Source organism: Rhinatrema bivittatum, chromosome 19 (assembly GCF_901001135.1).
Source record: "Rhinatrema bivittatum chromosome 19, aRhiBiv1.1, whole genome shotgun sequence".
Lineage (NCBI taxonomy): Eukaryota > Metazoa > Chordata > Amphibia > Gymnophiona > Rhinatrematidae > Rhinatrema > Rhinatrema bivittatum.
The window spans coordinates 23383849-23520328 of NC_042633.1; the positions used below are offsets into that span (position 1 = coordinate 23383849).

General features: G+C 51.4%; 9 protein-coding genes and 7 non-coding genes across 33 annotated transcripts; 4 read left to right on the top strand and 12 right to left on the bottom strand.

Moving 5' to 3' along the window:
- The first annotated feature begins 3480 nt into the window (after window positions 1-3480).
- On the top strand, window positions 3481-26848 carry LENG8 (leukocyte receptor cluster member 8). 2 transcript variants are annotated; one of them, XM_029585231.1, is made up of 15 exons: window positions 3481-3613; window positions 5950-6121; window positions 6679-6783; window positions 7070-7183; window positions 7501-7747; window positions 7958-8096; window positions 14373-14558; window positions 15779-16084; window positions 17068-17199; window positions 17308-17596; window positions 17715-17816; window positions 17951-18019; window positions 18257-18386; window positions 18471-18678; window positions 24975-26848. In XM_029585231.1, the coding sequence occupies exons 1-15, from the start codon at window positions 3486-3488 to the stop codon at window positions 25132-25134; spliced, it is 2487 nt and encodes an 828-aa protein (XP_029441091.1). In that variant the 5' UTR covers window positions 3481-3485; the 3' UTR covers window positions 25135-26848. The 2 variants fall into 2 exon arrangements, with proteins under 2 accessions (XP_029441091.1, XP_029441092.1); XM_029585232.1 differs by lacking the exon at window positions 3481-3613 and adding an exon at window positions 3944-4227.
- Window positions 26849-26873: 25 nt separating this feature from the next.
- Window positions 26874-30129, bottom strand: LENG9 (leukocyte receptor cluster member 9). The gene is made up of 2 exons (XM_029585233.1): window positions 29776-30129; window positions 26874-28394 (listed from the first exon to the last, which is right to left on the bottom strand). Exons 1-2 carry the CDS (start codon window positions 30097-30099, stop codon window positions 27081-27083), a joined length of 1638 nt encoding a protein of 545 aa, XP_029441093.1. The 5' UTR covers window positions 30100-30129; the 3' UTR covers window positions 26874-27080.
- On the top strand, window positions 29342-58354 carry LOC115080809. 6 transcript variants are annotated; one of them, XM_029585238.1, is made up of 4 exons: window positions 29342-29681; window positions 49829-49951; window positions 55414-56385; window positions 57912-58354. In XM_029585238.1, exons 2-4 carry the CDS (start codon window positions 49895-49897, stop codon window positions 58257-58259), a joined length of 1377 nt encoding a protein of 458 aa, XP_029441098.1. In that variant the 5' UTR covers window positions 29342-29681; window positions 49829-49894; the 3' UTR covers window positions 58260-58354. The 6 variants fall into 6 exon arrangements, with proteins under 6 accessions (XP_029441098.1, XP_029441095.1, XP_029441094.1 ...); XM_029585235.1 differs by lacking the exon at window positions 29342-29681 and adding an exon at window positions 41693-41770; XM_029585234.1 differs by lacking the exon at window positions 29342-29681 and adding an exon at window positions 41754-41881.
- CDC42EP5 (CDC42 effector protein 5) lies at window positions 33724-43210 on the bottom strand. Of its 4 annotated transcripts, none has more exons than XM_029585240.1 (2): window positions 43190-43210; window positions 33724-35975 (listed from the first exon to the last, which is right to left on the bottom strand). In XM_029585240.1, the coding sequence occupies exon 2, from the start codon at window positions 35955-35957 to the stop codon at window positions 35115-35117; it is 843 nt and encodes a 280-aa protein (XP_029441100.1). In that variant the 5' UTR covers window positions 35958-35975; window positions 43190-43210; the 3' UTR covers window positions 33724-35114. The 4 variants fall into 4 exon arrangements, with proteins under 4 accessions (XP_029441100.1, XP_029441103.1, XP_029441102.1 ...); XM_029585243.1 differs by lacking the exon at window positions 43190-43210 and adding an exon at window positions 42160-42298; XM_029585242.1 differs by lacking the exon at window positions 43190-43210 and adding an exon at window positions 41508-41640.
- A 424-nt stretch (window positions 58355-58778) lies between the features above and the next one.
- Window positions 58779-69120, bottom strand: NUCB1 (nucleobindin 1). The gene is made up of 12 exons (XM_029585752.1): window positions 68925-69120; window positions 66643-66750; window positions 66003-66135; window positions 65707-65810; window positions 62077-62262; window positions 61347-61437; window positions 60688-60746; window positions 60373-60465; window positions 60142-60231; window positions 59868-60038; window positions 59694-59781; window positions 58779-59493 (listed from the first exon to the last, which is right to left on the bottom strand). Exons 1-12 carry the CDS (start codon window positions 69036-69038, stop codon window positions 59396-59398), a joined length of 1335 nt encoding a protein of 444 aa, XP_029441612.1. The 5' UTR covers window positions 69039-69120; the 3' UTR covers window positions 58779-59395.
- An 83-nt stretch (window positions 69121-69203) lies between these two features.
- Window positions 69204-81007, top strand: LOC115081214 (tubby-related protein 3-like). Of its 8 annotated transcripts, none has more exons than XM_029585744.1 (17): window positions 69204-69818; window positions 71147-71199; window positions 71912-71963; window positions 72119-72272; window positions 73229-73369; window positions 74307-74411; window positions 76244-76375; window positions 76579-76758; window positions 77279-77371; window positions 77808-77941; window positions 78219-78395; window positions 78701-78813; window positions 79209-79323; window positions 79419-79514; window positions 79621-79792; window positions 80051-80206; window positions 80652-81007. In XM_029585744.1, exons 2-16 carry the CDS (start codon window positions 71192-71194, stop codon window positions 80182-80184), a joined length of 1806 nt encoding a protein of 601 aa, XP_029441604.1. In that variant the 5' UTR covers window positions 69204-69818; window positions 71147-71191; the 3' UTR covers window positions 80185-80206; window positions 80652-81007. The 8 variants fall into 8 exon arrangements, with proteins under 8 accessions (XP_029441604.1, XP_029441603.1, XP_029441605.1 ...); XM_029585743.1 differs by having other exon boundaries at window positions 80681-81007; XM_029585745.1 differs by having other exon boundaries at window positions 80051-80187.
- A 214-nt stretch (window positions 81008-81221) lies between these two features.
- DHDH (dihydrodiol dehydrogenase) lies at window positions 81222-89348 on the top strand. The gene is made up of 7 exons (XM_029585753.1): window positions 81222-81454; window positions 81888-81999; window positions 83859-84022; window positions 84812-85064; window positions 85211-85335; window positions 85921-86071; window positions 89010-89348. Exons 1-7 carry the CDS (start codon window positions 81365-81367, stop codon window positions 89102-89104), a joined length of 990 nt encoding a protein of 329 aa, XP_029441613.1. The 5' UTR covers window positions 81222-81364; the 3' UTR covers window positions 89105-89348.
- Window positions 89349-90116: 768 nt separating this feature from the next.
- Window positions 90117-92344, bottom strand: RPS11 (ribosomal protein S11). Its single transcript, XM_029585754.1, has 5 exons — window positions 92237-92344; window positions 91999-92130; window positions 91584-91659; window positions 90690-90819; window positions 90117-90290 (listed from the first exon to the last, which is right to left on the bottom strand). The coding sequence occupies exons 1-5, from the start codon at window positions 92249-92251 to the stop codon at window positions 90167-90169; spliced, it is 477 nt and encodes a 158-aa protein (XP_029441614.1). The 5' UTR covers window positions 92252-92344; the 3' UTR covers window positions 90117-90166.
- On the bottom strand, window positions 90460-90555 carry LOC115081249. The gene has a single exon (XR_003853757.1). It is a non-coding gene; the product is annotated as a small nucleolar RNA SNORD35 (small nucleolar RNA).
- On the bottom strand, window positions 91419-91508 carry LOC115081245. The gene has a single exon (XR_003853754.1). It is a non-coding gene; the product is annotated as a small nucleolar RNA SNORD35 (small nucleolar RNA).
- LOC115081248 lies at window positions 91858-91952 on the bottom strand. The gene has a single exon (XR_003853756.1). It is a non-coding gene; the product is annotated as a small nucleolar RNA SNORD35 (small nucleolar RNA).
- Window positions 92345-103182: 10838 nt separating the features above from the next.
- Window positions 103183-121135, bottom strand: RPL13A (ribosomal protein L13a). Of its 2 annotated transcripts, XM_029585088.1 has the most exons (9): window positions 120987-121135; window positions 112764-112836; window positions 106678-106714; window positions 106428-106493; window positions 105676-105777; window positions 105095-105180; window positions 104845-104904; window positions 104349-104471; window positions 103183-103311 (listed from the first exon to the last, which is right to left on the bottom strand). In XM_029585088.1, the coding sequence occupies exons 2-9, from the start codon at window positions 112821-112823 to the stop codon at window positions 103225-103227; spliced, it is 621 nt and encodes a 206-aa protein (XP_029440948.1). In that variant the 5' UTR covers window positions 112824-112836; window positions 120987-121135; the 3' UTR covers window positions 103183-103224. The 2 variants fall into 2 exon arrangements, with proteins under 2 accessions (XP_029440948.1, XP_029440949.1); XM_029585089.1 differs by lacking the exon at window positions 106678-106714.
- Window positions 104696-104764, bottom strand: LOC115081251. Its single transcript, XR_003853759.1, has one exon. It is a non-coding gene; the product is annotated as a small nucleolar RNA SNORD50 (small nucleolar RNA).
- Window positions 104982-105054, bottom strand: LOC115081254. The gene has a single exon (XR_003853763.1). It is a non-coding gene; the product is annotated as a small nucleolar RNA SNORD34 (small nucleolar RNA).
- On the bottom strand, window positions 105348-105416 carry LOC115081250. Its single transcript, XR_003853758.1, has one exon. It is a non-coding gene; the product is annotated as a small nucleolar RNA SNORD50 (small nucleolar RNA).
- Window positions 112634-112714, bottom strand: LOC115081246. The gene has a single exon (XR_003853755.1). It is a non-coding gene; the product is annotated as a small nucleolar RNA Z195/SNORD33/SNORD32 family (small nucleolar RNA).
- Window positions 121136-136480: the final 15345 nt, after the last annotated feature.

Genomic DNA, 136480 nt, shown 5'->3' on the forward strand with positions numbered 1-136480 from the left:
CCTCTCAGAGAGGCTAGAGGTGATCCAGAGAAGGGCCTGCATCAGATCTAAATATATACACCCCAGAGGAGAGGCACGGGAGATATAATACCTCAAGGGTACAATACTGTACAAGAAGTAAACAATTTTAGGGAAAGGCCAGGGTATTCTTAGAACCTCTCTGACAGAAGATCTTTATTTGAAATAAAGTGAAGAGACAGATAGCAGAAGCACGACCTAGCTGCACATGTTTAGCTGTTTATAGCACTGTAGTCAAACAATTCAGCAACGAACGTTGGGACTATGAAGGTGAAAGTGGGTAGGAGGAAACGGTAGACATCCTAGAAGAAATGCAGGTACTCACGTAGCCAGGTCTGTCTGGCTGGATCCACAGGGGACCCAGGAAATGGGATGTTTGGGCAAAGACCATGCTAGACTACATCACTGCAGAGTCTTGTGGTTAGCCCTGGAAGGTGCTAAGTGGGGATCTTGTATGTCCTTTGTGTATTAAAGAGAAACATGACAAGCAGTCACACTCTCCAAGTGGTCACACTCCAGGGCTGGCAGCTGGGATGTATCGTTAGCAGTGAAGAGGAACAACTCAGCAAACTGGACAGGCGGTTTTCTGCTCTCATCTCCTACAGTCGTTCCCAAACCTGTCCCGGAGGGTTTTCAGGATAGCCACAATAAATATGCATGAGATAAATTTGCATGCACTGCTTCCAAAGCATGCAAATTTGATCTTATATATATATCTTCCTGGTGGATATCCTGAAAAGCTGATTGGCTGGGGGTCTCTCAGAGAGGTTAGGGAACCTCTGATCTACTATGTTACTATCAGATGTAGCCTTCGAAATGGCTGGGCCCAGGACTGAGACCTCCCCAAGGTTTGCCTTTGGCCAGCACCCGGAGCCCTGCTCTGATGGAAACGCCTTTGACCTCGAAACTGAGAGCGCACTGGGAGAAAACCTTTGGCCCCTTTCAGCTTGTCTTCTGGTAGCTTGTGAACTTTATTATCTCCCAGATGCTTTATCAATGGCTCCAAGTCTTCCCCGAACAGAGGTTTGCCCTTAAAAGGCAATGTTCCCAGCTAAGCTTTGATGAAACGTCCACTGACCAGTTTCTTAACCAAAGCAGCCTCCTAACTGAAACTACGGACATCATGGTTCTGGAAGAAGTGCGAATGAGGTCATACAGAGCATCCACTCCATAAGCCACCGCAGCCTCCAATCACTCCGCCTGTTTGGACTCTTGGGGCGACATCTCTCTGGCACTCTGCAACTACTGCACCCATCTCAAACTAGCCCGGAGCATAAAGCTGCTGCACCCAGCTGCGCGGATGCCCAGAGCAGGCACCTCGAAAATCTTAAGATGCACCTCGAGCTTCCTGTCCTGCAAATCCTTAACACCTGCCGCACCAGCTACTGGAATGGTGGTCCTCTTTGCAGAGTGCCACAAGGATCAGTGGAGGACCGGTTCTGTTCAATATCTTTGTGAGCAACACTGCGAAGGGATAGAAGGTAAAGTTTGTCTATTTGCGGATGATACTAAGATCTGCAACAGAGTAGACACGCCTGAAGGAGTAGAGAGAATGAGACGAGATTTAAGGAAGCTTGAACAGTGGTCGAAGATATGGCAGCTGGGATTCAATGCCAAGAAGTGCAGAGTCATGCAGCTGGAGTGCGGTAATCCAAAAGAGCTGCATGTGATGGGGGGTGAAGGGCTGTTATGCATGGAGCAAGGGAGGGACCTTGGGGTGTCTAGTGATCTGAAGACAGGGAAGCAATGTGACAAGGCAATAGCTAAAGCCAGAATGCTGGGCTGCATTGAGAGAGGAATAACCAGTAAGAAAAAGGTGATAATGTCCTTGTATAGGTCCTTGGTGAGTCCTCACCTGACGTACTGTGTTCAGTTCTGGAGACTGTATCTCAAAAGCGAGAGAGACAGAATGGAGGCGGTCTAGAGAGGGGCGACCAAAATGGTGGGTGGTCTCCATCAAATGACTTATGAGGAGAGGTTGAACAAGCTAAATATGTATACCCCAGAGGAGAGGACGTGCAGGGGCTATATGATACAGACCTTCAGATACCTGAAAGGTTTTAATGATGCACAATCAACAACATTTTCCATTGGAAAGAAATCAGTAGAACTAGGCGTCACAAAATGAAACTCCAGGGAGGACGACTCAGAACCAACGTCAGGAAATATTTCTTCATGGAAAGGGTCGTGAATGCCCTTCCTCTGGAGGTGGTGAAGACAAAAACAGTGAAAGATTTCAAAGGGGCATGGGATGAACACTGTGGATCCCTAAAGGCTAGAGAAGGAAAATGAAGAAAAAGTGCATGGAGGTAACTTGCTAGTTTGGCAGTTACTACCCATAACCAATAAGCCTTCATACTGCTGATACAACTCCATCATTGCTCTCTGCTTCAACATCAGGGAGAAAAGAGGAATTAGATTCAAAAAGCAACCAAGGACACTGAATTTTGCAGTCTGGGAAAACACAGAAATGACGGCAGAAAAATAGCAATCGGCTCATCCACACTTATTTTCCCATACCTATTCTGTTTCACTGACCACCAAGTTCAGGGCCCTTGTTGGTAACTGTTTGATTCAAAACAAATAAGCATGGGTGTAACTTGCTGATGCAGCTGTTACTACCCTTAACCAATAAGCCTGAAACTCTTGATGCAACTCCAACATTGCTCCCTGCTTCATAGACAGGAGGTAACGGGGAATTGAACTCAAACAGCAAGCAACGAGGGCCCTGACTTTGACGGTTTGGGAAACTGATAAAGGGGGGGAGGACACGTATGGCTTGGAAGAAACTACTAAAGCTTGCTGGGCAGACTGGATGGACCGTGGTTCTTTTCTGCTGTCATTTGTACGTTTCTATAATTATTTTTAAATCTCCTACTCCCTAAGGAACACCAGTCGGCGTACAAACAAGTTTACATGTACTGTTTCATAGTTTATAGATCCCACAAATAAAGTGACAAAACAGAGTGAATTGGTGATTGTCCTTGAATCACTCAATAGCGTTAAACTGAACAAAAAGTGCATAAAATGGAAATGGGGAGTGGAGGAGAAAGGTGCTGAGGAGCCGTTTTCCACCTATCAAATAATGGCGTTAGGGAATAACTCCCACCATCAAAGGCCAGGGTCTGTTTCGTAAGCGCTGATCACTAGGCCGCAAGCTAGCCGCGTGAGTCACTTTAAGAGAACATACCGGAAGAAGCTTCCGCGCCTACTTCCGTCGTACATGGCCATTGGGCGCCAAGCAGCTGTCAGTCACTTCTTGATCCACATTCTTATTGGATAGTTCTGACGGAATAGCACGATGCCAATTAGCCAAGAGGGACGGAATCGGGGGGCGGGCTCGTGATGTCACAAAATAAGGCGGGTCTTCACGCGCCTTTCTGGTGCACGGATTGGCTTAGAGGAAGCCCGCTCGTCTAAGGGCTGGAGCAGGAGAGCGCGACGCTGATTGGCTGACGCGAAACAGGATGGAGTGGGCTCGCGACCGGAAGACGTTGCAGGGGAGGGCTGTAGCGTCTGTTCAGCAGCGGGTGGAAGAGGGCGGTGTTAACATCGAGAAGAGACGAAGGAAGAGGAGAAAGAAGAGCGCAGGAAGGTAGACAAAATTTCGCGGTTCGTAGTATGAAAGGGCGACGTCCACAGCAAGCGTAGCTTCCCCTCGCGAACTGTTTTTCTTTCTAAATATAATTAGAACCTTATATGCGCCCTGCTTCGCTCCTCCTCCCCCCCCCGGCTTGCGCGCGCTGGAGGACGATGAGATCAGTGTGCGCGCTCGAGGGGACGCGACGTGGCTGCGTCATTCCGAGGCAAAAGCGAGGTCTGTTGTGGGGGACGGAGGAGGGTATAGCTGCGGGGATCCGGATGCGCGCGGGCGCGACGTACCTGAGTCATAATAAGATGGGCGTGGCGCTCGCGTGTACGCGCGTCATAATAAGCCAGGCTCGCGGTCTCTGTTATCTAAGAAGCAGCTCCGGCTTTTTCTTTTCGCCCCGGGCTGGGCCCAGGGTGCGAGTGATGGGGGACTCGGGTGCAGGCGCAACGCCGGAAACTCTGTATTGGGTTACTCGGTGCATTTTTTGACTGTCTTGCTGGCGTTCCTTTCAACTCCAGACACAGTGAACAGGCGAAGGCAGAGGATGTTCATTCAGATCGTGTTACTGGGTTTGATCTCTGAGTTCTGGGCTAGCCCTGAATTTCCATGATCATAAGGTAACTTAGGCGTCATAGTATGATGCGGGAGACGAAAATAAGGGAAATGGGACCTGCCTAGGATCGTGGGGACTTGACGATATAGCTGCTGCTTTAGCAGAGAAATTCAGTGCCGCGGTATCATCCTGGATCTCCTTTAGGCCGATACAGTAAGGGCGCGTAAGAAAAAGTGCGGCAGTGCCGGGCGCCAGCTCGTTTGCCGCGTGCACAGTTCGGATCACATACCGCGCGATACAGTATTTAAATTAGACACAAATGCAAGCCGCGTCCATGAAGCGCAATCCATTTTACTATACAGCACCTATACAGTATCCTGGGTGCGCTGGTACCTGACATTTGAAATGACAGGTACCAGGAAGTGGATGGTTCTCCTACGCCCGGGCATCGGGGATTGCCAGTCCTCTCTGCCCCCCCTCCCGAAGCAAGGGGAAGGGCGAAAATCGACTCGACATGTTATTAAAGCAAATAAAAATTGTAACAAAAGTAAACTTACTGCATGCTTCCAGCAGACCCAGTCCTCGCTCCCCTGCCTCCCTGGGGCAGCCGGCAGCGAAAGCGGCTTCCAGCAGCCCCGCCGGCGAAGGTGCATGAACACACGTCCAATTTGGGCGCTCAGGGCGGTGGGTGCCTCGGGAGGAGGGGAGAGAGGACTGGGGCTGCTGGAAGCATGCAGTAAGTTTACTTCTGCTACAATTTCTATTTGCTTTAATAACATGTCGAGTCGATTTTCACCCTGCACCTTGCTTTGGGAGGGGGGGAGAGAGGACTGGCAATCCCCGATGCCCCAGCGTAGGAGAGCCAGGCCACACCATGTTACTCGCTTGCTCCAACCCACCCACTTATTTGACCGGAGCCTGCCTATTGCTGTCACATCCCTCTAACGTTAGGGTAGGAGGTAAATTAGCAGGTTAAAGACGCGGCAAAACAGTTGGTTAAAAAGGCGATAATCGGGCCGCACGTTACTGTATGGGAGGGAATAGCTAATCCGATCGTTTACATATCATATACATGCTGCGGGCAGAAAGGGATATGCGTCGATTTAAAGAAGTGGTAAGGATTGGTAAAAACGGATAGTGAATTGCGGGTTAGACTTACACGGCCAAATTGTGGGTACAAAGCGGGTTAGAAACAGGGTAACCGCGGCCGTGCTTTACTGTATAGGCCTGTTAGTTGTTTGCTCTTCTGGTTGGGGTTAAAGGGTAGCTGGCCTGCGCAAGCCGCCTGTCTTTGGCTGTTCCAAGTGTTGTTTTTTCTTAACTAGTGCGTCATTTTAAATCGGGTTAACCCTTCCCTGGCAGGTATTGTCTTCATAATATTAGACTGCTTTCTTAACAATTTTAAAGCTTGTTAGAATGGTCATTATTTTTAGTGGTATAAATGTTATACTTATTTGCTGTAATACAAGCATGCTTGATATACTTTTAATAAGAGAAACCTTTGATTTTCAGGGTTTTTTGTTTTGTTTTGTTTTTTTTAATGTTTATATGCTTATGTGGAATCTGGAAGTAACTCAGCAAATAAAACCCAAAGGGAGGGTTTCCCCAGTGCTCTTGACAGTTATGCCTCAGGGAGCAACTTTTAGCTGTAGGCTTGGACTCCTGGTTTTTGGGATTCCTTGACCCGAACATTCTTCTGTGTGATGAAGCTACAGCAGCACAGGGGAGTGTCTCCAAAAGGAAGGTTTTTACTCTGTGCCTTTTCTTTCTTCCTGTTTTTGGCTAGGGTGTTAGCCTCTAATGCAGACAGCAGTAACTCAATGAACAGTGGAATGGAGGCTCCAATGCATGAGAATCCAGAATGGGAGAAAGCCCGCCAGGCATTGGCTAGTATCAGTAAAGCAAATGCTACTTCTGGGAGCAATAAGGGAGCAAGTGATGGATCAGCTACGACCCAGGTAATATGAGAGAGATGGGGTAGAAGCATTATCTCAAATTATTCAGTGCTCAGGGTTGGTTTTCTCATGCTGTGTACTTTATATTTGAGCAGTCCAGTTTTAGTTTCCACCTGCATAAGTTGCTGGTGGATCTTTTGGCAGGAAATCAGTCTGACTGTCTTTTGGTAAAATTTAGACCAGGCTGTTCTTAGGAAATAGATGACTACCTTTTGCTTAATTGAAATATACTTGGTGATGGATGTATGATGATGGGTTTTTCCTTTTTATGTATTGGTCTTAAATTTGTGACTCTAGTTTGGGTTAATTAGATGTTTTGTATAGAGTTTTTTTTATATATGTTGTACTCCATTAGATTGATTCTGGTGACCTGGAAGGTGGTATAGGAATATGTTAAATATAAAAATTACTGCAGATGAGTCACTTGTCATCAAGGTGAATAATTTGAGTTCATTTCTGAAGACCCCACATGTATTTTGGCTGGCTTGTTTTGTGTATCCTGTTCTGTACTAGTTTGTGTATTCATGTGCTTCTTTCTCATGGCTTTTGCTTTCTCTTAGTATTCTGCACCAGGAGATCCTGCAGCCCTGCAACAGCAGCAGTATTACCAGTGGTATCAGCAGCAGTACAGCTACTCCTACCCCTACAACTATTATTACCCTGTGGTGAGTGATGGATGATTTCTTGCTATCTTCTCTGCAGATGAGGCAGTTACCGAGCTGCTTAGAGCATGGTTTCCACTCTTCCTGGTGACAGATACAATCGTTTCTGAAATGTTAAGAGCATGGTGTATTCCTTTTTCTCCTTAGTGACTCCCCTAACAGTCGCAGAACAAATCAGAATTAATGATTAAATTGATCTGTATGTAAGGATTCCCTCTTTGCACCCCATTTCCAGGGCCTGGTTGAGTTAGAATAAGCCCAATGCTCATCTGTGGTCCTTACTTTCCAGAATGTATATGGAGGGTATACCCAGGCTGGTCAGTATGCTATGGCAGGTTCATACCCAGCAGCAACACCCCAGCAGGCTGTGGCACCCGGGCAACACCAGGGAAACCTAAACCAGGTAAAAAAGGACTGGCAGCTCTGATAGAATGATGTGTGAAAGCTTCTGCTATTTTATGTACAGTAGTAGTATCTCTTCCCACCTTTAAGTAGGCATCATCATGTTTTGTGAATGAATCTTACTTGTTATTACCAGAACTGTATATGGTGGCTTGTATGAGACCTCTCGGATGACTTGGTATAGATGAGGCTTTGCCGGCATGACAGTATGCCAGGGTGTGACCCTGCAAGGTTTGGTTTGTGCTTTGTCACCAAGTCTTGCTTCCTAACTGGAGAGGTTTGTGTGTGTTTTGTTTTTATTTTTCTGTTTTTGTGCAGCCTCAAGTCCCTGTGATGGATGAAGGCATGTCTTACTCCAGCGCTCAGGCCCAGCTGTCTTCTAGCCAGTCTCAGGCCCCTCAGCAGCACAGTAGCCACACTCTGGCCCCTCCAGATCAGCAGACAGGGTCGCTAGGCACTCATCACTTGCAACAACATGCGTCTGACCTATCCAGCTACGGTCATCACTCCTACAATGAACCAGCCAAGCCAAAGAAAGGACAACAACTTTGGAACCGTATGAAACGTGAGCCCTAGAAACAGCCCCTTAATTGTTCTCAGAGTGGGTCGAGGGAGGGCAAAGTTGACATAGTTCTTGCAAAATTTGAATTGGGCCAACTTTAACATCTAAGCTAATGATCACACATTTTATTTTATTTGTAACCAGCTTAAATTCTGGGCAGATTGCATGAGTGTTAGGGTGCTTTCCAACTCATATTGTCTCTTGTGTTAACAGAGGCTCCTGGAGCAGGGGGGCTGAAGTTTAATATTCAGAAGCGCCCCTTTGTGACAACGGGCCAGGCATTCAGGTTCTCAGAGCACCACAGTTCCAGCCTGGGGCAGCAGCAGAATCCTGAGAGGCACCATGATCACAGGTTGGGAACAGTCACCCTTCTTGTCCAGCAAATGTTCTGAGAATAGTAATCTTGTTAAAGCCCCACAATTGTGTATGTTTAAGGGAGAAAACTGCCAAAGCCTGCATTGCCAAACACCCAGCCTTCATCGAGACATTTTATCAGAGTAACTCGTTGGTAGAATGTCAGTCTGTTAGTCTGCCCCCAGCATAAATTTAATTTTGATTTTCAAATGAGTGAAGTTAAAAGAACAAGGGTTGCAAAAGCTGAGAATACCTAAAATCACTTTCATGCTCATACCCAGATCAGTCCAGACTCCTGGGTTTTTTTTTCTGTCTCTAACACTGTGTATATTCTAGTGTGCCCACCTGAAAGTCTCTCAGTATTTCTGTCTCCAGCAGATAGTAGATGGGTGAAACCTGCTGTCTGGAGTGTGTATATGTATATTAAAAAAGTTGATAATTCACCTGAATATCTATCCAGATTGCTTAAGAAATATGTACCCTCATGGGATTTAAAGATAATCTTCCCATTTCCTAGCATGTAGCCAGATGGACTCAGGACCAATGGGTTTATGCTTCCCTGCCAGCAGATGGAGACAGGTTTCAAAGCTGACATCACCCTAGATACACCCCTGCAGTGACCTCCGCCCTTCAGTATTTCTCAGTCTCCAGCAGATGCAGACATGCTTTCCCTATGGGGATCACTGTGTGACCTGGATTCTTGCTTATGTCAGCACTTTGAGGAAGCCCACGGAGAGTTGGCCTCCCGGACTTCGCTAAGCCCGTCTCCTCCTATTCAGAGGATGGGTCAGCCATAGCCTTAACCAGAAGTATCCTGGATCTGAATAACCGGGACTGGGTTATCCATGGTAGAGGGAAATTTTAGTGGCACCTACCCCAGTACCTCCTGGGCTAGCCATGGACCCAGCTGCCTTCTCTTGGGTGGCGTTCCTTCAAACCTTCGTACATGCGCAGTCTGCTACCTCACTTGCCCCTGTCCAGACAGAACCTGAGCCGGTAAGCCCTCCCTCTCCCAGTCTTATCGGCAGACTTCGAGGCATGCCTCGCCTCACCAAGGGTATCCCTGGCACTGACCCGGACAGCACGGATGAAAAAGAGGATCCATAATCCTTGGAAGATGGGGAAATCCCCCCTGGTTTAGAAACGTATCGAACCATGTTATAGTTTTTCCATTGAGATGAATTGCCGGCCCTGGTTTCCCAGACTCTGAAGATGCTGGGAGTTCCTGGGGTGGACTCTGATGGAACCAAAGAAGAATCCCGTTCTGATTTCCCTACAGAAAAGCCTCTTGCTGCTTTCCAGTACTGGAAGCCATCTAGGAGTTAACCTGGAAATGGATGCCCTAGAAGCAAGTTTTAACTGTGGACGAGCTTTAGAAGCTCTATACCCACTGGATCTGGCAGAAAGAGAACCTGGTTTGGCCTCTGTTGGAAACAGGATGCAGGGCTTGATGGACCCTTGGTCTGACCCAGCATGGCAATTTCTTATGTTCTTATTTGCGTTTCCCTAAAGTGGATGTGCTGGTCTGTGCCGTCTCTAAGCAAACAACTATCCCGGTGGCGGGAGGAGCAGACTTTAAAGGATGCGCACGATAGGCGGATGGAGTCCATCCTTAAACAGGCCTTTGACGCAATATCAATGACCTTACAGATTGCTGCTTTTTGTGCCCTGGTAGCTCGTTTGTACCTACTCCTCTCTCAGGAGTTTGACTTGCCAGCAAATTCTAGAGCGGTTATGGAACCCGCTGCTACCTTGTTAGCTGACGTGGGCTCGGATCCAGTCCATACCTTGGCCAGAGGAGTGGTGGCAGTCAGACAGCTACGCTGCGGAATAGGTCAGCAGAAACAACCTTCAAGGCAAATTTCACAAAAATGCTCTTTAAAGGATCACTCCTCTTTGGAAGCGAATTGGAAAAGCTGGTCAGTAAAACTGGAGCGAATCTCCAGTACCCTGGCTACCAGAAGATAAGAAAAAGCAGTTATAGCGCCCCTCGCCCATGAGGGGTCAATCCAGGAGCTCCCAATGCTTTCACCCCTACAGAAATTCGACCTTTCAGAGTCAACAGCCTAAGAGAGGGTCAGCCTCTGGTTCAGGTTCATCCCGAACGCCACAATGATGTTTTGCCGACCCACCGTAGGAATGAGGAGATAAGGGGTCGACTGTCCCTCTTCTACCAACGGTGGGTTGAGATCACTTCTGACAAATGGGTACTGGAGGTCATACGAGAAGTATATGCACTGGAATTTTGCAGTACTCCTCGACATGTTCATATCATCTCTTTGCCACTTCCAGCACAAGAAGCAGGCAGTGGAGGACTACCCTGTTAAGGCTCCTCAGGATGAGGGCTATAATCCTAGTACCTGTGCTCCATGAAAATACGGGGCATTATTCCATCTATTCCCTCATACCCAAGAAGAAAGGTTCCTTTCACCACATCCTGGATCTTAAGAGCATCAACAGACATCTATAAGTGAATCATTTCCGCATGGAAACCCTACGCTCCATGATAATGGCCATACAATCAGGAGAGTCCCTGGACCTATCCGTGGCCTACCTACATACTCCAATCCGGCAAGAACGTCATTTCCTACACTTAGTGGTACTGGGTCGCCATTATAAGTTCTGGGCACTGCCATTTGGCCTGTCCACTGCCCCCAGAATATTTTCCAAGATTATGGTGGTTTTAGCGGCAGCGTTGAGAAAAGAGGGAATCCTGGTGTAACCATACATGGACGACTGATTGATCCGGGCAAAGTCCATGGAAGAGTGTTGCTGGGTGACCAACAGGGTGACCTCCTTGTTTCAGGACTCGGTTGGGTCATAAACCTGGACAAAAGCAGTCTCAAACCCACCCAGTCCTTGGAATATCTGGGAGTCCGGTTCGACACCAAGCAGGGCAAGGTCTTCCTTCCGTCCATGTGGATACGGAAGTTGATGTCCCAAGTGTGTCGGTTGATGAACACAATATGCCCAACGGTGTGGAGTTATCTTCAAGTCCTCGGTTTGATGGCGGCATGCAGAGGGCCAATTTGCACTGGGTTCAGCAATTAGATCATGCTATTTCCATCCAAGGCTAAGCAGGCAGAATATTTGGAAGTGGCAGCAGCTTATGTGCAGATGCTCTATATGACCTTGTTAGAACGTCTTCCAGAATGATGTCTGCAGTATTAGCTAGGAGGCTCCTTTTGACTGAGGAACTGGTCAGCAGATGTTTGGTCTAGATCTTGTTTAGGGGCATTACCTTTCAAGGGAAGCTCCTGTTCGGGGAAGACTTGGAGGAGCTCGTGAAGCGTCTCGGAGACTAAAGGGCATAGGCTTCCAGAGGAAAGTTCCTTCTCTGGGTGGCCCCGGTTTCGATCGAACAGTCTGTTTCAGCCAAGTAGGGCTTCAGTGGGAGCTCAGAGGCAAAGTGCCAGGAGCAGCAGTTCTGGAACCAGTCCTTTTTTTGAGGTGGCATAAAGTCAGGCAGAGACAGCCTCTTTTAGGGCTCTGGTGGAGCCAAGTCCTCCCAATGAAGCAAGGCGGGTCCACGCCTCTTCCTCTGATTGGAGGCTGTTTGGCTCTATTTTACGAGGGTACGCCCAGCATGGATCTCTTGGTGACGTTTCGGAATACCAAGGCTCTGCATTTCTGCGCTTGTCGCAGAGGACGTGGATGCTCTAGTCCTGCCCTGGCCCACCGAAGTTCTACTGTATGTCTTTCCACCTTGGCCGTTGATTGGCAAAGTACTCAGGCTAATAGAGCTCCATCCGGCGGAGGGTATCCTCGTAGCCCCCATGGTTTGCAGACCTCCTCAATCTAGTGGTGATGGGTCTGCTGCGGTTTCCAGACAGTCCAGATCTGCTACATCAAGGGCCCGTCTGTTTGGAGGAAGTCTACGCCTTTTGAAAGGTGACTGTTACGGGGCAAAGGCTATTCTCCAGCTGTAGTGGCTATGCTCCTGTGATCGCGTAAGATGTCCACCAACCTTGCATATATTAGAGTATGGAGGATTTTTGAGGCTTGGTGTTTAGACCGAGATGTTTCTCCTACCCAGGCCTTGGTGTCTGATATTCGGTGTTTTCTTCAGGCTGGTCTGTCCAAGGGCTTGTGCAGTTCCCTTCGTGTGCAGGTTGCGGCTCTTGGTTGTTTGCGTGGCTCTGTGCAAGGTGTAGCATTAGCAGCACATCCAAATGTGGCTCGTTTCTTAAGGGGAGCAAAGCGCTTGCGTCCTCCGCTGAGGCATCCTTGTCCATCTTGGAGTCTAAATTTAGTTCTCACGGCTCTATGCTGGGCACCCTTTGAGCCTTTGAAGAGGGCAACTTGAAGGTAATCTTTCTGGTGGCAATCACATCGGCTCGTAGAGTGTCAGAACTCCAGGCTCTTTCCTGTAGAGAACCTTTTTTGCGGATTTTGGAGTTGGTTACATTACGGACCGTGCCTTCCTTTCTCCCGAAAGTGGTTTCTTCTTTTCATGTCAACCAATCGGTGGAGCTGCCAGCTTTTGGGGAGTTAGATCGTTTGGATCCCTTGTCCAGGGATTTGTGGAAGCTGGACGTTCGCACAGCATTGCTCCGTTATCTGGAGGTTACGAATGAGTTTCGGGTGGCGGACCATCTTTTTGTGCTGTGGGGTGGCTCCAAGCATGTCATATGGCCTCCAAGACTACCATAGCTCGCTGGCTAAAGGAGGCTATTAGCTTGGCTCATCTGCTTCGTGGTAGATCTCTTCCTGTTGATCTAAGGGCTCGCTCTACTCGTTCGCATGCGGCATCTTGGGTGGAATGCCAGATGGTTTCTCCACAGGAGATTTGCAGGGCGGCTACGTGGAAATCCTTGCATATGTTTGCGAGGCATTACGGACTGGATGTCCAAGCACCAGGTTCCTGAAGGTGTGCTTCGAGCGGGCCTCTCCGGATCCCATCCCAGGTAAGGTAGCTCTGGTACATTCCAGGAGTCTGGACTGATCCGGGTACATACAGGGAAAGGAAAATTCGTTTCTTACCTGATAACTTTCATTCCTGTAGTACCACGGATCAGTCCAGAGTCCCACCCATCAGAGGCATGGGAGTAAGGGAGAGTCTGCTCGGTTATTATGTAATTAATTTTTAGGTCTGAAGAAATTGCGATTGACTATCCCCAAGTGGTTCTGCAGGTTCGGTTCCCAGGAGGGTTAAGTGGACCAATTATTTCTTTTACTTGTTAAAGGGTTATTGTACATAGTTCAAGAGGTTTTGATGAGATAGTCTGCTTTGACATTAATACTGCCGGACTGTAGGTGGCGCCATTCTATTTATAGGCAGAGCATTGTTATGGTAGCTGCTCTGTCTCCATCTGCCAGAGGGGGAGGGGGGGCAAACCCAGGAGTCTGGACTGATCCGTGGTACTACAGGAATGAAAATTAGCAGGTAAGAAACTAATTTTCCTTTAGGGCAGCTTGGGAACACCCCAGGAGTCTGGACTGGTCTAGGTATGAACAGGAAAGGAAAATTGGTTCTTACCTGCTAATCTTCATTCCTGGAATACCCCGGATCAGTCTAGAGTCTCGCCCAGGTACAGGGGAGAGTCCGCTCGTATTTCTGTCATGCTGATGTATATAGCTGGTGATGATTTCAAGTTTGTTCTCCTGGTTTGGAGCTATAAAGCAAAGAGTGTGCTTTCAAATGGGGTTTTTCCCCTGCTCGTCTGTGGGACATTGTTAGTGTTTCGTTAGGTTGGTTTGGGTACAATTCAATACTGAGGGACTGCAGGTGGCACTCCGGGTTATGTGCCAATGAAATTTTCTGTCTCCATCAGCTGGAAGGGAGGCATACCCCCCCCCGGAGTCTAGACTGATCTGTAGTATTCCAGGAATGAAAATGAGCAGGCGAGAGCCAGTTTTCCTTTTAATTTTTAAACTCCATTCATTCCAAGGATTCTGGTTGGATTGGGGCTGCTTTACCTTTTTTTATACCCTTCAACGTTTTCTCGGATCTGAAAAGAGGTTTACTAATTAGGGGTGCTCGCTTATGTGTGACGTGAGATCATGGAATTCTATGACTGAAGCATTGCACACATTAACTGATGGAAAGAAATGTAAATGTGAACCAAAAACCTCTCTCTTCAAGAAAGTTAAGGAGAACTTCTAGGAGTCCTGCAATGTTTGATTTTATCTTGTGGTGTTTTATTTCATGCGTTGATCTTATTTTCTTATGTATGTAAACCGTTGAGGTCTTCATTTGGAATGATTGAATATAACATGTAAATACTCAGGGGCAGTGCAGGGATTCAAACAGTCGGTGCTCTCTCTCCCACAGCACTTCATCGGGGAAGCCAGAGGACTGGCCCCAAGCCATGAAAGAATACGTCCAGCGGTGCTTCACGGCCTGCGAGTCGGAGGAGGATAAGGATAGGACTGAGAAACTGCTGAAAGAGGTGCTGCAGGCCCGATTACAGGACGGCACTGCCTACACCATTGACTGGAGCCGAGAGCCGCTCCCTGGGTAAGCAGTTAAAGGGGAAGAGGATCCCTCTCCACACTGCTTGCCCCTTTATAATTCACGCCTTTTGGTGCGGACTTCAGTCCTGACCTTTCATATCTTGCAAGCAGAGGAGGCGCACCGGTGCTGGATTTGCACTGTGGTATTGATATTTATTTATTTATTTATATTCTTTTATATACCGAAGTATAGCTGAGTGCCTTCACCCCGGTTTACAGTGAAACAACTTCATACAGAGAACGAGTTATAAGTTGTAAAGCAATTACAGATAATATAGACATAACATCTTGGCAAAAAGCAGAGTAGAACAAGCTAGCAGGAGACAAATTATAACTTAAATTAGAAAATACTTGTTAAATAAAGAGGTAGGGTTCAAGATAAAAACTAAGATTTATCATATCGATCTGTGAATGATTGTTTAAACAACCATGTTTTTAGTTCTTTTTTGAAGGTTTTGGAATCTCTGATAGAGCTTAGGTGTCCTGGGATAGAGTTCCATACTATCGGTCCAGCTATCGAGAAGGCTCTATCTCTAGTAGCAGATAGTTTCGCAGATGACGGGGGGGAATGATTAGTAGTAGTTTGTCAGAAGATCTTGAAGCACGGGGTGATTTGTGACTTGCGATCATGTTGTCCAGAGAGGAATTGTTGTCTTTGTAAATTTCATTATGAAGAATGGTTAAGGACTTGTATTTAATTCTTTGTGAAATAGGTAGCCAATGAAGGTTTTTTAGGGTTGGAGAGATGTGATCAAACTTCCTTTTGCCAGTGAGCACTCGTGCAGCGGCATTTTGCAGTAATTGTAGCGGTTTTAGAGTAGATTTGGGTAGCCCTAAGAAAATTGCGTTACAATAATCCAGGCTTGAGAAAATGAGGGTTTGAAGAATTGTTCTGAAGTCGTTAGGATACAATAGAGGTTTGAGGTGTTTGAGAATCTGGAGTTTATGAAAGCCTTCTCTTGTTTTTATAGCTATACAATTCTTGAGGCTCAGATCATTATCTATCCAGATGCCAAGATCCTTTATTGGATTCTTTATTCTTTATTGGATTCTTCATTTGAATATTGGAGTTATCAATTTGAATGTAGGGTATTTGTGATTATTATTAAGCTTGGGGGGGTAAAGTCCATAGTGGCAGCGGGATAAAGCAGTGTGAGCTGTTGCTCTTGTGCCGCCACCTTTTTTCCTTTCCTGCTCTTAAAACCTGTGGCCTTGCCTCCTCAGGGTTGGGAAGGAGAGCGTGAAGGAAAGCCCCAAGAAGAAGCGGTGGGAAGCGGCGTCCTCCCTGCAGTCCCAGCGTGGGGCCAGCTTGTCGCACCGCGGCAACATCATCGTGACGCAGTCTCAGAGGGGCGGCAGCAATGGCAACAGCGGCACCGGTGCCCTCCGGGGCCAAGGCAACAACAGCTTTGCCACCAAGTTTGGCAACAGAAACGTCTTCATGAAGGAGTCCAGCTCCTCTTCCAGCACTGGCTCCCGCTCCCGCTCCCGGTCATCTTCGCGGTCCCCCCATCGCCGATACCGCCGCAGGTGAGCGAGAGGGTGGTGGCGGCTTTCCGGGGTCCTTCCCAGAGCTCTGGGATTACACACAACATGGATAACGGCAGAAAGATCCAGGGCTTTCCAAACCTGTCTTGGGGGACCTCACAGCCAGTTGGGTTTTCAGGATATCCACAATGAATATGCATGAGAGAAATTTGCATATAATGGAGACTTACTCTTTGCAGGTTTGGGAATCCCTGATCTAATCTGTTCTGTTATTCCTGTGCATGCCACAAATAAGGAGATATCTCAGCTGCCAGCTGTAGAAGCTTGCTGTCCCTTTACTCAAGTCTTTTTTTATTGGCGTCCTGGCAGATATGAGGTTACAAGCCCCCAGGCTTGATTCAGCCCTTGTCTTACCACCAAGCTTTGTAATTAATGTTAAACAGCTGCCAAATTAGCAAGGCCATTGCCCTAAGGTCCCCATCAGACCACACACAGCCTCTGGGAACTGTAACCTACTTGTACCACCGTGACTCCCCCCCCCCAGTAACCTGCAGTATACCTAGATCCTGCTTTCTCTTTGTCCTAATCACCTCTGTTCTTGAGAAAGTGAAAGGTGACTTGTTTACAGCATTGCAACATCCTGAACCTTTTTCTTACTGTTTCCCCTGTTACTACCCTTAACAGAAGTGGTGGTTACTACCCTAAAAAAAACAACTTGCGGGAGCAGACTAGATGGACCATTTTGGTCTTTCTGCCGAATTGCTGAGTTTTTCTACTCCCAGCTCTGCCTCTCACTGAAGCCTTGAACCTGTCACTTTTTTTTTTTTCCTCCGTGTTCTAGTATTTGGGTAATAGCTCCTTCCCTTTTCATAGCTGCCTATCAGTGTGCATGGAAGGTAGAAGGCTTTGATTGTGTAAAGGGGACTCTGGCGTGCAGCAGAGCTCAGCTGATGGAACCGCCACCTCTCCTAAATGAAGCCTTGTGTGGAGGTGTGTTTGAACATTTATCCTGTGTTTGCCTGCAGTGTTTCCCATTCAGATTCTGAGAGCAGCTCCTTTTCGGATAGCGGGAGCAGGACGGCGGGCCGCAGAAATCCCCAGAAGGGCCGCGGTCGAGGTGGACACATGGGCCGAGGAAGAATGCAGCGGGGCACCAGGTATGGCAGAGCAGCCAAAATGAAACGCTGAGCACTTGGTCTCACTGCAAGCTTCGAAGTAGGCTATGTGCATCTTCGGTGGTGTAACCTGGAAATTCTTGTTTCAAGGCACGACCACGGGCCTGGCAAGCGTAACCGGAGGAAGAACGTAACGCTGGACTATGAGGATCCAGACAGGGAGCTGAAAAAGGAGAAACGAGCAGCTCGCTTCCAGCATGGACACTCCAGGAAGCTGCGCATGGAGCCCCTCATCCTCCAGATCAACAACGTGCAGGCCAGCGGCTCAGATGGCTTGGACTGGAACGAGCTAAAAATCGTCGGCACCTGCCAGGACATCACCAAGCACTACCTGCGGCTGACCTGTGCGCCTGACCCATCCACAGTGAGGCCCGTGCCGGTGAGTGGGAGCTGTGCACTGGGGAGGGGCTCAATCCCAGGAAACGAGTCTTTTGTGTGAGATTGTGACAAGCGTGACCCAGGCCCAGCTGCTGCTAACCATGTGTATTCTCTGCCAGGTACTGAAGAAGGCACTCACCATGGTGAAAGGCCACTGGAAAGAGCACCAGGATTACGCCTTTGCCTGTGAGCAAATGAAGTCGATTCGGCAGGACCTAACGGTAACTTTCCTTGCTTGCATTTGTCTGTCAGCTGTGAGGGCAGCCCCTAGGGCATTGCAGAGTTAAGGGGGTTAAGTAGCTGTTGTGGGGAGCAAGACTGATTTATGTTCTGCTTTTGTCCCCTTCCCTGGCAGGTTCAGGGAATTCGCACAGAGTTCACTGTGGAGGTATACGAGACGCATGCACGAATAGCTCTGGAGAAGGTGAGCTCCCAGCTGGTATACCAGCCAGTTGGGTTGTCTTGGATATCTGTGACGAATGCGCACGGGAGAAATCTGCATGCACTGCTTCCATTGCATGCATAATCCTTATGGATATCCTGAACAAGCCAGCTGGCTGGGAATCCTGCTCTAGGGAAAGACACTTCCATTGCCTAGCTCAGCCGCGCCCTCTTGACACATTGTGCTTTCAGCTGTGCTCTTTGTCCCTTTCTGTTTCAGGGTGACCATGAGGAATTTAACCAGTGCCAGGCGCAGCTTAAGTCTCTGTACACGGAGAATCTTGCAGGCAACGTTGGGGAGTTCACGGCCTACCGCATCCTCTATTACATCTTCACTAAAAACTCAGGCGGTAAGTAGCAAAGGGGAATTGGGCAAACAGAAGGAGATGCAGTATCTGACCACAGTGAGGCACTCTCTCTTGTTCTTCATACAGACATCACCACTGAACTGGCATACCTGACCAAGGAGCTGAAGGCCGACCCCTGCGTGGCCCACTCGCTGGCACTGCGCAACGCCTGGGCCCTCTCCAACTACCACCGCTTTTTCCAGCTGTACCGTGGAGCACCCCGCATGTCTGCCTACCTCATTGATAAGTTTGCCGAGAGGGAGAGGAAAGCTGCCCTCAAGGCCATGATCAAAACGTATGTGGAGGTGGTGCTGTTAGCTGAACCTTAACTGGCTTTCTTTTCACAGCTTTCGTGCATAGCACGGGGGACTGAGCTGGGCTCCCGATGGGATGCCGTGCACAGCCACTGTGGGTAACGCAGCGGGGTACTGGACCTCTCTGGCCCCTTTTGCCACTGAGGGGCGTCAGTCTTGCTTTTTTAGGCTCCATGTTTGCAGGTAAGTAGGGAATGAGACCGCCAAGCAGTCTCTGCAGATGCACAAGTACTGACTTTACTCTGCTCAGCCTGTGCCTTGTGTTTTTAGCTGCCAGCTCCTCTGGACATGAGTAGATATCCTGTGGGCTTTCCCCTGGCGCCCTCACAGCTGTCGGTCATCCTTTTCTCAGAAAGGAAGAATGACAGGGATGGATTTTTCACACATGCCAGATGCTGTGTCGCACATCTGGACTGAGCCTCCTCCTGCCTGGGATGGTGAGGGTTATGTTCTGTCCAGAGAAGGGTGGAGGAATGCTTTGATTACTGCAGCTGCAGAGCGCAGAAGAGAGACGGAGGGGGTACTGGAATAGGAACTTTCCAGGCATGGCATTGCTGCCAGGCTGTGCGGCCATATCCTGCTGGTGGCCATCTGACTGTTACTGTAACGACCCAGTGAGGGCAAAAACACGAACATAGCTTTGCAGTTCTTGTTGCCAAAGAATGGGAAGCTGGATTGCAGTAAACTGGCACTCTGTTTCATCCTGCTACACCAGTCCAATCTAGACAAGTGGGTTATGTTCCCCTACCAGCAAATGGCGGAGTGCACAGGTTCTTTGACATTGCCAATACTTGTGGTTTTTTATTTTTTTTTTTTAAATAAAACAAGGGTGGTGCAGCACAAGGAAAAGCCAGTGTTCCTTATCCCCAGACCAGTCCAGATTATTGGGGTTTTCTCCCCTATCAGCAGATGGAGATAGCAGTGTCAGTAAAGCTTTTCTTCTCTATGTAACCCAGTGTGTCACCTGCAGTCGCTTCACTATTTTTCTGTCTCCAGTAGATGGTAGGTGTAAAACCTGCAGGTGTGTTTCCTTCAATGTGTGTGTATGTGTATATGTCCAGAGGGTTGTTAGGTACCTGGTGGAGCCATTCCCCCTGATTGAGGCAGGAGATGGGTGACCCCTGACAGCGTGGGAGTTATATCTGGTGGTCCAGATCCTTCCTCCTCCTCCCCTGGAGTCTGAGGATCCAGCAGCCTTCGCTGCAGCCTGCAGGGAAGTATTTATTTTCTCTCTCAAAGTAAAGTTTGTTTGGGGAAAAAAGTGAACAAATAGACTGTCTGGAGCAGGAGATTGGGGCTCTGAAGGCAGCTGTCTTGGTGCAGGGGTCCATACAGCAGACAAGGCAGACCACCACACTGTTTGCAGCACATGGGAAGGATCGAGAGTTAGCTGTTGGGCTTGCGGCAAGTCACACGTGCGTCTCTGGGGGAGAGGGCAGTTCCAAGAGCCCTAGCTCGGGGTCGGCAGCTAGAAAGGCTTCGGAAGTGTAGGAAGCTGCCGCCTTGGCCTCTGGCAGCTGTGAGAAGCTCTGAGGGAGGCGGGGAATTCCTCTCCACCCGTTCATGATCCTGTGGGGGCACAAGGAGCAGGTTCTGGAAAAAGATTGGACTCCCTCCCTTTCTCTTCAGATTTTTCTGTCCTCCTCATGCTTTGGGCATACCTGGCCAGGAAAGCTAGAGGAGCAAAGTGCTCTCCGTCCCAAGGACCGGCCCCAAAGTTACACGCAGCTTACAAAACGGCCAAAGTGGCTGAGGCGAAAGGGTCTTGGAGGATCCGAAGGTTTCTTGGCCTGGCTGGGCAGCCGCACGGTCTCTCTTGGGAGAGTCTGTGGATTCGGAAGAGCTGGCGGCAGATTCCCCGGTTACAGTCCGATCCGTAGATGTCTGGTTTGGAGGAGGTGCCAGTGGACATTGAGTCCAGTGTACTTTCAGAACTTGGCAATAAAGTGCCACAGAGTCCGAACAAGGAGTAAATCCTGTCATGGCTGGATTTAGAAGTCCAGCAAAGGCCTTTCCGTTCCATGAGCCTGTGAAGAAGTTGATGGTCAGAGAATGGGACACTCCAGAAACTGGGCTGAAGGGCGATAGCAAAATTGTACCCGTTACAAGAGGAAGCACTCGTGCTTTTAACGCTTCCAAAGGTGGGTATGTCTCTCTGCAGTGACCAAGAAGCTAACTGTTCCAGTGGCTGGGTCTGCAGCACAGTGCAGGATTGAAACTTGGAGGTTCACCGCTGAAGTTTTGAGGTCTCTGCTTTGGGTATCCGGGCTGCCGTATGTAGCAGCTTTATGCAGAGAGCATGTTTTGTGCTGGGTCCAGCGCTTGCACACGAGGGCGTCTTCCTCTCACCATCCTCCAGTAAAGCAGGTTCCCTGTACGTACCTGGATCAGTCCAGACAGTGGGTTATGTCCCCAGTCCAGCAGATGGAGTCAGCACAAGCTTCGAGGGGGTGTTCCCATATATACCACTACCCCCTCTGCTGGAGTCCAGTATCTTCTGACTCCAGCAGATGCAAGTAGGGGAATCGGAGCACAAACTGAAGGGGGAGAAGAGATCTTTACCGACTCTGTCGTGCTTCAGGAATAATCGGAGATTTCTACTGAACAAAAGCTGCTCTTCACCTCAGAGGCAGGTCTCGGGTAGGGTCCAGTCCTTCCTCAGAAGGGAAAGGATGCTGGTACACCGCATCTGAGCAGAGTTGTCAGATCTGTCATCAGGTAGCACAGAGAAGGGTACAAGAGAGGTTGAGATCTTTGGGATTGGTGGTGAACCTAGCAAAGAGTCACTTAACACCATCCTAGTTGCTGTAGTACCTGGGAGCTCGATTCAACACATGGATTGGCAAGGTGTTTCTTATGGAGGAGAGACTAGTGAAGCTGCAGAAGCAGGTTCGCTGCCTCTTGCAGTCATGTTTCCAAGGTTTTGGATTATCTGTGTGTGAAGGGGACCATGGCATCAACGCTAGAGTTGGTTCCTTGGGCTTTCACTCATACGCGGTCCGTGCAGAGGGCGCTCCTCTCCCGTTGGAACCTGTTATCAGAGAAGTTTCAAATTCCTCTCCTGATCAAGGGAGAATCCAGGTCCATTCTGTCCTGGTGGCTTGGTTAGGCCAATCTGGGACGAGGAACGGACTTGGAAGTCCCGGACTAGGTAGTAGTGACCACTGATGCCAAACTGTCTGGGTGGGGAGCTGTGTCAGGGACAGGTGATGCAGGGTCAGTGGTCCATGGAGGAAGAGTTATGGTCTTAATCGGTCAGAGACGAGGGCGGTGCATTTAGCATCACGTTCCTTTCTGCCATGAATACAAGGCTGTGCGGTGCATGTTCTGTCGGACAATACAATGACACATCAACTGGCAGGAAGGGACAAAATGTCAAGGGGTTCCTGAAGAAATGCAGGAATTGATGCACTGGATGGAGCTCCTAGCAAATCCTAATGGCGTCTCACATAGCCAGAGTAGACAATGTGCAGGCAGACTCTGTCAGTGAAAACTAGATCCAAGAGAATGGGAACTGTCGTTGGAGGCAGTGCTCCTCATTCAGACCAGGAGGGGAACTCCCTGCATGGATTTGATGGCTTTGAGACCATGCCAAAACGCCTCAGTTTCTCGGTTGCAGACGAGAACACGGAGTGGAAGGTATTGACACGCTGGTTCTACCATGGCCATGGGGGATGAGTCTTTGTTTCCTCTTTTGCCATTGGTGGGCAAGGTGTTACCTTGTGTAGAGAGGCACTCGAACAGTGATTCTAGTGGGTCAGGAGTGGCCTTGTCTTTGGTTCGCAGATCTGGTAAACCTGGCGGTAAATGGCCCGTTATAGTTGTTTCACCTTCTGGGTCTGCTTCGTCGGGGTCCATTATTTTTGGATCATGTGGATCGCTTTTACCTCGCGACTTTTTTCTTTTGAAAGGGAACGCTCAAGAGGTACATGCTATCCTGAGGAACTACAGGCCAGACGGCTGTCCACATCCTTGCCTCAGGTCAGGATGTGGAGAGTTTGAGGTGTGCAACCTGCTTGCGCTTCAGTTTCCCACATCTTGTCTTTTTCTGTAGAAGGGTCTGGTTAAAGGGCTAACCTTTAATTCTCTTCTGGTGCAGGAGGCAGCTTTAGACTGTCTTAACGAAAAGGTGAAGTGAGTTTTCCTGGCCTCTGGATGTAGTTTGTTTACAAAGAGGGGTGAAACATTTGTGACCTCCTGTGCAAGGGAATCTGGGTCTGAGAGGGATGTGTGAGGAAGGTGACGCTAAGGGATTTAAACCTGAAGGTGACTCTTTTTTTGTGGCGATTTGTTTGGCCTGAAGACTTCCAAAATTTACGGTGTTGCTTGTTGACGTCTTTCTGCGGATTATGGCGTCTTGGGTATCATTGCACACGGTGAAGGTTGTTTCAGCTTTTCATCTTAGCCAGATAGTTGAACTTCATACTCTTCCAGATTTCAGTTCGTTGACACCACATGCAAGGTGACAAATAGTTACCGGAGATCGGATCGCCTCTTCATGCTTTGGAATGGGCCCCAAGAAGGGGGTGCAAAACGTCCAAAGCTGCGATTGCATCTACATACGTTTGTAGGGGTCATCCTGGGACAGAAGGGCTAAGGACTCATTCGTCTCGGGTGCAGATGACCTCTTAGGTCTAGTGTCAGCAGCTGTTGCCGCAAGAGATCAGTCGGGTGGCTACTCTGAAGTCCTTGCACACTTTCACCAAACATTACCGCTTGGGTGGTCGGGCTCCGGGCTGCATGGGGTTTGGGGGAGAGGGTCCCACTCACAGTACAATCTTGGTCCCATCCAATTTAGGGGAGCTTGGGTCTGTCCCAGGAATCTGGAACTGATCTGGGGTATGAACAAGAAAGAAAATTGGTTCTTACTTGCTTTCATTCCTGGAATGCCACCCAGTCAGGAAAACCCACTCGTCATGGCTGTATGTAAATTGTGCAGAGTAGCTTTCTTGGATTGGATGGTGTTTTCATTCGTGTTGAACAGGGTTTTGCTTGAAGCTCCGCCTTCTTCCTGCTTGTTGGGAGGGGGATGTTTGAGGGTCTCGGTTATTGTTATTCTCATCTTGGCTTCTGTACAGGTCATAATGAGGGACTGCAGGTAGCACTCTAGCTTAAGTAGCATTGTCAGTAAAACTTTCTCTGTCGCCATCTGCTGGCAGGGAGGTATAACCCAGGTGTCTGGACTGATCTGTGGTGTTCCAGAAACAAAAATTAGCAGGTAAGAACCAATTTCCCTTTTTACATGTATGACTGTATTAAGTGGCTTTTGAACATTGCTGCAATGTGTATAGTATTGACTTGTCCTTATGTTTTTTACCTGCATTAAGAGCACTTAACCTGAGTAAATGGCATTTGAAAATTGTTTGGATAGTATGTTACATTTACATGCCCACTTGAATGTGGGCACATCGGTAACATTGTCCTGGCACACAGGACGATCAAACTCAAACAGTATCTTTGGTAAACGCCATGCCGCTGCAAACAACTATTGTAGGTCCAAACACCCACATGATATACACACCCACAACCTGTAGCTTGGGAGTTCCCAGTTGTGTGGCTGTATTATCTGCCCATCCACTGAGAAAGCAAAGTTGCTTACCTGTAATAAGTGTTCTCTGTGGACAGCAAGACAAGCAGCCACACAAACCTGCCCTCCTCCCTGGAAAGCTAGTTTTGGCTAAGTATTGGACTGAGGTGTGCTGGCTTGGTGGTGTTGGTGCAGGGACCACTGCGCATGCCCGGGGGGGTTGTAGTTTTAAAATACGAGGTGGGAGAGAGCATGTCTGACTCTGCGCCGTACAGATGTCGCCCAGTTTGTGTCCCAGGAGAACACCTGTTACAGGTAAGCAACTTTGCTTTCCCCATGCTGCACCACCCCTGAGTAGTGGTGTCACCAAGGAGAACTGTAGGGGGGACATAACTCGCTTGTCTGGACCAGGCTGGTGTAGCAGGATTCAGGGAAAGAAAATGAGCAGGTCAAAAATGTCTCCTCCCTAGAAGCCCCTCTGGGCATTGGTGTGGGGGGGGTCATAGTTCAATTAGGCTGCAGACTTGGTGTCTGTGTCCATTTAGAACATCTCAACCGCAGAGGAGCTTTGTGTATGTACATCAGAATGCACCTGTGGGAGGGCATATGGGTACAGCCTAGAAGCTGTCCTGGCCCTAGTTGGGTGGGCGTGTAGCATGGTTTTGATGTTTGTTTGCTCATATGTTGTAATGAAATGTCACCTCTTCCTGCTCTGACATCTCTCTCTGCTGCTTCTCCCCATTCCTTTAGTTTCCGCCCGGCGCTCCCTGTTTCCTACGTTCAGTCAGAGCTGGCCTTCGCGAGCGAGGAAGAGTGCCAGAGTTTCCTGGCTGCTCTGTCCCTTACGTACTCGGACGACGCCAGCAGGATCGACTGCAAGCAGAGCTTGGCGGTCTTGCCCAACTTCTAAGCACAAAGCAAAAAAAAAAAAAAGTAGAAATGAGAGCAAGGAAAAAAAAAAAGGGGGCTCTCTGAAACACACAGAGGTGCCGCTGTGCGCGAGCCAGAGGAATGCCAAGCCTCCTCCGCTCGCTGTCGCCTTTGCCTGCCTCCAAGATCCGAGGCCGAAGATGGTGGGAGGGAGATGGGAGCTCCAGACGGAGGGGTATGAGGTCACCGAATAATCCTCGGAGTGAAGGGCGGGTGGATCAGCACCTCTTTTTTTTTCTTGTTTTTTCTTTTTAATGGAGTTGATGCTCAGAATTGTCACCGCTGTCCAGTCGGTATTGGAGAATCGTCACCTTTTTATCTCTCTGAAGAGGGTCTTTGCACCTGCTGCCTCCCGCAGCTTTTCATTTTGCTTTCTGCTCCATTCGGCAGAGAGATGATTTTGCTCGCCCCCTAGGACTGATGGCTGCGAGGTGTAGAGCTGGCCTCTGCCAGCAAAGGGGGCCTGTGAAGGGAGGGCTGGCAGGAAGGAGAGGTCAGGTGACAGGAAGAAGGGCAGGAAGAGGCCAAGCCTGAACGAAAGGGGTACCGTGGAAGCTGCCAGGGCTGCTGGCTCCCGTCACAGGCGGGGACCAGGCCTATCGTCTGAATCCCAAAGCGCGGGGAAGCTCCAATGGCTGTGCTGCATGCTGCTGAGTCTACAAGGCAATGGTGCTGTCTGCTCGGATATCTTGGGAGTGGGCAACTGAAGTTGTGTGTCAATTGTCTTTTTTTGTTTTCTTTTTTTTTTATAACCATAAGTAATTTAGGTTTCTGTGCATAATATCAGGATGTAAATATGTGAATACAGAACCTGCATTTTGTAAAAACAAAAATCTTTCTACTTTTTTAGTACTATTTTTGCAAGATTTTTTTCTTTCTGTGTTAATGTGCAATGACACTAACCATCTCTCAGTTTTTTTTCCTGTCTCTCTCTCTCTCTCTCCCCCCACCCCCTATGAGGTTCTATCTGGATGCCTCTTCAGAGGTGGGAACAGGCTCTGAGGGAGAGGCACAATAAAATAAAAATCAGAAGCTCCTGCAGAAGGGAAGTCGAAATCCCAAAAGATCTGTGATGGAAGCGAGAACCCCACACACCCTCTCCTGTAACCGTGGCTGCCTTCCTGCTGAGAGACTTTGACACACCTGAAAAGACTTTACTTGCATGTCCCTTGGAGCCTTGTAATTGATTGAAAAAGAGAGACGAGATCCTGGGTCCAGCAGCTGTCTCGCCAGTTCCCTCAAGATCCCATCGCTGACACCGTGTGAGAAGACCTGTAGTGTTATGTTTCCTAGTTCCTCTCCTGCTCACCACTTTTTGTTTTCTTTTGTGTGTTTTGTTTTTCTTTTGCTTTTTTTTGTTTTGTTTTGTTTTTTTGTTTATTTATTTCAGTGCAGCTATTATGTATTTGCTTTAGTTTTTCTCTTTCTAGTTTTGGTTTTACAGGTAAATTGTTAAAATTTGGGCACTGGCATGACATAGCCATACTCTTCTCCAGAGTCTCTTCTTCAAATGTTTTTCTTACCCTCCTCCTCCCCCTTGAATTTTTTTACCTTCCCTTCACCCCCACTCTTTCGTCATGTATTACTTTGTAATGTACAGTTCAATAGTAAAGTTCTTTTCTTTACAGATGTTTCCTTTCAGTCCCTGTCTTCCCTCCCTTTTAACTGCTAATAAAACAACGAGTTTTGCTATACAATGTTGTATTTTTCCTTATTGTCAAAAACAAAGTAGCAGTTTTGAGAGCTAATAAACTTTATTTGGTATTTCTAGACATTTTCCTCCCTAAAAAGAAACAGTTTTGTACAAAGGGGAAGGCCACTCGTCCAGTGTCAGTATGTCCTCAGGAGCCTTCCAGTGTGCATCAGCACTAACCAGCAGGGTTTGAAGTACATGACTGGAGAAACCACCTCTCCTGCTGTTCAGCCTCAAAGTGGGAGCTCCAGCAGTGTGGTATAAAAGCCATCACTGCGTCTGTCTCCTCGAGCACAACAGAAACAGAGGGCATCAACTGTCTGTGACCCAAACTCTCGCCACTGCCACTCTTTATAGAAGTCAGGGCACAGCTGAAGGGTAGGGTCCTTCTGAGCACGGTGTTTGGGAACTTTTGCAATAGTAACATGAAAGCTATCAGAGTTGGGTGGGTGGATAACTGCCAGTCCTTTCTCGGAGAAGCTGTGAGTCAGAACCCTCATGAGTCTCAATAACACTGTTGTGTCAGAGGGTGCCACATAGAGGACACGGGAGTGGAAGTCTTTCAGCCCCTTGAAGTGAAGGATGAGGGTGGGAGGAAGAAGGCGCTGGCTATTAGACCCAAATTCCTGTAGAATGGTGAGAGCTTGCTGGATCTCCTCTGGGGAGTCCAGGTGAAGCAGGCACAAGGTTAGGTGGAGGGTGGACCCAGAACTGCAGAAGTCAACCAGACCAGGCCTCGCCTTCAGCAGCTCATCCTGAACATCTTTGATGGCATGTTGCAGCTCCTTGCTGTTGATACGTACTGCGACAAAGTGACTGGGTCTTTCCTTCGGAAGTGAGGGGTGTTCAGTAATGGCAAGGGTCGACGGCTGTTCTAGGTAAAGGCCATCTGTGTGCTCACCACCACCCTCTTCTCTCAGCTCTTCAGCTGCATCTTCAGGCTCTTGCCTGTTGCTTGCTTGAGCAAGATCCATGCTCTCTTCCAGCTGCACCAGTGTACTATATTTCTCCATGATGTCTTGTATTGTCCACCCGCTGCCAGTGGAGCCAAATACATTATCTGTGCGAGTGCTTTTGTCCCAAACAATCAGGTCCCGGTACTTGAAATACTGGATTCTGTGCTTTGGTATAGCCAGCACATCATATCCCACAGAAGCCAAGTCCTCCCAGGAGAAAGCAGCAAAGGGTTTCTCTATGATGCCAAGGAAACGGTCCAGATAACCCACCACAAAGCAGTCCTTGGGCAAGTGCTCATCCCACTGGATGCGGGAGATGACATCTTCTGCTGTCTTCATTGGGGGTTTCTTCCTGCATGGCTCAGATGCCCCTTCTTCTTTGAGAGACTTGGGAGGAAGTGGCCTAGTGTTTTCTTGGCTAGAGCCAGGGTGGAGGTTACGACACCTATCCCCGAACCGGCAGCGGCCTTCTGTGAAGAAGCGGCAGGGGCTGGTGCTGTCTGCCCCTGCAGGTGGTTCTTCTGCTTTGGGTACCTCACAGGAGCTGCTGCTTTCCTGAACTGAGGTTTCCTTCTCCATTATTTTAGGTATCTGTGAAGAGGAGAGATACAATGGTCAGAACAATTAATTTCTATTCAAGTCTAGCAGGCAGCCTTATATTTTGTGAGGAGTATCTGCAGCCCAAAGCAGGATTAGCATGGTCTGAGAAGGAACATAAGCAGAAAATGGTGCTGTTTAAATAGCCTGAAATAAGTGTCCCCTGCCTATAAGTCAAAACCCTGTCTTGGGGATTATTTTGATAATATTGTGATTCCTTCTTTAGCACAAATATTAACAGCTAAATGGTGGAAGACACTGGGAGAGGGGGAGGAGGTGGTGCCGAGAGATAGTGCTAGAAGTGTGGATGGGTTGGTCTCCCATTGCTGTCCCACAAGTAGCAATAACACAGTGATAGGAGTGTGGGTGGTTCAGCCTCCTGCTGGTGCTGATGGATAGTGACAGGGGCATGGGCGGTTCAGCTCTCCCCCGTTCCCTTTTTTGCTGCCTATTCCAGGCTCTGTTGTCTTAGTGTGGCAGATAATAGTGAGTAAGGCACCGGCCCAGGTCCTGATGGTTCTGTCACAGAAAGAGCAGAAGTCCAGGAAATGGTTGCCGAGAAATATTGTGAAGTGCCTCCGCTTAAACTGTTGTGTCACAAGGAGAGGGTGGGTTGGGGCACCACCTCATTCAAGTCAACTTGCAGATGGTGTTGGTGTAGCCCCAGTGAATGCATGGAGGAGTTCTAGTTTCCCCTCAGAAAAGAAGGAAAGAAACTATATCTCCCAGCATGCACGTGGGGAAAAACTCAGCCGGGATCAACCTGTGCAGGGTGACATTGAGTCCAGGCCTTCGGCACCAGTGCCAATGGATGGGGGTGGAAGCCGGCCGTGCAATGACGTCATCAGCCGGCGCCCATTACCCACAGTACCCTGGGGTTCAGCAGGCAGCCTCCTGACCTGGGGAAGCAGCGTGGCTGGGAGAGGTGGTGACGGGGGGGTGCTGAAGCAAGAGCCGAGCCGCTGGGCAAGTTGCCCACTGGGCCACGCCCTCTGCCAGCCTTAGGCCGGAGACTCGCCTAACCGGTCTGCGGCCTTGGGGCGTGGGCAATGCGTGTGCGTGCTCTGAAAGCCAGGGCCAGCGCCTTCTCTCGAGTCGGAGGCTTCCGGCTAGTGGTCGCCCCCTCGCTTGACACCGGCAGGGTTTGTTTCGAGAGCTGTAAGGAGTTGGCAGGGGTGAAGCGTTTGGTGAGCGGGAAGCAAGCAAAGAGAACAAGCTCTCTGGTCCGTCCCCACCCCTTCTCTACCGGTGAAAAGAAGCACAGCCTAACCCGGAAGAAAGGTGACTTCTCGGGAATATTTCAAGGAAGACTTTGCCTTACTGTACCTCGGAAGCTGCCCGGGCCAGGAAAGCGGTCGCTGCCTCTGGAACCCACCTGGCAGAGAGAGAACGAAGGGCGAGCTGCTGGCGGGGGCAGGGCTCCTCGATCCTGGGCGGCCAGCAGGGGGCAGGGCCAGAGTGGGGACGTGCAGGCTGTGGGGTAAAGCCAGGGCTGGATCAGCCTGTTCCTATGGCCTGCTTGCTTGGGGTGGCCCGGGCCAGGAAAGCAGTTGCTGCCTCTGGAACGCACCTGGCAGAGAGAGAACGAAGGGCGAGCTGCTGGCGGGGCAGGGCTCCTCGATCGTGGGAGGGCAGCAGGGGGCAGGGCCAAAGCTGGGACTTGTTCAGCCTGTTCCTCAGGGCTAGGGAGCCCCAGCATCTTTTTACCTGCTGCTTGGGTTCCCCTGTGGCAGCAGGCTGTGGGGTCCTTGCGGATCTTCTCGTAGAGGGGACCGCCCAGCTGACCCTGAATTTGGGAATGGCTGTGGGACGACAGATAACCCACCGCACAGACTATGTCAGGGTACCTAAGCCGTGACTTCTTCGGGGCGCATCCTCTGCCTCCAGCCTGAGAATAACAGACCAAAAGCACTTTCTGGAATAACAGCACCCCCCCCCCTGCTTTTTGGGGGATGAAGGAGAGTAATTCCTCTTCACAAGTGGCAGGAAACCTCCCCCCCCCCCCCCCATGCTGCCAGCTCTCTGGGATGACTCCCTGCAGCCTGATAGCAAGTGGGGGAACCTGGCACAGAAGTGGGCGATGCCTGCAGTCCTCCCAATTACAGATGCCCACTAGCCTGTGGGATTGCTTGCTGCCAGTGCATCTGTGTGCCAGGCAGGCAGGCTACAGCTGCTGCCTAATAGGGTTTCTTTACCGTGTTATTTTGAAATTAAGTAATTTAAGGAAAGAGACTTCTAGAGATTGCAATCTTCCATGAATTCAGGTTACAGCATGGGCAGCGTCAGGGAAAGCTACACACTCGCACACACCCACTGCCCCACCACAGGACAGAGATAGCAGAGGCAGTGGCACTGCAAGCTTCTCCCATACACATGACAGGTATGGCAGCTCGAGTGCTTGTATGGGTTCTGGGGTTCCATCATTTTCTGGTGCAGTTTACACAGCAGGACTGCTGGCAGCAAAGAGATCAGAACCCTGCTTCTCTGGTGTACTTAGCTCTGGGCGGGGCACACAGTAAAACTGCTGGCAGAGATGGGATTGGAACTCGGGTCTCTGGATTTCTCCAATCTGCACTAGGTCACACAGATATTGGTGGCAGTGATGGGATTGGAACGCAGGGCTCTGTATTTGTTAGCTTCATACTAGATCACTTTCAGGCTGATTCAGTAGGGTGCGCTCAGGCCGAGCGCACTGTTAGCCCCTGATTGGATACCCGTTTTCAACGCGCTATACAGCGCTTATACAGTAAGGGGTAATAGCACATGGAAAAGGTGTGTGTCCCCCCTCCCCCGAAACTAATAGCACCCTCAACATGCAAATGCATGTTGATGAGCCTATTAGTTAGTCCTGCGCGATACAGAAAGTAAAATGTGCAGCCAAGCTGCACAATTTACTCTCAGAAATGAACGCCTGCCCAAAAGGCAGGCGTCAATTTCGGCCAGCACCGGGAAAGTGTAAGAAAAGCAAAAAAAAAAACTGCTTTTCTGTACACCCTCCGACTTAATATCATAGCGATATTAAGTCGGAGGGCCCCAAAAATAAAACAAAATAAAAAAATCTTTAAAAAAAAAAAAATCTGCCCGCGGGTTGGAAGACAGATGCTCAATTTTGCCGGCGTCCATTTTCCGACCTTGTGGCCGTCAGCGGGTTCAACAACAGACACCCGTAAAATTGAGCGGCGGCTGTCAAACCCACTGACAGCCGCCGCTTCTGCCAATAAGGAGGCGCTAGTGTCCCTAGTACCGCCTTATTAGCGCAGGCCCTCATTTGCATACTGAATCGTGTGCCTAGGAGAGTGGCCTGAGCGGCGCACGCCTCAGAGCACCGGCTCTCCCTCACGGCTTATTGAATCGGCCTGATAGTGAGATTGGTGTTAGAAATGGAATGGGATTGGAACCAGGGTCTCTCGACTTTGTGCTAGGTCATACAGTGAGAGGATCCTAACACTGCTCTCTGGGTTTCTCAGCTCTGGGCTAGGTCATACAGGAGAAGGTGGCAGGGGAGGAAGCAGAATGTGGGTCTCTGGGTTTCTCAGCTCATACAGTGACTTTGGTGGAGGAATGGGAACCTGAATTTCTCAGCTCTGTGCCAGGTCAGTGAGATTGGTGGCAGTGGAGGGATCAGAACGTGGATCTCTGGGTTTCTCATTGCTGAGATTGGTGGCAGAGATGGGATCGTAACCCTGCTCTCTGGGTTTCTCATCGCCGCTAGGTCATACAGTGAGAGTGGTGGCCGAATGGGATGGGAATTTGGTAGAAGTGGGCGCAGAACCCAGGGCTGCAGCTGTGTGCCCTGACCTTGAGGCAGGTTGGGAGGGATGTGGGCCTCCAGAACTTGTTGGAGCAGGTTCAGCAGGCCAAGGGAGCTGTTGGAGCTTGTGTCACATTCTCATGCACTACCTGCGCTTGCCTGATTTCCCATGGCCCAGTCACCTCCTCTCAGCCCCCTGCGGTGCAGGGTGGGGGTCGCCCAGAAGGTTCGGGCCTAGTTTAATCCACCCCAGTCCTTAGAAACACAGAGGCATGGGGCACCTGCTCTGCCCATTGGTGCTGTCACAGGTCTTTTTTTTTTTTAATTTTATTTATTTATTTATTTAAATATTTATTTAAATATTTTTCTATACCGTCGTTAAGGTGGGTACCGTCACAACGGTTTACAGTAAGGCACAAAAGTAATGCTATTAAAATCAGTTTACACAGGTGCCATAAGGTTCGGTAACATAGTTTTTAATCAATGTTAGTTGTTAAATGAGTGTGAACGCTATCATGTCCAGGTCAATTCTATAGCAGTTTTGAGTCTAGGACTCATTCTATAAATGTAACTTAGCCTTAGTGATGAATTCTATTAAACCTACACCCTTAGTGATTCCTGTTTGTGTGGGTGTTTCGTATCTTGTACTTCCCTGCTTTTGAACCATGCATTGCCCTGGATTCTATTCTCCCTTCTCTTTTTGAAAGGCTTGTTTAAATAGCCAAGTTTTTAGATTTTTTTCTAAATGTTTTGTTTTCTCTTTGTAATCTTAATTCCAAGGGCATGGAGTTCCATAGTATGGGTCCCGCTAAGGATAATGCCCTTTCTCTTACCTGGGTTAGTCTTGCTGTTTTGACTGATGGAATGGTTAGAAGTGCTTTGTTGGCTGATCTTAAGTTTCTGTTGGGGATGTGTACGCGGAGGGCTGTGTTAAGCCAGTCTGCGTTTTCGTTGTGTATTAATTTGTGTATGGTGCATAGTGTTTTGTACTGTATTCTTTGTCCAATGGGTAGCCGGTGCAACTCAGCCAGTGTTTCCGTAATGTGGTCTATTTTCCTTTTTCCAGTTAATACTCTTGCAGCCGTGTTCTGCAATATTTGTAGTGGTCTTATGGAGGTGTATGGTAAACCTAGTAGAAGGGTGTAGCAATAATCAGTGCTTGCAAATATTAGCGCTTGTAGTACTGATCGAAAGTTGGTGGTTGTTACTCCAGCTCCTGTCTTCTCCCTCCGTATTCATCCTATGTAGTCTCCAAGTCTGCTACCGTTTTGGCTCTTTGCGCTGGTGCTGGACATCTGGTCCAGCTGTCCACCCTCTCGCTGTAAATGCATTTTCTCACATCGCCTCCCTCTGCTCCAGCTTCTGACCATTTACCTCTTGCCCTAGTGTCCAGCCTGCTTCTGTCCCCTCCCTGTCTGATCTGCATACACACAGGCCACATCTTCCCAGTCCCAGAACCCCCATGCAGACAGCAGCATCCAGGGCCTCTCTTAGATGGATGGAACTCTTCCCCCCTCACCACCACGCAGGCACTGGGACAGGGCATCACTTGCTTCCCGGCTGTCCCCAGACAGCGAAGGCTGGCACAGCTTAGCAGGCAGGGGCTGGGCAACAGATGTGAGCTGCAGGTCAGATCATGGGGGGTAACGCTTTCCCAGCTCTTCAGGGAAGGGGATTCTGTATCTGGGAAAGCAGAGGGCAGCGGGGCTCTGCCTGTGCATTGGATTTTCAGGATTGCCCCCGTTCTCCACTGCATGCAAAATCGCTCTCGTGCCTGCTCAGGATGGAGAGCCGGAACAGCCGGCAGGTGAATTGTGGCTCCAGGGACAGAGCGAGCGTGAGCTCAAACTCCTGGTGCCAGGGACCCTGCCCACCCACACCTCGGCCCTGCATGACCTCAGCTGGGTCAAGTAACCTCCCTGCTTGCCCAGGCCAGGGGAGAACGCATGCAGAGCCGCGCCCGTGATATTCAGGTTAGAGAGAACAGCGGCGGGGCAGCGAGTGCCGTCCACCCCTTGTCGCTCAGAGAGAGGCCAGCACCCTGGAGCCTTGCCCCCCCCCCCCTCTATATCCCCAGCAACGGGCCCCAGGGAAGCTGCGACTACACGCAAGGTCCAGCACAGAAATACAAGATTATATTTATAAAAGGATTGTAATTGCTGAATACAAGATTGTAACGATGCAACATTACACAAAGACAGGTTTAAAAAGACATCCATGGCTCGATTGTTCTGAATACTAGCAGTGCAGCACGAGTGCCTCAGGGCCCCATCCTGCTCCTTAGGACCCCGACATGACAGAGCCAGTTTAGCTTCCTCCCTCCAGCGGATCAGTCAATGTGAATCTCCCTTACAGGAGCCTGGGAAGGGGGGAGGGGGTCTGCGTGTCATCCATCCACCTCCAAAGCGTCCGGTCCAGTTCTTTACAGCTGTGCAAAAGGGATAAAGGCTGACATCGGGAACCAGCAAGACAGGGATGGAACTTCTGCCTACTGTTGTCTGTCCCACCCTCCGCTGGGGGGGGGGGGGGCTCTGGATCATAGTCTGTCGTCTGCTCAGGCACCCCCAGCCTTCTCAAGAGCCTGTCCAGTACTCCAGAAGGGCTCCCTCCACCTCCATAGATGACATGCGAGGTTGTCACACAGGTCCAGGGATTGCATTGGTCCTAGCTCTCTCCCCTCCGAGCCAGTCGCTGGTTGTCTCCTCCTTGTCCATCACACCCAGCAAGCCAAGAGAACAAGCAGCCCAGGCTGGAGGTGCAGGGTGCTCTTTCCCCTCCCCCCCCCCCCTTTGGTCTCCCTCACCCAGAGTCAGCAGTTTCTTTTCTACACAAGGCGGAACCACCCTGCTGGGACAGATTTCATATCCCACTTCTCCCACCATCTCTTTTCCCACCCATGCCATGCCAGTCCGTGGTCGCAAAGCAGCCAATTCGAGTCTCAGGAGGGAGAAAGTATTATGGTTCTATAGTCCAATTTCATCATCCGAGTCATCAAACGTGTAGCCCTGCCCTCCTCCCTCCTCCTCCTCTTCAGTATGGTGGCTGGCAGGAGCATGCTGTATGGGGCTGTCTCCAAAACCCTCATAGACAGAGTGCTTCTCCTCCTCACTATCACCCTCATAGGCTGAATTGGCACTGGAAGCAGAGTCCCTCACTGCCCTCCCGCTCGGCACGACCAGGCCATGCTGGGGACGCGGCAGAGGCACAGCTGTGGCCCGGGGCGAGGCAGCCTTTTCAGCGGCGGCAGGAGCAGAAGAGAGCTTGTAGTCAAAGCGGTAGAGGTCGCCCTTGGAGGGTCCCCAGTCGCTGGTTGTCTCCTCCTTGTCCATCACACCCAGCACCTCATCCAGGATGGATGGGCCCAGGTCCAGGTGGAAAGACAGCATAGACTCCGCGTGCTTCAGACCGCAGTCGTCACCTGACGATACCCAGTCGACGTCGTCTGGCTGGGCTGCTCTGCTGTCAGCGCTTCCCTGGTTCCAAACGCCCGGGCCATCCTCCACCGATGACCCAGAGTTGGCAGGGCTGCAGGCCAGGCTGCCTGCCCCGGAAGGGATGGCAGAGGCCTGGGAGAACTGGCTGCGTGGCTCTCCCAGGACCCCGTTCTTCTTGGACGCCGGCTGCTCGGGGGGCAGGGCTGGCGAGGGTCCGTGGTTGCTGAGGAAGGAGGTGTCCCCGAAGACGTCACCACCCCTCCCTACGTGCATGGTATGGCGGAAGTCTCCCATCGGGGCACTGATCATATCCCGCCCGATGCGGGAGCGCTTCTTCGTGTGCGAACTGCCCGACTGCTTCAGGATGGGCATCTCGGCGGCAGAGACAGACTAGGACAGAAGACAGAAAAAGAGAATTTCACACAGACTACTCCAAAATTGCAGAGCAGCTACCGGACAGGGGTGACCAGGGTGCAAGGCTCACAAAACTTTCTGGCCCTGCAGAATAAGGTAACTACGAACCCCCTTCAATATCTGTTTAAATTCGGTGATAAGCCAGCTGCGGGGGTGCTACAGATGCCTTCTCACCTTCTGCCTATTGGGGCTCACTTGCTCCTAGCACCATCACACAAGGGTACACCCCTAGCAAACGTGCATCTCACACACACCCCCCCCCCCCCTCGCAGCTCCAGGTGCTGCCTTATCCCGCAACCACAGAAACAATGAAGGAAAGTCTGCAGCGGTTAGAACACAGCAGCCGAGAGGAAAAATCCAGGCGTGCCAGATAACCCCTCTGCCAAGGAGCCAGGGGCAAGTCACTATATCACCCTGCCTGTTGCTTCAAAATCCCAGCTCTGCCCTGGACTGTGACCTTAGGGAGGGGCATTCTCTGTGTCTCAGTAGGGCTGGCAGCACTAAAGACGAGGAGCATTTATAGCTCCCATAATCCAAGACTGCACTATTTTCCACGATCTCTCCTAAAGGTTCTCAACCCAGTACAGCGTGAGAGGGCACTCCTCCCTCTGAGCCAGCGCTGACCCAGTGTCCCAGCCTGGTGTCAGGGGACACTCTCCCCTCTGAGCCAGCACTGACCCAGTGTCCCAGCCTGGTGTCAGGGGACACTCTCCCCTCTGAGCCAGCACTGACCCAGTGTCCCAGCCTGGTGTCAGGGGACACTCTCCCCTCTGACCCAGCACTCACCCAGTGTCCCAGCCTGGTGTTAGGGGACGCTCTCCCCTCTGAGCCAGCGCTGACCCAGTGTCCCAGCCTGGTGTCAGGGGACACTCTCCCCTCTGAGCCAGCACTGACCCAGTGTCCCAGCCTGGTGTCAGGGGACACTCTCCCCTCTGAGCCAGCACTGACCCAGTGTCCCAGCCTGGTGTCAGGGGACACTCTCCCCTCTGAGCCAGCACTGACCCAGTGTCCCAGCCTGGTGTCAGGGGACACTCTCCCCTCTGACCCAGCACTGACCCAGTGTCCCAGCCTGGTGTCAGGGGACACTCTCCCCTCTGACCCAGCACTGACCCAGTGTCCCAGCCTGGTGTCAGGGGACGCTCTCCCCTCTGAGCCAGCACTGACCCAGTGTCCCAGCCTGGTGTTAGGGGTCGCTCTCCCCTCTGACCCAGCACTGACCCAGTGTCCCAGCCTGGTGTTAGGGGACACTCTCCCCTCTGAGCCAGCACTGACCCAGTGTCCCAGCCTGGTGTTAGGGGACGCTCCTCCCTCTGAGCCAGCGCTGACCCAGTGTCCCAGCCTGGTGTCAGGGGACACTCTCCCCTCTGAGCCAGCACTGACCCAGTGTCCCAGCCTGGTGTTAGGGGACACTCTCCCCTCTGAGCCAGCACTGACCCAGTGTCCCAGCCTGGTGTTAGGGGACACTCTCCCCTCTGACCCAGCACTGACCCAGTGTCCCAGCCTGGTGTCAGGGGACACTCTCCCCTCTGACCCAGCACTGACCCAGTGTCCCAGCCTGGTGTTAGGGGACGCTCTCCCCTCTGACCCAGCACTGACCCAGTGTCCCAGCCTGGTGTCAGGGGACACTCTCCCCTCTGACCCAGCACTGACCCAGTGTCAGGGGACACTCTCCCCTCTGACCCAGCACTGACCCAGTGTCCCAGCCTGGTGTTAGGGGACGCTCTCCCCTCTGACCCAGCACTGACCCAGTGTCCCAGCCTGGTGTCAGGGGACACTCTCCCCTCTGACCCAGCACTGACCCAGTGTCCCAGCCTGGTGTTAGGGGACACTCTCCCCTCTGACCCAGCACTGACCCAGTGTCCCAGCCTGGTGTCAGGGGACACTCTCCCCTCTGACCCAGCACTGACCCAGTGTCAGGGGACACTCTCCCCTCTGAGCCAGCACTGACCCAGTGTCCCAGCCTGGTGTTAGGGGACGCTCCTCCCTCTGAGCCAGCGCTGACCCAGTGTCCCAGCCTGGTGTCAGGGGACACTCTCCCCTCTGAGCCAGCACTGACCCAGTGTCAGGGGACACTCTCCCCTCTGACCCAGCACTGACCCAGTGTCCCAGCCTGGTGTTAGGGGTCGCTCTCCCCTCTGACCCAGCACTGACCCAGTGTCCCAGCCTGGTGTTAGGGGACGCTCTCCCCCTCTGACCCAGCACTGACCCAGTGTCCCAGCCTGGTGTTAGGGGTCGCTCTCCCCTCTGACCCAGCACTGACCCAGTGTCCCAGCCTGGTGTTAGGGGACGCTCTCCCCTCTGACCCAGCACTGACCCAGTGTCCCAGCCTGGTGTCAGGGGACGCTCTCCCCTCTGAGCCAGCACTGACCCAGTGTCCCAGCCTGGTGTTAGGGGACACTCTCCCCTCTGACCCAGCACTGACCCAGTGTCCCAGCCTGGTGTTAGGGGACACTCTCCCCTCTGAGCCAGCACTGACCCAGTGTCCCAGCCTGGTGTTAGGGGACACTCTCCCCTCTGAGCCAGCACTGACCCAGTGTCCCAGCCTGGTGTTAGGGGACGCTCTCCCCTCTGAGCCAGCACTCACCCAGTGTCCCAGCCTGGTGTTAGGGGACACTCTCCCCTCTGAGCCAGCACTGACCCAGTGTCCCAGCCTGGTGTTGGGGGATGCGCTCCCCCCCTGACCCAGCATCCCAGCCTGGTGTTGGGATCACTCTTCCCTTTTGGCTGTTCTTGGCCATTTCCCCTAAAGTCACCTGGGAGGCAAGGTGTGAACATTTAAGATAATGGCTAAGGGACTTCCTGCCACAAGGAAATGCAGTCACCTCCTCTTGCCTTGTCCCTAAGGCCGTGGCTCAGCATCCGCATACGTGAAAGAATTAATAGTGCTTTGGAGTGGGGGGGGTTGTAAGATCTCTTGTCCAATAAAGGGGTGAGGACTGTAGCCAGCCCCCACAGGTCAGGGCCAGCAGCAGAGAGGCTGTCTCTCCCTTGGAAGGCTTTGCCGGAAGATGCAAGGAGGGCGGGATTGAAGGATGGGAGCCAGCTGCTTCCCCCCTCTCAGCAGCACCTCTGGATGCAGCACAGCTGGATCAGCAGTGGGCAGGGGTAGTCCCCTCCCAATTTCCTGTCCCAGAACACAGCTCTCCTTCATTTCTGTAGGAGGGAGGGAGGAAGGAAGGGGCCTTGGAGGTCCTCACTAGATAAGGAATAGGGCTGGGTGGGGACAGATGGAGTTCCTGGGTCCCGGGGGAGATCCCCCCCCCCCCGTGCCACTGAGTGAATGGGGTTGCAGGGTTTGGAGAACGTAGCTAAGGCCTAGGAGGGAGAGGTCACTTTTGGTGACGGTGACTCCGGGGAGGGCCAGCTCCCTGCATCCACCCCCCGCCCCCATCCTATTCTTGGCCTTTACGCTCATTTCTCATCTATCAAGGTTCCAGGCAGACAGCGATGCTCTCTGTCCCGGATCGGGAACCCGCAGAACGGGTTCCGCCGTTGCAGATGCCAGCATGTGACGTGCCAAACTCCAGGAAGGAAAAGGGTGGGAGAGGGGCTCAGCACACACCAAGTTTGATTAAAACATTACAGCATTGTTACCAAATCTGAGCGCGCTCATGACCCCCCTCCCCACACACACCAGACCCCATCCTACCCCACAACTGACATTGCCACTTGGGTTCTCCTCTACATGGGATGATTTGTTCAGGGTCTCCTGGGTAGGGGGCTGGCGTCTGGGTACCATGAGCCTTGCTGATCCTAAGTAGTGCAGGGGAAAACATTTCCCCTCCTCTCCACCCCCAAGTCTTGCCTTTGGCCCTGCAGATCAGGAGGGAAGGCTGAATCCTGGGAAGGGGACAGAGGATCCTCAGAGGTGAGGGAGTGAGGGGCACAGAGGATCCTCAGGGGTGGGGGAGTGAGGGGTGAAGCCTGGGAGGGGCACAGAGGATCCTCAGGGGTGGGGGAGTGAGGGGTAAAGCCTGGGAGGGGCACAGAGGATCCTCAGGGGTGGGGGAGTGAGGGGCACAGAGGATCCTCAGGGGTGGAGGGAGTGAGGGGCACAGAGTATCCTCAGGGGTGGAGGGAGTGAGGGGTAAAGCCTGGGAGGGGCACAGAGGATCCTCAGGGGTGGGGGAGTGAGGGGCACAGAGTATCCTCAGGGGTGGAGGGAGTGAGGGGTAAAATTGGGAGGGGCACAGAGGATCCTCAGTTGGGGGGGGGGTGAAGCCTGGGAGGGGCACAGAGGATCCTCAGGGGTGGGGGAGTAAGGGGTAAAGCCTGGGAGGGGCACAGAGGATCCTCAGGGGTGGGGGGAGTGAGGGATAAAGCCTGGGAGGGCACGGAGGGAGTGAGGGGTAAAATTGGGAGGGGCACAGAGGATCCTCAGTTGGGGGGGGGGGTGAAGCCTGGGAGGGGCACAGAGGATCCTCTGTGGTGGAGGGAGTGAGGGGTAAAATTGGGAGGGGCACAGAGGATCCTCAGTTGGGTGGGGGGTGAAGCCGGGGAGGGGCACAGAGGATACCAGCACTGAGGGAGGGGTAAAGTCAGAGATCAGACAGGGTCTGTTGCAACAGATAGAAGAATGTAGTGAGTTTTCCCAGTCCTGCTGTGAAAGCTGTAAAATGCAGTCCTTGAGGGATCTCCCCAGGCGGGCTTCATGGCTCAGTTGCGGCAGATCCTGAAATTGCTCATACCCTGTTACCCAAGCTAGATCCCATTTTTATTATGGGACCTGCCTCTGGAGCTGGGAGGCTCCGCTCACTGAAAGAAAGGACAATTTCCTCCCCCTCTTTCTCCTATAGCCTGGATTGACAAGGTATTGACCATCAGCGGACCTAGTCCTGTCCAGGGTCACCGCATCGCACCACTCAGCCTGACGCGGTTCAGTGACTTAGTAAGGGTCGGGCATGGGTCTGCTGGACACCACCGCAGGTCCTTCCAAGGAGGGACCTTGACACTGCGTCCCCTGATCAGAGAACACCCTTTGTTCAGCGGAAGAGATGGAACCCACATCGTCCCCCCCTGGCACCCCGAATCCAGCCAGAGGATGGCAAGGGACGGGCAGGACCGGGCTTGCTCCTAGTAGGTCCCTGAACCTCAGCGAGCAAACCCTTGGGCATTCCAGCCCCCGGGGCCTTAGAATCTCAGCAGCCCACTCCTCACAGCCTCTCAATCATCGCCCCCCCCCCCCCCCCCCATCCCATACCACGTGGGCAGGCAGGGAGTCTCACTCCCCCTCCCTATAACAGAGGTAGGGAGGCGCTCACCTTTTTCATTCTGCTATGGGGGGGCTGGAAGGCTTTTGAAAGCCAGGCTGGCCAGGGCAGTAACTTCTCTCTGCCCTCGGCGAGGGCACTGGGTCCCGTGGAGGAAACCTGAACGCTGTATTTTGGAGGGGGTGGGGCGGCTGGGCTGAGGGCAGGATCCACCCCCGCAGGGACGAGCCCATTACCTGCCCCAGGTGGGGGAGTCCCTCTCCCGAAACAGAAAAAAAAAAAGAACCCGACCACTTACCTTCCCCACCCACGGGAAAAGTCGTTCTTTCTTGCGGGGGAAACTTCCCGAAGCTGGGGCTCCCGTCGCCTGCTGGGCTCTGGCCTCCTCCCTTCCCGCTGCAGGGCGCACGGAACGGCCACGCCGGAGTGGAGGGGCTGCAGCCTCGCTTCCTCCTGGCGCGCGGCTTTTCCTGTTTTCTGGGACTTTTGCTTCTCTCCCCCCCCCCCTTCCAGCCGGTAGAGGCGCCTGCGTCCCGTCTGCCGCCGCCGCACCTGGGCAAGGCAAGAGTGGCCGGGGGAGGGGGAGTTAATCAGTGATGGGAGCTCCCCAGAAGTGGCAGATCTGGGAAGCGAGAACTTATCTCGGTTTTCAAAGAGAGCCGGCTAGGATTGGTGAGGGTTGGGGTTTTTTTTTTTTTGTAATTTGCTTTTCTATTTGAAATTTGACTCCTGCCCAGCTCCTTGGCTTGCTTACTTCTAACTAAAAGATGAACGAGAGAAAAAAAAAAGGTCCCTTGCCCCAAAGTCTCTCTCTGCCAGCTTTCTGCAGGAGCTGCCTGGCAGGATTCGCCCACCCAACTTTTTTTTTTGCTAACTTTTCTGCATTTAGTTGTTCCTATATCTATTATATTTCTATTGTATCCTTTTCTCCAAATGCAGGCATCTCTTACCTCTCTCTCTCTCCTCAAGGCTGTCTGTCCATCCTTACCTCTCTCCCACCCCCCTTCTATATCCGGAATCTATCTGCGAGAGTGGGATAGGACCCACCTCTACCTCCCAGCACTGCAAGGGTTAAGGGGACCGGCCATGACGTCAGCTCCCCTTATTTTAAAGAGACAGATCCTGTCCCAAAGGGATGGTCCCCCCCAGCACCTTAATGAGTGGTAGGAATTCCAGGGAGAGCTCTGGCCCTTTACCCTGCGGTTCCAGCCCCATTCCTCAGATTTTCTGTGTAAATTCTTCCAGACCTTATTTTTAGAGGGGAGGGGAAGAGTTCTGTGATACAGTCCTGGAGGGAAGGGAGAGGGGAAGAGAAGGGATTAGGAAAGGGAAGCTAGAGGGTGTGGAACAAGGAGGGAGTGAGAGAGATACAGGAAGGAGGGAGGGGGAGACGAAGGGTGTAGAAGGAGGGCTGGAGGGTGTGGAAGGGCGCCTGAAGGAGTGTGATCTTTGTGCCTCTGGGAATTTCCTCCTTCCTCTGAGTGCCCCCAGCCTGCATTGCTTGGGGAGGGGGGTCTATAGCATTAGAGCTTTCCCCTTACATCATATGGGTGGGAGTGGGACAGAATTTGCCCCAAAGGAAGGCACTTTTGATGTTGTATTTTTCTCTCCTAGGTCTTCCTCCCCTCTTTTCCCAGTTTGCCTGCGGGACTGGGGCTGTCCAGCCATGCCCCTCCACCCTGGCTTTGCCCACCGCAGCCTGAGGTACAGTTGGGCAGCTGGAGAGGAGCACAGAGCTCCTCCTGGGTTCCTTGCTGCAGAAGAGCTGAGGGGGTGGCACCAACCCCCCCCCCCTGGGGTAAGTGAGCAGGCAGAAAGGAGCTGTCTCTGGCTCCGGTGAGACTGCCAGGGTGTCACCTCCTGCCTTGCAGGGCTCTGTGGATTCCAGCCCTTGCAGGCTGTGCTGTAATCTCCAGGGAGGGGCTGCCAATTCCAGGAAAAGAAAGGGAAAACAAGAGCTCAGCTCACAGGCTTACTTACAGTTTGCTTTTCTTGTAAGGGAATCAAATGAACGTTGGTGTGCAGGAAAGAGACTTGTACTGACCCCCCACCACCATAATAACCTAACATACCAATGACAACAGATAAAGACCAAATGCTCCACCCAGGCTGCACAGAAACTGCCGCTCCTTACCTCAAAGCCTTCTGTTAAGGGTAGTAACTGCCGCTCTGTGCAGTTACCCCCATGCCTTCTGTTAAGGGTGATAGTAACTGCCACTCCGTGCAGGTTACCCCTGTGCCTTCTATTAAGCGTAGTAACTGCCACTCCGTGCAGGTTACCCCTGTGCCTTCTGTTAAGCGTAGTAACTGCCACTCCGTGCAGGTTACCCCGTGCGTTCTGTTAAGGGTAAATGCTGCTCCATGCAGGTTACCCCTGTGCCTTCTATTAAGCGTAGTAACTGCCACTCCGTGCAGGTTACCCCGTGCGTTCTGTTAAGCGTAGTAACTGCCACTCCGTACAGGTTACCCCTGTGCCTTCTATTAAGCGTAGTAACTGCCGCTCCGTGCAGGTTACCCCTGTGCCTTCTATTAAGCGTAGTAACTGCCACTCCGTGCAGGTTACCCCTGTGCCTTCTGTTAAGCGTAGTAACTGCCACTCCGTGCAGATTACCCCGTGCGTTCTGTTAAGGGTAAATGCTGCTCCATGCAGGTTACCCCTGTGCCTTCTGTTAAGCGTAGTAACTGCCACTCCGTGCAGGTTACCCAGTGCGTTCTGTTAAGGGTAAATGCTGCTCCATGCAGGTTACCCCTGTGCCTTCTGTTAAGCGTAGTAACTGCCACTCCGTGCAGGTTACCCCGTGCGTTCTGTTAAGGGTAAATGCTGCTCCATGCAGGTTACCCCTGTGCCTTCTGTTAAGCGTAGTAACTGCCACTCCGTGCAGGTTACCCCGTGCGTTCTGTTAAGGGTAAATGCTGCTCCATGCAGGTTACCCCTGTGCCTTCTATTAAGCGTAGTAACTGCCACTCCGTGCAGGTTACCCGTGCGTTCTGTTAAGCGTAGTAACTGCCGCTCCGTGCAGGTTACCCCGTGCGTTCTGTTAAGCGTAGTAACTGCCGCTCCGTGCAGGTTACCCCGTGCGTTCTGTTAAGCGTAGTAACTGCCACTCTGTTCAGGTTACCCCAAAGACTTTTGTTAAGGGTAGTAACAACTGCTTCATGCAGGTTACCCCCAATCTTTTCTAGTAACGGCAGTAACTGCCTCTCCATGCAGGTTACCCCAATGCCTTCTGTTAAGGATAGTAGAGATGTGCAGGAGAAAAAAATTTGTTTTTGTTTTCGGAGGATTTTTTCTCCACAAACTTTGGTTCGTGGATTGTTTGATTTGTTTTCATTCGATAGGAAAACCCGGCCAAAAAATGAAAACAAGGCCTACCGGGGCCTCCTGCCACCTGCCTGAAAAAAATGCCAGGGCTGGAATCCCCCCCAGCCCCCACTTACCCAGTCCGGTGGGGATCTGCCGACTTCGGCCTAGGCCCAGGCCAAAGCCTCAGCCTTGTATAGACTGAGGGCAAAGTAGATCGCTGCAAACGCGGCCTACTGAAAGCTGAGGCTTTGGACTGACCCAGGCCTCAGAGCCTCTTCTTGGTCCTCTTCATTCTTCTGCACTTGCAAGCCAAGTTATTTACACTTTGGAATAATAGAAGGACTGGGGGGCACTCCATGAAGTTAGCATGGGGCACATTTAAGACTAATCGGAGAAAATTCTTTTTCACTCAACGCACAATAAAGCTCTGGAATTTGTTGCCAGAGGACGTGGTTAGTGCAGTTAGTGTAGCTGTGTTTAAAAAAGGATTGGATAAGTTCTTGGAGGAGAAGTCCATTACCTGCTATTAATTAATCAAGTTTACTTAGGGAATAGTCACTGCTATTAATTGCATCAGTAGCATGGGATCTTCTTAATGTTTGGGTACTTGCCAGGTTCTTGTGGCCTGGTTTGTTGGATACAGGAATTAGGGCTTGATGGACCCTTGGTCTGACCCAGTAAGGCAATTTCTTATGTTCTTATGATGCCCTCCGCTGGGGTTGCGCCGGAGTTAATTAACTCCGGCGCATTCACCTCAGCGTATGGCACCTTTTTGATGTACAGTAATGCCTAGACCAGGTACTGAATCATCAGTTTAAAATTAAATGAACAAATAAGATTTACTTCATTTGGGGGGGAGTCACCCAATTTGTTTCGGGGCCCTCCCGAATGAAACAAATTAGCCTTATTCATCCCTTATTCATCCCGTTTTGCTTTAAACGATGCACATCCCTAAAGGATAGTTACTGCTGCTCAGTACAGGTTAACCCCATGCCTTCTGGTAAGGATAGTAACTGTTCTGCCACTGCACCTCCTTCCTGCCCTGCAGCACCTCCTGCTATTCCAGTACTGAGACCCTCACACACAGCTCTGCCAATGCACCTCACTCCTGCCCTGCGGCACCCCCTGCTATTCCAGTACTGAGACCCTCACACACAGCTCTGCCAATGCACCTCACTCCTGCCCTGCGGCACCCCCTGCTATTCCAGTACTGAGACCCTCACACACAGCTCTGCCAATGCACCTCACTCCTGCCCTGCGGCACCCCCTGCTATTCCAGTACTGAGACCCTCACACACAGCTCTGCCAATGCACCTCACTCCTGCTCTGCAGCACCTCCTGCTATTCCAGTACTGAGACCCTCACACACACAGCTCTGCCAATGCACCTCACTCCTGCCCTGCAGCACCTCCTGCTATTCCAGTACTGAGACCCTCACACACAGCTCTGCCAATGCACCTCACTCCTGCCCTGCAGCACCCCCTGTTATTCCAGTACTGAGACCCTCACACACAGCTCTGCCAATGCACTTCACTCCTGCCCTGCAGCACCTCCTGCTATTCCAGTACTGAGACCCTCACACACACAGCTCTGCCAATGCACCTCACTCCTGCCCTGCAGCACCTCCTGCTATTCCAGTACTGAGACCCTCACACACAGCTCTGCCAATGCACCTCACTCCTGCCCTGCAGCACCCCCTGTTATTCCAGTACTGAGACCCTCACACACAGCTCTGCCAATGCACTTCACTCCTGCCCTGCAGCACCTCCTGCTATTCCAGTACTGAGACCCTCACACACAGCTCTGAAGGGCTACCAAAATGATAAGGGGAATGGAACAACTCCCCTATGAGGAAAGACTAAAGAGGTTAGGACTTTTCAGCTTGGAGAAGAGACGACTGAGGGGGGATATGATAGAGGTGTTTAAAATCATGAGAGGCCTAGAACGGGTAGATGTGAATCGGTTATTTACTCTTTCGGATAGTAGAAAGACTAGGGGGGCACTCCATGAAGTTAGCATGGGGCACATTTAAAACTAATTGGAGAAAGTTCTTTTTTACTCAACGCACAATTAAACTCTGGAATTTATTGCCAGAGGATGTGGTTTGTGCAGTTAGTATAGCTGTGTTTAAAAAAGGATTGGATAAGTTCTTGGAGGAGAAGTCCATTACCTGCTATTAAGTTCGCTTAGAGAATAGCCACTGCCATTAGCAATGGTAACATGGAATAGACTTAGTTTTTGGGTACTTGCCAGGTTCTTATGGCCTGGATTGGCCACTGTTGGAAACAGGATGCTGGGCTTGATGGACCCTTGGTCTGACCCAGTATGGCATGTTCTTATGTTCTTATGCCAATGCACCTCACTCCTGCCCTGCAGCACCCCCTGCTATTCCAGTACTGAGACCCTCACACACAGCTCTGCCAATGCACCTCGCTCCTGCCCTGCAGCACCTCCTGCTATTCCAGTACTGAGACCCTCACACACAGCTCTGCCAATGCACCTCACTCCTGCCCTGCAGCACCCCCTGCTATTCCAGTACTGAGACCCTCACACACAGCTCTGCCAATGCACCTCACTCCTGCCCTGCAGCACCTCCTGCTGTTCCAGTACTGAGACTCCCCTCCCCTCCCCTCATCTTTTCACAGAGCCTGGATCTGGTGCTTACTGGCTTTTATGTCCCTGGGCTTGCTCTCTGCCTTCCTATCAAGGGAAGAGTTAAACAAAGCTACAAATCTCCCTGGCCAAAGCCAACATCCTGTTATTAAAAGAAGGGAAGATTTTTTTTTTTTTTAAAGAGGCAGGACCAGCTCTGGGCCCCCCCACCCTTGCTCCTCTTCTCTTTCATAAGGGTTTTCCTCTCATGCCTTCTTATTGTGTCTCTCTTTCCCTCTGTCTCCCTGGGAGGGAACAGGGCCAGGCAGCAGGCCTCAGGGGCTCATTGACAGGCCACGCTTGGCACAGGGCGACTGGAGCGTGCATTCCAGAGGTCAGACGTGCGCCAGCTGCTTCCAGTCTCCGATATTAATAACCTGAATGGACGTTGGGGCAGGAGGAGACTGTGAGCCCTCCAGTTAGCCCCCCAGAAAGTTGTGGCCAGCACTGGAGTATGGCCAGGAAGGATGGGCACCTGGGCGGTGGCTCGTGAAGGGGTCAGAAAGCTGGTGCAGCTCCTGTCTTGCCCTGCCTACTAAGTCAAGGGCCTTTGCACCCCCATCCCTTCTGTGCTGGCTTCTTCTTATGGCCAGATGTGGGGTGTCTGAGCCAGCAGGAGTGCAGATTCCTATCTGAGACCTCTTCCCTCCCTCTAATAGTCTCAGCCCCTCATCCAGACTTCCAATCCACAATCCCGGCAGCTCACTGAAGTCACCCATAGGGTTGCAGACTCCTCTGTGACTCCCTCCCTGCACAGGGAACCTGGAGGGGGAAGCTGTCACCAGGCCACAGATGACATTAAATAATGACTCTGTTTTGCTAGTTTGGGTGATGTAAGAACCAGAGAGGAGGCGGTGGAAATATGAGTGAGAGAGAGAGACAGGGAGAGAGGGGAAATGCAAGGGTTTGTGGGAGAGGGAGAGAAGGGAGTGAGAGGGAAAGAGGAGAAAGGGAGAGTATGTGGGAGAGGGAGAGGGAAGAGGGAGTGTGTGGGAGAGGAGGAGGGAGGAGGGGAGTCAGGAACAGGCTCGGATAGCTGAGGGGATGAAGGGTGGAGGTTAGCCCTGAATACAGCTCGGCCAGGTCTCCCGTGCCCGGCTGAGTCTCCCGTGCCCAGCCAGCTCTCTCAGAGGGGGGCAGGCTTCCTGTTGGGGTAATGTTTTGCACATTCTGGACTCGGCTCAGTCTCAAGAGATGAGGCTGGGGTTGCGTGTCTCTTGTCTATGTGTCTGTCCATGTTTGTCTCTGTATGTGTGTCCTTGCAAGTCTGCATCTTCCTCTGTGTGTGTGTGTGTGTCTTTGTATGCTTTGTGACTGCATCTGGATGTCGAGTGGGCTCACCAGGGGGTCCATTCAGCCCAGTGTCTCATCACCAGGAGCGGCTGGGTATAAGGAACAGGGCAGACGGCGAGGTGGCCATCCCCTGCCATAGACGCCTGGTCTCCAGTGGTCTGGTTTGGGGGTGCCCTGACCTGAAAGTGACACCCCTGAACATAAGAACGTGCCATGCTGGGTCAGACCAAGGGTCCATCAAGCCCAGCATCCTGTTTCCAACAGTGGCCACTCCAGGCTACAACTACCCAAACATTAAGTAGATCCCATGCTACTAATGTCGGCAACCCGCAGTGGCTATTCCCTATCGATTAACAGTAGCTGGATTTCTCCGGGATGGTAGGGCAGAATTGATGCAGTAGTTTAAGGATTCTAATAATCGTCAGGATTCACAACACCCTTCTTTTTCATGAAAAACCCATCCCCACAGCAGTTGCTGCTGTAGTCAGCAGGGTTTAAACCTGTACAGGGATTTTGAGTCTAACCACTGTATGAGCATCCTGGGGCAGCGAGCCCCCTCCCCAGGGGAACGTGCACGGGGTGCCTGCCCCCCGTTCTGGTATTATGAGACAGGATGAATATTAGATCCTGTTTCCTATATCTGCACCTCTCACATCGCCCCCATTGGGTGCGTCCTTCCAAGCCAGACTGTCCGTAGCCCAAATCTCCGTTCAGGGCATCGTATCACGGGGGTCCATGTGGAAACGGGCAGTGGAAGGGTGGCTAGAGTTGAGATGAACTTGAAGCCTAGAGATTCAGAGACAGCTCCCAGGGAGGAAAACAAGAGACCTCAAAACCAGAAGGGACAAAAAAAAAAAACCCCAAGAGAGAGAAAACCTCTCCCTATTCCACCAAAAACAAACAGCCCAGAAAAAAGAAAAGTGAGTTTGCACAGAGTTTAGAGTGAACCATCTGCTTTCAATTCTGCAGCCAGCCTTGTGGGAGCAAAGCCAGAGCCCTGCCGCTGACAGATCTGGGAATTGTACCAGGAGGGCGGGTTCAGAAAAAGACACGCAGCAAACAAAAAACGGGAGGGGGGGGGGGGAATCCAACTTTTTATCTGTCCCGGCCAACAGTCAAGGAAAGCTGTGGGCCGTGGGACTGGAGCACAGCAGTGCCCCCTGCTGAACACATCCTGAGCTTTGCAGGCCATTGCCGCTCTGCAGGAGCGCATTAAAAAAAAAGATGTTCTTTTTCTCTCTGTCACTGCACAAGAAAGGGGGGGGGGGGAGCAGTGGGATTGGGTTTGGAGCTGTAGGTAGCCCTGATGCTGAAGCTTTGTGAATGCCGTTGCATTAATAACCTTGCTCCTTCTTCCTTCTCCTTTGCAGGGTCCAGATGTGGCCTGCGTGGCCCCCGGGGTCGTGCTGCAGGCTTGGCAATCCTGAGAGTCATGAATGAGAGCGGTCTTGGATTATCTGGAGGGGGCCCTGGATTCTGCAGATTTTAACAGGGTAAGCTGGGATGGGGGGTGATTGGTGCTTTAAACATGACAAATGAGGTCTGAGCGGGGAAGGCACCTCTAGTTCCAAGGAAAGGGGTTTTTTTTCTCTGGAACTCGAAGCAAGGCATCATCTCCTCTAATAATTCTCTCTGTCATTGTAATACAGCCCCCACTGGATCTCCTGGTCTCCCCTCCCTGTCTCTCAGCCCGGATGGTGATCCAGAAACTCAGCACAAAGTCTTTGCCCTGATCCCCCTTCAGTACCACACCCCCCTCCCTAAAGATCTTCCTGTTTCCTAATCAACGGGCTGACACAGTAAACCGCGCGGGAGAGCCGGCGAGCACCCGCTCTCCCGACGCGCGCCCAGGCCACTCTCCTGGGCTTGCGATTCACCAGGCAAAGGTATGCAAATTAGGGCCCGCGGTAATAAGGAGGCGCTAGGGACAGAAGCGGCGGCTGTCAGCGGGTTTGACAGCCGACGCTTAATTTTACCGGCGTCGGTTGTCGAACCTGCTGACAGCCACGGGTTCGGAAAACGGATGCCGGCAAAATTGAGCGTCCGTCTTCCAACCCACGAGCAGATTTTTTTTTTTTTTTTTTTTTTTGTATTTTTGGGGCCTCCGACTTAATATCGCTATGATATTAAGTCGGAGGGTGAACAGAAAAGCAGTTTTTTTCTGCTTTTCTGTACACTTGCCCGGTGCCGGCCGAAGGCTGGCGTTAATTTCTGAGAGTAAAATGTACGGCGTGGCTGCACGTTTTACTTTCTGTATCGCGCGGGAATAACTAATAGGCTCATCAACATGCATTTGCATGGTGAGGGTGCTATTAGTTTCGGGGGGGGGGGGGGTTGGCCGCGCGTTTTCCACGCGCTATTACCCCTTACTGTATAAGGGGTAAAAATAGCGCGTGGAAAACGCGCATCCAAACGGGGGCTAACGGTGCGCTCGGCATGAGAGCACAGTACTGAATCGGCCCGCAAGTGACTTAAAACAGCCAATGTAATCTAATTTCTTAGCAAACCCTCTCTTGAATTTAAAAGATAAAAGAAACTCTTAAATAAGGGACCCTTGCTTTAAACTCTGAGCTACCAGTGGTGCCTGGGCAGGGCTGCTTCTCTCCCAGTGTTCTTTCTTCTACAAGGCTTTGCGCCAAAGAAAAGGGGAAATCTAAGTTCCAGAGTGGTACCAGTTTGAAAGCCTTCTCGGCCCAAGGGTTGGGAGCTAGATTAGTGCCAGCAAGGCTGTGGGTTCCCCCGTGGCCAGGATACCAGCCTAGCCTATAGTGGGCCTGTTACTGCCTTGAGAGGGGAAGGTAGTTTTAGTGAAACTTTGGCCTGTCCCCCCCCCCCCCCCCTAGCCCAGCTGCTAGAAATCTCTCTAGAAATCAGCCAGTTAACAGATGATCCAGGTTTTCCCCTACACCTCTCTTTCCCTAAGAACATAAGAACGTGCCATACTGGGTCAGACCAAGGGTCCATCAAGCCCAGCATCCTGTTTCCAACAGTGGCCAATCCAGGCCATAAGAACCTGGCAAGTTCCCAAAAACTAAGTCTATTCCATGTAACCATTGCCAGTAATAGCAGTGGCTATTTTCTAAGTCAACTTAATTAATAGGTAATGGACTTCTCCTCCAAGAACTTATCCAATCCTTTTTTAAACACAGCTACGCTAACTGCACTAACCACATCCTCTGGCAACAAATTCCAGAGTTTAATTGTGCGTTGAGTGAAAAAGAACTTTCTCCGATTAGTTTTAAATGTGCCCCATGCTAACTTCATGGAGTGTCCCCTAGTCTTTCTATTATCCGAAAGAGTAAATAACCGATTCACATCTACCCGTTCTAGACCTCTCATGATCTTAAAGACCTCTATCATATCCCCCCTCAGTCGTCTCTTCTCCAAGCTGAACAGCCCTAACCTCTTCAGCCTTTCCTCATAGGGGAGCTGTTCCATCCCCTTTATCATTTTGGTCGCCCTTCTCTGTACCTTCTCCATCGCAATTATATCTTTTTTTGAGATGCGGCGACCAGAATTGTACACACTCTGCTTTAAAATTCCCAGGGAGATCCCTTCAATTAAAGGATTCCAATGCATGAGGTTCAAATCCATTCAGGGCAGGTCGTCTAGCCACTGGGATACCAGTTAAGCAAGCAAGAAATCGATCTGCGTTCCCCCCCCCCCCCCCCCCCTTTATACCTCTTTTCCCTGATTCAGCTTTAAAATAAACACATATGCTCCTACTCAAGGAATTGAAGTCATGCCCCCACTTCCCTGTATGAAAGCTTGTCTTCTAGCCACTGAACCGAGAGAGAGAGAGAGAGAGACTCATTTTCTGTCTGCTATTGGAAAAATGTAATTTGTCCTGTTTCAGACTCTCCTGCCCTGCATCTGCTCTTCAGCTGTCTGTGCTGTATTCACCCTTGCAATGCCAGCACGGGGCTTGACATGAAGCTCCTCTCTTGAGCGGCCCGTGCTGTGCTCATGCTTTACGCATATCATAGACACCCGGAGATGGATGGGGGGATGGGGGGGGGGGGTAACGGGGGACTGAAAGGGCTTCTCCCTTGCTCATCGCAGCCATGCCAGGCCGCAGAGCGAACAGAGTGCTGCTTGCGCATGGGCACAAGGCTGTGCGTGATTCCTGTAGTCTCCAGCTCCCAAACCCCATGTGCACACATTCATAGGGTAAGCTCTTCCAGAAGAGCACCTGGCAGCCACGTGATGCGTCTTGCCCAAGGCGGTGCGGGCTACATACTTCTCCCACGGAGGCAGGGGACTGACTTTCTGGTTCTGGTTTCCCCCTCCCACTCTCTGGGGCATCTTCTCAAGATCCCATGCGGGCCAATGAACTCACTGCAAGGAGCAAATGCAATTCCACATCACAGCGCTGAAATGAAAAGCACGAGGAGCTTGTTTTCCTCGTGGCTGCGTGACTGGGGCAGGAAGGATGTGCTGCACATGTCCCCCAGGGACAAGCAAGGGCATTGGAATGGTACAAATGTTATCAGACTCTCAATCAGAGTTAAAAAAAATAAAAAAATAAAATAACACCAACAGCCCTCACCCAGTACAGCTGCTGCTGCTGTTCCACCCAGTATCCACCCTGGCTCAGGAATGAGGAACTTACAGGCCAGATCCTAGGGGGCTCTGGTCCTCTTTGCCTGGGAGGGAGAGACCCCTGCCACAGGCAAGCCTCCAGGCTGCCCAGAGCAGGAGGACGGGAGAGGCATTGGGGGACCACTCCCAGAAATGCCAGCAGTCATTCCTCTCCCCTGGCCTTCAGCCCCACCGCCACAGGATGGCAGCACTGGAGCTGCTGGTGGAGTGCTAGGGCAGTGCTGCTGCTTGTGTGCCCCTAGGCAGTCGGGGTATCAGACTAGCCCTGGTGAATAAGCATGAGAGCAGTTTGCAAGCAGTGCCTCCAGTATATGCAAAGATCTGCCATGCCTGCAGGAGTGGCCTGAGCAGCCCCTGCTTGCAAACTGATCTAGGGCTTGTGCAGAGTAGAGTTGTGAGCCTGACTAGCAGTTTGACTTTCAGAGGAGCCAGGAGGAATAGACGAGAGAGGAGTGTTAAGATGTGGGGGATCTGAACCTGAAACGTTTCCCCAGCATCTTTAAAGACCAAATACCTGCTCTACCTGCGCCAGACTCCTGAAATAGGGAGGAGTCTGCCATACACCAATGATGTCAGGGAGCTAGGGCCATATGAATCCATTTGCGGATCCTGAAGTTAGCCTGGCGGCCAGGCAACTTCTATCACGGTGCACTATGGGATTTGTAGTTCTTGTGCATTCCTTCCTTTTCAGTTTGTTTTTATTTTATTTTTGTTCCTGGGAAGTTATCAGGGTTTATTGCAACAAAGAAAAGTGGGAGGAAGTCAGTGGAAAAAAAATTAGTCAGTTTTCTCTTTTTTTTTCCTTTGTTGCTACAATTGATAAATTTCCAGGAAAAATGAAATAAAAACGGAAGCTCCTCTCCATGTGAAATCGTCAGCAAGAGGGAGGGATCTGACGTCAGGAAACCATTATTCCCCCGTGGATGGGGGCAGGCCCTCTTGGGATCCGGGGCCACGAAGCTTCACTTGCCACTTCCCGGGGCTCCTTCCCCTATGTTTATAGCCTTCCTCTCGGACACTGTGGTGCCAGCCCTCAGCCTTCCCTTGGGCCCCTGGCATGAGCGGTGGCATCATTGCCCGGCTGGTGATATCAGCGCAGGAGCTCTGGAAGTCATTAGCAGTCAGCTCAGGGCTGAGACAAGAGCCTGGTTTTTGTATTTTCCTGGCTGACACTCCGGATGCTGTGCACGTGTTATACAGTTACTGTGATAGTTTTTTTTTTATTATGTCTGTACTCTTCTTGGAAGGGCAGGTTGGGTTGGCACATCCACTAGGCAAACTAGGTGGCCGCCTAGGGTGCCAACCAGTAGGGGGCGGCAAAGAGCAGCCACAGGGGGCCACGAGTGGAGCCCATCATTGGGTGTTAATATTTGATGTGTGCCTTGTTTTCCAATTTTTGTTTTGGAGCTGGAACATTGTTTTTTTTTAATTTTTAATGATTAGATGTTGCTCTGTTTGTCTGCTATTTTGAAATATTCCTTTTACTAGTATGGTTTTCTATTATTGGTGTTTTGTATTTCTTTATTGTTGCATAATTTTTACTTGTGTTTTTGGGCATGGGCGGGGCTGGGCCAAATACTTTGAAAAAAATAAATGAGCTGAATAGGGATCCCACTGCCCAAGTATCTGAGAACTGTAAAAGAAACCAAAAAAAGTTAAATATTTTTAGCGACAATTTTGGCTTCTTGGAACTGTTTGGGCCACTCCCGGTGACATCACGGCCCCGATGACGCAAGCCCCCGTTTCACATTCCCTTTCTAGGCTGCTTTTTTTTTTTGCCGGCCCCGCCCGCGGAAGGGTTTCCTTGGCAACCTGCGTCCCTCTCGCTACGTCAGCGCGGCGGGGACGTGCTGTCCGGAAAGTTCCCGGCCTTTCCCGACAAGCCCCGCCTCCCTCGGGCTCTCCCATTGGCCTGGCGTGACGTCAACGCGGCAGCTCTTTAAAGGGCTCCCGGGCGTGGGGCGGCGCGAGTCACTGATAGCTAATGATGGAAAGAAGCAGAACGAGAAGTATCAGCTGCATCATGATCAGAGCCGGTACCGGTACCAGCATGAGCCCTTCCCTTACCAGCACAGGAGCCCAGAATCGCGGAGCACTGCCTACCGGCTAAGCGGTGAGTGCGGACGCCGTCAGTGTACGCAGCCTTCATAGGACACGGAGCAAGGAGGGTTCTTGCTAGGGCGCTGTACACCTACAGTGAAGAACAAGCTTCCGTGTGCTGCTTCTTAATATGCTGGCAGTTTTGACATGCGATTAGGGAGGGCACCGAAGTCACTTCCTCGGGGTTGACCAGGGCTTGTAGCATCGGCCGGACTTTGGGGATTTAATGTTTCTCTCTTCCATTCTCTTTCAGAAATCTGAGCAAGCAAAGATGGTTTTGGACCTGAACAGTTCCGCTTTTGGTTCCAAGTTGAACAACTTTAGTGCTCTCCTAGTACTAGCCCAGAGAGACAGAGGAGGCAAGATGGAGGATGCACCTTACCAACGGATGGTAGCCTTCTCCATGGTCCTGGGTTGGCACCCTGGTGGTCTCCCCATGAGTAAACTACTGTGGCAGGCAGTGCACTATTGGATAGTGCTGGCTGGCCTGTGGTTGTGGAGGATCCTGAAGCTCAACCCCTCTCTTAGCTGGCACAGGCTGGTGGATGACTGTAAAGGCCAAGGGCAAGAACAGGCCAAGGGGCATCCACCCTTTTTGAGTTGTATAGATCCAGAGGATAGTGCGGGCCAGAGGGACTGCAGTGGGTGTGAAACGATGGCCACAGAGAAGAACTCACCCTGGAAGAAGCACATTTCAGGAGGAAGAGAAGATCCAGGGGAGATGAGGTATCCCTGCCTAATGGACAGTGAGGATAAGGGAGAGGATCTTGTGGAGGGTATAGGCTTTCAACTCCCTCACCCCACTATGCTGTCTCTGATAAACTGCTGTGACAGCAAGGAGGATCATCAGCGCCTATCCATAGAAGAGGACTCACCCAACAGCCCCGTGATGGGGTCTGCTCTCTCAGATACTGAGAGCACCTGGTCTGATGAGGAAGACCCCGAAGAGTCCTGGGCCATAGATGATGAGAACAGAGCCCTCTGGGACTTCTTCTGTCACAGTGAAGACCCTTACAACCCGCTCTCCTTCTCCAGGGCCACCAGGAGCCAGCCAGCGCCCCCAGCCCAAGGAGAGATACAGCAGGAGGAGGCAGAGAGAGCAGTTGAACAACCCACCCCTTTAATGATTCTGGCCCAGTCTGAATCAGAGAGCAGCGAGCCAGCAGCAGAGATGGGAGACTGGAACAGCCAGAGGTCCAGAGATAGCAGCATCAGCCTCAAGAAGGTGAGCTAGCACTGCAGGAATGAGTCAAGGAGCAGAAGCAAAGGCCTGAGGGGGGGGAGTAACCTTAGACCCTAAAAGGGGGGGGGCATATTATTGACATTTATTCCAGTATTACAAATACCCTATTATAATAGTCATCCCAGCCCCTCAAATTGAAAACTGCCACCTGTTTCTCTTCTGCTGTAATTTAGATTTTTATAGTACATCACTTTGGTTGATTTATCTGGAAAGCTAGTGTTGTAAACTGCTTAGACGGTAGCTACAGTTAGGTATTATAGCAAATTGTATTAAACATTTAACAAACTGGCATTCAGCTTAAATGCACCTGCTCCAACCTCTACAGCAGTAGATTTAGGCTTGCAAGCTACATGGCTGCTTAGCAACTGTGAAAACCACCGTTTACCTTTCTAACTTTGTATGGTTTGCCAGTTTAATGGGGCCAGTGTGTTTAAATGTTACTCTGCAACAACCTGACTTTAGGCTGCTAAAGCTTCTGCAAATAAGACTTGGACAGTAGTGGTTAGGATTGGATGAGCACAGCATTCTCTCAAGTATTTGACTCAGACAGAATGCGTCAGAGGCAGGGGAGAGGGGGGTTGGCAGTGTCAGTGCTGTTGCATAAGCCTTCTCCTGGGGGATCTGATGTCACTTAGTGAAACCAGGTAGGCAGGAAGCAGCTTGGGATTCAGGGCTTTTGTCCTCTGCCTTCCTAACAGGCCGATACAGTAAAGTTCGCAGGCGAGCACCCGCGGTCCTGTGCGCGCAACTCAGTAAACTAAAATATTTAAATTAGGGCCAGTGGTAAAAAGAGGCGCTAGGGACACTAGTGCGTCCCTAGCGCCTCTTTTTGGACAGGAGCGGTGGCTGTCAGTGGGTTTGACAGCCGACGCTCAATTTTGCCGGCGTCTGTTTTCGAGCCCGCTGACAGCCACGGGTTTGGACACCGGCAAAATTGAGCGTCCGGTTTTCAACCTGTAGGCTGATTTTCAAATTTTTTTTTAAACTTTTTTTTTAAACTTTTTTTTTACCCTTTGGGACCTCCAACTTAATATCGCCATGATATTAAGTCAGCGGGTGCACAGAAAAGCAGTTTTTACTGCTTTTCTGTGCACTTCCCCGGTGCCCGGAGAAATTAGCGCCTACCTTGGAGTAGGCGCTAATTTCTGAAAGTAAAATGTGTGGCTTGGCTGCACATTTTACTTACTGAATCGTGCGGTAATACCTAATAGGGCCATCAACATGCATTTGCATGTTGCGGGTGCTATTAGTCTCGGGGGGGTTGGACGCGCGTTTGACGCGCTAGCTTTACCCTTATTCAGTAAGGGGTAATAGCGCGTCAAACGCGCATCCAAATGCAGTGTATCGGCCTGTAAGTGAGGGGATAAGAGCCCCAGCTTCGTTCACTACCCTCCCTCCTGCTTTCTAACCCTTTGCAACTGGACGGGGCCCATCTCAGCTCCACTGGGGGTAGTCCCTGGATATTTCCACTTTCTTTTCTAGCTGACGCTGCTGTTTTTCTTTGCCAGGTCCGTTTCTCTCCCGTCGTCCTTGTCCGTCAGATGAGGACCTGGAGCTTCGCTCACCACATGGCTCGTAAAGGCCCATGGGAGGAGATCGCCCGGGACCGCTGTCGTTTCCAGAGGCACATTGCGGAGATGGAGACCACCATTGGCTGGTGCTTAGAGTCAGGGCACAGAGAAGCCATCCAGGCACGAGGCCGCAGGGGCTGTCACACCAAGGAGGAAGTGGGGTGCGTGTCTCCAACCCTGCAGGAGACCCCAGGAGCCACTGAGGCGAGGTATGGAGGGGTCTGCTCAAGACTGACAGCGCTGGAGGTCACTACCCAGAGGCAGCCAAAGGGACAGAGAGCTTGAAAGACTGTTTGTTTATTTAACCTAATGCTGGCCTTATTTCTAATTCTATATTGGTGTCTATTTATCTAAAAATAAATATTTTGTTGTATTTTGGACACGGGCCTGTGCATGGATTTGATTTCTGTCCCCTGAAGCTGCTGGCAGCACCACTGCAGAAGACATCCTGTCCTATGACACCCCCCCCCCCCCCCCCCCCCAATACAGCCAGGGCAGCTGCTTCACCACAGGTAATCACCCCCTAACTTCAAATGGAGTAGAGTGCACCCTGTCCCAGCTCCTCCCCCCCCCCCTTCTGCATCCGTAACCTCTGCAAATTTCCTTTTTGCTACCTCTCAGCATTTCCACCCCCCGCTCCGCCCAGACCTATCCCTGTTACCTTCCTCTGTTTCCCCCCCCCGCCCCCTACAGGAAAGGCAGGTCAGTGGACACATCGTAGCAGAGCTGCTCCACCCTGCCCCAAGGAAAGTCCCAGCTCTTCCACACACGATTCCCCTGCCTCAAGACCACACGAGACCCTACTCAGGACACAAAAGACTTTTTATTTAGAATTGACAGGTTGACAGAGGCTGAGAAGGCAGCGAGCCTCAGCTTGGCTTATGGCCATCAGGAAGGCAACCCGGTCCTGCCCTCTTCCACAGGTGCCCCCCCCCCAGAATTTACCAGAGGGGGAAGGGCCAGGCTCGGAACACAGCTTTCTCACCGCCATGCTGAAGAAGAGCAGCCTCCTCTATACAATTTATAGTTACACACACCTTTCTCCTTTTGTTTTCTGAAAACAATGCTGCCAAGTTCCAGGGTGTGAGATAAAAAAAAAAAAAAAAAAAACTTTAGCTAGCAAAGGGACAATTTGCAAGCCATGCACAGCGGGCGTACTTCCACTGTGACCGGTATTGCAGTTACAAAAGCAGAGGCAGCCCCTTCTGGGGGGGGGGGGAAGGCCACACCTTGAGGGCACTTCTGGAAGGGCTGGGCTAACACAGGGAGCGCACTGCAAACTGCTCCGCAGATAAGGCAGCTCCAGCGTTAGACGCATGATGATTAAAATCGGATTAATCAGAGGGGCAGGGAGGTACAACCCCCCCCCCCCCTTCTCTTTCCCCTGGCCACCCCCCCCTCTATTTCATTCACTAGGGCAGTTACTGCTCTGGCTGGATTTCATTGTTCTCCTGCGGCTTCCTCTCTTCTGCTGCCGGGGCTGGCTCCTGAACGTCCGAGTTGGGTTGAGCTGCCATGTCTGCGGGAAAGGACAAAGCATAGAGTCACAGGGCTGGGCCCACTTGATAATTCCCCCCGTACATACAGGGCCTGCCTGAGTTCTCGCCGCCCAGGACACCCCCAGACAGAGACCGGCAGGAAGCACCAAGCTTTCTGCAGCTTTTCATGGTTGTACGTAAACCGACAGACAGAGGCATATATGGGGGGGGGGGGGGGTACCTGCAGCGGCCTGGAATTTCAGCTCCCCATTGGGGCCGGAGGGAGGAGCTTCCTTCTGGGACTTCCTCTGTTCCATCTGAAGCAGAGCCTGCAGGAGGAGAAAGAGGAGAGCATTGAGAGGAGGCAGTTTCTCTCTGGGTCCTCCACCGCAGGGGAGATTGCTCCCCCGCGTACCTGCTGGTATTCTCTCTTCTGTACATCCAGCTCCTGCTGCCTCAGCTGCAGTTCCGCGTGCTCCTGCTGCAGCTGCTCTGCCCTCTTTGCGAGCTCCGCTTCCTGCGCGGCCAGCTCCTCCTCAAACTTGCGCAGCTCCCTCTCCGTGAACAGCTGGGACTCGTCGACCGTCTGCAAAAAAAACCCAACACAGGCCTGAGGGTGAGTGCGCGCGGCGCAGAGCCCTCTCTCCATCACTGCCCTCCTGCACGCCAAGGCACCGATTCTCCCTCACCTCCCAGCCTGCGGTGTCGCCGAACTCCTTCCGCTCCGTGGATTTCAGAAACTCCTCCAGCGTCACCAGACGGTCGTGGTTCGTGTCCACCTGCAAAGTGCCAGAAGGGAAATGGAATGAGAGCCAAAAGCCAGGGTGGCCTCCCGCGCTCATCCCAGCCCGAGGATAAGAGCGGGGCCATCAGCCACCCCCGTGAGAGCGAAGGTCACGGCGGGGGGAGGGGAGCCTCACATTTTTCATGACGTGTTCTCGCATCCGCAGTCTCTCCTCCTCCATCTCCATCATGTCATCCTCTTCGTTTTTGGGGTCGTACACCTTTTCCAACTGCCGAGAGAGAGAGACAGCCAGAGAGCGCGCATTACTAGCCCCGTCTCTGCGGCCTGTCAACCCCCACTGCTGGAAGGGGCAGGACTTCCCCTCTCCAATTCACTGCCCTGCACTGCTCCCCCTCCCCCACAGGGCCAGGGTCTCCTCTCTGTTCCCCACCAATAAGAGCAGCTCTCCAACCCCAACCCCCAAAAGCGACAGGTCTCCCTCCCCACTAACCTCTTTGGTGAAGAGAGCCTCCAGCTCCTGCTCATCCAGGACCCCATCGCTGTTGGTGTCTGAAAGGAAGTGGGGGAGGGGGGAGCAGAGCCAGGGTGAGAGCGCTGCCAGGATCCTCGCACCCCTGCCCTTAAACTGGGACAGTCCCAAAAGCCTGAAGAGCGAACAGGACAGCAGGCTCGGCCCCAAGAGACAGCAACAGATCAGCGGTACCAATCAGTCCAAAATACACAGACGGCCTCATTCGACCAAGGGGCCCAAAAACATTTCAGGAATATTACGATAAAGCTCCCAGCGTTGTAACGCATCAAATGTATCTGCACGTGCCCAAGCACAGAAACGGGGTACGACATGATCCCAAATCCCAGGCACCAGCATGAACCCCCAGCTCAATGCAGGAGAAGATGATTAATGCCAACCCCCCCCCTGCAAGCCTAATTAACCGAAAGGCCCACCAGCTGGCCCGTCTAGACACTGGGGAGGACATTCTCCCGAGGGAGGACTGCTTAATCCCCAAGTCCCGTGCTAATTGAAGAGAGATAATTAGTTCTCTGTTCTGCTTCTCTGCCGTTGGGACACCTTGCTTATCATCTAGCAGCCCCTCCCCCTCACTTCCAGGGGGCTGCCGCATCCCACCGCCCCTGCCCAGGAGCTCTTACCGTGCAGTTTGAAGAAGGTTTTGGGGTTGAAATCGCTGGGGTCCAAGCCATCCGTCTCCTGCCAAACCTCTTTCAGTTGATCTCGGCTTCCCTGAGGTCGGGGGTGGGAAGGGAGGTGATATTAAGACATTAAAATAAAAAACTTTCACGTTTTATTCATGCTTTTGGTGGGAGTTTTTTTTTAGGTTGAGGGGCAGTATGGCGGTTGTTACTCCTTGTGCTTAGAGAGCGGGGGAGGGATTGCTTCTCCTCAGCACATTCACCTTGGGGTGCTCCTTGTGTGTGTGTGTGTGTGTGTGTGTGTGTGGGGGGGAGAAAGGGACAGGGGTTTGCTCCTCACTGAGAGATTGACCTTGGGGTGCTCCTTGTGTGTGGAGGGGGGGGGGGAAATGAGCAGGCAGGGGGGAGGGAGAGGGGGCAGGGGTTAGCTCCTCACTGAGAGATTGACCTTGGGGTGCTCCTTGTGTGTGGGGGGGGGGGGGGGGGAAATGAGCAGGCAGGGGGGGGGGGGGGCAGGGGTTAGCTCCTCACCGGGCAGTTGATCCTGGGGTGCTCCTTGTGTGTGGAGGGGGGGGGATGAGGGGAAGGAGAAAGGGGCAGGGGTTTGCTCCTCACCGGGCGGTTGATCTTGGGGTGCGCTCCTCACCAGGAGGTTGACCTTGGGGTGCTCCTTGTGTGTGGAGGGAGGGGGGGGGGGGGAAGGAGAAAGGGGCAGGGGTTTGCTCCTCACCGGGACGTTGACCTTGGGGTGCTCCTTGTGCTTCTTTTGTAGCTCCTTGTAGCGAGCCTCCTCGGCCTGGCGTTTTTCCTCATCCAGGGACTTCAGGTACTCCCGCCGCTCGTGCTCCTTCATCATCTCGTAGCGTTTAAACTCCTCGTGGTGCGCGGCGTCGTAGTTCTCCAGGTCCTTGGTGGCCTGCAAGCAGGGAACAGAGGGACTAGCAGTCACCTCTTCGGAGACTGCAACCCCCTACCCCCCCCCCCGACATGCTGTGCGCCCTTGCAAAATTAGGTGGGGGGGGGGGGGGGAGAGGGATAGTGAAATTACTTCTTACCTGATAATTTCCTTTCCTCTAGGTCAGGCAGGCCTGACCTAGAGTGCAGTTATGCACTCCAACCAGCAGATGGCGATGGAGATCACCGACGTCACCCACGCATAGCCTGCCAGTATTTCCCCGTTTCGTTTACTAGCATTTTTCCTCTGATGTGCCGCATACCAAATGCAAAGCCAAGCTAAGGGAGACCATACCTATCTCCCCCTATCATTCCGGGAGCGATGGCCTCTGTGGGGTGTGACGTAGGGCGAACGCCATCTCGCTGAGCCCCAGAGTGCCGCCCCCCCCCCCCCCCCTTTTCTCACCGCTCCACAGCTGTGAGTTCGGAGCCGCTGCCGTTCGCGAGAAGCCGGCTTTTGAGGGAGCGGTTGAGGCGGCAGCCAGGGGTCCACAGGCTTCAGTTGGGGGTGTGCCTTTTTCCCTCGGAGGCACTGAGTGCGGTTGGGCCTCTTGGCTCGGGCTTCCACACCGGCTCCACTTAGGTGGCCTGGCAAAATAGCTTGAACTACATTGGATGCTGTTTGGAATGCACTGGTGTCACTTGAAGCCTCTATTTCTTCTTTAGCTAACGTAACTGTGGACACCAATCAATCGTGTGTTGGCGACGGACAAAACTGGTTTCATCTCATGGTGCAAAAAAAACCGGAAGATTTGGACTTGCGGATTACTGCAGCTGAGAAGATTCAACGTAGCTTGGGTCAGTCTGAACCGGCTCATTCTAAGCAGCTTGAAAACACCGAGAACCCTTTGAGAAGTCTGAATCGGAGGGCTCCAAATGGTCCACTTATTAAGCTGGATTTTCCCTTTGGATCTTTTTAAGAACTATATTGCTCATGTTCTTAAGATCCCACGGCACACTATTTGCCACAAAAGGAGGAAACGGCGAATGGAAATCAATCTCAAGAACTGCCCTTGCACGGGACGGACATTCTGGAATCACCACAAGAGACTTCAGCTCTCAAAGAGGGACTCTGTTGGTTTCTTTTCTTTTCCGAGTGACGGACGTCGGCATGGACTGCTTTTGTTTTATGGTCAGGAAAGATGGAGGTTACCCGGAATGTTCCGAGAATAACTCGAGAGCACAGGAAAAGGTTTCTTTCCACGAGCTCTGAGGTGGCGTCATGGCGGGCGCAAGTTATTTTGCGATATCCACGTTAAGTGTTTGGTGAAGCATCTTCGGGTTAATGATGTCTTTTTTTTCAAATCCTCTCGACTGCGGACATTCCTGGATTCGGGCAATTAGACTTAATGGCGTGGATTATGCGCCTCATCTTTTCATTGCAGAACCCATTGGTCCCGGAGTCCACCTGGTTACCCGCTAGTAAACTGCGAGATTTGACTTAGAAATGGTATCAGTCGACCAGTTCCGCAGCTAAAGGAGGGGGTCTAGCTGCTGTTACTGAAGCAACAGCCTAAGCTGCTGAACGCACCAAATCGTAACCAGCATCCGCCGGGAATGCAGCCCCTGGCTCTTAAGTAAGGGCCACTGTCTCCCAACGCCTCCTGAGCCAAACACAAACTGGTTCACGCAACAACAGCAAGCGGAACTCTGCAAATTGATGGCCATCGCTTCATAGACCTGTTTTAGAATAGCCTCAATCTTCCAGGCATCCTTTAGGATTGCTTCACCTTCCACCGGTATGGTGGTCCGTTTTAGCACCGATATGGAAATGGCAACTGGTCCCGTGCCTTAGGTCCAGGGGTAAATACCTGCCAAGAATCGTCCACCTTTAAAGTTTGCCACCGGAGCACTCCATGCCAAGGCTATCAGTTCTTGCACTGCTTCACGGAGAGGGGGGGAAAAAAAACAGGAAGCCCTCTGCAAGCTGACCATAATGGGATCTTTCTTTTCCGCTTTAACCTGTCCCATCGCAGCCCTAGCCAGAGAGCTCGTGCCAATGAAAGAGTCACAGCATACTTCCATGTGGCTCCACATTTCAGGGAACCTCACCCTCTTCCAATGCCACCTCCGTGGCATCTGCCAGAGAGGAACCAGACCCATCCCAAAAGTCCTCGGCCAGATCTCTGTCCTCCACGCGTCCCTTCTGCCGCTGAGCACGACCGGACGGAGGAGAGGCCGAGGCTGCTCCTTTGCCGCTGGGCGAGGCCTCCCACGGGTACCCGAGCGTGAAGCACCCTGGCCCCTTGCAAAAGGACTGCGAGCCCTTAAAAAAAAAAAAAAAAAATTCAACCCAAGTCAGGGCTGACAGGTCCGCGCCCGGTAGCAGGGACACTGCTAAAATCACTTCCAAACTCTTTCCTGTGGGTCCAGATGAAATAGGCTGCTAAATCTCCTTCCCTCTCTGGCTCCTCCACTCGCACTGCGGGGGGGGGTAAACTCCCCTGAGGGCACCTTCCCTGTGCCTCCAAACGCTCTGGGCACAAGTGGGCCACTTTAGGGTTCATTGCACGTGACATGTGGGGAGCAGATTCCCGCGCTGGCTGCCCGATGCCATGTTGAGAGCTCTGCTGCTTCGGTAATGGCGCCTGCCACGCTGCTGTTACTGCTCTCACGCCTACAACTGCCACTGAACAACTACTCCTCCTCCAAGCCAGCGACCTCTCTGCCGTCGGGAACAGTGCGGCTTCACTCGTGCGATCGCAGTGATGATTTTTTTTTTTCCCACCTCTCTAAATCTTCCCAGTCAGCCACGATGCGGCCAAGTCTCTCTCACACAGTCCGATGCACGCCGGTTCAACCGAAGGAGACGAAAGGCAGCCGGGGCAAGGCTGGGAGAGAAAGCTGAGCCCAAGGCTTCCTTACTCCAATGCAACTGCAGCCGGCAAACAAGTGAGGGAGAGGGCCACCAGCCTTCACCTCCCAAAATCTCCCAGTCCTACCTTTGTTTTACACTACTGGCCGCTCAGCTGAGGGAGGACGATCTTGCTAGGAGCGCCTTCTTCAAACCTGCCCAATTCCTGGCAGGCCCAAGTCTACATGACAATACATGTCCACCATCTGCTGGAGACGGAGAATACTGGCAAGCTGACGTCTGTGCAGGGCTATATGTGAGTGACATCAGAGAGTCTGCTCTCCATCGCCACCTGCTGGTTGGGGTGCATAATCCACTTGTGCAGACTGACCTGCCTGGATGAAAAGGAATTCAGGATTGTGGGCACCCATCTAAGGGCTCCCAATGTTAGGAAAGGGGGAAAGAAGGGTTTAGGAAGAAGCCGGAGGGAAGATTTGCCACCACCATCAACTGCACCCCACCCACAGGATCTCGGTGATCTTTTACCCCCTGGAGTTAAAATGGCTGCAAACCTCCCTCCCCATCATGCACCCCCCCCCCCCCCATCCATACTGCCTGTATGAGAAGCTCCAGGTCCCGGGCCTCAAACGTGTGCTGGTTCTGAGGATCCAGGTGTTCAAACTGCTTCAACAGCCCAATGTGGTCCATCTGCACATCTGGATGAGAAGAGGAGGAGTTAAAACCCCCCAGCATCCACTCATGCCCCCCCCCCCCCCCAGCTTCCTCTACAGCACAACCTCTCCCCCCCCCCCCCAAACCGTTCAGGCACTAAGCTCTCCAGGAAAGGGACATCTTGCGTTTGTGTGCATGTTTGAACCCTCTTCAGCCAGGTGTCATGCGGCACTCACTCTCGTCCATGGTGGCGTCCATTTTGGCCTTGATCAGCATGCGCAGCCGGGAGACCTCCTGGCGCTTCAGCTCGTCCAGCCTGGTGCGCACATGGTGACTGACAAAGTCCAGCTCCTTGCTCAGCTTCCCGCTCTGAAGCGCAAAAAAAAAAAAAAAAGGGAAGGGGGGGGGGGGGGGGTTTGTCGGTCAACAAACAGAGAAAGGGAAGACCAGACCAAGCCCTTGCTGGAGCCCTTCCAGAGAACTCATGCAAAATTCAGCAGAGAAGAGACTCCCGCTGGCCCAAACGCACCACGGCCCAGCACACACTGATAATGCTGCAAAGGCATTGCGTGCAGCCGCCTTCACAGTGGAAAGCCTTGGCAGAGCCCTTCTGGCACCCAAACTGAATGAAGATCTCCAAAAGGTGAGGAGGGAGAATAACATGATACTGTAACTATAACCCACTGTAAGAGAAGAGAGAGGTACAAGGACAGAGGCAGAGCTGAAGCACAGTGACACTCCCCGGGATCAAGTAAGGATTTGAACTCGCATCCCAAGAGATGAAAGAAGCTGCCCAGCCTCTCTGGAATGTGCCATCCTGAGTGACAGAACCACAACAGAGGATCTCTCGCCCAGCCCAGCCTCAGGGCCGCTCACCTTGATATCCTCGGCATTGGCTGCCTGCAGCTTCTCCCGGAAGTGTCCATCCGTCTCCAGCATATCAATCACTTCCCGCAGGTACCGATCGTAGTACAGCCCCGTTTCCTGGCGGCAAGAGAGGCAATGGAGTCAGAAACGGGGCACAATCCTTTCCTCCCTAACCCATGTGTCCCTATTTTATTTTTTATTACACACACAATAAAACTGGAAGCTCGGGATGCATTCTCTTTGTAGTGGCTGTGATTAGCCAAAGCCTTAGGATCTAAAGGTGGAACACAGCTAGAACTTTGCATGCCAGAGCCACACAAGTGATCTTAAGCTGGACAACTGGTGGCAAGACACACATTTTCAGGAAGGTGTGCATGAATAGGAGTAATTGAAGATGCAGCAAAATCCTCAGCAGAAAATATTTTTAGAAAAAAAAGTTCAGCAGGAGATTGCAGCTGATACTGAAAAGGGCTTTTACAGCAGGGAATAAGATACAAGCCATAGATCACTTTGCTTTCTCCGCACTATCATACAGTTTTGGAATCACGACTGGCCCCATAGAGATCTCAAGAAAAACAAGAATTCTCTGTTCCTGCCAGGCAATCTATAAATCAGTGCATGCTGAGACTGCACATCCCAAGAGCTGAGGATGGTGTGGGCCTTATAGAAACAGATTATACATAGGCAACTGCTGTCACAGGCCTCCAGGCAAACCCAACAGCATCAAAAGATCCAAATACTAAAAAAAGTACTGCGGTATGAAAGTAAATGGCCAAAAATCCTTAAACTCAAGTGAAGGAATGAGAGAGAACCTACCAGCACGAGGGGGAAAGAGGCAACAGAATTTTGAAAACAAGAAAAAAATCTTAAGAAAAAAAGTCAGACCAGCAAACAAGAAAACAATGGGCAAAAACTAACAGTGAAATAAATACAAGAGTTATTTCACAATCAAAACCTGACGCAGGAGCAAGTGAACTTGAACCTCAGGATGAGAAACAGAATTGCAGCACAGGAGAACGGATTACGGACAAGGTAAAGCAGAGAAATGCAGGTTCTAGAAAACATCAGTGGAAACCGTTACACACCTCCTCACCGGGTGTGATGTGCTGATGTATACGGAAGGCAGAGTAAAGTGGTACTGGTCAGGCACTGGATGCTGTGCGAACACTATAGCATCTCTGTCCCAGAACAGCACTGGGATCACGACCCTGAGAGACCCACATAGAATGAAGAAGTTGGGATCACCCGGGACATCCCCATTCCCACCGATAACAAGAAAACCAGAGACAGCGGTAAAGCAGAAAAACACAAGGACAGCATCGCTGATAGGCGGGTCGGTACCAAGCGGCTGTTCTGTGGATCGTATGGAGAGAGAGAGAGTGAAGATCCTCAAGTACCAAGAGATGCAATCAGAGACCAAGAAAATGTGGCAGAAAGATACAGAAATATCCCCAATTGTATTGGGCCCCACCGGCCTGATTAAGAATTCCAGCACATCCAGACCCCTCACCTGTCCATTCCACACCCTGTGAGCTCCAGGCGGAGGCGCTCTTTAGCAAAGAGCAAGTATTAAGAAGAGCATTAGCAGTGCATTTGAGACTGAGATCAGTCTCAGCATAGCCTGGCCTACGAGTGAGGTTCACTCCTGTAAAGGTGAGAGCAAAATCAACCTAGACATTGAGCGGGGAGGATTTCATCAGCAGACATTCAAAGACCCCTAACTCAGAGCCTATCCTCCCTCTCCAACTCCACAGCCTCTCTCTCCTCCCAGTCCCTGTCTCCCCAAACAGCCCCTCTTCTCATCCAAATTCCTTCTCCCCGTCCCTCTACAACAGCCCTTCACCACTCCCCCACCACCAATGCACAACTCCTCTCCCCCTAAATCCTTGATCTCCCTCTCTATAGCCCCCGGAGTGCCACTCCTTCCTCGTCTCCTATCCCCCCCCCCCCCCCAAACACCATCCATCTCCTCTCACTCCCTCTCCAGAGCCCTCCCCAATGCTCTTCCAATTCCAGAACTCCCACTCCGAAGTGGCTCTCCCCGCGGCTCCAGAGCCACTCTCCCAATGCACCGTGCCTATCCTCTCCCTTCCAAAGTCCTCTGTGCCCCCCCACCCTCCTTACGCCAGAGATCGTCTCCCCATTCCAGAGAGCATCTCTTCTCCCGCTCCATTGCGCGTCCCATTCCTGAGCCCTCTCCCTTCGCTCTGCTCCCCCCCACCCCCCGAACTCCGGAGCCCCTCTCCTTACTCTCCAGAACCCCCACCCCAGTACTCCCTCATTTCACTGACCGGGGCCTCGGGCGGCGGCTCTTCGTCTTTCTTGCCCTTAGGCCGTTCGATAGGCACCGCCAGGCCCAGCCCAAGGAGGGCGGCGAGGAGAGGGAGGCGGCGAAGGAGCAGCATCGGACGCAAGCTACAGTCACTCTCCGGGACAGGGAGGGAAAAAGGATGTGGCCAGCACGAGCCTCTCGCGCGCTTCCACTTCCGGCCTCTGACGTCAGCGATCGCCAGCACGGCCCGACGTCACAGAGCGCCGCCCGTCGCCATGGAGACGTTTGTCCCTGTGTGATACGCGCCGCTACAATGTGTGCCCCGGGGCGCGCGCTGCCGCCTGCCTCGCGCTCCAGCTAGTGCTGCAGTGGCCCGCGTGCCGCCCCGCCCCCGCGGCCCCCTACTGCTGCCCGACGTGCCCAGGCCAGCGCTACATCGAGTGCTTCTGTGGTCCCTACCGCTGCCCGACGTGCCCAGCCCAGCGCTACATTGAGTGCTCCTGTGGCCCCTACCGCTGCCCGACGCGACTAGAGCTAGATATCGAGTGCTCGTGTCCTCCCCCCCTCCCCCATTGCATCTAGTGCTCCCGGAGCCCCTGTTGCTATCCGATGAGCTCCGCACTAGATCGTGCTCCTGTGCTCCCCTTCCAGGCGATCACCACGGGCTGATGTGACAGCTCCAGGCCCTGCGCCTCGCCTAATGCTGCTGTGCACCCCTTAGGGCCAGCCCCAAACCTTGCACTACCTCTCGTGCTGCTGTGTCCCTCCCCCAGGGCCCCTGCCACGTGCCAGCCCCAGCCCTTGCACTACCTCTAGTGCTTCTGTGTCCCCTTTCCCTGGGGGCTCTGGCTGTCTTACTGAGAAGGGGGAGCACCCGATCTCGAGCAGACATGCACTGGCAGAAGGCCGCTCCGTGAGTATGACAGACGGGGAGAGAGAATGGAGAGGGCTGGATCATGTCATGGGTTAGGACCCCGGGGGACTCAATTCCTACCATTATAATACAGCCGAAGCTCCCAGGGGTTCAGTCCCTGTCCTTATTATACAAGAGAAGCCCACAGGAACTCCCAGGGGTCAGTCTATGGTCCTTATTATACAGGAGAAGCCCCCCAGGGACTCAAGTCCTGCCCTTATTATACAGCAGGAACTCCCTTGTTATATGGGAGGAACCCCCAGGAATTCAGCTCAGTCCCTGTGCTTGTTATACAGGATGAGCCCCTAGGAGCTTAGTCCCTATCCTTATTGGGTGTGCACTTCATGTCCTTATTATACAGCAGGAGATCCTGGGGGTTGTCTCTGTCCTTATTTTACAGCAGGAACCTCCAGGAGCTTGGTCCCTGCCTTTATTTTAAAACAGGACCCCCTCTGGGAGCTGTCCTTCAACCTGGAATAAAAAAAACTGGCTAAGAGGGGACATGATAAAAGTTTTATAAAGTTGTGAGTGGAGTGGAACGGGTAAATAAAAGTCCCTAACACATGAGGTAGACTAGTGAAAGCCATGGTTTATCCCTGGGACTGAGTAACCAGAATTAGATCTACTTTATGGGATCTGCTCTGGCCACTGTCAGAGGCAGGATACTGGAGTCAGTGAACATGGGTGAGACCCAGCGTGGCTTTCCTTATGCTTTTATTATACAGTAAGAACCCACGGGGGCTCATTCCCTGTCTTTATGATACAGCAGGAGCTCTCAGGGGCCCAGTCCTTAACCTTATTCGAGCAGGAGCTGCACCCTGTCCAGGGATGCAAGGAACTGGTACACTGTGGTCCGCCGATGGTTGAAGCAGGACTACAAATCGCACAGTGCACTCTCCCGTCTCATCTGCCCTCAGCATCAGGGACTGGGAGACTGCTTTGCACCAATTTCGTCTATAAATAAAGAGAGGGGATGGGACTAATCCAGGCAGAGAAAGCTGCTTAAATAGGAGCCAATCTGAAGCTGCGATGAGGGGGGGGGAGGGGTAAGATATTGCTCCAGGCCCTCCTGCAATTCCCTTCACTGCCTCCTGGGCTTAGTGCCCCCCCCCCCCCAAGAGCTCGCCTGCGGGCTGGAGCAGGCGCGGCATCCTTTGATAAAAAACCAAAAAACCCAGTAAAACTAAAGGAAAAGTGATAATAAAATAATGGAGTCGGCATGCATTAGGAAATGAGTCGGTCAGCACTGTTAGGACCGGTCTTTGTTGGAGTATATTGCATGGGGTGATTAGAGAACATCCTCTTAACTCTCTCCTTCTCTGTCACAGAAGGAGCTAACACTGGAAGCTGAGGGACGCCTCAGATTGGAGAGGATGGAGCTGTAAGTAACGCTCGCCCGCCCGCCCTCCACCCCTCCCCCTGCCCCCCATGTCTCCAAGTAATAGACCAGGCTCTCCCTCATCCTCGCCCTCCTGAGACCGAGATTCGGTGAACTGGGGGCCAGTGACGAGCGCGAGTTGGTGTGTGTGGAGGGGGGGTTGACAGTGAATCTTGATTTTGAGAGTAGCCGAGTGAATCGGCCTCTGGTGGGAGATTTGGGGCCGGTCCTGGGTTAGGGTGGTGGGGTGGGTAAGTCCCAGCCTCAGGTGGCAGCGGGGGTTGGGAGAAGGTAAGGGCTGGGTGGGCACCAGCCTGAAGTCTCTGAGCTCAAAGAGGATGAAGTGCAGGGGTGTATTAGGTAAAGCCGATTGCCAGCAACGTAAGGTTTAATCCCCCCCGCCCCATTCTGTGTCCCTGGGAGGGGAATCCACCCCTGTTACTGGACACTCAAGCTGCTTAAACTGACGTGTTTAACCAAAAACTGATAAATAAATTAAAAGACCCCCCTCCCAATACACTTTGATTCCTACCTTAACAATCCCTGCAGGAGCACTCCTGCCCTGCCCCTTTCCATAGCTGAGTAGCGCCCCCCGAGATCCCCCTCCTCAAATGGGGGAGAGGCTGAGTAGCGCCCCCCCGAGATCCCCGTGTCACACACACCCAGCCCCTCCTCTCCCCCCAGACTGAAATGTCTTTCTGCGGATTCCTTGCAGCACGGCCAGTGATGATCTGTTCAGAGTCCGCCAGAAGAAACTGGAAATGCAGGTAGAGGAGAAAGTCCTGGGGGCCGCAAGCCTTGATGACAGATTTGGCCCCTGATGACCTGTCTTGTGTCTGTCTCCTTTTCCCTTTCTCCGTGTCTCACATCCCCCTGGCGTACCGGGCACTTATTCCATCTGTGCGTTCCTCCCCCACCGCAGCGCAGCCTCTTTGAGAAGAAGCAGAGGCGAAGGCGTCAGGAGCTGCTCATGGTGCAGGCGAACCCCGATTCCCGGCTGAACCCCCGACACTCCCGCCGGGCGGAAGACCAGACGCCGCTGGTGGACGCCGGCAGCATTCCCTGCATCTACCAGGGTGAGGAGAAGAGAGAGTCCAGGGCTAGCTTGTGCCATGCGAGTGGACCAGGCCTTTCTCCTGAAAGCTAGGCAATGGTTCACATGGTGGGACTGGGCAGTGCCCGCCTGGGATTGCCCCACCACACGCCTGGAGATTAGAACTACAGATCCCAACCATGCAGACGAAAAACACAATTGAAAAGGAGCACCCTCAGGGGAGCTCAACATTTCTAAAGGTCTTTTACACTGAGTACAAATTTCCAAAAATGCATTTGTGTGCCTGAGGAGGAGGAAGTGTGTGTTTGAGAAGTGGAGCGTGTGTGTGTGTGTGTGTGTGTAGGCAAATCTTTGCCCTTGGACATTCGGGTCCTTTCGTTTTGGTTGCGCACGCAGCTTTCCATCATTGACTGGTTTTCACACGGACGTTTCCGCAGCCTTGGAACAATCCCCGCTTTAGGGTTGGTGTGTGGGAACAGAGACGGTCTCGATGCATCTGGTGCAGCCTGGATCTGGGCCTTGTTTTTTTGAGGCCGCAGAACTTAACAGGGGAATTTTGCCTGACAATGGACAGTTTCACACACATGTTGGAAAAGTTTGCACAAGCAGAAATTGGTGTTGACGGGGGTTTTCCCGGCAAAAACCCAGGATTGAATCAGCCAGCCCTGGCTGACAAGGTGCTATCTAACATGCAATGGTCAACACCATGACATCCATAAAACTTGCCCAATAAAGCAGGTACCCTGCCGGGTTCTCTCCCTACAGGATGCAGTCAGTCGTCACCTCCCATTCCCTCCTCATATTGCTGCTGTGTTTGGGATATTGTCAAGCAAAGGAAGATACTGCGCCCGGTGCTCCAGCCTGTCTCCTAGACCACCACCACTTCCTTGTCACACCTGTATGGTTCAGGGGGGGGGGGGGGGGTTCCACATGCAAATCTGCAACCTTCAGCTGTATCTCTCTCTTCCACCAACCCAGGCATCATTAACCCCTGTCTGGCGGATGTCCCCAAAGAGGTCCCCTCCCTCAGCTCCGAGCTCTGGCCCGACTCGCCGCAGGGAAGTGTGCCACTGGAGCCCACGGCAGAGGAGAAGGCACCGGGCGGCGGGCTCCATAAAGGTACCAGCTTGGGGGGGGGGGGGGGGCAGGCGTGGTGGGAGGGCAGAGGGCAAGGCCTGTCAGAAATGGGATTTGGACCCTTGCAGTTCCAGGCTCTCTTGGCCTGCAGACGTTGACGGGCCTCCATGCACTCCGAGAGCTGGCTTGGTGCCAGAGTCTTTTGTCCTGGCTGGGTTTTTTCCTCCTCTGGCGTGGCTCGCTCCCACCGCTCCCCCCACCTGCCTGCAGGATTCCCCTTTCACAACTTGCTCGGCTCTGACCCGCCTGTACAAAAAGCAGTTGTTTTGTCAGCCTGTACTTTTCCGTCTTCTCCTTGGCAGTCAGACCATAAACTGCTGCTCTCAATTTCCACAAGAGAGAGGGTAGAAAAGGCAGGGGGGGAAGGGGAGGGGAGGAGAGAGGCAAAGGGGATTGGAGAGAGGGGCAGAGAAGAGAAGGGGAATGAGGACCCGGTAGAGGGAGAATGGAGGAAGGGGGGAAGAGGACAGGAAGAGCGGGAAGGTGAGAGCATAAGGATAGGGGAGAAGGGAGAGAGAGCTTCACAAATAGGGAATGAACATGGGGCCGGGCTCTTGGCTTTAGCTGGACGTTGAAAATTGGATGATGGACACATGGACAGAGCCCCCCCCGCGTTACAGGGTGGGGGAAGGAGGGAAAGGCTCTGCTGAGGCGCATGGGGGTGGAGGGGAATGGCCCCTCTACACTTCATCCTCCTGCTTGCTCTGGAGTAGGCAGGGCCGCAGTGACCAATCAGAAGGCAGCCTGCAGAACAGCCCGTCTCCAATTGGCCGCTGTTTCCATTCACAGGCGAGGGATTGAAGCACAGCCTGTGCCTTATTCTTACCCTAATTCAGGTTGAGGTGTAACCGCCATACTTAGATAAAATGCTGCTTCTCTCTCTTTTTCTAATGCGCTCTCCTCCTCATTCCCTGCTCAGAGATTGTAGACATGGAGGAGACCATCCTAGAGGATACGAGACCTCACACCAACCAGCGGGATCTGGCTACAACTAAGACAGAGGACAAGGAAAAGCCCAAATCCGGTCAGAGAGAAGTCCTGTTAAAGTTACACCCTAAGCTCTGGCAGACGGAGCTGGCGTTGGGGCTCTCCATCACAAGGAACACAAAGAATTCACTTTTTCTTTCTAGAGGCAGCATGGGGGATCAGGATTAAAGATCTCCTTTACACCCTGCATACTCTGATCCCAGCCCAAAGAAAGGCAGGTCTTCTTCATGCACTGATCTCAGCCTGAGGACAAGGCAGGTCTCCTTCACACACACTGATCTCATCCTGAGGAAAAAGCAGGTCTCCTTCACACACTCCTCCCAGCCCTGAGGAAGAGGCAGGTCTCCTTTACACACACTGATCCCAGCCCAAGGAAAGGCAGGTCTCCTTCACACACTGATCCCAGCCTGAGGACAAGGCAGGTCTCCTTCACGCACTGATCTCAGCCTGAAGACGAGGCAGGTCTCCTTCACACACTCCTCCCAGCCCTGAGGAAGAGGCAGGTCTCCTTTACACACACTGATCCCAGCCCAAGGAAAGGCAGGTCTCCTTCACACACTGATCCCAGCCTTAGGACAAGGCAGGTCTCCTTCACACACACTGATCCCACCCAGCCCTGAGGACAAGGCAGGTCTCCTTTACACACACTGATCCCAGCCCAAGGAAAGGCAGGTCTCCTTCACACACTGATCTCAGCCTGAGGACACAGGGAGGTCTCCTTCACACACACTGATCCCAGCCTTAGGAAAGAGCAGGTCTCCTTCACACACACTGATCTCATCCTGAGGAAAAAGCAGGTCTCCTTCACACACTCCTCCCAGCCCTGAGGAAGAGGCAGGTCTCCTTTACACACACTGATCCCAGCCCAAGGAAAGGCAGGTCTCCTTCACACACTGATCCCAGCCTGAGGACAAGGCAGGTCTCCTTCACGCACTGATCTCAGCCTGAAGACGAGGCAGGTCTCCTTCACACACTCCTCCCAGCCCTGAGGAAGAGGCAGGTCTCCTTTACACACACTGATCCCAGCCCAAGGAAAGGCAGGTCTCCTTCACACACTGATCCCAGCCTTAGGAAAGAGCAGGTCTCCTTTACACACTGATCCCAGTCCTGAGGAAAGAGCAGGTCTCCTTTACACACTGATCCCAGTCCTGAGGAAAGAGCAGGTCTCCTTTACCCACTGATCCCAGCTCCGAGGAAAAGACAAGTCACCTTCACACACACTGATCCCAGCCTGAGTAAAGAGCAGGTCTCCTTTACCCACACTGATCCCAACCCGGTTCTCCTTTCTGTATTTTCTAAAGAGATGCCACGCTATGGGGATAAAAGGGAGAGTGTACAGCAGATCCAGTCACAGCTGGTCAGTCGACCCAGGCCGCAGGATTAAGTGTTCGTGGGTTTAAATTTAATGGGAAATGCCAGCCACGGTACACAGTGTTCTTCCTCAAACCAGCAGGACTGGGCTCGCGCCTTAGCCTAGTAAACATTTACTGCTTTATTGTCTCTCCATGGTTATCCTCTGGTTAAAAAATAATTGCCAGTAAGACACCCTCGGCATGGATCCATTCCGTCCATGGGATTTGGTGTCTTGTCTGCTGCACCCTTTAGGAGGGTAATAAAGGCCTCCCGGGTGGGGCAGTTCGCACTCTTAATGCCCTGGTGGGGAGGGCTCTTCACTCAGAGCTTTTTGGCTCCTTCTGCTGGGGGGGCACCAACAGCCAGGAACCACTTGCTCTTTTGGTCATTATTACATGGAACTGCGCTGTTTCTACGGACTAGATAATGAAGAAATACAGAATCTCACTATCTGTTGTGCATTTCTGTTTCTTTCTCCCCCCCCCCCCCCCCCGTCCTATTGGCTTTCCTCTCCAGCCCCTGAAAGTTCGGACATCAAAGATGCCAGGATCAAAGTGGCATCGAGATCCCGCAGGGCAGGCGTAAACACTGTTCGTCCGAGAACCTGCGTGGATGACGCAGAGAGGCAGGAGCAGCACGAGCAGCAAGGTGGGCATGAGGGAGCTGCCGCGACAGCCAGGCTTCTGGGCAGAATTGCAGCCTGCACAGCAGATCGGGGGGCACTCGGTCCTTCTTGAAATTGAGTACGGGCTGGAATGAGGGCAGGGGGGGGGGGGGGGGGGGGAAATGTAACCACCTTCCAGCAGTGAGAAATTCCTCCGAGGAACGTGCTGCCATCTTTTACCTTCCAGGCCCCGACTTGGAGCCTGCCGTCTTGTCAGATGAGGTCCAAGAGATGACCAAAGATGATCCCCTTGTATCCCAGAAGAAGGAAAGGGAGGAAGAGGATGCCGAACCTGCCGGGGATTGCCTGGCGCCTTCGTCTCCCATGAAGAGAAGGCACGAGAGGAAAGAGAAGGCAGCCAGAAAAGGTGAGGACAGTGTGTGCTCGTGGAAGATCTTGGATGCACAACAACATAGCATCTGCAGATATTCCCACTTGCAGCCCACCCATTACACGCTTTAGACATGTATAGGATGCCTGCATTCATATGAACGGCAGCATTGGGGAGAGAAGATCTCATTTAAAAATGCTTTAAAAAATGTTTGTTTCATCATAACAACTTGTTGACTGTTTAGGCTGAGGGACCCCTTTCTCTGAAAACCCACAATTAATAGCTGAGATTGATCAAAGCAGAGCTGGATGTTTGTGGCTGGGCAAGGAGGTGGGGATCAGAAGTTGCAATGTTGATGACATCACAGTCCCTACCTTCAGGCCAGTAATGATGTCATCAGTGTGCATCAATTTCTTTCTGGCTTGGGGGCTGGTTTACGGTAAGGTGTAAGATCTTGGGGGTTAGCGTGCCCCCAGTCTTCGTTCCTGTTGTCCTGCTCGCTAACAGTGCTCACTAACAGTGTCTTGTTCCCCCCCCCCCCCCCCTTCCCGCCAAGTCATGCTGTGGGATGAGGCTGTCCGGGCCCCACTGATTGACACAGAGGAGCTGTGCATGGACCTGCCTCCAGACGAAGCTCTGCAAGCCACAGGTAGACTAGGCTAAGGTCAGCACTAATACCAAGCCATAGCCATGCTAATGCCAGACCAAGATCAGGTCAAGGCTCCACTAACAGCAGGTCAAAATCAAGCTAGGGCTGTACTAACACCCAGGCCGAGATCAGGCCAAAACAATGATTGTGTAACACAAGGCCAAGATTATGCTAAAACCAGGCTAATATCAGGTCACGCACAAGGCCTTCTCAATTGGTGGAGGGGTCACATGATGACCAGTGGTGGATGATGGTTTGTTTCTTCCTAATGGCCGGCCCCCTTCACCACATGCGCACTCCCTGATTCTATTTGGAGCAACAATGTATGTGTGGGAGCCAGGAGCGGCCTTTTCGTTTCCCACCCGGAATCGGTGTGAAATGCCGAGTGGCGCCGAGCCGACACCAAGAATGTATCTCTAACATTCCTATTACCCAGAAAGGGGAAGCGACAAGAGTCAAAGTGAGGAGGAAGAGGAGGAGGAGGAGGAGGGAGAGCAAAGAGAGGAAGCTGCCAAAGATGACCCGGAAGACGACGGCGAGTACGCTAGGTCTTCCTCTGCCTCCAACAAGGTAAGGTGTAACAACGTCTAGCTGCTGTAGGCCAAGTTGCACTAGCCAAGCTCTCCTGAATGGACGCATCATGGTAGACTGGAGTCCTGCTAGTGCCTTCAGAGCATACTAGCAGTCAATAATGTGAGGTCCCCTTCAAAGGTCCAGCAGCCCTGAAGCACTGCCCCCCCATGTCCAAGAAGCTGACTTTTCAAACGCGATGAGCTCCATCAGCCCCCCCACCCCCCTTCCTCCGTTGTATCCCAGTATCTCACCCACCTCCATTTCTTGTGCTCAGGAAGACGACTCCCAGCCCATGGTCTCCTTGGATACCGGTGACCTAGAAGAGTTTGCCTTCCGCCCTGCACCGCAGGGCAAGACCCTGCAGTGCCGCATCACCAGGGACAGGAAGGGCGTGGACAAAGGGATCTTCCCCACTTACTACCTGCAGCTGGAGAGAGATGACGGCAGGAGGGTTAGTGACCACTCTTCCTTTGGGGCTGGTGGTTCTGTTATGGGGGTGGCAGCTTCTTGCTGCTGCCTTTTTGGCTTCCAGCTCCATCAGAATCTCCCAGAGATTTCTCCGCCCCCTAACTCATGTAGCCCAGTCATCACAGCGATAGTCCTCCGTCAGGAGCCATGCACCTTCTGAGTCCAACCACTGGGTGTCGCTGGACCCCTTCCCTCACTGCCTCTTGAACCACCGGCTCGGCCTTAGGAGGGCTTCTTCCGTTCCAAGTCTGGGAAGGGAACCGCTGACCGTTTGCTCTTATTTGACAGCTTTTCCTAATGGCTGGGAGGAAGAGGAAGAAAAGCAAGACATCCAATTATCTGATCTCTGTGGATCCAACGGACCTCTCCCGAGGCGGGACCAGTTTCATTGGAAAAGTGCGGTGTGTTCAACGATCCATGCATGACTGCATCTCTCTCTCCAATCATCTGTTACATCACCAAGCCCTCCATTCATGTCAATCTCCACCATCCATCTCCATTCACTCGTTCATTCCTCCATCCCTTCATCCATCCATCTTCTATGCATCTATCCATTACTCTATCACTCCCTTCAGTCATCCAGGCTCCTTACCCTTTCTCAATCTCTTGTCCATCCAATCTCTCTACTCATCCGTTTCTTCCATCCATCAATCTAAGTCTCAGAACTGACCCATTTCGGTATCTCTCCTTCCATCTGTCTTCATTCATCCATCCATTCTTCTGCTACCCTCAGTAGTAGTCAGAGAACAAGAAGGGCAGCAGGACTTTAAGCCGTCTCTCTCTTTTGTACTTTCAGATCGAATATGTTAGGCACCAGGTTCACAGTGTTTGATAACGGGGTAAACCCAGACACCAAGCCCTTTGTACAAGAGCGAGAATCTCTCCGGCAGGAGCTGGTGGCTGTGTGCTATGTGAGTAAGGAACCCGACTCTCCGGAGTGGAAACAGTCTCTCCTCTTGAAATCATCTGATCTTCTCTCCTTTCTTCTGTGTCTTGTCTACCACAGGAAACCAATGTTTTGGGTTTCAGGCCTCGAAAAATGACCATCATCATTCCCAGCATGAACACGGAGAATGAGCGGGTCAGCATCCGGCCCAGAAACGTGAGTGCGGGAGGGGGGCATGGCCGCCGTGTCAAGGATTGGTGTGTGCTGGAGGAAGTTCACGTGTGTGGCTGTGCAATTCTTGCCTCTTCTCTGCCTCCTGCAGGAGCATGAGACCTTACTGGCCCGGTACCAGAACCAGAACATGGAAAACATCATTGAGCTCCAGAACAAGACACCATCCTGGAACGATGAGACGCAGAGCTACGTCCTCAACTTCCACGGGAGGGTCACCCTGGCCTCTGTAAAGAACTTCCAGATCATTCGCGCCGACGACCGTGAGCACCCCTAGATAGGAAAAGGGGATCTAGAGAAACCCATCCAAGTGTGGCTGCCCCACCTTGCACACGACAGAGCCTTTTCAGGAATATTGAGTTGCCGATAGAGGAGAGGGCAGTAGAAGGGGGAGGGAGGAATAGGATGGCAGGCGTGGCCTTAGGGTGAGTGAGCAACTCACCCCTGCCGTATTTTTGCACACAGTAATATTAATCTCTCTCTTCTTCCCTGCTAACCCCTCCGCCACTCTCCCCAACCAGCGGAATACATCGTGATGCAGTTTGGACGCGTGACAGAGGACGTCTTCACCATGGACTATAGCTACCCGCTCTGTGCCCTGCAGGCCTTCGCCGTCTGCCTCTCCAGCTTCGATGGGAAGCTGGCGTGTGAATAACAGGTCTGGTGGGGAACGAGGGGTGAGTGACTGGGGTATGGAGAAAAGGGTTAAAAAGCTGCCTTGGCAGGCCAAGGTGCAGCCACGGAGACAGTACAGACCTGGGCCCTTGTGTTTGCCCAGCAATTCACCACCAAGTGCTTCTTCTTGCACTTCTGATCCCAGCCACAAGTTATCTGGTATTCAGGCTCCTTGGGTCCTTCTGGAAGGAGGTGTTTTAACAGAATTTGGCAGGGTCTTCTGGGAATCTTGTGTCTCAGAGGGGGACAAGAGTAGGGTTATTAATGAATGAATGAGTGAATGTATTTATCGCCCAACAGAATAGATCTTCCTAAGCGATTTACAACATAAATTCAAGGCATGAATAACAATAAAATTACAAAAATAAAATTAAAATACACAAAAGCACAGTCAGAGCCCTCATTCGGGCAGATAGATCGCTTTCTCTTTTTTTTTTGCTGTTTTAGGGATGACCTGGCTTCTCTTCCACTTATAGGACAAGGATTGCACAATTCCCACCTCGGCTCCAGCGCAAAACCAGCTTGTTCCAGATAGAAGTAGAGTCGCCCCCCACCAGCCCCCAAATCTGCCCTGGTTATATATTCAGTGAGGTTGCTAAATCCTACCTACGGATTACCCAGATCAAATCTACTCTGACTTGTAAATAGTTACTTATTTTCATCTGCCTCACTTTCCCTTGATCTGTAAATTATTGCAGAAATAAAAAATGTAAAAAAAAAATCCATTCTGAGTAAAAGTTCTGTTATTGTATTCAGGAGTACGGCCAAAGGATCTGATGCTCCTCTCTTAGTCTTTCAGAAAACCATTAGCAGCGGGTTTTTAATGTGGTAGCCACAGCAGCCGCTCTATCAGATGGCCGCAGGTTGCCCAAGGCATGAGGGTTCTGCTTAGGAAAGGGCGGGAACTACAAGTCCCAGCATGCAGTGGGGGGGCCCGAAAAGCCATTGAAGAATTGTGCACGCTTGGAGCCGCTTCCCTGCATCGCCGCGCACACGTGTTCCGGGCAGCGTGGGCATCCGTGGAAAAGAACAGACGGGCCCCCAGCAGTCAGCACCCTGGAAGCTGGCCAGTGAACTTTGGCTCCTCTGCCTGCGGCCACCCGGTGGTATATAGAGCGGAGGGAAGCCGGTCTGCCTGATCTCTCCCCTCCGGCTCCGCCATGGCTACCAGATGGGGCATCTGCTCCGTGGGCAAGATCAGCCACGACTTCCTGGTGGCTCTGAAGACCTTGCCAGCACAGGATCACCAGGTAAGTGGAAAGGCGCCGATACCCTGGAGACTGTTACAAATGTTTCTACAAAGCCTGCAGCGGTCCTGGGCTTCAGCAGGACCGAGCTGAGCAGCGTAGCGGAAGTGCAGCCAGCAAGCTGCAGTACCCTGGCTCAAGTAACCCTTTCACTGCTGACTCTTAAGACTAGTTCATAAACTTTGCAAACAGCACCCCCCATAGGTGGCCGCACACTCACTGGCTGCCATTGATCCACTCTGTGACATGAGAAGTGACCCCCACGCACCATCCCCTATTATAGGAGAACGGTGTAATTTAGGGCAACAGATGTCTCCAAAAGCCACAATCAATGCCTGCCTCCTGCTGAGCAGGAGGTTGGCTGAATGACCAACCTCTCCCTCCTACCCCCTCCCCCCCCACTTAAAAAAAATCTTCTTTGTCCCTCCGTCTCCAGGCCGTGGCGGTGGCAGCTCGTGACCTCAGCCGTGCCCGGGAGTTCGCCAAGCGTCACTGCATCCCGCGAGCGTTCGGGTCCTATGAGGAACTGGCCAAGGACCCCAACATTGGTGAGGCTCCTGCTGTGCACCGACAGTGATATGCAAACACAAGCTGCAGACACTTCAGTCTGCATATCTGTGCTGCTGCAGCATGGCAAACACGAAAGGGCCGGGGAATTCTAAGGAAAAATGGTTATAGCACTACTAGATGTACACAGCACTGTACAATGGTGTTGGTTAAATCCCTGCCCCAAAGAGCTTACAATCAGGCCGATACAGTACAGTGCGCTCCAACGGAGCGCACTGTTAACCCTCTATTGGACGCGCGTTTTCGACATTCAACGCGCTAGCGTTACCCCTTATTCAGTAAGGGGCGGAAAACGCGCATCCAACCCCACTGAACCTAATAGCGCCAGCATCATGCAAATGCATGTTGATGACCCTATTAGGTATTCCCGCGCAATTCAGAAAACAAAATGTGCTGCCAAGCCGCACATTTTGCTTTTAGAAATTAGCGCCTACCCAAAGGTAGACGCTAATTTCTTCGGGCACCGGGAAAGTGCACAGAAAAGCAGTAAAAACTGCTTTTCTGTGCACCCTCCGACTTAATATCATAGCGATATTAAGTCGGAGGTCCCGAAAGTTACCAAAAGTAAAAAAAAAAAAATTTGATGTCGGCCCGTGGCTCGAAAACTGGATGGTCAATTTTGCTGGCGTCCGGTTTCCGAACCTGTGGCTGTCAGCGGGCTCGAGAACCGATGCTGGCAAAATTGAGCGTCGGCTGTCAAACCCGCTGACAGCCGCCGCTCCTTTTGCCTGTTTTTACCGCCGGGCCTAATTTGCATAGTGAATCGCGCGCACAGGAGAGTGGGCGTTCGCCCGCTCTCCCGCGGACTTTACTGTTTCGGCCCGAATGTGAGAACCAGAGACCGGGGGAGGCAAAGGGAATGGCCCAAGCTCATGAAGAGTGGGATTTGAAACTGGTTCCATTGGGCCCTTCCTCCAGATTCCACCGCCCTCTCTATAAAGAATATATATATATATATGTAACAGTAATCATGGCAGAAAAAGACCAAATGGTCCAGCCAGTCTGCCCCACAAGCTTCCCTAGGTAGCAACTGCCACTCCGTGCAGGCTACCCCCATGTTTCTTTTAAGGGTAGTAACTACCACTTTGTGCCGCTATCCCAAGCTTTATGATAACCCATACAAATTTCAGCTAGCACCATTTATACTGGGTGAGGAGCTTTCTTGACAATTCAGACAGTGCTGCTTGTCGTGCTTTGCTTATGGGCTTGGCCGTAGACGCAGTCCTGTGCTTTTTCCCTGCGTCTCAGTATCCCAGACCGTAGAAGTCTGGGCCCTCTTGGTTATTGTCTGAATCCAATTCCCCTTTTCCACCCTGCCGTCGAAGCAGGGAGCAGCGTTGCAGTTGCATTAAGTATTAAAAGCATCAGGGCTTATTGGTTAAGGGTAGTAATCTCCATGCCTTCTGCTAGGGATAGTAACTGTCGCACCAGCAAGTTTTTCTTCATTTCTGGCCTCTAAGTCTTTAGAGATCCACAGTGTTTATCCCAAGCCCCTTTGAATTCTTTTTCGTCAACAGTGTTGAAAGGATTTGGCCCGTTACAACAGACATTGGCAGGCCTACTCCCAGTGAATGCTTTAAGCTGTCCGTTTTCACCCCAGAAGCAGGCGTTCTATGTATGACTTTTACGAGGCTTGTGCTTAGGGTGGGCAGCAAGGGTCAGGTCACTGGTTGGGGTTTCACTGCTGTCATCTGCAAGAACGTGCCAGTCTGTAGATGCAGGTACAGGTTAAACCAGGCCTGGCACGTCCCAACCATCCCCAGTGACATGGAGCTTGCCAGTAGCCCCGAACCGAGACTGATGCGGCTGCTGGTCGTGCCTCCTCTCTTCCCCACTGCAGACATCGTGTACGTGGGGGCCCTGCACACCCAGCACCGGGACGTGGCGCTGCTCTTCCTGCGGGCGCGGAAGAACGTGCTGTGTGAGAAGCCGCTGGCCATGAACCCCACGGAGGTGAAAGAGCTGGTCGCCGCGGCCAGGAAGAACAACGTGTTCCTCATGGAGGTAAGTCTCCCCAGCTTCACCTTCTCGCTGACCTAGACAGGGAGACCTACGAGAGAAGAAAACTTCTGTATCTGGGTCTCTACCAAGTTCTAGGGTGCTTGGTAGAAGATCTCTTGGCCTTTCCCGTCTAAAACCCTATACCACTGTAATACCTCATTAGGTATGTCCTCTCTTGCTGTTGCTAATCTGGTTCCACTTTCACGCCTGTAGGGCCTCCCGCCATGCTTCTTCCCCTATCTCAAAGCAGGGTAGACATTCAGGAAAGTGGGGCAAAGCTCGACGAATGGTCTGGCAGCTAAGATTTAATGCTAAAAAAAAAAAAATGTAGTCAGGCATTTGGGCTACAAAAACCCAAGGGAGCCGCGCTGTATAAAGAATGAAGAACGACAGCGATGTTTTAATACCTCCAAGGTATGAATGTACAGCTGGTGAGCCTCTCACCGGAAAGGAGGCTCAGGAATGAGGGGGTCATGGGATGAGGCTGAAAAGGGGTAGACTCAGGACTAATCTAAGTAAACATTTCTTTATAGAGAGGGTGGTGGGTGCATGAAATAGCCTTCTCGTGCAAGTGGTGGAGACAGAACAATATCTAAAGTCAGGACAACATGGGACAAGCCCCGGGGGATTTCTGAGGGAGTGGTAGGAATTCTAGAGCTGAGCAGTTGGATGGGCAGACGAGCTCGGCCTTTTGGTCTTTTTCTGCCATCAGGTTTCTCTGTTCTTTTGAACCTTCCGTGGGGTCAGCATATCGCATTCGCTCTTGATTTGGCCGCCCATTCTTACCTGCAGGGCCTCTGGACACGCTTCTTTCCCGTCTCTGAGCAGATCCGAGCTCTGCTTTCACAGAAGACCATGGGAGAGGTGAAGATGATGAGAGCGGAGTTTGGTAACAACATCCAACATGTGCCACGCCTTGTGGAAAAGGAGCTAGGGGGAGGAGCTCTCCTGGACATCGGCTGCTATTGCATCCAGTTTGCCTGCATGGTGTTTGGGGGACAAAAGCCAGAGACTATCACAGCCACTGGCTTCCAGTACGAGACAGGTGAGTAATGAGGGCATGCAAAGGGGATGGACGTGGAGAGCTGAGCCATCAGAGATCAGGATTGAAGGCAGAAATGGGGACCAACAAGCTGGTAGCAACTCACACGGAAGGCCTCTCTTCTAATTACACAACCTTTTCCCCCCCAGGAGTGGAAGAAACGGTCACAATTGTCCTCCAGTACTCTGGCAAGCGCCAGGCAATTATCACCAACTCCATCATGGTGCCACTGCCCAACCAGGCCGCAATCTGCTGCACGGAGGGGATCATTCAGGTACTCCTGAGGGCAGGGATCCTGTGCCGAGTGATGTTCTGGTGCTTCTGGGTCAAGTGAAGGTCTTCCAGGAGCAGGCTAGTCAGTTTGTGCCTTTCACCCCTGTGGCTTAATCTAGATGACTGGCTGTGGTCTCCCTCCCCATCCCCTCTTTCATGATTCCAGTTGACCTCCTGAAGTCACATACTACTCAACTTGAGTCCAGGTGAACCCTCAGTGATGGTCTTTTCCAGCTCTGTAGTTTAGAGGACTTTTTCAACGATTGTAGACGTATGGCTGATCTCCTGAGTTCCCTTCGCCTCCAGCCGCTTCTAGGATTCTCTCTTACTTCTGTTGGTCCTATTTAGCCAGGTGTGGATTAGGTATGATCCTTTACCCCAGCGAAACTAGTTTCTAGGTCATCACCCAGCTGTAAATAGCAAGTAAAGTCCTTAACAGCACTAGAACTAGTTAAGCTACAAATTACATCCACCATTGACTCAACGAGTCACACAGTAGCACATATTGCAGTAATTTCTAGCACAAGCCGAGCCTTCTCTTTTACATCCTCATGGCTGGGTTCATCCTCTGCCATGTCTTACTTAGGTTCCTGGCTTCATGTGGTGTCCAACCTCGCTCGTTGTCAATGGGAAGGTGACAGAATATCCCTTGCCCCCTACCACTGAGACAATGAACTTCACCAACAGCACCGGGCTCAGCTACGAAGCAGAGCACGTCCGCCAGTGCCTGCTGAAAGGTGAGCATTCAACATTTTTTTTTAATAGGTACCGGGCCAAGGAAACCAGTTGTCCAACTTCTGGTAAAAAAAAAAAAAAAACAACCCAAAAACTTAGTTGAAGTCAACACGTAGACCATGGACCCATCCAGTCTGCCTGGTTGTCCCTACCCTAACCCACTGTAGTTCACAAGCTCAATCCCCTGCAGGGATTTGTTATAATGGAGGCAGTCCCTGTGCAGGCTTCCCTTATTTACGCCTAGATGCTACCCTCTTCAGTGGCGGAAACTTCATTATTTACCTCTCCAAAGCCAAGGTAAGTTACAATGCGATATAAAGGAAACTTGGTTCTTACCTGCTAATTTTCATTCCTGTAATACCACAGCTCAGTCCAGACCAGTGGGGTTATTCATTCCTCCCAGCAGATAGAGACAGAACAAAACGTTGAGGCACTGCTTCTTAACTGAGAGTAGCACCTGCAGGACCTCAGTATTGACCTGTACCCAAGCCAAGATACTTTAGAAATCCCTTCACACAGACACACCCCTAAACCGGGCAAGAAACCGAAAAGACCCGCATGCAGGACACTCTCCCCAAAGGACGGCTCATCCTGCTCCCTGACATGCAGATGATAATGCCTGGTAAAGGTATGACCTGAGGACCACACTGCTGCCCTACAAATCTCCTGTGGCGACAGCAGTTGACACTCAGCCCAGGCAGCAGCCTGGGCCCCAGTGGAATGCGCCCACAAACCAACAGGAATTTGTCGTCCCTTACAACAAGCCGAATAAATGCCAATGAGATATGATAGCGTTAAGAGGCTTTGTCCCCTTTCTTCAGTCCACTACAGAGGACAAACAGATGATCTGAGAGACGAAAAGCATTAGTAACCTCCAAGTACCGAAGTAGCATCCGCTGCACATCCAGAAGATGTAATTCTCTATCCAGAGGATAATATTTTGACCACTGTGGAAACCCCAGAAGATCTACAGTTTAACATGAAAGGCAGACACCACCTTAGGAACAAAGAAAGGCACTGTTCTCAATGAGATTCCATTCCCAGAAATCCACAAAAATGGATCCCTACCTGACAGAGCCTGGAGTTCTGAAATCCTTAGAGCTAAACAAAAAGTTACCAAAAAGACTGCTTTCAGAGACAAATCCTTCAGGCTAGCCCTTCTCAAGGGTTCAAAGGGGGATCCATGGAGAACTAGGTTGAGACTCCAATCCGGGCAGATCTTTCGCACCGGAGGACGTAACAGCTTAGCCCCTGTGAGAAACCTCACCACATCTGGATGAACAGACAGAGTCCTACCCTGAAACCTGCCTCCTAGCACGCCCAAGGCAGCCACCTGCACACAAAGCGAGTTGTAAGCCAAACCCTTGGACAACCCCTGCTGCAGGAAATCCAGCACCTGTGACACCTCCACAGCCAGAGGATCTAGACAACGCTGAGGACAACAAACTTCAAACAGTTTCCAGACCCTAATAAATGCCATAGAGGTCGCCGGTCTTCTGGCTTGAAGAGTGGAGAGGACCTGTTCAGAGTAACCCTTCAATCAAACTCTCTGCCTCTCAAAAGCCAAGCCGCGAGACAAAAGCGAACCTCCCGATCCGAAAATAGGGGACCCTGACGCAACAGGTGTGGAAGATGTCAGACTAGAAAACCTGCCACCGTAAGTCACACCAAATCTGCGAACCACGATTTCCACAGCCACTAGAACCACTGTCCCGAGATGTGATTCTCTGCGCCTGAGGACCCGACCTATGAGGGGCCAAGGAGGAAAGATGTACAGAAGAATTCCCGTCAGCCAAGGGCACACCAGAGCATTGAAGCCCACCGAACAGAGTTCCTTTCGGCGACTGAAGAATCTGTCTTGGAGTTGAGCTGCATCGCCATAAGATCCAATTGGGGAGTGCCCCACGTCGCACAGCTCCGGGAACAACTCTCACTCTCCAGGATCCAATTGCTGCCTGCTGAGGAAGTCCTCCTGCACATAGTCTACTCCCACTACGTGTGATGCTGCTAGGCCTTCAAGATGATGCTCCACCCAAGCAAATAATCTCCGGGCCTCCAATGCCACCCTAGTCTCCAAGCAATTGATGGACCAGAACTTCTCCAGTCACTACAGACCTTGTGCTGACCGGTGCAAGCATATCGTTCCCCAGACAGAAAGGCTTGTGTCCGTGGAGACCACGACACAGTCCGGAGCCTTTATATCCATCCCCTTCTCTACACTGGGATGAGACAGCCAGCAGGAGAGACTGGACCTAGACTCCTGAAGCAGAGGCAAGATGAAACACCTCCGAGCAGGGACTCCACCTGGACAAAGCACGTGTTTTCTGACTGCATCTGCTGGAAGGGATGAATAACCCACTGGTCTGGACTGATATGGGTATGTTCAGGAATTGGCATTTCCCTAGTGCAGAGGACGAAACGCCTTGCCCGATGGCACAAGGTGCTTCATTGGGAGAAGCAGGATTTGAATCTGTTTCCCCAGGCCTGTGATCTAACCCCAAGGCTACTCTTCCAGCTGTGAACTATTCAAGGGCATGGGCATCCAAGCAGCCCATCACTATCACATGCCAACCCTTTGATGGCCATTACTCACACGTGTTACCTCCCACTGTAATCTAATATTGCCCCCCCCCTAAAGGCAGAGCTTTCATACACAACAGGAACAATGCAAAGCATCTCCCTTTTCCACGGTAGAACCCACAAGCACACCAGAATGGGGGGGGGGGGGGGGTGAGGGATCCCTCCCCCATCGTAAGGACCCAAGTTTAGACAAATCATTAATTTAAAAAAAAAAAAAAGCTTAACACCTTCTTAAAGCCTAACATCAAGAATGGGGCCCATTTGCAGTCTAGGTATGATCTTGGCTGCCTATTATGCTGGGCAATGCTTTTACATGAATCTGTCACAGCTGCCTCTCACCTCTCTCTTGTTTACCCACAGGCCTAAAGGAAAGTCCCATCATGAGCTTGGCAGACAGTGAACTGGTGGCTTATATCATAGATGAGGCCCGCCAACAGCTTGGCGTCACTCCGTGAGGGAAAGGCGCTTCAGAATCGCCACTCCAAGCCCCATACCTGTGGTGCTCTTGAAATTTTTCCTTTACTGCAAATTTTCTAGCCTAAGCATGCAGCTGCTTTTTTTTTTCTGAACTCCAAATGCACAGGTGGTCTAATATGTACAAAAGCTGAATAGCCACACTCCCATCAAACCATGTAAAATTGCTTTGAGTCTTAACCCACCTCACCTATTTGTAGAATAAAGGTTGCATTTAACACATGGCATCTGTTCCGAGACCACTGCTTTTCAATATATTTATAGATGAGCCACAAACAGGAATGAGTAAGATCAATTTACCACTGACACAAAACTCACAATGGGATTGTGAGAAATTGCAAGAGGACTTTGCAAAACTGGGAGAATAGGCATGCAAATGACATTTAATGTGGGCAAGTTCAAAGTGATGCATTGGGGGAAGTAGAACAAGTTATATTTACACAGTGCAAGGTTAAACAGTAGGAATCACATTTTGCAAGAGGATCTAGACGTTAACATCGGCCCAATGCGCAGCCACCACCCAGACAGCAACTAGAATGCCAGGAATTCTTAGGATAGGAATAGAGAATAAAATCGATCATAATGCCTTTGTATCACTGCATAGTGCACCCACACCTTGAGGACTGTGGGCAGTTCAAGTACCTCTCCAAAAAGATATAGCAGAATTAAGATACAGAGGACAACCAAAATCATGAAGAGGATGGGATGATTCCCCATCAGAAGAAAGGCTAAAGAGCTTAGATCTCTTCACCTTAGAGAAGAGATAGCCAAGGGGAGATACAATAGCAGTCTACATAGCCATTAAGATGGAGGTGCAAACACACACACTGCTCACCACTGGGATAAGCATCTAACCCTTGGGATCCTGCCAGGTACTTGTGACCTGACTTGGCCACTGTTGGAAACAGGAGAGTGGGCTTGATGGACTCTTGGTCCAACCAAGTACAGCAAGATTTCTGTTCTTATGAAACATGAAACAGTGAACACATGAGGGTAAGAATAATGTTGCATTTATTTAGGCTGGAAAATGCATCCTCTTCTCTTTAGAACTTCTGGAACTGTTTCTTGGTGCCAGCAGCTTTGGTCACCTTCAGGACATTGAAGCGAACTGTTTTGCTCAGGGGACGGCATTCGCCGACTGTGACGATATCACCAATTTGGACATCTCTGAAATAGGAAGACGCAGGCAACAAAGCATCAGCAGTAGAAATCCACCCATTTCTCACTCTGCACCCCATTTACACCCTACCCTGTGACACTGACATGACCAAGACTTCCTAATAGCTGAAAGTTCCTCCAAGGCATTGCAACCCCACTACCAGGCTGCCAGACATTTTTAGGCTGTTCAGTACTTGCCACTTGGCTTTTTCAGCAGTTCCCCCTTCAGCATTGGGAACTCTGCAGACCATCGTGAGTTCACACATCATTAAAACAGCAACATGACAGTCAACATGCAAATTTATGTGCTCTTGGTGCAGAAAGCACAATCCCACCCACTTCTCCAGAATTAACAGGAGACTGAAGTACTATAACTAAGCACATCATAAAGCCATAGGCAGCACACACCTGAAGCAGGGGGAAAGGTGCACAGACATGTTCTTGTGGCGCTTCTCAAAGCGGTTGTACTTGCGGATGTAATGCAGGTAGTCTCTGCGGATAACAATAGTTCTCTGCATCTTCATCTTGGTCACCACACCTGAGGGAAAGGGGTTACAAGCCAGAAGTCGCTTTATAGGCAGCTTGGCTTTATCTCAAACCACACACCAGCTGATAAACTGTTTGTTTAAAAAAAAAGTGTTATAGTAACTAATAAAGCACATGGTGCATGTGTTGTGAGCTACACACCTGTTCAATCTCACAAAGCAATGAGTCCACTCAGTCTAGACAGATTCATCACCTCTAGTTCTCTACCACGGAGTACAAGATCATATAAATTCCCATACCTTAACCAGCCTTTGAACCCTATTCTACCTGTCTCAAGCATATTAAATTCCAAGTTGTATAATGGAAAGTTTGGATATAAAAGTTTAGTATACACCAAGTGTGTTATTTGGATTTTGTTATCCACCTTAAGAAATTTACTAGGTAGTTCTATGTGCAGTAATTTTGTTTGAACCACTACCCAAACCGTCCAGTCTGAAGTACTAATAGCCCTGTGGAATGAGCATTTTTCCCTACTGACATAACATACACAAACATGGGAAAAAACCTTAGCACATCCAGTCCTAAGTGAGAAAGTCTACCTCCCCTGCCACAAACCTTTAAACCAGCATGCGTACAGGCTAGTAGCCCCCGTGCCTGGCATCAGTAAAGCCATTTGGCCATGTCGTCATAGGCCCATCTGTGGGGCTTGGAAGACCATCGTGAGATAGAGCATCATCTGCGGCCGGGGGGGGGGGGGGGGGACCACCACACACACACACCCCAAGTGAGTTACCGTCTGCCGCACCAGTTCCTTACCCGAAAGGATGCGGCCTCGGATAGACACGTTACCGGTGAACGGGCATTTCTTATCGATGTAGGTGCCGTCGATGGCCTGAAAGACAAGAGGAGCCAGCGTTACGCCTTACAGCGGTCAGTGCCACCGATCAACGTCTGCCCCTTCCCCTGCGGGGCTTCTCCTCGCTTCGGGGGGGGGGGGGGAGAAAGCTGCCCGCGGATCGGCTCAGGAAGTCCGAGCCCAGGGATAGTCAGCACTCGGCTCCGGTGTAGGGAGCGGGGCCGAGGCTGGCGGCGATTGGCATCAGCAGAGCCGTTAGGCGCTCTCTTCAGCCCTCTCTGCAGACAGAGAGGCTCGGAAGACCATCGTGAGAAAAGACATCACTTGCCACACGATCATCGCCGCCGCCCTCAGCTTCCCCACCCCAGAACTCGCCTCGCGGGGGGTCTTGAAGCCCAAGCCAATGTTCTTATAGTAGCGTGGCAACTTCTCCTTGCCGCCCTCGCCCAGCAGCACGCGCTTCTTGTTTTGGAAGATGGTGGGCTGCTTCTGGTAGGCCCTCTCCGTCTGTATAAAGAGAGAGAGAGAAGCAGATTTTAGGGACCCGCCCGAGTAACCCGTTGAATCGGGGGAGAAGGGCCCAGCCCGGAAAGCCCACACGCGAGCACCTCACCTGTATGTCCGCCATCTTCGCCCGCCTGTCGAAAAAGAGGCCCACGGCTCGCCCGCAAGCCCGCCTAGAGCAAGAGCGTCGGCGGAAGTGACGTCACGCGCAGGGGCGAGACGGCCTCGCAGCGTGAAAAAAAAAACCAAACCCTCTGGCTTGCTTCAACCATAGAGGCGGCCGCAGGAGCTAGAGGGCCTCCTCGGACCGTAGAGACTGCGACGCTATGGCGGGAGCTGTATGGGAGTAGTGGCAATGTTTGCTAGATTGGGCTATAGAAGTCATGCTAGGTGCCGGCGTTGCTCTGCTCCTGAGTTGTTCCATCCTGTGAGCGCCCCGCACCTGCTGAAGCTTCTTCAACTCACTGAAGAGGGAGAGGGCTCCTCTTTTCTTCCCCCAAGTTTAGAATGCAGGAGCAGAGAGCCGGCTATCAGTGTTGCCACTGCCAGATGAGTGGTTTTCATTGCCATGGGGGCTACTTTTTCTCAGTAGGTGTGAGAAATTTCCTTTTTTTGGCTGTGGGAGTTTGGGCTATTTTTTTTTTTGTTGGCATGTACATTGTTTGGGGCATCTTTGCAGAAGGGTGCTGCTGCAGGAGCTGGAAGGCATATGCCTAGTGCTGTTTTGTTGTCTCTTCCTGACAAACTAGTGCCAATTTGAAGCTTGAAGGAGAAATGGAACCGGGGGGGGAGAGAATGATGGCAGAAAAGGACTAAATGACCCACCTAGTCTGCCCACCAAGTTTATGCCCATATCTAAGAACATAAGAAAATGCCATACTGGGTCAGACCAAGGGTCCATCAAGCCCAGCATCCTGTATCCAACAGAGGCCAAACCACCAGGCCACAAGAACCTGGCAATTACCCAAACACTAAGAAGATCCCATGCTACTGATGCAATTAATAGCAGTGGCTATTCCCAAAGTCAACTTGATTAATAGCAGGTAATGGCCTTCTCCTCCAAGAACTTATCGAATCCTTTTTTAAACACAGCTACACTAACCACATCCCCTGGCAACAAATTCGAGTTTAATTGTGCGTTGAGTGAAAAAGAACTTTCTCCAATTAGTTTTAAATGTGCCCCATGCTAACTTCATGGAGTGCCCCCTAGTCTTTCTATTATCCAAAAGAGTAAATAACCGATTCACATCTACCCATTCTAGACCTCTCATGATTTTAAACACCTCTATCATATCCCCCCTCAGCCGTCTCTTCTCCAAGCTGAAAAGTCCTAACCTCTTTAGTCTTTCTGCATAGGGGAGCTGTTCCATTCCCCTTATTTTGGTAGCCCTTTCTCTGTACCTTCTCCATCGCAATTATATCTTTTTTGAGATACGGCGACCAGAATTGTACACAGTATTCAAGGTGCGGTCTCACCATGGAGCAATACAGAGGCATGATGACATTTTCCGTTTTATTCACCATTCCCAACATTCTGTTTGCTTTTTTGACTGCCGCAGCACAACGATTTCAATGTGTTATCCACTATGACGCCTAGCACCTAATATGGAACCCAACATTGTGTAATTAGAGCATGGGTTATTTTTCCCTATATGCATCACCTTGCACTTATCCACATTACATTTCATCTGCCATTTGGATGCCCAATTTTCTAGTCTTACAAGGTCTTCCTGCAATTTATCACAATCTGCTTGTGATTTAACTACTCTGAACAATTTTGTGTCATCTGCAAATTTGATTATCTCACTCATTTCTTTCCAGATCATTTATAAATATATTGAATAGTAAGGGTCCCAATACAGATCCCTGAGGCACTCCACTGTCCACTCCCTTCCGAGAAAATTGTCCATTTAATCCTACTCTCTGTTTCCTGTCTTTTAACAAGTTTGTAATCCACGAAAGGACATCACCACCTATCCCATGACTTTTTACTTTTTCTAGAAGCCTCTCATGAGGAACTTTGTCAAACGCCTTCTGAATATCCAAATAAACTACATCTACCAGTTCACCTTTATCCACATGTTTATTAAACTCCTTCAAAAAAGTGAAGCGGATTTGTGAGGCAAGACTTCCCCTGGGTAAAGCCATGCTGACTTTGTTCCATTAAACCATGTCTTTCTATATGTTCTGTGATTTTGATGATTAGAACACTTTCCACTATTTTTCCTGGCACTGATGTCAGGCTAACCGGTCTGTAGTTTCCTGGATCACCCCAGAGCCCTTTTTAAATATTGGGGTTACATTTGCTATCCTCCAGTCTTCAGGTACAATGGATGATTTTAATGATAGGTTACAAATTTTTACTAATAGGTCTGAAATTTCATTTTTTAGTTCCTTCAGAACTCTGGGATGTATACCATCCAGTCCAGGTGATTTACTACTCTTCAGTTTATCAATCAGGCCTACCACATCTTCTAGGTTCACCATGATTTGATTCAGTCCATCTGAATCATTACCCATGAAAACCTTCTCCATTACGGGTACCTCCCCAACATCCTCTTCAGTAAACACCCAAGCAAAGAAATAATTTAATCTTTCCGCAATGGTCTTATCTTCTCTAAGTGCCCCTTTAACCCCTTGATCATCTAACGGTCCAACTGACTCCCCCACAGGCTTTCTGCTTTGGTTATATTTAAAAAGTTTTTACTGTTTTTGCCTCTACAGCCAACTTCTTTTCAAATTCTCTCTTAGCCTGTCTTATCAATGTCTTAGATTTAACTTGTCAATGTTTATGCTTTATCCTATTTCTTCTGTTGGATCCTTCTTCCAATTTTTGAATGAAGACCTTTTGGCTAAAATAGCTTCTTTTACCTCCCCTTTTAACCATGCCAGTAATCGTTTTGCCTTCTTTCCACCTTTCTGTACAGGTTATCCTCATTTCAGTTTGCCAGACCGTGAAAGTCAGGGCCCTTGTTAGTCGCTGTCTGAATCCAAGTCCCCTTTCCCTACGGCTGTTAAAGCAGAGAGCAGTGATGGAATTGGGTTAAACCTTGCTATTATTTAAGGGTAGCAACTGCCACACAGGAAAATTATTACTTACCTGATAATTTTCATTCCTGTAGTACACGGATCAGTCCAGACACCTGGGTTGTGACTCCGCACCGGCAGGTGGAGACAGAGTAAAACTTGTCGGGCTCCCTACATATAGTAAGGTGCCACCCACAGCCCCTCAGTCGCACGTAATGTCAAAGCCAGATAAAGCCAAAACTAGCTAACTAGAAAAAAACCCCCAAACATGAGGCCAATTCACAACAGCCCCTGAGCTGGAGCTGAAAACCTTCAGAACCATGAACACAACGTGCAAAAAACTGCAAAACTACAATGGCCAAATAAGCAACCGAGCAGACTCTCTCTCTTTCTTCTGACAAACTACAAGACACAGACGGGCGGGAGTCTGGACTGATCCGTGTACTACAGGAACGAAAATTATCAGGTAAGTAATAATTTTCCTTTCCCTGTACGTACCGGATCAGTCCAGACACCTGGGATGTACCAGAGCCAAGTTACCCAGGGTGGGAAGCAGAGAGTCCCGCTCGGAGAACACTCGCCCCAAAACCCTGAGCCTCAGCCGCCTGGACATCAAGCCTGTAATGTCTCGTGAAAGTGTGCAACGATTTCCACGTTGCCGCTCTGCAGATCTCCTGTGTGGCTACACTAGAAACTTCGGCCCAAGACGTGGCCTGCGCCCGTGTCGAATGGGCCCGAAGCTCCCTGGGTGCCAACTTGCCCTGCAGAAGATACGCCGAACCAATCGCCTCCTTGAGCCAACGCGCAATCGTGGCCCGGGAAGCCGCCGATCCTCTACGAGGCCCCGACCAGAGAACAAACAAGTGATCGGAAACCCGGAAAGGATTCGTAACTTCCAGATAACGAAGTAGAATCCTACGGACATCAAGTTTCCTCAGTTCCCTTGATCCTCTGGCCTGAGGATCCATGGCTGAAAACCCGGGAAGATCAACTGACTGATTTAAGTGAAAAGACGACACCACCTTGGGTAAAAAGGAGGGAACAGTCCGTAGTGAGACACCAGTCTCTGTAAAACGCAAAAACGGTTCTCTACAAGAAAGAGCTTGTAACTCCGAGACCCGACGCGCGGACGTAATAGCGACCAAGAACACTGTTTTCAATGTTAAATCCTTCAACGTCGCACGCTTGACCGGTTCAAAAGGCGACCCACAAAGAGCCGAAAGCACGCAGTTTAAGTTCCAGGAGGGACACTGATTCCGGACCGGCGGCCGGAGATGCTTTGCCCCCCGCAGAAACCGCGTCACATCTGGATGGCCCGCCAAAGACACTCCCCGGACCTTTCCTCGAAGGCAGCCAAGGGCTGCCACCTGAACCTTCAGGGTACTCCAGGACAGTCCCTTCGAGAGGCCCTCTTGCAGGAAGGAGAGAATCTCCGGCACCTCCGGTCGAATGGGGTTCACCTCGTGAGCACTACACCAGTCCTCAAAGACCGTCCAGACCCTCATGTAGGTCAAAGACGTGGACTGTTTTCTAGCCCTCAACAACGTGGTGACCACTGCCTCGGAGTACCCCTTGGATCTTAGGCGCGCCCTCTCAAAAGCCAAGCCGCGAGACAGAAGTGATCTGCGTCCTCCAAACAGACGGGTCCCTGCCGCAGAATGGTCGCGTCGCCCCGCAAACGGAGCGGAGATTCCACCGCCAGCCGCAGAAGATCCGCGAACCACGGACGTCGTGGCCACTCCGGCGCCACCAATATCACCGCCGCTGGATGTAGCTCGATCCGTCGGAGCACCTTGCCTATCAGAGGCCACGGGGGAAACACGTAGAGCAGCACGTCCGTGGGCCACGGAAGCACGAGTGCATCGACCCCTTCCGCGCCCCGCTCCCTCCGACGGCTGAAGAACCTCGGAGCCTTTGCGTTGTGCACGGTGGCCATCAGATCTAGACGTGGTTGACCCCATCTGGCACAGATGAGACGATATGCTACCTCCGGGAGCTCCCACTCCCCTGGATCCAGCCGATGCCGGCTGAGGAAGTCCGCTTGTACGTTGTCGACGCCGGCGATGTGTGACGCCGCAATGCCGCTGAGGTGCCGTTCCGCCCAGTCCATCAACTGAGCCGCTTCCTCCGCCACTTGCTGACTCCTTGTCCCGCCTTGGCGGTTGATATAGGCTACCGTGGTGGCGTTGTCCGATAGGACTCGTACCGCCTGGCCCCGTATCCACGGCAGAAAGGCTTGCAACGCCAGTGCCACCGCCTTGGTCTCCAACCGATTGATGGACCACTGCGATTGCTGAGCTGACCACAGACCCTGCACCGAGCGCCCCCCACAGACCGCTCCCCAACCCGAGAGACTGGCATCCGTCGTGATCACCGTCCAGTTGGGCAGGATCAGAGAAACGCCGCACGTCAGATGGTTGGGGCAGAGCCACCACTGCAGGCTGGCCCTGGCGCGGTCCGTGAGAAGCAGCGGGCGCAGGAACTCCTCCGAGACCGGCCTCCAGCGGGAGAGTAACGCTGATTGTAACGGTCGCAGATGAGCAAAAGCCCAGGGCACCAAGGCGAGTGTCGACGCCATGGAACCCAAGACCATCAGGTAGTCGCGGACCAAAGGGCATCGTAGGGCTAGCAAACGCCGCACCTGTCCCTGGAGCTTGAGGACCCTGTCCTGAGTCAGGGATACCGTGGCCTCCTTGGTGTCGAACAAGGCCCCCAGATATTCCAACCTCTGGGTGGGCTGAAGGTGACTCTTGGCTAGATTGACCACCCAACCAAGCGACCGCAGGAGCTGCAGAACCCTGGCCACCGCTTGCCGACACTCCAACTCTGATTTGGCCCGAATGAGCCAATCGTCCAGGTAAGGATGAACGAAGAGCCCTTCCCGTCGGAGCTGAGCAGCCACCACCACCATAACCTTGGTGAAGGTGCGTGGAGCCGTGGCTAGACCGAAGGGAAGAGCCCTGAACTGGAAATGCTTGCCCAGGATACAAAATCGCAAGTACTGATGATAGGCTGGCTGGATCCCTATGTGGAGATACGCCTCCGTCAGATCCAGGGACGCCAGGAACTCGCCCGGGCGAACCGCCGCCACTACCGAGCGAATTGTTTCCATCTTGAACCGGGGCACACGAAGGCACCGGTTTACTCCCTTTAGATCGAGGATCGGACGGTACGCTCCGTCCTTCTTTGGAACCACGAAATAAATGGAGTACCTTCCCATGCCCCGTTGCGTCGGCGGAACGGTAGTGATGGCGCCCAGCGCCTCCAGACGCTGAAGGGTTGCCCGTACGGCGGCCCTTTTGGCTACGGCCTTGCAGGGGGAGACGAGAAACTTGTCCCAGGGGAGACGTGCAAATTCTAACGCGTAACCGTGTCTTATCACGTCTAACACCCACTGGTCCGAAGTGATTTTGGTCCATTCCTCGTAAAAAAGCTCGAGGCACGCTCCCACCGGTGGCGCAGCCTCCTGAGCCCTCGCCGAGAAACGAACCAATTGTGTATCATTGGGCCGACTTGGCCCCGGATCCCGCCGAGGATCCACCTGACCTGTTGAATCTCTTCCCCCGAAAGGGCTGGGGCCAGGTCAACGCTCTGGTAGCGCCTCCTCTGAAGGATTGACCTGCCCCAGCTGACCTCTGCGGCCTCTGGCGACGGTTGTTTCGAAAACGGTTCCGTGCAGAAAAATTTGGTCTAGGACGTGGCCTGTCCTCCGGTAGCTTAAAAGCCTTGTTCTCACTCAGGAACTGCATGATATCATCCAGCTGCTTTCCAAACAGCAACTTCCCCTTAAAAGGCAAGGCGCCGAGATGAGCCTTAGACGTACCGTCCGCCGCCCAGTTTCGGAGCCAGAGAAGACGACGCGCTGAAACCGCAGACACCATGGCCCGGGCCGAGGTGCGCAGCAGATCGTGCATGGCATCAGCGCTGTAAGCGATTACTGCCTCCAGAAGGTCCGCCTGAGCAGCCTCCCCTTCTGAGAGACCCGCATTCGCTTGTAAGGTCTGGGCCCAGCGGAGCCCAGCCCGCAACGCAAAATTGCTGCAAATAGCAGCCCTGGCTCCCAGGGCTGACACCTCGAAAACTTTCTTGAGCTGCACCTCCAGCTTCCGATCCTGGACATCCCGCAGCGCCGTAGCGCCGGTGACAGGAATGGTCGACCTTTTGGTGACCGCCGACACAGCGGCATCCACGCGAGGGAGCCGCAGGAGCTCCAAGGCATCCTCCGGCAGAGGATATAGCTTATCCATAGCCTTACTTACCTTGAGGCCCAACTCCAGGGTGTCCCATTCTCGGAAGAGAATGTCAGACGCAGAAAAATGGAAAGGGAACGCTACCGTAGGACCCGCGAGTCCCAGGAGTACCGGATCCATCTTAGGCCCTTGACGGGTTTCCACCGGCGGGGCCTCCACTCCAATCTCGTCGAGGATCGCTGGGATGAGAGGAGAAAGCTCCTCCCTCTTAAACAGGCGGACGACCTTGGGGTCGTCACCATCCCCAGCCTGCGCGCCCTTGCCTGCGCCTGACTGCGCTGGACCCTGCTCATCGGGCCCCTCAGGCCCTTCCGGCGCCCCCGAGATCGACCGTTCCTCCTCCGAGGAAGTGGATTCTGAATCCGCGTCCTGGGGCGCGCCACGCGCCAGCCGCTTGTCCTTCGGGGGCACAGCCGTGTCTCTAGGGCGGGCAGACCTCTTCCAGGAGCGGGACCGTCCATCCGCATCTCCTGGCACTTTCCCGTGCCTGCGCCGCTCCCTCTGATACATCGCCAATTTTTTTAATAAAAAATTAAAATCCTCCGAAAAGGACTCTTCAGAGTCCGAGCGCCCCTCCCCCGAACCCCAGTCAGCCGCATCGGAGGCACCCCGAGGCGCCCCCGACGCGGCCCGAGGCTGGGGGGAGAGCGGAGGGGGCTGGGAGCCATGTTCCATGGCTCTCCTGGTCGCCTTGTGGACGGTCGACAAAATGGCCACCGCTCCCGCGCTAAGCGGGAACGGATCCGGCCCCACCTCCTGCACTGCACCAACGCGCGGCGGCGAACGAGACGCCCGGGTCCGACCCCCCCGATCGGTCCCTCGCCTCCGGCGAGGCAGCCCGAGCACATGCCGTCCCTCGAGACTCGCGTGCGCACGGAGCCGCACGCACGGCAGGCGGCCCCGACGGGCATTCCGGCCGAGATCACACAAAAAACGCCGCAGCCCTAATCAAAACAAACCGCCCCCCCCCCCCCCCGAACGAAACGTCGCGCGGGAGAGAGAGAGCCGGCGCAAAAGTAAAAAACTTTTTTTTTTGTTACTAAAGTCGCTGACCAGGGTGCTGAAAAACCTCCGGGCTCCACTGGGGGTGAGTGAACCGGGCTCCCCGGTGTCACCCCCAACGCTGCTGCCAGAGGGGCCGGGTCCTCGACCCCAGCAGCGGCCTCTACCAGGGGAGGATGATCCCCTCAGGATCTGGCAACCCCCCTGGGAGGCACTTCCACCGGGAGCTTCCTGGCCCAAAACTTTCTAATTAATTCTATTTGTTTTTTGGTTGTTTTTTTTTACTATGAATTAAAAACAAAAAAGGAAAACCCCTTTCTGTCCAATGGTTTTTTTTTTTTTTTTCTTTTTCTATCCCTGACTGGCTAACTCCAACCCCAGGGATCCCAGAGACTGTGGGTGGACCTGCCCCATCTGCTGGAGACAGAGAAAGACTGAGGGGCTGTGGGTGGCACCTTACTATATGTAGGGAGCCCGACAAGTTTTACTCTGTCTCCACCTGCCGGTGCGGAGTCACAACCCAGGTGTCTGGACTGATCCGGTACGTACAGGGAACAGCAAGTTGCCCCCCATGCTGTCTTTTCTGTAATTCCATCCGCTATGGTTTAGGGATCCACAGTTTATCCCATGTCCCTTTGCATTCCTTCACTGTCTTCCATCTTCACCACTGCATGAAATTGCCTGCCTGGGAGGAATCCAGTTTCCACCATAAACAAGCCCTCTGCATCAGGCTACTGATAAGCACCTGCAGACCCAAGGCGAAGACTTCAAACATCCATTTTAACTGAATCTAGTTTACAGTCCTGCACATCCCTCAGTGTGGCTGACCCCACCACTGGAATAGTCTTCTTGGTCACCACAGAGTCCAAAGCATCCACTTTAGAAATCAACAGGTCCATGGTCACTGTCAGTAGCTATAACTTAGCCAGCACCCTACTGATCTTGAGGCCCGCCTCAGGAGAATCCCATTCCCAAGTCACTAACTTCACCTTTCTGGGAACAGGCCATAGTGTATCTAGAACTGGGTGCACCCCTCCATTATCAGGCTTCTCTTGGGTGATCTTAATTCCTACAGAACAAGAGACCACAACTGCTTCTTCCTAAATAAACCCTTGGGTAATCTCCTTCTGCCACCAGCTCTAACTGGATCCTGGGCATCCTTGTCCACATCCAGATTATCTGGATCCCCCTGTGGACCACCATCCCTGCACCACTACCAGAACCTGCTGTAGGTCAGAGTTGTCATCCTGAACTGCAGCATGCCCCAGTCCCAGACTTCTGAGCAAGGTTCTTCTCTCCCCCCCCCCCCAGGCCATCTTTACTCTGCTGGAGACAGAGAAATCATGGAGGGACAGGGGGTGCACCAGGTTAATACAGGGCACCCTACAAGTTTTTCTCTATCTCCATCTGCTGGAAGGGAGGCATAACAGTGTGGACTGATCCGGGTACATACAGGGAACCAGGGCTGGCAGCATGCAGATAAGCCCTGCAATTAAGAGTAGCTTGAGCTCATTAAACCACAGCAGCACTGTCACCCCCAGCCAGCAATACCACCCATAGCCCATAACATCCACACTGTTACCCACATTCAGTGATGCTCACCCCACTCACAGTTATGACCACACACTTCCAACAATACCTACCCATCCCCTCTCACCCACCATCCTTCAGAGTTTTTTTTTTTATACAACCAACTTGTTGTAGCCAAAGGTGTTAACTAAATCATCCAGAGCCTTAGAACTCAAAAAAAAAAAAAAAAAAAAAAAAAAAAGATGTAACTAAATTTAAAGAAATTGAAAAATCAGGACTGCAGGTTCTGTCAACCCTTCTGCTGAGTCAGAGAAAATACTGAGGGATCGCAGGTGGCACACCAGGTTAAGAGGGGGGTCTTTTCTGACTCCCTCTGCTGGAAGGGTCTGGACTGATCCTGGTACATACAGGGAAGGTATACTTGAGGGAGGTAGTATGCATGTAAAACATTTCTGAGACCTCCTCTAAAGTACTGTTAATGTTGGCAGCTGTTCCTCTTGAAGGGAAGGAAAAAAAAAAATCAAGGCAGTTTGGAGAAAGGCTACCACACTGGAGCAAAATGTGTACAACCAACCCTATGAGCTGAGACTTCATAAGGACCTCAATGTGTATATCCTAGACCCAGCAAGGCTCCAATACCTTATAGATGCACTTTTCACTGGCAAGTTCTAAGTCAACGAAAGCACAGGATTTCCACACAGGGTGGAGGCTGCATGGAACATCCCTCACGACATTGTCAATGGTGGGAATGGGGAGCATTAATTACAACCAAAGAAAACAAGAAAGCAACTGGTTGAAACTCCTTGTAAATATTAAAAAAATAAAACCCAACTGAAGGTGAACTGAAGCCTTACTGCTCCAGGCCTCCAAAAGACAGTCTTTCAGCAGCAAGCTATAGGCAGGGCAGTAGCTTTATCCCCTTTACTGGCACAGCATGCCTCTGATCCCCCCCACATACTGAATTCACAAATCTAATATTTGAGATCAACAAGACACCACTTTGAGGGGAATCAATGACAGCTGGTTTATCTCCCCATTATGCTTAGTCTCACAGTAATCATGTAGTAATTGCCTGAGCTAACTGTAGTAATGGTGAGAGTCTGCCTCACCCCACACCAAGAATAAATAAAAGGGATTTGTAGAGAGCACACATACATCTGGTTGAAGGCCCAGATGAAGACATGCACCTTGCATGCAATCTGTAACCAATCCCACCCCCCCTAAGCAAGAGACTGCAGACCACAGGCATTTTTGGTTGAGTTTATTTTGGAAGCTGCTTTTTTATAACTCAGACAAGGATGCCATACTGCTTCAGCACATCTGTGTATTTGGAAATTTTTCTTTCCACATTCTTTTCGGCCTGTTTCCTCAGTTTCTGAAAAGAATTTATTGGAAGAGAGAGGAGGAGAAGAAGAAGAAAAAAAAACAAACACATCAGCATTCCAGTTCAGAAGTCTCTACACTCATTACCAATTCATTATCGCATACAATACAAAGCTGCAGTTATCCACAACTTGCTCTACAGTCCCCCTGGCTTGAACCTACCTTAAAAAGGTACACACGCCATCAGGTGTTTTATATTCCTCTGCTCAACATTTACTCCCTCCCTCTTCCAGAATAGTACGCCTGTGTAACTCGAGTGTGCTCTCTCCCCATCTACAGCCCATTTTGCCTATTGTTTTTTTTATACACGTTGTGGATGTTTTGATTGTACCCCACAACAAACTTCTTTGGAAGGGTGAGTAATAAATATTTACTATTTAAATAAGTTTACAATTGCAGGGTCCAGCCACCCACCCTTCCTATATGCCTAGGTCCATGGGTAGCTATCAATCAGCCTAGAGAGGCCATGCTGGGTCAGACCAAGGTCCAAAGCAGCCAACAGTGAGGTCACAACTTCCTAGTCGATACCAAAAATTAGATCCATTTTTGGGTACTCATTCCCAGGAATATCAATGGTTTTCTCTAGGCTACCTAGCTAATATTTTATGGACTTTTCCCTCAAAAAACCTCTTCAAATCCTGAAGATGCTCCTTGTGACCTTTGACGCCTCACTTCAGCCTCCATTGCCTCAGATACAAGCTTGGGAGGTTATTTACTAAACATTTTTCCCATAGACAAAATAGAACAACCACCTTTAATAAGAAGGCCCCCTTAGACATGGAAATACCCACAGTACCTAAATGTAACTCATCTTGAGCTCCCAATACAGCATGAGCCAAATCCTCTTTTAAACCACGCTACACCAGTCACCTCAACCATCAAGGGAATGCACGTCCAAGAAGCTGGAGGGCGATAACTATTCCCCAAGTCTGCCTTGCTCCCTCCAAACACCCCTGCTTGTGTTCACTGCTTAGCAGGTAAGCCTGTGGCATGATGCATTGCAAGCCTCCAGCAGCAAGGGCTCCCTACCAGCATTTTCTTCTTCTTCTCATAGTGGAGCTTGGCCTTCTCTTTGCGCTTTTCTTCCAGGGTAGCTGTCACTGCCTGGTACTTCCAGCCAACTTCATGGGCAAGCCGGCCGAGGAAAGCAAACTGGAAGAGAAGGGAGGGGGAAATACAGAACCAGTGACGTGCAGCAGGGCAGGAGACAAGCACAAGGAAAAGGAGTGCGCTATAGTGCTAACCAATGGACTAGAGAAACAGTCCCAACCTCCATACAGCTGCAGCTTGGCGAGCATTCGCAGCAGGGGCATTACACACTACATTAGTTTAGGCACATCTCGTGCACAGCCCAGAAAGAGATACAAGGGGCACCAAACTCAGCAGTCAGATCCATAAGAGCGTGTCATCAGAGACTCAGGTTCGGGATAGACTCATCACAGTTTGGAAGACACTGCCGCACAGGAGGGGCGTGGGGGGGGGGGGGGGTGGACATGCAGGAAGCACTAGAAGCGCTAGTTCCTACCTTACGTGTGGGTTTCAGTCGCACAATCTTCAGGGCAGCTGGTACTACCATGCGTTTCCTCTGTTCAAAGGATAAAACAGATAGCACACCATACTTAGATATGGAATCTGTCTGTGGCTGTTTCCACCCTAACTAATCAATGCCTCAGATAAACATGATTTTCTCATTCAGAAAAATCAAACAATGTAGGTAAAGACATCACCGACAGGAATTTAAAGAACAGCCTGAATGCGTACTCAGAGGACACTACCTTATCGTAGGGAGGAGGAATTCCATCAAAAACCTTCAGCCTCTCCAAGGCAGCCTGTCCACGCTTGGTCTTGTGCGGCAGCATGCCTGTCAGGGTAAGAAGTTGCCTTATGAGTTTGAGGAATACAAAACGGAAGAATAAGGGGGCCTCTCAGCTAGTGCTACATATTCCGAAGGCAACTGGTGCAAAAGGGAAGCACCGCACAAGGCAAGAAGTGCCGCAGTGTGTATGGGAGTAGTTAGGAGCGCAACCAAACTCAGCAGTCAGATCCATAAGAGCGTGTCATCAGAAACTCAGGTTCGGGATAGACTCATCACAGTTTGGAAGCCGCCTGGGCTTAGTCACCCAGACTCGCCACGATTACACATGAACTGCAGGGGATTCTGGAAGAGACAACTGCATGCAGTTTCCCGAGACAGGACAAAGCAAAGGGATGTGTCGCCCCACTCTGCCAGTCTTCAGTTATCTCAGAGCTTGGCAGCTCCCCCCTGTAAGTCTATTTCAGAACTCCACAGCCCCTGGAGGTGCTGCTCTCATGCTAACATGGGCCCATCTTCCACAGCAAAAGACAGACAGCGTACCTCTGACAGTCCTCCAGAAAATGCGGCTGGGGGCTCTGAAATGGTAAGGCCCACGGGAAGGGTTGGTGTTCATCCTCTTACGCAGGAAAGCGAGGTACTTCACTGAAAAGGAAGAGAGCTTCATCAAATGCCACTTTTCTCTTACTTGACTCGGGTCGCTCTTTACACACCACACTGCAGGAAATTAATTCCGACCGCAAAGCCAAACAAGCAGATTTCTTGAAAGGGACTGCTAACAGAGGAATTAAATATTTAGGAATATAAGGGGAGTAAGATGGGGGCTGCCTGCCTGAAATGTAGCCCTTCATAACCAGCCTGTTTCTAATCGTTTCCATTGCATTGGCAGACATCCAGCATTACACAGATAAGCAGAAGAGAAGGTCGCTGCTCTATGGCGCTCACAATTCACTTGAAAAACATAGCTGACCTCAGAAACCATTTCCTTTTATAGAAAACCTGGTAAAAGGGAGTTTGGTTTAAGATTCAAGAGCAGCCTCAGTAAAGGTGGGATTTGAATATGGGCAGGGAGTGTGTCTACAAAGCACCAAGTCAGGAAGACTGTGTCAAGCACACAGCCTGGCCAGGGGGGACATCAAATCAGGAGCAGGAGATGGCGAAATGCACAGATAAGGAGAGTTTGCTAGATGAATGGAGGCTCTCTTAACGGGAGATAAGAGGTAATGAGGAGCTGCAGAGTGAAGGCACTTATAAACGTACAGGCCCATACTTCTCCTGGGCAGCAACTCACTTACATTTGTTCCGGTAGAAGTTGCCAGAGATGTTGATGCCTTCACACCTGACAACCACCACTTTACGACCTGGCAAGAACAGACCGGGTTACAGTAAGAAAGGGCTCTGTTACTACGCAGATTTCTAAGCATGCTGTCACTGCTTCTAAAGCAAAGAACGTAATTTCCCCCAATGCCAGCTCCCCAAAATGAACCCCAACCTGCATTAAATGCACGGTGCTGCTGCCACAGGTTTACAAAATCTGGTACGTACAGTGTCTTGGCCTCACAAAGGGACCGATGCAATAAATCTACGAAGAAAAAGGAAAATTGGTTTTTACCTGCTAGTTTTCATTCCTGTACCACCACAGATCAGTCCAGGCTCCTGGGTTTTGTCTCCCCTCCAGCAGATGGAGACAAGATGTTTTTGACTGACTCTGCCCTATACCTCGAGGTGCCACCTACAGTCCCATCAGTATTGCATAATAAATAAAAACTGCACAAACTTAATTTTACCCCCTCATGAGCAAAGGGAGGAGAAACCCTGCCAACACTCAAACCCCAAGTGGGAGTAGAACCGGTTGTAACCTTCAGAACCAATCTGCAGAGAAAAACAATAAGTACTGAACGAGTGGACTGTTACCCCAACTCTGAAATGGGCCGGACTCTGGACTGATCCATGGTACTACAGGAGCGAAAATTAGCAGGTAAGAACCAATTTTCCTTTCCCTGTAAGTACCCGGATCAGTCCAGACTCCTGGGATGTACCAAAGCTTCCTTAAGTGGGATGGGACCTTGAGTGTCCCACTCTGAACACACCTTCTCCAAACCCCCCAGAGCCTGGGGCCTGGACATCCAACCACTAATGCCTGGCAAAGGTGTGCAAAGACTTCCAATTAGCCGCCCTACAAGTCTCCTGCGGTGAAACTTGCTGACACTCAGTCCACGAAGCCGCCTGCGACCAGACGGCCTTGAACCATGTACGCAGATCCAATAGCCTCTTTCAACCAGCGCTCGATAGTGGTCCTAGACCCCTTATGCCCCCTTCTGGGGCCACTCCACAGCACAAAAAGATGGTCAGACAGGCGGAAGCTATGGGTAACTTCCAAGTAACGTAACAGAACCCACCACAAGTCCAACTTAAGCAGGCCCTTAGACTGGGGATCGGAGCAGACCAAGTCTGGAAAGGGAGTTCCACCGACTGATTCAAATGAAAGGAGGATACCACCTTTGGGAGAAAGGAGGGATCAGTCCTCAAAGAGAATCCCATATCTGTAATCCTTAAGAAGGGCTCCCTACAGGACAAAGCCTGAAGCTCCGACACTCGCAGTGCTGAAGAAATAGCCACGAGAAAAAACACTTAAAGATCTTTTAATGTTGCCCTCTTCAAAGGCTCAAAAGGCACCACACACAGAGCTTTGAGAACCAAGTTCAGGCTCCACAAAGGATAAAGATTCCAGACTGGAGGGCGCAAATGCTTTGCCCCCCCGGAGAAAAAAAAACGCACCATGTCCGGATGTGCAGCCAAGGCCACACCTTGTACCTTACCACGGAAACAACCGAGAGCCGCTACCTGGACCCTCAGAGAGCTACAAGATAAACCTTTAGCCAAGCCGGCTTGTAAGAAGGCCAAAATATCTCCCACCAAGGCTCGAGTAGGCTCCACCTTGTGCTCCAAGACTCAGATTCCCCACAACCTGACATAGGCCAGGGAGGTAGAAGTTTTCCTAGACTGCAGCCACCGCATCCGAATAACCTCTCTTTAGCCGTTGCCTCTCAAAAGCCATGCTGCTAGACAAAAGCAATCTGCTCCTTCCAAACTAAACGGGCCCCTGATGTAAGAGATCTGCAAACCTCGGCCATTCCGGCGCTACCAGGATCACCTCTTCCGGATGAGCTTCTATAAGCCGCAGCACTTTGCAGACCAAAGGCCAAGGCGGAAACACGTACAGCAGGACATTCCTTGGCCAGGAGAGAACTAGGGCATCCACTCCCTCTGCTCCTGCCGCAGACCGAAGAACCACAGGGCTTTGTTATTTCGAAACGTCGCCATCAAGTCCACACTTGGCCTGGCCCATCTGTTGCATATGAGATTGAAGGAGTTGTTTGAGAGCTCCCACTCCCCGGGATTGAGCTGGTGAAGACTGAGGAAGTTTGCTCGCACGTTGTCTACACCAGCAATGTGAGGCTGCAATCCTGACTAGGTGCCGCTCCACCCAGCTGATCAACTCCTGGGCCTTGATCACCACCGGCCGACTATTGGTGTCCCCCCCCCTTGGCGATTGATATAGGCTACTGCTGTCGCATTGTCGGACACGATCCTGACCGATTTCCCCCACAGCACAGGAAGAAGTGCCTGCATTGCCAATCGAACAGCTCTGGTCTCCAAACGATTGATGGACAAAGATTCCTTCACTGACCATTGGCCCTGCATTGCTCTTCCCTGACAAACCACTCCCCAGCCGGAGAGACTGGCATGGGTGGTGACCTCTGCCCAAGAGGGAATCTCCAAGTCCATACCCCAGCGTAAGTTGTCTGAGAGGAGCCACCAATCGAGGCTGGAGCGCGCAGATTCTGTAAGAGGAGGCGGAAGTTGAAATTGTTCAGACACCGGATTCAAACGGGAAAGCAACCACTGACTGAAAAGGTCTCATATGAGCAAACGCCCATGAGACTAGCTCCAAAGTGGAAGCCATTGAGCCGAGGACCTGCAAGTAACCCCAGACCCTGGGAAGACACTTGGCCAACAAGGCACAAACTTGCCTCTGCAGCTTGATGATCCGCTCCTCTGAGAAAAACCTTGCCTGAACGTGTGTCAAATTGGGCCACCAAGAACTCAGAGGTCTGGGAAGGAACCAGATGGCTTTTGGCCAGATTGACTATCCAACCTAGCAACTTCAAGAGCTGAAAAACCCGCTGCACCGCAGAGTGAGAGGGACTGACTTCACTCGAATCAGCCAGTCGTCCAGGTAAGGATGAACCAAGCGTCCCTCCTTCCGGAGCTCTGCTGCCACGACAACCATTACCTTTATGAAGATCCTGGGCGCTGTGGCGAGCCCGAAGGGCAGTGCGCAAAACTGAAAGTGATCCCCCAGGATTGCAAACCACGGGTACTTCTGGTGGGCGGGGTGGATCCCGATGTGCAAGTATGCCTCGGTCAGATCCAGCAAAGTTAGGAATTCCCCTTTGTGTACTGACGCAATTACAGACTGCAGGGTTCCCATTCGAAACAGAGGGACACAGAGAGACCCGATGACCACCTTCAAATCAAGGATGGGCCGGAACTTGCCTTCCTTCTTGGGCACTACAATGTAAATGGAATAGCGGCCTTTCCCTCGCTCCTCCAGAGGAACTGACAATAGCTCAGAGCTCGTGAAGGCACCACACAAAGTGTCTCTCACACTGCTAGACGCTTCATCTCGTACGAGAAAGGTAAACAAGAAAGCGCTCCCGAAGGGGCCGAGCAAAATCTAAAGTGTAGCCGTGTCTTATGATATTGAGGACCCACTGGTCCGAAGTTAATTTGGTCCACTCCTCGTAAAACCTAGTCAACCTGCCCCCTACTATTGGAACAGAGGAGTGACCTGGCCTCGCCTCAATGGGAGGACTTAATTCCGCCCGTACTTTGAGAGGCACAGTTTCTGCCAAGGCGCCAGCCCTGAAAGGACTGGTTCCAGGACCATTGCTTGCCTGAGTTCTGCCTAGAAGCCAGAAACCTACGATTCCCACGGAAACGTGAGCGAGGGGGGGGGGGGGGGAGGAGCCCCTCACCTTGGACTTATCCTCCGGCAGCTTATGGACTTTGTTCTTTCCAAGGGATTGAATCATGTCTTCTAAGTCCTTTTTAAAGAGCAGCTTGCCCTTGAACAGCAAAGAACCCAGTTGAACCTTAGAGGAAACATCCGCTGACCAGTTCCTCAGCCAGAAGAGTCTGTGGGTAGAAGCAGCCAAAACCATAGACCTGGCCAAAGTTCACAGCAGATCGTAGAGCATGTCTGCACTGTAAGACACCGTAGCCTCCAGCCACCCGGCCTGTATAGTTTCCTCCTGCAAGAGACGTGCCCATCTGCAATCGCTGCACCCAACGAAGACTTGCTCTCAGAGTGAAACTGCTACACATGGCAGCATGCACACCAAGCGCTGATACTTAAAAGTATCTTCTTAAGCTGCACCTCCAGCTTCTGATCGTGGAGATCCTTTAGGACCGTAGCACCCATCACCAGGATAGTGGTCTTCTTGGTGACTTCCACATCCACTTTGGGAACCCTGAGGAGGTCCAGTGCTTCTTCTGGCAGAGGGTACAGCTTATCCATCACCCTACTGACTTCAAACCTAAATCTGGAGTGTCCCACTCCCGAAAAAGGTGAGTGACAGATGAAAGGGGAAGGACCAGGTTGGACCACGGAGACCCACCATGACTGGATCAACAGCTCCCATCTTAAGAGTCCTCCTGAGTGGCCTCAATGCCCAATTCCTCCAGAACTGCAGAAATAAGCAGACCACCTTAGGATCATCCCCTTCAACCATCGGAGACCGCGCAGACTGTGGTCCTGGTCGCCCAGACCAGGGTCTGCTCCCTGCGGTGGTTTACCCCTCAGGTCATCCAGCTCCGAAGCCTCAGAGGATGAGGAGTCCTCCACAGGTAGTGACTGTGTGGTCCTCAGGGGGCACTTAGCCTTCGCGACCCCCTCGCCCTCCAGAAGCCTGGGTCTCTTGGGGGCCGGGACCCCCACTTTGGCAGGCCTCTGAATTGACTTAGAGAGAACTTCCACCAGAATGCCTCCTGGCTTTGAAAGCCTTGTGAAGCAGCAAAACAAATCTGGAGGAAAACGAGGAGTCCGAATCCCCCCCGGGGCCCTCCTCGGCTGAAATCACCAAATCCTCCAGCAATCCACCCTCCCATGCACCTTGCTGCGGGAATAAGAGAGGAGGGGAAATCCCCTCCCCTTCCCATGGTTCGTGAGGCAGCCTGAAAGGCAGACAAGATGGCCTCTCTGTTGCTGCGCTGAATGGGAACTGATCTGGAGAACGCTGCCGCATCTGACAGCCTCCCAGCGTGTTCGCGAATTGCCACCCCTGGAGGCTTCCGAGGTGCCCTCCCCACCGTGAAGGCACCCGGAGCAAAGACCATCTCGCAAAAGTCGCACGCGCATCTCCACACGCGTGGCATCAGAAGCCAGCCGAACTACCCCGAGGGAACAGCAAAGCTACAAAAACAGTGACGGCAGTAGAACAGAGAATCAGCCCCAGCTGAGCAAAGCTTTATTTTATTTTTCTTTATTTCCCCCCCCCCCCCCCCCAAACCTGGCTCCAAAAGTGATACCGGGTCCTGTTCCCTTCAGAATGAGTGAACCGGGCTCCCCAGTATCACACCGATCATTGTCAGCAGGGCAAGCAAGCAGGGTCCCCGACCCTCAGCTCCACACAGCCTCAAATACCAGGAGGATGGTCCCACCAGGACCTGCCAACCCCCTGGGAGGATCAGGAAAATTCCTATTATCTTCTGTCTTCTTTATTATTTTTTTTTTTAAATCTATTCCTTTTTTTTTTTAAACTATCTTTCAGACTGTAGGATTTTGCACCTCCACCCTCTGCTGGAGTCAGAAATACTGACGGACTGTAGGTGGCACATCGAGGTATAGGGCAGTGTCAGTCTGCCTCCATTTGCTGGAGGGGAGGCAAAACCCAGGAGTCTGGACTGATCCGGGTACATATAAGGAACAGGCGCTCAGTGTTCAGCGCTCACTTTCCTAATGCACGACCGGGGCAGGCATTAATTTATGATGGTAAAAACGTGCACGTCGGGTGCGCATTTTTTTTTGGAATCAGGGACTCAACATGGAATCAGTGCTCATCACCATGCATCTGCATGTGATGAGCGCTAATAGCTTCACGCGGGGAGTGGGATGTTTTGGACAGGCTAATCCCCTTATAGAAGGGGTTGTGGACACACGTCCAAAACCCGCGTCCAACCACAGGTTAAACGGTGCACTCGGCTGAGCGCACTATATTGCATCGGCTCCAAAGTTGGCAGAAGAGTTGGGACCAAAACTAAGACTTCTCTTCCCCACCATACTTCACCATCACAACCCCCTTCCCCCCTTTACAATCCCAGAGTAATGACATTTATTTATTTAAAATGCTTCTATTCCACAGCTTCTAAATACAAAGGTTTGTCCAGAACCATCAATCTCCTGTCCCGCAGTAATCTATCACAAGCACACTCCTAAGTGGTCTCAGATGGTAGTGCATGTACGTAGTCTCATGGTCAGAAGACTCGAAAAGAAAACGTCAGCATCATCACAGACCTAACTCACCAAAACCATGTGGGGCAGGACAGAAGATAGACTCGACACTTACCAAGTAGGACTTGCTTGGCCACGATGGCTGAGAGACGACCAAGAAGATGGCCCCGGCCATCAATAACAAGAACCTGGGTGAGAAAGCAAGAAGTATGTATGAGTCTAACGTGGTGGAATGTCTTCATTTGCTCCCACCCCATTACCAGGAACAAAAGCCAATTTTAGCAGTGCACACACATACCAACCAGATGATTTCCTAGTAGGATCTACTCTGTTTACAGGCTCATCTATTTTTTTTTTTCCAATCGCTTACTCATAGCAACAGTGGAACAGAAAGGACAATTGGTTCTTACCTACTACATTTCATGCCTGTAATACCACAAATCAGTCCAGACCAGTGGGTTTTGCATCCCTACCAGCCGTTGGAGGCAGAGGACAAAGCTTTGAGGCACTGCTACATATCCAAGAGTACCACCTGCAGTCCCTCAGTTTTGACCTGTACCCAAGCCAAAGAGTAGCCACCATTCCCCCTTTCAGGGCACACAAGAAACATAGGGTTGGGAACCCTCTGAGCTGAAGCTGCTCATAATTCCAGAACCTCATTTACACAATTTGGGGAAAAAAAAAAGTTATGTACAGATTGAAATCTCTGATATAAGGTGAATATCACTACCAGGAAATTCAGTCTTTCAGCAGCAAAGGGATGAGTCCCTAGGCTGATCTACACACAAGTCTGCTTTCTCTATAGTTGCTCCAATTTTCTGGAATACACTTCCCTTTGCGCTTCGGCTAGAATACTTCTTAAAATTCAGAATGTATTTAAAAAAATGATTTACTGAAAATTAGCCTTCCCTTAATGCATTACGACTTCCTGTGATTGTTTGCTGCAATAGAACAAGTTTTTGATTTAATGTTTGTATTTTATTTGTATTGTATGTTTTTACTTTGTGAATGGAACACTCGTAAATCACTTAGACCAATTTGCATTAAGTGATTAATAAATTTTAATAAATGAAATGATCTGTGGTATTACAGGAACAAAAATTAGTAAGAACAGATTTTCCTTTCCTGTTCATACCCAGATCATTCCAGACAAGTGGGATGTACCCAAGCACCCCTACACTGGGCGAGAACCTGAAAGACCCGCTCGTAGAACACTTTCACCAAAAGTTGCATCTTCCTGCACCCGAATGCCCAGTCGGTAATGCTTAATGAAATTATGGAATGAGGACCAAACCGTGGCCCTACATCTCTTGTGAAGACACCAGCTGACACTCTGCCCAAGAGGCTGCCTGCTCTCTTGTAAAACATGCCCTCAAGCCTGTCGGAATTTCGTGACCCTTCAAATATGAGCCGAGCAAATTGTCTCCTTCAGCCATCGAGACAATGTAGCTTTAGAAACTGTCACCTTTCTTCGCTCCACTGAACACCACAAACAAGTGATCAGAACCCGAAAGCCGATAATGACCTTCAGATAATGCAACAAGAGCGACGCGCATCCAGAAAATGAAGATCTCTATCCTGTGGAGACTCCCTAGACCAGAAGTTCTACTGTGATTCACATGGAAGGAAGGAACTACCTTTGGCAAGAAAGAGGGGATCGTACGCAATGTCACCTTGTCATTAGCAATTTGCAAAAAAAAAAAAGGATCCCTATAAGAGTCTGAAGAACATAAGAACATGCCATACTGGGTCAGACCAAGGGTCCATCAAGCCCAGCATCCTGTTTCCAACAGTGGCCAATCCAGGCCATAAGAACCTGGCAAGTACCCAAAAACTAAGTCTATTCCATGTTACCGTTGCTAGTAATAGCAGTGGCTATTTTCTAAGTCAACTTAATAGCAGGTAATGGACTTCTCCTCCAAGTAGTCCAAAGTCCACCTGGCTGAACATATGGCCACCAGAAAACTGTCTTCAAAGTCAGATCCTTCAAAGACATTCATCTTAAGGGCTCAAATGGTGCCCCACAGAGCACCCACAAAACTAAGTTGAGGTTCCAATCTAGGCATACTTTCTGAACCAGAGGTCACAAATGCTTAACCCCCTTCAAGAATTGAACCACATCTGGATGAGAGGCCAAAGACCTCCCCTGCAACTTGCCCCTAAGACAACCCAAGGCTGGAACCTGGACGCACAACAAACTATAGGCTAGGCCCTTAGACAACCCCTGCTGTAGAAAGGACAACTTGAGGCACCCTTCTATTGCAAGAGACACCAGATCCGCAAACCACAGCAGACCAGGCCACTCTGGCACCACCAGCACCACCTTCCCTAGATGCGATTATGCGCTGCAAAACGTGACCTATGAGTGGCCAATGAGGAAACATACAGAAGAACCCCCGGCCATAAGCACACTAGAGCATCCAGCCCTTCCAAGCTGATCTCCTTTCTGAGAGTGAAAAATCCTGCCACCTTTGCACTGGCATGCATTGCCATGAGATCCAACTGGGAAACACCCCACCTGGCACAAATGCAATCCTAGGCTTCCGGGGACAACTCCCATTTCCCTGGATCTAATTGTTGCCTGCTGAGGAAATCCACCTGCATGCTGTCCATCCCCGCAACATGAGATACTATTCCCTCGAGATGAGATGCTGAGTCTCCAGAGCCACCATGTGACTCTTCATCCCTCCTTGGTGATTGATGTACACCACAGTCGTCGCATTGTATGAGAACATTTGAATCATCCGACCTTTGATCCAGGGCAGAAACACCTCCAGGGCCCTGCGGACGACCCTTGCCTTCAGACGAATGATAGACCAGGATGCTTCCGCTATTAACCAAAAACTTTGGGCAGACAGTCCCAGGCACACTGCCCCTCCAACCCTTGATGTTGGAGTCTGTGGTCACCACCACCCAGTGTAGGGGTCTCCAGATCCACTCCCTTTTCCAGATTGTGCCGAGAGAGCCACCATGAAAGACTGGACTTAGATTTTGTTAGAAGAGGTAAAGGCAGATGATACTCCTCAGATTCCATCTGGACAAGTGCACCTTTTGCAAAGGTTGCATGTGAACAAAAGCCCATGGAACCAAATCCAACATCAAGGCCATGGAGTCCAGAACCTGCAAATAATCCCAGACCTTTGGTACTGACAGGTGCAACAGACGTGTCACCTGCGCCTGCAACTTCAACGATCTGTCTGCTGTCAGAAGCACTCTGCCTTTCTGGGTATCAAAGCGTGCTCCCAGATACTTCAACGACTGAGTCGGAACCAGGTGACTGCTACATTTTTCACCCAACCCAGCGAATTCAAGGTGTCCATCACACACTGGACAGACCAACCACACTCTGCCTCCGTCTTTGCCCGAATAAGCCAATCGTCCAGATATGGATGGACTAAAATCCCCTCATCTCAAGGCTGCTGCCATCACCACCATCACCTTCGTGAAGGTTTGGAGCACCATAGCCAACCCAAAGGAGAGAGCTCGAAACTGGAAGTGCTGCCCCAGCACCATGAACCGCACAAACCTCTGATGGTCCTTTTGAATGGGAACATGGAAGTAAGCTTCGGTTAGGTCCAATGACGCCAGGAACTCTCCTCTGCAGACTATCACTATGTGCAACATCTCCATGCGAAACCATGGAACCCACAACTGTATGTTTACCTTTTGTAAGTCCAGAATGGGACAGAAGGTGCCCTCCTCTTTTGGAACCACGAAATAGAACATCCATCCTTACTTGACCAGCAGTACTGGAACTATCGTCCCCAAGCTTAGTAACCTCTGTAGAGTCTCCCTTACTGCTTTCTGTTTGTCTCAAGACTAGCAGTGGGATTCTAGAAAGGCCTCCTTGACCAGGCACAAAAATTCTAAGGCGTAGCTGTCTCTTACTATCTCCAGAACCTACTGGTGCGAGGTAATCTTGATCTACTCCTCGTAAAAGCGGGACAATCTGCCCCCTACCGCTTCCACTGAGGAGTGGGAAACCCTGGCTTCATTGCGTGGACTTTCCTCCTCTGGTCCTCTGACCAGTGCCATCCCTGGAGTATCTGTGGGTACTCTGAAAGGAATGCTGTCGTCCCAAAGACTATTTCAGCCCCAAAACTTAGGAACCCTTGCCTGAACGAAACCTCCGTGAATCCCAAAAATGGGACTGGAATGGAAAAACCTTATTGCTCTTATCCTCAGGCAACTATTTCCTTTGGATTCCCCCAAAGACTTCATCAACTGATCCAAATCCTTCCCAAACAGAAGCTTCCCTTTAAAAGGAAGATTATACAGTTGGGACTTGGACCACATGTCCACTGACCAATTGCCCAACCACAAAAGTCTGCGTGATATCACCACCGAGACCATACTCCTAGTATTATTTAGGACAGTTGTGGGTGGATCCTTGGGCCAGCGGCAGATGACCACGCCCCAGGGGAAGATCCTGAGAGGGATGACCATTCAGGCTCAGAGTTAGGAGACAGACACACTAGTTCTTTTACTAGATAGTATACTGAACCACCAGAGGTGGCAGTAGTGAGCTGGAATGCCTGGCTGGGCTGTAGTCCCTCAGATAATGGAACAGCGATCCCTGGAGGCTGAGCTGTAGAGAAACTGAAATATAGTGAGAAGGCAGGATATGCAGAGTTCATGGACAGAACCTGATGGTAACACTCACACAATGTCTCATAGAAGCCCAGGAACTGGAATGAAGTAGGCCCTCTAGGAGCGAGTACCTGGTTCCAGGGAAAGCTCTGAGTACGATGGTAACTCACAGATGTAGTAGGCAGCGATGACTTCCACGTAGAAGTGAATTCCGAAGAAGTCCGGGAACGAGGCCCCCAAGGAGCGGGTACCCCTGGTTAGTCCGAGGAGGCAGAGTAGCGTAGATAACAAGGATATAGATAAGGATTCATTCTAACTCAAGTTGTTAGCAATTCAAAGACCTTTAAATATCTGAAGCAGATGACGTCATCTCAGGGGGACGCCCCTGAGGTTCGCGCCACTTCTGGTACTTGAGGCGGGGCCGCATGCACGCCCCTAGGCATCAGGTCAACACGGCGGATGCAGTGTCGGGCCGGTCTGGGGACGCCGGACGAGAACTGCTGAAAGATGCCGCAGCAGCCAGCCTTCTATCAACCCCGGAGGGAGTCGCCAATGCGGTAAGGTGGGCGGAGTGGAGACAGGCAGCGGTCGCAACACCTAGTGGAAGTACACACCAAATCATACAGTGCACCTGCCACACAAGCCACTCCAGCCGTGCTGACTGCAAAGGGCCAAGAACCTCGGTTGAAGCCTGCTCTTGTGCTTTTTGAACCCACCACAAGCAGGCGCGCTGCATTAATCTGCCACAAACCGCAGCACCGAGGCTTAAGGCAGAAACCTCAAACATGCACTTTAAATCTCCAACTCGTGGTCCTGTACAACCTTCAAAGCGGCTGAGCCCACAACTAGAATCGTAGTTTTCTTGGTCACCGCAGAAACCACATCCACCTTAGGAACCCTTAAACGATTCAGGGTCTCCTCCCAAGGATAAAGCTTCGCCACTGCCCTGACTTTCAAGCCCACTTCCAGGAAGTCCCATTCCCAGCTTAACCTCTAGCTTTTCCTCATAAGAGAGCTGGCTCCATCCGCTTTATCATTCTGGTCACCCCTCTCTCCCCCTGGGGTCGCCACCAGTTCCTGGGCTAGCCAGACCCAGGCGTCTTAGCAGATCTCCAGAACCTCCTGCAGAAACTATCCTTGGCCTCTTGTAAGGGGCACCTGGCTGCTCTCCTGTTCCCTTCCTTGCCAGGAAGGCTCTACGCAGCAGCAGGACAAATTCCGGAGAAAACTCCTCCGGATCGTCAGCCCCACGGAGCGAGCAGACTATCTTCAAGTCCCCTTCCCCATCCTGATCTTCCTCAGAACCCTGAACCACAGGGGAGAGGGGAATCTCCAGGCTCCCTAAAGGCTGGAGCCCCCTGGATGCAATCCTCCACAGGCACAGCTGAAGCAATAGATCCCCCAGGACCGCACTGCCCCCGGAGGTTCCCTCTTCACCAGACGCGCAGCCAGTATAGAGGGAGCGGGAATTGAGCCTTGCCGACCAGAGCCCGCATGCCCTCATGCATGGTTTAGGCACCATCCTCCATGCGGTCACAAAGGCAACCCGAGCGCACCAAGCACCAAAGCAGGCTGCACACATGGCTGACTCGCTGAGCAGTGCATGGCAGACCTGCCTCATGCAGTCCTTTCTCCCATCAGGGAAAACAGAGTGCTCCTCTCCTTCCTGTTGATCCCGGCAGTTCCCGCTGACAAAATGCCCTGGTCGCCCCCCCCCCCCTTTTTTTTTATTTAAAAGAAACAAAAAGATGACCTCCCCGAACAGAGGACAATGGCTCGCAAGAGGCAACCTTGGGGGCAGAAGGGGAACCAGTCCCCTGGCTATCAAAGCTTCCAGAAGCAGCTTGCTACAGCAGTCAGAGGTTTCCAAACACCCCCCCCCCCCGGCTCAACCCAAGGGATGGTCCACAAAGATACCTAGCACCTTAGGGAGCCCAAGTCCAAATTTTTCTCTTTTTTGTCATGCAGGTGGCACTCTGTTATGTAGCAGTGCCTCAAAGTTTTGTTCTCTGCCTCCATCTGTTGGTAGGGATGCAAAACCCACTTGTCTGGACTGATCTGGGTATGAACAAGAAAAATCAAGATGCATTCCTTCCACCTGTTGTACCCACAGCTGACATTCACTTACAAATGAAAACTGCAACAGCTTTATCTGCCAGTCACCATGCATCACCCACATGTGCCAAAAAATACAAAGAACTTTAAATCAGTAAGTGAAGAGAGGACTGAAAGACTAGAGGAGTTTAAGTTTCACAGGAGCAACTTGTCACTCAGGGTCACTACAAGAACTGATAAGTGTAGTGCTGGAGTGGGCCCTCAGGTGGCAGTGCATAAAGAGCTGTGAAACAAAGATGTCCAAAATTCTTGTCACGGCACATGGCAAACTTGCTACAGCCTGCAGAGAGCCAGAAATGGGAAACCATGTTAAACCACGCACACAGCAAGTCTGCAGCTGCCACTGGGATTCAGCTCCTGAAATTGAGACATCAAAAGCTTGGTACCTTTATACTGAGTGAGAGGGACCACCTGGAAAGGCCTTGGGCCCCTAGATGCTATATACTAGAGGGGAAACCCCTGGGAAGGCCTCAGGTCCCTGGTTCCTTTAAACAGGAAAGACATCTCCCCGGGAAGGCCCAGGATCCTGGCCCCTTTAAACTGGGGGAGGGGAACCCCCTGCGAAGGGCGCAGATCCCTGGCCCCTTTAAACGGGGGGAGGGGAACCCCCTGCCAAGGGCTCAGGACTCTGGTCCCTTTAAACTGGGGGAGGAGAACCCCCTGCGAAGGGCTCAGGACCCTGGCCTCTTTAAACTGGGGGAAGGGAACCCCCTGGGAAGGGCTCAGGACCCTGGTCCCTTTAAACTGGGGGAAGGGAACCCCCTGGGAAGGGCTCAGGACCCTGGCTCTTTTAAAGTTGGGAAGGGGGACTCCTTGGGAAGGGCTTGGGGCCTTAGCCTCTTTAAACTGGAGGAGGGGAACCCCTTGGGAAGGACTCAGGTCCCTGGATCCTTTGGGGAAGGGGACCCCCTGAGAAGGACTCAGGGCCCTGGCTCTTTGAAACTGAGTAAGGAGGATGTACTGGAAAGGCTTCAAGCCACTGGATGCTTTATGTGGAGGGAGGGGGACCCCTTGGGAAGGCCTCAGGACCCTGGATGCTTTATACTGAGGGAGGGGGACCCCTTGGGAAGGCCTCAGGCTCCTGGATGCTTTATACCGAAGAAAAGGGCTTGAACCCCTTGACTCTTTATGGGGGAGGAGGAAGATCCCCTGGAAGGGCTTCGGGACTCTGGACGCTTTATACTGGGGGAGGGGGATCCCCTGGGAGGGCCTCGGGTCCTTGGACACTTTATATTTGGGTTTTTCCTGCGAATAATTGGGACCTTTGGGGTCTTTATACAGGGTGAGAAAGATATCCTGGTTGGGTCTGGGAACACTGGGTGCTTTATACTGGGGAAGGGGGACACCCTGGGAGGGCCTCAGGCTCCTGGACGCTTTGTACTGGGAAAAGGGGACCCCCTGGGTAGGCCTCAAGCCCCTCGACGCTTTATGCTGAGGGAGGGGGACCCCCAAGGAAAAACTCAGCCGCGGGATGGTTTACGGAGGAAGAGGAAATCTTCGGGTATAAGGCGCCCCGGCCTGCTGAGACGGAGCAGCCACATGATGCGAGGTGGTGGTGGTGGGGGGAGCGCTTGGGGCCTATCCCCGCGCGCGCTCCTTCGCTAGCCGTTAACGGTCGCGGCACGCGCTTTACCTTCAGGTCCGCCATCTTCGCCTGGCCGCCGCAAAAAGAGGCCTGGCGTTGCGTCACGGGGTCCACTTAAGAGGCCGGGCAGGGGCGGAAGGACGACAGCCGGATGTGGCGTCAGCACGAGGGCCGGCGAAACTTCCGCGGAGAAAGAAACCGGAACTGTGCTCTGGGCACGCTCGTAATCCCAGCGGAAGTGATTTCTGGGATTTGTAGTCCCATTGTGTTTCGAGAGGCGAGGGAGCAAGTTATTTATCCGGCTAAATCTTTCATACTTAGCCGGATAAATCCCGGATGGCTATAAAAAATAAAATCAATATAACTCGGCCAAGTTAGCCGGATAGTGGCTGCATTTTATATTCAGCTTTTTATGATTGTGCAGAAAAAAGTTAAAATTCTTAATTCTCATTGCATTCTTGGGCATTCCGATGAGCGTAACCCCCAGGTTACGAGCTGCCGGTCCACCATACCACATTTTTGTGTGTCATCCGGAAGCAGTCCTAGGCCCCCACTTCCTTCCTTTCAAACTCATCCGTGAGTCAAAGTTTTACAAAAAGAAAAAGAAATACATCAGTCCAATTTTTTATTGACTCCAGTTTTACCCAGCGCGGTGTTGGGTGAAAAGGACAAACTCTGCCTTTCAGAAAGATCTCATACATCAGAGGCCGTTGCATGTTTCGTGGGTGCAACCCCCTTACGAGGAATGTGAAATAAAAAGAGGGCCTAACGCTGAAATTTTGGAGCCTCTGTGGCTTCCAAAAATAAAATACCCTAACAAGTGGTGTAATGCACCTGGGGCAGAGGCAAGGGCTGAATTCCCTCAAAATGGCTTGGAAACATTAACAAAAGGCCCTCTTTCCCCTCTGAGAACTTCTGACTGCACCCCAACAGCCAGAAGCTTTCTATCTTCAGTCTTCTTGGTGGGAGACTCATGAACCTCGAACCCACAAGCCCAGGATTCACGCTTTGGAGCATACAGAAAAGAAAATTTGCTTACCATAAATTGTGTTTTCCATAGATAGACATGTCATATAGGGTGACGTCATCTGGCAACACCAAATGGATGGAGCTCTTCTAGCAGAGCTTTTCACTCTACTAAGCATGTGTGGGAATTCCCACCCAAATGTTGCCTTGAGAGCCTCCTCAGTCCATATCAGAGCTAATCCTAGCTAGGCAGGACTCTCCTGTTGGAAACAGGATGCTGGGCTTGATGGACCCTTGGTCTGACCCAGCATGGCAATTTCTTATGTTCTTATGTTCTTAACATGGCTAATTCATGCTATCTACAGAAAACAACATTTATGCAGGCCAATGCTCCCTTAACGCGTGCCGATCCACCTCTCCTGGGCCTCCAATTTAATATTTAAACCGGGTGCCGTGGTAAAATGAAAGCGCTAGGGAAAATTGTGCATGCCTAGCGTCTCCTTGGCAGTGGGCGCTAGAGAGAGGCCAGTTAGGAAAACGGATGCTGAATTTTAGAGCGTCCGTTTTCTTAACCTGTGCACAGCCAAAGGCTAGGAAAAAGGATGCTCGTTAATTGAGCGTCCCTTTTCCTAACCTGACCGCCAGCTCCTTTTTTTTTTTACATTTTTTTTTGGGGGGGGGGGGGCATTTTTAATTTTTTAGTTCCTCCGACTTAATATCACCACAATATTAAGTCGGAGCATAAAATACTGCTTTTCTTTACACTATTTAGGCTCCTCCAAAATTAACGACTGCTTGGGGCGGGCATTAATTTTGGCGAGTAAAAATGAGCGTGTCGGGCACACATGTTTTTTGCATTGGGGGAATAAATAATAGCCTCATCAACGTACATTTACATGTGATGAGCGCTGTTTGCCTACAGGTGCGATTGGACGCGCTAACCCCCGTTTTGCTTTGGGGGGTTATGGACGCGTGTCCAAAATGCACACCCAATCGCGCGTTGAGCTGTGCGCTGCGACCAGCGCACAGTATTGCATCAGCCTTATGGTAAGCAAATTTGCTCTTTTCTGGCAATAAGCAGGTTGAATTAGCCATGACATGTCGAGAATCCCAAGCTGACGGTTACAGCGGAGCGTTTACAGCGTAAGCAACCCAGATTCCACCATGGAGAGTAGACTATTGTAAGAACAGGTTACACAGAACTGCTTGTCTGACTTTATGTGTCAATCCTCGAAAGATTGTTCAGACCAGCGATTCTCAACCAGTGTGTCGCAACACACGTGTGTCGCCAAGCACACGCAGGTGTACCACTACACTTCCTGAACCCCTGCCTGCCCAGCTACTCCCCCAGCCCCAGCGAGATGCAAACTCTTCCTCCGCCTGGGCTTGACATGCTGATAGCCTGGGCGGAACAAGGCAGGAGAGCTGGAAGAAGCACTCAGCGTTACTAGCAGCATGGTCTCTTCTCCCCCCCACAGCCCGGAAGAGGAAGTGGTGTGCAGCGGCCACGCGCACGGGAAGAAGAGACCATGCTAAAGTACACGTGCATGCAGCATCGGCCCAAAGGAGAAGAACAGCGTGGCCTGGAGCAACATCAGCTCCCACAGCCAATGGGACTCCTTTTTCGAGGCCGCAAGGGTTGTAAGAAGAGGAGGCTGCTGCTGCCGCTGGTTGCCCTTTGGTGGGGGGAGAGAGAGCACGAGCGAGCAAGCATGTGTGTTTGAAACCCTATGTGTGTGTGTGTGAGACAGAGAGACAGCATGGTAGTGTAAGTGATTGAGAGCCTATATGTGTAAGTGTGTGAGAGCCTGTGTGTATGAGGAGGGAGAGCGCATGTGTGTAAACGTGTGATTGAGAACCTGTTTTTATGAAAGACAGCATGCGTGTGTGTGCTTGAGAGCGTGTGTGTGATTGAGAACCTGTATGTGTGAGAGAGAGCATGTATTTATGTGATTGAGAGACTGTGTGTATAAGTGAGAGAGAGAGAGAGCATGTGTGTGCGATTGAGAGCCTGTGTGTGAGAGAGAGCATGTATATATGTGTGTGACTGAGAGCCTATGTAAGTGAGAGAGAGACCTTGTGTGTGACTGAGAGGAGAAAGTTGCTAGCAAACTTCCCCCTCCTTTCCTTTTGCTAATTCACAAGAATCTCAGGGCACCTACAAATCCAATGTTGCCAGGTATGGAGAGAAGAGCATTTTTTTAATCCTTATTATTTTTAATTATTGGGTCTTTGTGTTTGCTGTTTTGAAATATTTTATTGGTGTCTATAAATCTATATAAATAAAAATGTTAAATAGTTTGGACAAAATCGCTAATCTCAGAAACCACTGAACCGATTGCTTTCAAATTTGGACACAACCTTCATTTCGCATACAGGAAGGTTCTTCTGTACTTACATTACAGATATGTCACACCTGTGACAGGTAAAATAGGTTTAAAAATTGTTTCCAGAAAACAGCGACATCTGCTGGACGTAAGTGCCATCTGTTACACCTTACACTAACACACGCTACACTAATCATTTCGCCAGTCCAGGTCCACGTTTCACTTCCATTTTAACACATTCGCTCACTTTTTTTGCCGGAAGATAACTATGTCCTTTACAGATAAAATACACCCACCACCCTCCTCACGGCCCCCACACACATGCCAAATTGATTTACTTCCCACAGCCTCCCAACACACACAAAATCACCCTCCTCACACCCCCCACACACATGCCAAATTTATTTACTTCCCAGGCCCTCACAAGCCACACAAAACCTGACAGAAGTCCGGGAGGCTCCAGCGGGGGGCCAGGACCGGTCCGGGACACATCTCCTGCACTACGGCCGTCGGCTGCCAGCAATCAACATGGCTCCGACGGCCCTTTCCCTTACTATGCCACTCGGGGACACCAATGGCGGCAGTAGCCCATGTGACATAGTAAGGGCGAGGGCCCCTCGGTGCTATTTTCAGGACTGGCAGCCGGCGGACCTTTGCCCTTACTATGTCAGAGGACCTACCGCTGCCATTGCTCCACCCCACTGACATAGTAAAGGCAAAGGGCCGTCGGAACCCGTTTCAGTGCTCGCAGCCGACGGACCAACGCCAATACATCGCTCCCGGACCACTCCTGAACGCCCGCTCCACCGACTGACATTTTTATCAGGTCTCGGGGGGTCTGGAGGGTGGGGGGTGGTAATGAATTTATTGTGAACATCTTGGGGAGGGGTCACGAGGGGGGGGGCAGGTTTCATTCATTCAGCAACTCTGGAGGGGGCAGGGGGTGGGCTACTGTTTTTCGCAGGGCTGGGGGGGGGGGCAGGAGAGTGTGGGGTGGTTAGTTTAAGAGAACTTTTCTCATAGGGTTGTTTTTTGGGGAAGGGGGAGGTTCACACACAAATACATACACTAAACTTGCACGATCTCGGGAACGCACCAAAATAGCCCTCCTAGACCACAAAACAAATTTGGAAGTGCAAATTTGGGTAGGCACTCCCCTATTTGGCTACATAACGTGCACAGACGCCCAGGGACAGACCACAGGTAGCACCAACAATTTTAATTTCCCAGGTCTTGGGAGGGGGCAGGAGGGTGGGGGGTTATTATTTGATTTAAAGGGTTGGGATTGGGGGGGGTTTGGGGTGGGGGGGTTCCCACAGAAATAGAAAGACAAAGGTTTTCTGATCTGAAGGGTAGGCAGTAGGCGGGGGGAGGTGACAGTGAGGGGAGGGAGAATGAGGGGGGAGGTGAGTGTCAGGGGAGGGAGAATGAGGGGAGAGGTGAGTGTGAGGGGAGAGAGTTGGAGTGGGGACAGGGGAGGGAAGGGGGGGTGAGTGACCAAGGGGGAGGAGGATGAGTGACTGAGGTAAATGAGCAAGGGGAAGGGGGAGGGAGGGTAAAGAACCTGACTCTGCCACTGCAACGCATGGCCGGGTACTGCTAGTTTTTATATAATTTTTTAATTATTGGGTATTCCAATCATCAGCTGTTTTGAAATAGCGTAATCTGTTCTTTTTGATAGTATGGTTTTACTGCTATTGATTTTATATTTCTTGATTTGTTTATGAGGACTGGTGATGTTTCTCTTTTTCCTTTGTTGCACTGCATACAGAACCTCCGGCTCATGGCAGGTTCCAGTTCAGTTTTGGCCTGTATGTTTCTAGTTATGCTTTATGGTCTCTTTATTCTTTGTTAGGTGAGGGTCTGCACATGTGAGGTGAGGTATTCTGCTGGCGTATAGTTTCTATGTGTTGTGTTTGTGGCATTGTGGACCCTTGGTCACTGTGGAGGTGACTCCGCCCACGGGGAGGAGCCCCGTGGGGAACCGTAGTGATAGGCTGAACTCGGTTAGCAGACACAGTATGGATGGAGGGCTTTATTGTACTGCTGTAGATAGATGATGTAGGCAGGAAGGTAAGGCACTGAGATCCACGAGGTGCCAATACGTTCAACAGGCTCGGATGTATATTCTCACCCAGATGTTCACGATAGGCGGGAGCCCGCAGAGCGGGTAACGCTGCGGCTGGTGGGTGGAGCTGGAGCACCGGATCGTAGAGGTACTCACAGGAATGTAGAAGTCTTCCTGATGATGAAATGGTGGGACCGAAGGTCTGTGGTGCAGGATACATAGGCAGGTAGGCCCTCGAGGAGTGAGTACCCGATATCCTGAAATGGAGAAGAGAGAGAAAGACCCCAAGGAGCGGTTGTCTTAGTTAGTAGAGGCCCCAAAGGGTAGTTGGAAGCAAGAGACCCCCGAGGAGCGGGTGTCTAGAGCTTCTAGAGGAGCGAGGCCCTTGGAGTGAAAGCGGCGTCTAAGCGTGCAGCTTAGAGCGGTCAGAGAAGCTAAACCGAAGTCTTTGCTAACTCAAAGGTGGTAGCAAAATGGAGGCTTTAAATACCCGGAGGTATTGACGTCATGCGGTGGGGCCGCCCCCAAGGTTCCCGCCATGACATGTATTTGAGCGTAGGAGATGTGCGCACTCACGCCCTAGGAGGCCACAGGAGTGAGCATGGCGGACTGGAACGCCATGCTGAGACCCTCGGCACCGGAGGCAGCCATCTTGCCCAAGGAGAGAGAAAAAGGAAGAAAAGAGGTAAGGCAGAGTGGTCGCAGCTGCCCGCGACCGACGGACGCAACACTGTGTAGGGCTCTATAGTAGCCTGGCTTGGTCCTTTTTCCTAATAGGAGGTGTATTGGTGTTTTAAGGCCTGGTGTAATATTTTCAGTGTTGCCTTTTCTTAGGTAAGGTGGTTACTGTTTGAGAGCTGGAAGTTGGTGCTGTTTTGGAATGGGAGGTTTACTATTTATGCAATTTCTGTTCAGACAGAGTACTTATCCTTCTCTTGTGTCATTATTAATAATAAAAATAATACTGGGCCTTTATTTTTTATTTCTGTAGTGGATTGTAATGAGCAGTGTGTCACCCATGTCAGCGTTGTCCGTCAGGTGTGTCATGATGGGAAAAAGGTTGAGAGCCACTGGTCTAAATAGTTATTATGTAGTACCATGAAATGACCACTGGATGGCATTTGGAGTTTGGAGTCGCCGATTTTTTGGATATACAGTCTTTCTTCACACTGTCTTTGTGTTGTGTCCGTCGGTGCCTGACGCCCTCTCTCCGCCCTCCTTACCTCTCTGGCGCCTCCCTCTCCGACCGCGGGAAGATTGGCTGCCGCAAGTCCTTCTGCCGCAAGTCCTCGGGCGTTCCCGGACCGGCTCGATGCTGCAACCCGCCATGTTTCCTGGAGGCCTAGGGGCACGCGCGCGGCGCAGCCCCAATTGAAGTACCGGCATTGGCGCAAACCTCGGGGGCGTCCCCCGAAGATGACGTCACCCGCGACGGATATTTAAGGTCTCAGTATTTGCTAACACATCGAGTTAGCAAGGGTTGGGTTTTGCTACCTAACCTACTCTGCCTCCTCGGACTTACCAGGGGTACCCGCTCCTCGGGGGCCTTGCTCTCTTTGTTTTTTCAGGTGACTGTCTGGAACTGGTACTCACTCCTCGAGGGCCCTGATCCCAGACTTGCTTCATATGCTCTTCTTCCTGGAAGTCTTCACTACCAACTATATCAGCTACATCAGTGAGTTACCATTGTTCTCTCTGAGCTTTCCCTGGAACCAGGTACTCGCTCCTCGAGGGCCTATACTTTCTAGCTCCTGGGCTTCATTGGGACATTGTGTGAGTGTTACCATCTGCATACCCTGCCTACTCACTATATCTCAGTCTCTCTTCAGCTCAGCTTCCAGGGATCACTGTTCCAGTATCTGAGGGACTACAGCCCAGCCGGGTATTCCAGCTCACTACTGCCACCTCTGGTGGTTCAGTATACTGTCTAATAAAAGAACTACTGTGTGTCTGTCTCCTAACTCTGAGCCTGACCGGTGGTCCCTCTCAGGATCATCCCCCGGGGGTGTGGTCATCTGCCACCGGTCCAAGGATCCACCCTCTACTCTCATATATAACTACAGATCCCGAACAGATTGCTAACTACTATCTGATTGCTCCTCCCATCAGGCATCAGATCAATAACAGATTGCTAACTCCATGGATCCGGCACAATTCAGTGCTTTACGGGTTGTACCGGACCTGGCCCAACACATTTTGGAGCAGCAAGACGCTTTGGAGAAGCTTAATTCAGCGTTTCATCAACTACACACACAGAAGGTTCAAGGCACAACCTCCAACCAAGAAGGTCAGTCATCGGAGGTAACTTTGAAGACTGCTGTACCACTGGCGGCTCCAATCCGCTTTTCCGGAGAAATCCAGATGACCTGGGGCTTTTTGAACCAGTGCTGCATGCACTTTGCCTTACAGCCGTCTCTATTTCCTACAGCTCTCTCCAAGACTACCTACATCCTTTCATACTTGGATGGTAGGGCTTTGTCGTGGGCATCTACCTTGTGGGAACACAAGGACTCTATTTTGCAGGACATAGAAGGATTTATGGACTTGTTTAAATCCGTTTTCGATGACCCTGCTCGAATGTCTATAGCCGGTTCTGCTTTAGTGGATCTGAAGCAAGGCAGCAGATCATTGGCTGAATTTGCCATAGAGTTCAAAACTCTTGCGGCAGAACTTTGCTGGGACCCCAGATGTCTCAAGACTCTCTTCTGCAGAGGCCTGGATAACCGTTTGAAGGACAAGCTGGCCGCTCGCCAAACACCTGACTCACTGGACGAATTAATAGCCTTAGCTACTCGGATTGATCTACAACTCCGGGACAAGGTGAAGGAACTCCAGCCTAGGATGGTACCCGGGTTGAAACAGGCCAGTGCTGTCTCTACATCTCGGATGGTTCCAGTAACCCCGGCTGCTGATACTGATGAATCTATGCAACTGGGTCATGGTCGTTTGACCTCCAAAGAGAGAAGATTTCGGAAGAAGCGCGGCCTTTGCATGTACTGTGGTCAGTCCGGCCACAATGTCTCCACATGCTCCATTCGTCCGGAAAATGGACGGGCCTAAGTCCTGCAGGAGGACTGTTCTTAGGCCATACCGTGACATCTCCTCCGCTCTCTCTCCCACTCTCTTTGACTTATGGACCAATCACAGTTCAGACTCCTGCCCTAGTGGACTCAGGGGCAGGAGGCAACTTCATTCTCAAACGTCTAGTAGAAGACGTGAGGAGTCCTCTCAACAAGCTGAAAGATCCACTACAGTGTCATTTTTTGAAGTGGGCTTTGGACGTTCCCCAACTTCACCACTTCCACTGAAGAACTCAGTGACGTCCCCAGCAGCTCATCCACCGCTGCTGATAACTACTCATACTCAGTGAATTCTTCCAAGACTCAAGATCCACCTGTCATCAATGCAGAAGATGACTTGGAATACAAAGTCGAAGAAGTCCTGGATCGCTGTTCCAGTATCTGAGGGACTACAGCCCAGCCGGGCATTCCAGCTCACTACTGCCACCTCTGGTGGTTCAGTATACTGTCTAATAAAAGAACTAGTGTGTGTTTGTCTCCTAACTTGAGCCTGACCGGTGGTCCCTCTCGGGATCCTTCCCCGGGGGCATGGTCATCTGCCACCGGTCCAAGGATCCACCCACAACTCTCCTAAATAACAACAGATTGCTAACTACTATCTGATCGTTCCTCCCATCAGGCATCAGATCAATAACACTTTGCTTGGTTTGAGCTTCTGTCCCTCCTGACGCAGCCAGAGTGGCGAAAAACGGTCCATGTTGGGGGACTGAAATCAGCTCTTCTTGATACTGACTATAATAAAAATGGAACTGCTTGGCAATCTTGTCTAACTGACCGAATTCTCTTGTTATCTTGTGCATCGTAATGTGCTTAGCAGTACACCATTTCCATTTGGACATTTTCCACCGAGGGTACTGCTAGTCCCCGCCACCTCTATTTTGCTTTTCACCAGGAGGCTACATATGGTGGCAAAGGATCACCAACAATCCTGTATTCTAAGGGATGTCCCCATTTTTAATAAAAAAAAATTGCCTGTTGATTTGCATTCATCATAAATAAGGAAGCATCCTTTGCTTTTCAGTCTCAGTTCTGGCAGTCTTAGCTCTAATCCCTGTGACAGCCACACTCAGCCTCTGTTGGCTCACATCTCTATTCTTCTCAAAGCTTTATTATTAATTTTTTTGTTTTACATGAAAGGTTCTGCAGTTAGAGTGGGGTAACTTGGCTTCCGGCTATAAGCAAAGAATGGGTCATGGTTGGGGGGAGGGGAGGGGGAGGGGACGGAAGAGTCAGTCTGGTTTCCATCTCCCTCCTCTCTCCCGGTATTCTGAGAATCTTGTCATATACTTTGAAGCAGAGCCCACTGGTCTCGGCTGGAAAATAATTTCAGCCTACACAGTACACCAAACTGCCTTCAAATGCAGATGCTCCACTGGATGGCGGTAACACCACATTAAACAGATTAGGATGGCAGTCTGGCCAGTTTACGTTCTGCTGCAACGCCATACACTCCACTTCTCTCTCATCATGTCCGTGTCATGAGTCAATAATGAGCAGGCTGATACAGAACGGTGCACTCGGCTGAGCGCACCATTTAACATGCAATTGGCAGCGCATTTCCCACTGGCATCTATTACCCCTTATACTGTAAGGGGTAATAGCGCGTGGAAAAAGCACAACCAACCCCCGCCCCCCCTGAACCTAATAGCGCTCATCACATGCAAATGCATGTTCATGAGCCTATTAGTTAGTTGCCCCGAATACTGAAAGTAAAATGTGCGGCCAAGCCGCACATTTTATTCTCAGAAATTAACGCCTGCCAAGGTTGAAAAGCATACAGAAAAGCATAAAATTCTGCTTTTCTGTACACCCTCCGACTTAATATCGGAGGAACCAAAAATAAAAAAATAAAAAAAAAATCTGCCTGCCGGTTGGCAGGTTAGAAAACGGACGCTCAATTTTGCTGGCATCCATTTTCCGAACCCGTGGCTGTCAGCGGGTTCGAAAACCGACGCCGGTAACATTGAGCATCGGCTGTCGGACCCGCTGACAGCCATCCCTAGCGCTAATAAGGAGGCGCTAGGGACACGCTATTGTCCCTAGCGGCGGGCCTCATTTAAATAGAGAATCGCGCGCTCGGGAGAGGTGCCGGGGCGCGCGTGGGGAGAGCGGGCGCTCAACTCGGAGCGCCGGCTCTCCCGCACCTTTCATTGAACCGGCCTGGAGGTGTGAACACTTCTATGGTGGGCCCGGGAAATGCCCTGAGACCGCCTGCTTGCAGGCCATCTTAGCTGCTGGCGCAGAGGTGAAAGGCTCTAGTTTGCCATGACCATTCCCTGAGCCATCCATGATCCCTGATTTTCCCTTCGCTGCTGGGCAAATAAAGATCTTTGGCGCTTATTTCAGGTTTTCTCGGATTCTCTGACCGTGCTTCCATCAGGGCAGTCACTGGATAAAATGGCGCCCCAGGCAAAGGCTGTTTTTGGGGCTCCCCCACCCCTTTCCCTTTCAGACTCACATGGTCACAGACTTACTCAAAGGGCAGCATGAGCACCCCCTGCTGCCCAGAAGCCTTTCTTTCCCATCCCTTGTGACAGGCCCTGGCCCCCGCTCCCTCCCCCCCCCCCGGGAGGCCATTCTGTGCATCCACCACCCTTTATGTGAAGAAATATTTCCCAATGTTACTCCTGAGTCTGCCCACTGAGGGGGCCGAAGCAATGCAGCGCGCTCAGCTGAGCGCACTCTTTAACCCGCAGTTGGATGCGGCTTGTGTAGGCGCATCCACAGCCCCTTACGCTATAAAGGGATTAGCGCGTCCAACACACCTCGAAACCGATAGCGCTCATCACATGCAAATGTATGCTGATGAGGTTATTAGTTAGTCCCCCCCCCAAATGCGGAAAAAAAAAAAATGGGCGACCAATACCCACATTTTTGCGCTCAGAAATTAACATCTGCCCAGAGCAGGTGTTAATTTTTTTTTTTTAACTCTTTATTTATAACTTTTCCAAACTGAACAACTTTTGGTTCCATAAAGATAAAACACATCGCAGGCGACACGACAAGCATTATAAAGAAAAAACATCCTCTCCTTGGTACATAAAAGAAGATCCCAAAGTAGACCAACTAGCCACTCTCCCCCCAAATAGCTTGATATTTCTCTAATTGTTTTTTTTAAAGAGAAAGTAAGTTTTACCATAAGAGCGGTATCCAATAACTTAGATTCCCCAACAGAGAGTGGTAGGGGAACTCTTCCATTGATGGGCCACCGTCAGACATGCTGTGTGGAGCAAATGACCCGCCAACTTCCTATAGCCACGCATTTCCCACCTGGTAGCCCATCGCCCCGTCAAAAAAGAGCAGGGTCTACCTGCACCCCTTGTCCGCAGATAGCGGATATACTTCCGCCACTCGACCCCAGAAATTTTGTACATCTGGGCACTCCCACCACAATCCCTCCAGCAAACAGAACTGACATTTCTAAACTTAGCATAAAAAACTGGGGTACGATAAAGTCTATTCAACAATTTAAACTGCATCTCCTGCCCCTTATAACAAAAAGTTATTTGCTGGGATTTTTTCCAATTCGATTTCCAGTCCCTAGTATCCAGAACAACATTCATATCCTCATTCCATAACCGAATAAGCTTTGGCGTCATGCCTTTTTCACGGAGAGTGGCTCGGATAGTCTTATATAAGATGGCGATGAGATGTTCTGGCTGCTTACTACAACTAAGGAGGCCTTCAATACCAGTTCCCTCCTCAACCCCTGGGCTGTCCCTAATTATAGCCGAAACATCTTTGCATAAACACAAATATAACAGCGGGTCGAAGGTGGTATATGGAAATCCTCCACAATTCCATAAAGGGTTTTACACAGCCATCATCTGCCAATTGGCCAAGAAACCGCAACCCCCCCCCCCCCCCCCCCCCCCGCCAGGACAGAATGTATGCAATGATAGATGCGGGTTACGTACCAAGGAAGTTAAATAAGATCTGTTAGTGGCCTGAGGACAAAGAGAAATATGAACCACCCTCCAAATTTTAAGTGTGTGGGCTATTATAGGATTCCCATGGACCACCTGCCTATAGGAGCTGGACGAGGTCGGCATGTGCAGCAATGAGGCCAAACTACACCCATTCATCTCATCTTCCTCCAATGATAGCCAGGCCTGTTCCTCATCCATCCCCAGCCAAACCCGAAGACAAGACAATCGATAAGTGTTACTCCTGCCGTCCGCGGCAGACCCATGGCGCAGCCCTCTCACCTTCTTACACAGACTCCAGCTTCTGGTTCCTCCTCGCTAGCGGCGGTGGGCCGCCAGCTCCAACCTCGGGCCGCCCCCAGTGCCAAGCAGAACGCCCTAACCGCACCCTGAAGACCTTCCTGTGGTCTTTTGTGAACCTGCGACAGGACAACTGGGCAGATCTCCTCCCATGGGCAGAGTTCTCGCACAACTCGCACCCCAACGCCACCACGGGATCCTCGCCCTTCCTCGTGGTATATTGGAAGCAACCACTCCCTCCACTCCTAGTGCCCCTGTCTGTTCCCTCTCCTGCCGCCCAGTTGACAGCACAGGAACTCCAGTCCTTGTGGTCCCAAACTGAGGGTCTGATTGACAAAGCCGCCGTGACGTGACGTCACGGCATGTGACTGCCTTCAGCGCTGAAATCGCACGGCCATTCCTTCACTGCCGGTGGCCGTGCATTCATCCAGGCAGAGGGAACCGTGGGCCGTTTTCGCCACCGGTTCCCTCTGCCTGGATGAATGGCCGTGCGATTTCAGCGCTGAAGGCAGTCACATGCCGTGGTCACGGCATGTGACTGCCTTCAGCGCTGAAATCGCACGGCCATTCCTTCACTGCCGGTGGCCGTGCATTCATCCAGGCAGAGGGAACCGTGGGCCATTTTCGCCACCGGTTCCCTCTGCCTGGATGAATGGCCGTGCGATTTCAGCGCTGAAGGCAGTCACATGCCGTGGTCACGGCATGTGACTGCCTTCAGCGCTGAAATCGCACGGCCATTCCTTCACTGCCGGTGGCCGTGCATTCATCCAGGCAGAGGGAACCGTGGGCCGTTTTCGCCACCGGTTCCCTCTGCCTGGATGAATGGCCGTGCGATTTCAGCGCTGAAGGCAGTCACATGCCGTGGTCACGGCATGTGACTGCCTTCAGCGCTGAAATCGCACGGCCATTCCTTCACTGCCGGTGGCCGTGCATTCATCCAGGCAGAGGGAACCGTGGGCCGTTTTCGCCACCGGTTCCCTCTGCCTGGATGAATGGCCGTGCGAAATCGGGAGGAAGGGAGAAGGGACTGCCGTAGCAGGCCCGAGCCTTGCTACTTTTTCGTTTTTTGTTTTTTTTTGCTTCGGGAGGAGGGGACCGGACGGGCTGCAGGAGACCGGACTGGGGCTACACCGGAGACCGGACGGGACCAGGGCGGGTAAGCAATGTTTTTTACACTACACTAACTCCTACTAGGGGGAGGCGGTAAACTAACACGTTAAGGCCGCGGCAAAACAGCGGGTTACTGAGGAGATAGTATCAGCGCCCGTTACAGTATTGGAGGGGAATAGCTAATTCCTTCATTATACAGCTTTTTCGTTCATTTACATGCTGGGTGCGGAAAGGGTTATGAGTCTATTTTAGGAAGCGCTAAGGACGCGTGAAACTGGAGACTGTATCGCTGGATCGCCTTACTCGTCTGTATTGTGCGCTCCCAGCACGTTACAGACGGGCAATCTTTAACTGCACGTTACTGTATCGATCTGAAAGTGTCGCTCAATAAGTGCTTCTTTTAGTGTCATTATCAGGCAGAACACAAGGTGGCAGCGACATGTCTTTGATGTAATCTTTGCTTGCACCACAGTTTTTCCAGTACAGTGTACTGCTGCTTTGTGAAGACCAATGCTGAGTAGGCATACGTGTTTTCTGTTACACAGTGATCTACACATGGAAGCAGTGTGAGAAAGAAAGACAGTAGCGTGGAGAAGAACAGTGAACACGCTTCTCAACTACCTCCCCTGGAAGGGGAAGTGATATGTGAGGCCTATCAGGCAAAGTAGCGTTCTATAAGGTTTTGGCGAAGCTGGCTGTCCCTCAGTGTGCTCTCCTGGTGTCGTGCAGGGTGACATGGTGGATCTGGGGGAAGATCTGGAAGTATCTCCTTTGGTCCTCCATGTCGTAGAGTGAGATTATGGAATACACAGTAGAGCAGCACTATCTTTGCCACTTTGGGTGGAGCATACATTAAAGCTCCACCCCTCTTGTTCAAATAGTGAAAGTGACTTTTGAGAAGTCCGAAGGTGCGTTCGATGGCACATCAGGTAGCACATAAGGCCTCGTTGTATCTCCTCTCTGCCAGTGTGTTGGGAATGGTAATGGGGGGTGAGAAGCCAGGTCCTGCAACCGTACCCAGAATCTCCTGCAGCAATGACAGATTAAAAGCATCAATCACAGCATTGTCACTTGTGGATGTGAGTGGCAAACCACAGCATCCAGTAAGAGTGTATAAGGTAGCCTGTACCTTTTCCGAGCCTTTAAGGGTGATTTGTGTAGTCTTAGTGCTTATCACATTGTTTTAGGCCAGTATATGTGCAGGCTAGCTGAAGAGTTAAGGATGTCAGCTATTCACAACTACTACATCACATGTGGGTATTGGAACTATTGCGTGCCATGACCTCACAGCCCAGCAAAGGCTACTGGTGTGTAGCAGCCTGCCAACCTTGAGGCGATATATAAAAGCTGCCACACCGGTGTTACCTTCAAAAGCCGTACCTCATGGTGTGAATGCAAATGTCAGTGGCAGTTGTGTAGATGTCTTGCCTAGAAAACCAATTGAGAGCCCTCACACAGGGAATATAGCAGGCTACCAACATGCACAGGACACTGCTTGTGGTATACGTGTGAGAGCCTAAAGAGAAACAGTCTGTGAGAATCTTCCTCACACCTCTGTAATGGACCACACGTGAGGGTGCTGTGCCGGCAGTGTGGACAATTGAAGCTTGTGAATCACCTGTGACATTAAAATGGCACCCAAGGGGAGGATAGGAACGGGGCCATTTAGCTTTTGAAGACGTTCAAGTATATTTATTTTATTTATTTATTTGTTTTTATATACCGACATTCACCCGAGAGTATCACATCGGTTTACATAATATCT

What these genes read in the sequence shown, in the direction of transcription:
- LENG8 (XM_029585231.1), top strand. Translation starts at nt 3,486, where the DNA reads ATGGAGTGGGCTCGCGACCGGAAGACGTTGCAGGGGAGGGCTGTAGCG. An exon ending in ACCAGGGAAACCTAAACCAG is followed by an intron (nt 7,184 to 7,500) that starts GTAAAAAAGGAC and finishes GTTTTTGTGCAG; the next exon opens with CCTCAAGTCCCTGTGATGGA. An exon ending in CACGAATAGCTCTGGAGAAG is followed by an intron (nt 18,020 to 18,256) that starts GTGAGCTCCCAG and finishes TTTCTGTTTCAG; the next exon opens with GGTGACCATGAGGAATTTAA.
- LENG9 (XM_029585233.1), bottom strand. Translation starts at nt 30,099, where the DNA reads ATGCTGGGGCTCCCTAGCCCTGAGGAACAGGCTGAACAAGTCCCAGCT. An exon ending in CTTCGTTCTCTCTCTGCCAG is followed by an intron (nt 28,395 to 29,775) that starts GTGGGTTCCAGA and finishes TCCTCTTCACAG; the next exon opens with ATACCTAAAATAATGGAGAA.
- LOC115080809 (XM_029585238.1), top strand. Translation starts at nt 49,895, where the DNA reads ATGAGAGCGGTCTTGGATTATCTGGAGGGGGCCCTGGATTCTGCAGAT. An exon ending in ATTCTGCAGATTTTAACAGG is followed by an intron (nt 49,952 to 55,413) that starts GTAAGCTGGGAT and finishes ATTCTCTTTCAG; the next exon opens with AAATCTGAGCAAGCAAAGAT. An exon ending in GCAGCATCAGCCTCAAGAAG is followed by an intron (nt 56,386 to 57,911) that starts GTGAGCTAGCAC and finishes TTTCTTTGCCAG; the next exon opens with GTCCGTTTCTCTCCCGTCGT.
- NUCB1 (XM_029585752.1), bottom strand. Translation starts at nt 69,038, where the DNA reads ATGCTGCTCCTTCGCCGCCTCCCTCTCCTCGCCGCCCTCCTTGGGCTG. An exon ending in TGGAGCTTCTCATACAGGCA is followed by an intron (nt 62,263 to 65,706) that starts GTATGGATGGGG and finishes CCCTGCTTGCAG; the next exon opens with GCCACCAAGGACCTGGAGAA. An exon ending in ACCCCAAGGTCAACGTCCCG is followed by an intron (nt 61,438 to 62,076) that starts GTGAGGAGCAAA and finishes CCCCGACCTCAG; the next exon opens with GGAAGCCGAGATCAACTGAA.
- LOC115081214 (XM_029585744.1), top strand. An exon ending in GGGCGGCGGGCTCCATAAAG is followed by an intron (nt 73,370 to 74,306) that starts GTACCAGCTTGG and finishes TTCCCTGCTCAG; the next exon opens with AGATTGTAGACATGGAGGAG. An exon ending in GGAGCAGCACGAGCAGCAAG is followed by an intron (nt 76,376 to 76,578) that starts GTGGGCATGAGG and finishes TTTACCTTCCAG; the next exon opens with GCCCCGACTTGGAGCCTGCC.
- DHDH (XM_029585753.1), top strand. Translation starts at nt 81,365, where the DNA reads ATGGCTACCAGATGGGGCATCTGCTCCGTGGGCAAGATCAGCCACGAC. An exon ending in TGCCAGCACAGGATCACCAG is followed by an intron (nt 81,455 to 81,887) that starts GTAAGTGGAAAG and finishes CTCCGTCTCCAG; the next exon opens with GCCGTGGCGGTGGCAGCTCG. An exon ending in GGCCAAGGACCCCAACATTG is followed by an intron (nt 82,000 to 83,858) that starts GTGAGGCTCCTG and finishes TCCCCACTGCAG; the next exon opens with ACATCGTGTACGTGGGGGCC.
- RPS11 (XM_029585754.1), bottom strand. An exon ending in GCTTCAAGACCCCCCGCGAG is followed by an intron (nt 91,660 to 91,998) that starts GCGAGTTCTGGG and finishes CTTGTCTTTCAG; the next exon opens with GCCATCGACGGCACCTACAT. An exon ending in CCGAGGCCGCATCCTTTCGG is followed by an intron (nt 90,820 to 91,583) that starts GTAAGGAACTGG and finishes CCTTTCCCTCAG; the next exon opens with GTGTGGTGACCAAGATGAAG.
- RPL13A (XM_029585088.1), bottom strand. Translation starts at nt 112,823, where the DNA reads ATGGCCGGGGCCATCTTCTTGGTCGTCTCTCAGCCATCGTGGCCAAGC. An exon ending in CAACTTCTACCGGAACAAAT is followed by an intron (nt 105,778 to 106,427) that starts GTAAGTGAGTTG and finishes CTTCCTTTTCAG; the next exon opens with TGAAGTACCTCGCTTTCCTG. An exon ending in TTTCTGGAGGACTGTCAGAG is followed by an intron (nt 105,181 to 105,675) that starts GTACGCTGTCTG and finishes TTACCCTGACAG; the next exon opens with GCATGCTGCCGCACAAGACC.